Source organism: Trachypithecus francoisi, unplaced genomic scaffold (genome assembly GCF_009764315.1).
Source record: "Trachypithecus francoisi isolate TF-2019V2 unplaced genomic scaffold, Tfra_2.0 Lachesis_group3, whole genome shotgun sequence".
NCBI lineage: Eukaryota > Metazoa > Chordata > Mammalia > Primates > Cercopithecidae > Trachypithecus > Trachypithecus francoisi.
The window spans coordinates 90,952,881-91,097,059 of NW_022681468.1; positions in this window are offsets into that span (position 1 = coordinate 90,952,881).

A 144,179-nucleotide genomic window follows, 5' to 3' on the forward strand; every position below is an offset into this window, starting at 1 on the left:
CTCAGGCTGGACTCAAACCCCTGAACTCAGAAGATCCTCCTGACTTGCTGTCCAGAGTAGCTAGGACTGTAGGCATGCTCCACCCTGCCACTCTCCCAGTTTCTTCATTAACCAAGTTGCAAGGAAAAAAGGGAAACACATTCAATCACTTGCAATGTATAGGCATTGTTTGGACATGATTCAAACAAACACATTATTAGAAGATATCTTTGTGAGCATAGATATTAAAGACTTACTAATATTTACATTTGACAATGATGTTTTTAAAAATTACTTTCAAAAGAATTATTTATCTTTTGAGATAAGTACTGAAATATTTATTGATGAAGTGACACATTGTATGAGACATTTTCAAAATAACCGGGGATGAAGGTGGTGGGACAGAGAATAGATGAAACAATATTGACAACAAATTGAGAGTTCTTAAAGCTTGTTATTGGGTATGTGGAAGTTTATTATAATAGTCTCTCAATTTTTGTATATATTTGAGGTTTACCTAACAAAAATTTAAATAGTAAAAGTGAAAAATAAATGTTGTGCCATTTAAATAAAACAAGTGAGGTAGTAGGCAATGGTGTCAAATGTAGCAAAAATGTATTTAGATGAGAATTGTAAAAAGTCACCTGTCTAGCAATTAGGAAGTCAATTCCGTGGCTTGCACAATTTGAGGCCTAAATATTTGTAGTGAAGGAAATATACAGGCTCTTCAATTCTTCTGTGAAGAAGTCTGAGACAGGAAGAAAAAACTGAATAGCTTGAGAGGACTTGAAGTCAGGTGATGAAAAGCAGGTGATGAGGTGGGTAGGTCTTAAAGAAGTAGGTAGAAATTGGATGCAAGAGAATAAAACAGGTAGATGTGCTTGGCATAAACTGAGTACATTTTGGAGGGAGATACATATCATTCAGCTGACAGGAAGAAATCTGGAAGCCTCAGTGAAGTAGGAAACTTGCTTATCTGCTGAAAGTGAAGCCAATGTGGTTGTGTAGGAGTAATAAGGAAAGTCATAAAATTTTGGTGTTGATGTACCAATTTAGGTTAGAGGTCATGAATATATGCTGACCAAGTCAGCATGTTTGATGTGACTTTCATTATGTAGGTTTAATATGCCAGAACAGAATCAGTGAAGAGTTTATATTACTTCTGGTGTGGCTTGCCATGTGCAATAGGAGGATGGTGATATGGTTTGGCTGTGTCCCCATCCAAATCTCATCTTGAATTGCAGCTCCCATAATTCCCATGTGTCGTGGGAGGGACCCAGTGGGAGGTAATTTAATCATGGGGGTGGATCTTTCCTGTGCTGTTGGTGTGATAGTGAATGAGTCTCATGAGATCTGATGATTTTATAAAGGAGAGTTCCCCTGCAGAAGTTCTCTCTTTCCTGTCGCCATGTGAGATGTGCCTTTGCTCCTCCTTGCCTTCCACCATGATTGTGAGGCCTCCCTAGCCACGGGGAACTGTGAATTCATGAAACTTCTTTTTCTTTATAAATTACCCAGCCTCAGGTGTGTCTTTATTGGCAGCATAAGAATGGATTAATATGGGCTTCTGACAGGGTCAAGAAGGGAGAATGACATTCGGGGACAGTTCAATTGGGCTATGATGAAGGGATCCAGGAAGGAAGCTGTGGTTTAAAGAGTAAGTGAAGGTTCTGGTAGAGTCAGAAATTGTGGTCAGAAGCTGAAATAGAGATGAAATTGAGATGATGGCAAGTTCTGGGGACATGGAATGACATGTGAAATCTGGGTCATGGTCATTGAAGTTGAGAAGGTCAACACGTGATGAACATAAGGTATTGAATAGTCATCTGCATGGGCTCTGAAGCTTCCCAGTGTGGAATCTGGACTTGTCATGAGAGAATGATGGACAGAAAGAGGATAGAGTCCTCTATGAAAGCATAGTAACCAGATCAAAATGTGATAATTAGGCTTCATGACCCCACTAGAGATATATCAGTCTAAAAGCCACACAGAATGACTAGTCTGATTTACCCTTTCAAATACCCTTTGAATTTTTACACTTGATCTTAGCCAAAAGGCCGAGAAGCGATTGAATTTTTGTTGTCTCCGTAAGAAAAGGGTGATTCACTGTGAGCAAAAGGTGACATCACAGAATTGTGGTCTATATTGTCTCATCCCTCTGCCTCCTTCTCTGAAAACATGATTTTAGTCTGTAGTAAGAAAACTGAGTCACAATTATCTCAATTTTTCTGAGCTGTGGGCCAAGGAAGGAAGCAAGGCTGAGAGGAACTTCCATGGCTCAACCGAAAGAGACATTTTCTGGCAAGAGTTTTATTGTTTCCAGTGCTGTGGATAAATGAATCAGTTATTTCTATGACCCTGTCTTACTTTGTACTTCTGAACAAAGGAGGTGTTTAGGTTTATCTGAAAAACATCTCCTTTATAAGATTCACTGAATTTTTTGTTTAGTTTTTACTTTTACATGATAAAATTAAAAATACAAACTGGTGTCAAAAATCTAATCAATACTTCCTCATGTCCTATTTGCTATAGGCTTTGAGGTTTATGAATGATGTTTGAGCAGAACACTCATCAGATGGATGGGACAGACCCAACTGTCAGCAGTGTCCGAGGTAGGCTGGAGTGTCAGGGGAAGGCAGATGGGGGCATCCAAGAGAACTCTGCAGTAATGGAGGTGTGCTAAGAATGGAGGCAGGGTGGTTTGGGACACCCTCTGGGGCCACACTAGTCTGATTAGAGAAGAAATTTACCCTCCCTCAGAGGTTTAGGCTTCGGTGGGTCTCTGTTGCTGTTGTTTTTGTTGTCACCACTGTTATAGCCATGGAATAGCATGGCGGCTGGGTTGTGAAAGCAAAGAAAAAAAGAGAAGAAAAAGAAAATTTCAGTCTTCTTTCCCAATCTGCCTGTTACTATTTACTTTCCAGAGTCCTCAATTAACCCTTCTCTTTGTTCTTCCATATTCCGTAGCACCTTTCAGCAGTACGTACTCACTTCCTCTTACCAGGAACTAGAATTGCACAATTACAATTAGATGCTATTATGTCAGATAAATATTGATGTATATTATTTTAATCATTCACTTCATTATTTTAACTGGGGTATTCTTTCCTTCTCCCAATGTGTTTTTAATCTAAAAGATACATTTAGAAATAGTATTTATGAATCTAGATCCAGAATCAGGGGAAAAGTTCTCTATTCATGAAGGAGAGGGGGTTCTGATCATAATCCTGAAAGACACAATCCCAAACACTGTAGTCTTGAATGTTGGAATTCTGAAAGTTCAAAATCTCTAAAGATCAAAATCCTTAAGGTATAAATTCCTGACTTCTAATTGAATCACAAAACCATAATGACAGATTTGAAATTAGGTGTCATCAAATAAAAAATTCACTTGCCTTCAAAGTGAATTTCAAGGTACCAATAAACATTTCTTTAAAAAAATTCAGAGCAATACATTTGGTGGAAAATTTAGATGAGTGGATTGGCTACACAATACGGCATGACCAAAACTTCAGTTTAAAAACATGTCATTTGCCCGCACTGGCATTCCTCCAGACTATGGACTTCCATGAGATTTTAATGAATTAAAGTCTCGTTTACCTGAAGAATGCAGTAAAGTTTCTGGTAAGATAAGAAGACAGTTACTCAAAGGCATTGCTGTTTGATCACCAGTATTGTTTCTGCCAAATATGCAGTCTATATATGAGTGCATGCAGAATGGGTTTCTGGGCACTCAAAACAATACAGAAGCATAGCACCGAAGATGGGAAAATTCTATAGGGAATACACATGTCGCTGTATATTGAATCATAGAAGGATTTCAAAAAAAGCAGGGCCATAAAGAAAATGAATGTGAACATGCTTTCCAAGGAGAGATATGTCCTAAAAGAAAAAAAAATGTAGTTACTTATCAAGATGCAAGACTTAAAATATAATTAACTGTAAAAGTTGGCCAGCTCTTAATGCACTGCCTCTGCGCAAATGCACATAATCTATATCTGTAATACACGTTTTAATATAACAAATTTTCTTTTTAGTTTTTAAAATGTTTTTCTTTTAGTTTTTAAAATGTTTTTCTTTTAGTTTTTGTTGCATGATTTTAAATTGTCAGCCTTATTTTTCACAATTCACTATGCTCTGTGTTTCATCTTTGTATCATTTCTGATACTGAAGTTATAAATTATGTAGAGACTTTTAGAGAGTTTTAATTCAGTTTATGCATATTTGGCAAATTTGACTCCATCATAGTGCATTCTTGCAACATAACTTTGTGGATAGAGATTTTGTGTGTACATAAAAACATTGAAAGGTTCTCAATAAAGGAAGAGATGTCTTTTTTGTACATCTGCATTTATAAACTATATAATTCCTCAAGATCTTGGTTATTTTGGTGACCTCATATGTGGGCACTATTTTTTGATTGATCTTGTCAACAGACATAGGTTGAACTGATTTACACTCCCACCAACAGCATGTAAGCATTTCTTTTTCTCTGCAACCTCTCCCGTGCCTGTTATTTTTTGACCTTTTAATAACAGCCATTCTGATTGGTGTGACATGGTATCTCATTGTGGTTTTGATTTGCATTTCTATAATGATCAATGATATTGAGCTTTTTTTCATATGCTTGTTGGCCACATGTGTATCTTCTTTTGAAATATGTCTGTTTATGTCCTTTGCCCACTTTTCAATGAGGTTGTTTGTTTGTTGTTTTTTTTTTGTATAAATTTAAGTTCCTTATTGATGTTGGATACTAGACCTTTGTCAGTGCATAGTTTACAAGTATTTTCTTCCATTCTGTAGACGGTCTGTTCATTCTGTTGATTTTTTTTTTTTTTTTTGCTATGCCAAAACTCTTAATTTAATTAGATCCCATTTGTCAATTTTAGCTTTTGTTTGCCTTTGCTTTTGGCATCTTCATCACGAAATCTTTGCCTGTTCCTACGTCCAGGATGGTATTGCCTAGGTTGTCTTCCAGGGTTTTTACAGTTTTGGGTTTTACAGTTTTAGGTTTTACATTTAAGTTATCAATCCATCTTGAGTTAATTCTTGTACTTGGTGTAAGGAAGGTCTCTAGTTTCAGTCTTCTGCATATGACTAGCCAGTTATCTCAGTGCCATTTATTGAATAGAGAGTCATTTCCCCATTGCTTGTTTTTGTTAGCTTTGTTGAAGATCAGATGGTTGTAGGTGTGTGTCCCTATTTCTGGGATCTCTCTTCTGTTTCATCGGTCTGTGTGTCTGTTTTTGTACTAGTACCATGCTGTTTTGGTGTCTGTAGCCCAGTAGTATAGTTTGAAGTCTGGTACTGTGATGACTTCAGCTTTGTTCTTTTTGCTTAGGACTGCCTTGGGTATTCAGGCTCTTTTTCGGTTCCATATGAATTTTAAAATAGCTTTTTTCTTGTTCTGTGAAGACTGTCATGGGGAGTTTAATAGGAATAGCACTGAATCTATAAATTGCTTTGGACTGTATGGCCATTTTAACAATATTGATTCTTCCTATCAAGGTGCATGGATTGTTTTTCCGTTTCTTTGTGTCATCTCTGATTTTTTTTTAGCAGTGTTTTGTAGTTCTCCTTGTAAAGATATTTCACATCCATGGTTATCTGTATTCCTAACTATTTTTTGTGTGGTAATTATGAATGGGATTGCATTCCTGGTTTGGCTCTCAGTTCGACTGTTTTTGGTATATAGGAGTGCTAGTGATTTTTGTACATTGATTTTGTATCCTAAAACTTTGCTGAAGTTGTAATACAGCCATTGTGGAAAAGAGTGTGGCAATTCCTCAAAGACCTAGAAACATAAATACCATTTGACCCAGCAATCCCATTACTGGGTATATACCTAAAGGAATATAAATCATTCTGTCATAAAGACACATGCACACATGTGTTTATCACAGCACTTTCACAATAGCAAAGGCATGGAATCAATCTAAATGCCCATCAGTGGTAGACTGGATAAAGAAAATGTGGTGCATATACACCATAGAATACTATACAGCCATACAAAATAATAAGATCATATTCTTTGCAGGAACATGAATGGAGCTGGAGGCCTTTATCCTTAGCTAACTAACACAGAAATAGAAAACCAAATACTGCATGTTGTTGTAAGTAGGAGTAAAAGGATGACAACACATGGACACATAGAGGGCAAGAGCACACACCGGGGCCTACTTGATGGTGGTGGTGGGAGGAGTGAGAGGATCAGGAAAAATACCTAATGGGTGCTAGGCTTAATACCTGAGTAACAAAATAAACTGTACAACAAAACCCATGACACAAGTTTATCAAAATTACAAACTTGCATGTGTACTCCTGAACTTAAACTAAAATAAACAAAAAAGACTTAGGTTGTCCATTATATTTCAGATGACTACAGCTCTATAAGCTATTGTTTTATGAAAACAGTTTGCTCATAGCTGTTGTACCTATGTGACTGTTAGTATACCTGAGTGTTTAGGTTGCAAAAATATGCATTTAACATTTGAATATTTTATTTTATTAATATTTTATTAAGTATTTTAATATTTAAATGTTACTATAGCCTATTTTATTGTGTTGGCCTATTTTATTATGCTGGCCTATGAAGTGTTGTCATGTTTTTATGTCAAACATGTTAAAAACAACATGCTTTTAAATACTCTTTAAAATGCAAATAAATATATTTTGAATAATTTTAAAATTAGTTTTTCAAAATATTTTCAGAATTTTTATCTTTGAGGATTGTGATTGTTGGGATTTTAGACTTTAGGAATTTTGGTGTTTTTTGACTTCAACATTCAGGATTATGATGTTTGGGATTGTGTCTCTCAGGATTATGACCCAAACCAAAAATAATTATGATTAATATGCTAAAGACTCTAATGGACAAAATAGACAGGATGCAAGAACAGATGGGCAATGTAGGCAAAAAGGTGAAACTTTAAAAAAAACGAAAGAAATCAAAAGAATAGCTAGAGATTTTATATACCATGATAACTGTAAGAGAAATGAAGAATGTCTTTCATGGGCATAATAGTAGACTGCACAGGGTTGGGGAAGAAATTTCTGAGCTTGAGGATATCTCAGTAGAAACCTCCCAAAATGAAGAACAAAGACAAAAGAGGTTGAAAAAAACAAAAACAAAAACAGCAGAATATCCAAGAATTGTGGAATAACTACAAAAGGTATAACATGTATATAATGAAAATACTAGAGGGAGAACAACTGGGGAAAGGAACACAAGAATTATTTGAAGCAATAATGACTGAGAGTTTCCCCAAATTAATATTAAACACTAGACCACAGGTAAAGTAAGCTCAGAAAACACCAAGCAGGATAAATGCCAAAATACAACATGTAAGCATATAATTTTCAAACTATAGAAAAGCAAAAATAAAGAAAAAATCCTGAAAGAAGCCAGTGGAACAGCTTGCCTATAGAGAAGAAAAGATAAGAATAACATCTGACTTCTCCTCAGAGACTATGAAAGAAAGAAAAGAGTGAGGTGAAATATTTAAATGTTGAGGAAAAACCTCCACCAACCTAGAATTCTCTACTAAGCAGAATTATTCTTCAAAAATATAGGAGAAATAAAAACTTTCTTAAACAAATAGAAATTGAGGGATTATTTTATTTTATTTTATTTCTTTTTTGTCGGAAGACTACCTTACAAGAAATGTTAAAAGAAGTTCCTTAGAGAGAAGGAAAATAATATAGATCAGAAATTCAGATCTACATAAATAAAGGAAGAGTGTTAGGGAAGGAATATGTGAAGGTATGATAAAAACTTTTATTTTTCTTATTCTTAATTGATTTAGTATATAATAGCTTGTTCAAAGTAATAGCAACAATATATTCAATTATGTATACTTTTGTATACATATAAGCTTAGATATGCTTATGCATAAGAAATGAATGACAGCAGTGATATAATGTGCAGGAGAAAAATTCAGGATTGCTTTGTTTTTATAAGGTCCTTCTACTCTCTGTGAAGCAGTGTAGTATTATTTGAAGGTGAGCTTGGATTAGTTGTAATATTTCTTATGTATAAGCATATCTGAGCTTATGTGTATACATAAGTGTACATAATTGAATATATTGTTGATATTATTATTTTGAACAAGCTGTAAACTCTAGGAACAACTATTTTTTAAAGTTTTGAAGAAAACAAGTATAACTGATATGTTAAAAAAGGAGAGAAAATTGAATCATATAAAATACTCATTTGAAACCAACAATGAAAAGGAAGAATAATGGAAACAAAAATAGTAACAAAGGGCGAGGGCAATAAATAGAAGACAGTAACAAAAATGGTAGTTATTAATCTAAGTATATCAATAATCACCTTAAACCCTAATTACTACTTTATTAAAAGACAGAGATCTTCAAACTAGATAACAAAACAAGTGTCAACTATATGTCATCTGCAGGGAATCCCATTTAAATATCAAGACACATGTAGATTAAAAGTAAATGGATGGAGAATATATACCATGATAATGTTAATCAGAGGAAAGCAGATACAGCTATATTAATTTGAGACGGAGAATGTTCAAGGCAAAGAAGTATTCAGGGATAAAGAGAAGCATTACATAATGATAAAGGGGTCAATTCTCTCAGAAGAAATAACAGTCTTCAATGTGTATGTGCTTAACAACAGAGCATTAAGATAAGTGAGGGAAAAGCTGGTAGAAATAGGAGAATTAGATGAATCTATTATTATTGGAAATTTCAACTCTGTTAGAAATGGACAGATCCAGCAGACAGAAAATAAATAAGAACATAGTTGAACTCAATAATGTCACTGATTAACTGAATATCATTGACATCTATCAACTTCTTCAACAACAGCAGAATATAGTTTTCTTAAGTTTTCCCACATTTTCTAAGATAGATTACACTCTGGGCTATGAAACACACTTTTAAAAAACTGAAAGATTAGAAATCATACAAAATATGCTCTCTTACCGAACTGGAATTTAATTAGAGATAATAACAAAGATAGATGGCAATCCCAAAATATATGAAGATTAAACAATCCACTTCTATTTCTCCTCCACCTTTATGAAGGAATAATCAACAAATAGAAATTGTATATAGTTAAGGTGTACAACATGATATTTTGATATACATATTGATTGTAATTATTAAATCAAATTAAATAACCTATTCAAAATCTTGCATGCTTATTATTTTTGTGGTAAGGACATTTAAGATCTGTTCACTTAGCAATTTGCAAGCATACAATACATTATTTTTAACTATCATCACCATACTGTAAAATAGATCTGCAGAACTTAAACTTATTCATCCTGCTTAACTAAAACTGTGTATGCTTTGACCAACATCTTCATTCCTTCCCCTTCCCCTGGTAACTATCATTTATGTACTGCTTCTGTGAGTGCAACTCTTTAAGATTCCACATATAAGTATGATTATGCAATATCTGTTTTTCTTTGTCCATTTTATTTTACTTAATATAAACCCACCAGGTTCATACATATTGTTGCAAATGACAAGATTTGCTTAGGACTGAATTTTTTTGTGTACATGTGCGATGTTTTCTTTATCTATTCATCTATCATTAGACACTTAGTTTGGTTTCATATCTTGGCTATTGTAAATAATGCTGCAATGAACATGAGAGTGCAGATATCTCTTCAACATACTGATTTCACTTCCTTTGAATATACACCCAGAAGTGAGATTGTTAGATTATATATTAGTTTTATCTTTAATTTTTGAAGAACCTCCAAACTGTTTTCCATAATGACTGTTCTAATTAATAACACATGAGTTAAAGAAGAAATAATATGAGAAATTAAAACATACTTTGTTTAATTAAAAATGAAAGCACAAGTTATCAAAATTTGGAGATGCAGTGAAAGCAGTGCTTACAATAAAATTTATGGCGTTGAAAAGTAAGAAAGTTCTAAAATTGAAAATCTAAGCTTCTACCTTAGAAACTGGGAAAAGAAAAAAATTAAAGCCAAAGTAAGCAGAAAAAATAATAAAAATTAAAGCAGAAATCAATGTAAATTGAAAACCAAAAATTGCTAGAGAAAATCAACAAAGTCAAAAGCTGATTCTTTGAAAGGATCAATAAAATCAATAAACCTCTGACCAGGGTAACTAAGAAAAAGTAGAGAAGACAACAAATTACTAATATCAGAAATGAAATAGAAGATATCAATAAAGATCTCATGGACATTAACAGAACCTAAACATCAAGTTGTGATATCAACTCTATGTTCAGAAATTTGGTAACCTCGATGAAATGGACCAAACCCTTGAGAATTGCCGTCTGCCAAAACTCATACAAGAAGAAATGAACAATCTGAATCAGCTTACAACTGATAATGAACCTGAAGAAATAACTAATAATTTTCTAAAACAGAAAGTACCGGTTCCCAACGGGTTCACCGGTGAATTTTATTTAGGAAAGAAATTATACCAATTCTCTACAGTCTCTTTTACAAGATAAAAGCAGAGGAGCTACTTCCTGGCTCATTCTATGAGGACAGCATTAACCTAACACCAAAACCAAAGATATTACAAGAAAAAAAACTATAGACCAATATCTCTCATAAACATACATATAAAAATCCTCAAAAAATATTGGTAAATCAGATTTAAAAATATATAAAAATAATTATACATGATGATCAAATGAGATTTATCCCAGGTATGTTGAATTTTTGATCCAACAATCAAAAATTAATGTCTTTCATTATATCAACAGGTTAAAGAAGAAAAATTACATGATCATATATTAGTAGATACAGAAAAAGCATTTGGCAAAATCCAACAACCATTTATGATAAAAACTCAGTAAACAAGAATAAAGGAGAAGTTCCTTAACTTGACAAAAAATGTCTACAAAAGAACCTTTAGCTAACAACATAGTTAATGATGAAGCTATCGGCCGGGTGCTGTGGTTCATGCCTGTAATCCCAGCACTTTGGGAGGCTGAGGCAGGAGGATCACGAGGTCAGGAGATCGAGACCATCCTGGCTAACACGGTGAAAACCCATCTCTACTAAAAATACAAAAAAATTAGCCAGACATGGTGGCCGGCGCCTGTAGTCCCAGCTACTGGGGAGGCTGAGGCAGGAGAATGGTGTGAACCCGGGAGGCGGAGCTTGCAGTGAGTGGAGATCGTGCCACTGCACTCCAGTCTGGGCGACAGAGCGAGACTCCATCTCAAAAAAAAAAAAAAAAAAAAAAAAGAGAAGCTGTCTCATGAAGATTAGGAACAAAGTAGGGATGTCTTCTTTTACCACTCCTTTTAAACACCATAGTGGAAGCCATAGATAGTACAATAAGACAATAAAATAAAAGGTATACTCATAGGGAAAGAAGAAGTAAAACTGTTCATAGGTGATATGATTGTCTATGTAGGAAGTTGAAAGAATTGACCAAATAACTCTTAGAACTAAGAAAAGATTATAGTAATTTTGCAGGATACAAAGTAAACACAGAAACATCAATCTCTTTCCTACATACCATAAATGACCACATGAAATATGAAATTTAAAACATAATGCAAATTACATTGGCACCTCTCCAAATTAAATAGCTATAAATCAAACAAAATATGTGCAAGAGTGTTATGAGGAAAATTACAAAACTCTAATGAAAGAAATAAAAAATAACTAGATAAATGGGAAGATATTTCATGCTTATGTATATTAAGACTCAATAGTGTCGAGACATCATGTCTATAGGTTCGATAAAATTCTAGTCAAAATCCAAGCAAGTTTCTTTGTAGATATCAACAAAGTGATCCTAAAGTTTTTCTGAAATGGCAAAAGACTCAGAATAGTCAAATACAATATGGAAGAAGAATAATACAATTGGAGGATTGATGTTAACGTACTTCAAGACTTACTATAAAGCCACAGTAATTAATATAGTGTGATATTAGTGAAAGAATAGACAAATAAGTCAAAGGAACAGGATAGACAGTCCAGAAATAGATAATCTAAGTATAATCAACTGATGTTTGACAAAGGAATAAAGGCAATATAATGGGGAATAATCTTTTCAACAAATGGTGCTAAAACAACTGAATATCCACATATGAAAAAAACGAATCTAGATATAGACCTTACATTTGTCACGAAAACATTAAATCAAAATAGATCACAGACCTGTATGTAAAATACAAAACTATAAAACTCCTACAAGATTACATTGAAAAAAACTTAAATGACGTAGGTTCGGGCAAAGGCTTTTTAGATACAACACCAAAGACACAATCTTCTAAAGAAAGAATTGGTAAGCAATATTTAATTAAAATAAAAAATTTCTGCCCCTGAGAGACACAATCAAGCGAATGAAAAGACAAGCAACAGACAGAAAATAATTTGCAAAAGACATAACTGATGAAGGATTCTTAACCAAAATATATAAGGAACCCTCAAAACTCAACAATAAAAAGGAACAACCTGATTTTAAAAATGGGCCAAAGACCTGAACAGACCTCTCATCAAAGAGATATGCAAATGGGAAATAAGCATATGAAAAGATGCTCTGCATTATATGTCATTAAGGAAATGGTAATTAAAACAAGTGAGATACTGCTGAAGGCCTGTTAGTATGGCCAAAACCCAAAACACTGACAACCCTCATTGACGGCAAAATGGAAGGCAACAGGAGCTCTTATTCAATGTTAGTGAGAATGCAAAATGGTACAGCTGCTTTGGAAGAATATTTGACACTTTCTTATCAAACTAAACATACTTTTATGATGTGATCCAACAATTATGCTTCTCAGTATTTACCCAAAGGAGTTGAAAATTGTATCCACAAAAAAAAAAAAAAAAAAAAATGCACAAGGTTGTTTGTTGCAGCTTTAATAATAACTGGCAAATGCGTCCAACATCTTGGAAGCAACCAAGATGTCCTCCAGTAAGTGAATGGATAAATGAACTGTGGTACATCCAGACAATGACATATTGTTCAGCTGTGCAAAGAAATGAGCTATCAAATCTTGAAAAGGAGACTTAAATGAGTCCTTATTACTAAGTGAAAGAAGCCAATATGGAGAGGCTACATACTGTTTGATCCAACTCTATGACATTCTGGAAAAGACAAAACTATGGTGATAGTAGAAAGATCAGTGGTTGGCCAAGGTTAGAAGGGAAAGAGAGATGAATAGGCAGAGAACAGAAGATTTTTGGGGCTGTGAAATTATTCTGTATGACACTGTAGTGGTGGATACATATTATTATATGTTTGTCAAAACTCATAGAATATACAACATCAAGAGTGAACTCTGATGTAAACTATGCACTTTATGTGATAATAATGTGTCAGCGTAGGTTGATTAATTGTACTAAATGCATCACTCTGGTGCAGGGAATTGATATTGGAGGGGGAGAGGCTGTGCATGTATAGGAACAAGGGCTTTACGGGAAATCTCTGTTCCTTTCTCTCAATTTTGCTGTGAGTTACTAAAGCTGTTCTAAAAATAAAGTCTATTTTGAAAAGTATTTTAAAAATTACTCTGAAGTCTACCTGGATTTATGTGAGAAGAAATGTGGTTTGTTAGTGGAGAATAGAAATACTCAAGGTAACCTCAATGCAAATGTGTTTTGCTTAATGAATGCTGCTGAAAACTAGGACAGCAGAGAAGAAAAAAAGAGACAAGTGGGAAAGACATAAATTATAAACTCTGTTTTTCATAAAGGATAAACCTCTCCCTTGGGTTCTTTTACATTGCTATGTAATTCTCTGAACTTTCTAATTTGATAAGCATTTCTTCAGCTATGTTATTTATTTTTTCTTAGTTTATATGAATATAGGGATTTCCATTGGTGATCAAGTAATTGTAAAGAGCATTATTTAACATTTATTTAAATATGTATTCAGCTGTAGCATATTTTGTTACATGGTGTTTTAGAATTTAATAAACCTCCATATCAACACATAATGTTTTATGTTTACCTAGTCTCAATGATAATCTAAGTTTCTGAGTATGTGACAATAGATTCACTGAAACCACAGGATAATAATTTAAAAAGCAAATAAGTTATTTGAGAGAAGGCGTAAGTTTATAGGTAGTTACAGATTTTGTCCATGGGCCCTTAGAAGACAGTATCAATTATAGTCATACCTGACTTAACAACGAGGACACTGATGAGGTTTGGATGTTTGTCTCCTCCAAATCTCATGTTGAAATGTGACCTGCAGGAGATTGGGCCTCATGGGAGGTATTGGATCATGGGAGCAGATCTCTCATGAATGGGTTAGCACCATCTCCTTGGTGATGAGTGAATTCTTGCTCAGTTAGTTCATGTGAGATCTAGTTGTTGAAGAGAATATAGGACCTCCCCATTCCCTCTCTTAACATGTGATAGGCTGACTCCCTCATTGACTTCCACCATGACTGTAAGCTTCCTGAGGCCCTCACCAGATGCAGCTGTCTGTGCCATGCTTTGTGTACAGCCTGCAGAACCATGAGCTAATTAAACCTCTTTTCTTTATAAATTACCCTGCCCTGGGTATTTCTTTTTTATAGCAACACAAGAACAGACTGACACAGATACATTCTGAGATATATACCATTAGGTGACTTCACTGTTGAATGAACATCATAGAATGTACTTACGCAAACCTGGATGGTATAGCCTACTACAGACCCAGGCTATAACGTATGACCTGTTGCTCCTAGGTTGCAAACCTGTACAGCGAGTATTGAACACTGCAGGCAATTGTAACGCAATGGTAAGTATTTCATGTATCTACACATAGAAAAGGTACAGTAAAAATATGGTATTGTAATATTATGGGACCCTCATCTAAATTTCATTCTACAGTGCATGACTGTATAGGAATTCTGTGGGCTCTGGGCTGATTTTAAATAAGAAGCATTGAAGAAGTGATGGTGGAGACTCTGGAATTTTCAGTCAGGGGATCAAAGTTTTGCTCTAGATTTTGGTGCTAAGCAGCTCCATAACTTTGAAAAATGTACTTTATTTTTTTTCTGAGTGCAAAATAAGGGGAATTAATGCAATAATTTGTTAAATACCTTTAAGATTTACATAATCTACATTGTGGATACATTGAAGGTTTTATTTTGTGAAAATTAGATGAGATCAATCCTTAGGCAAAGATGTGTTTAAATCAATGACACAAAGAAGGCTGCAAATGAAAATCATCCAGACAACTAAAAAAAAAAATTAGATTTCCTGGACCCCAACCAACCAAGAACTACTAAGTTATACTGTCTGATGGAAAGTCTCAGCAATCTACACTCTAAAACTGTCCTAGGTGATTTTAATGCAGGAGGTCCTGAGTTTGAAAATCTCTGGTTTAGGCAACCTCCAAGATGTTTCAGCATCTCTGACTCTCACAAATATTTATTAAAGTACTAACTTCATATTCTAGAACTGCATGCAAATGATAGTGCGCTAAAATGAAGAAAACCTGTCCTTAAGAATCACAATTTCAAAAAATGGCACAGGCATATATTACACAAAATCTATAAATGAATCCACTCAATCATGAAGCTCCTTATATAGATATGATTAAAACTCATGCAGTTCTTACAAAAATGGAAAATAACTTCATGGAGTGCAAAACGAATCAAATTCATATTATTTTGTCAAGATCCCAATGTAAAAACTCTTGTAAATTTAGAATGCACTGGAGATGTTCAAACACAACCAAAAAAATCAGCGAGTAATCCTTAAGGGCAACAAACTTATGTGGTGTGACTCCAGGACACTGAACTACGATCATATTCCAGATTTGCAGAAGAAAAATAACTTCCCCTGCTCTTTTCACACATTCTTTTATATGAAGTGAGGGAGACAAAAAAGTTGGCTAATCATCAGGAAACAATGATGCTTCTTAATGCGATTCTCTTTGATTGAGATGTATCCCACAGGGCAAATTTGGGCTTCTAGGTGGTTCATGACATCATACAAAACATGCACTAAAATGCAAGAAGAACCAAAAAATAAAACAAACAAAAATGGCAACAACAAAAACAGCTAAAGAGTCAAAATAAAGGCAAGGGGAATATTTATGAATAAATCATCCATCATCTTTGATCTCAGCAAAATGACCATTGACTTGGCAAGCACTCAAGAAAGTATTTCTTTTATTTGTAAAAGTTGAAATGATTCCTTGTCACATTATTTTTGGTGCCAAAGCTGAGGTTATTTTCTCTGGCTCAACATCTGTGGCTACCCCTAGGAATTAATTGGGCAATAAACGTTTTCAGGCTCATGAAAATCAAGCATTAAAAAGATGACCGATAAATATTAGTTTTATAAATGTAACAATAGGGTTTGGTAACTGATCTCTACCCGTTGTGCACAGAACAGATTTCAAAATGCTGGAAGTGAAACCGATGTAGCCATGTGTCAGAGTTGAGGATGTTTGCCTTTGTCTGCACTTGAAACAACTTTGATGTGGCTTAAGATGTGTTTTTGTATTTCAAACACCCTGCAGAAGGGAAACCAGCAAGGCATAGAATTATTTACCCTTCCCAGGAAAATATTTTAAAAGCTCTATGAGGGCTCCATTTCCTAAAGCCACCTGTCACCTAAAGCACATGTAATAAGCCCCAGATGCTGGATCCCAACCTGCTAACCCTGTGACTCGCACAGAAAATATTTCACTCATTCCTGGGCACATCCTTAATTCGTTCGAAGCTAAACTTTCAGGCCATATTTTCTGCTTAAACTTAATAACTCAGCTCTGACATTCCTTCCCAGTGACCCTAAAGTTCCGTTTGGCCACCTCTACACCTGCTCCTAAATGCATTAGAAGCACTCAGCTTTTTTTTTTCTTTTTTTTTCAAGTATCAATTTTGTTTTCTTTACTCAGCCTTGAGGCCATCCATTGAATGCTCAGAAGTAAAGGATACTTTGTTCTATTCCATTGTGAATTGTGTTAGTATCTTAGGTTTCTCTGCTTGAGTTTTTGTTGATGTTGTTTTGAACACAAAAATATGTTGGTTCATAGATTTTTGAGATCCGTGAAGCTTAAGTTTCAAATCTTGATTTTGGAAGATAATGACGGAAAGATCCCCCAAATTCCCTAAAATTATTTGTATATATAAATTCTTTTGCAAAAAATAAGCTTATTAGTTTATGAATATTTCCTATGATGTTAAAAAATTGTGACTATATACTAAGGCTGGCATGAACATTAAAACCCCAAAATGCATTATTTTAAATGTATTTAATGATCTAAGAAAATGTACAGTTAAAGATTTCAAGGGTCAGAATTGAGAATTTATTCCTATTAAGTTTTTTGAAAATCTGAGAACATAGAAAAAATGCCATTTTACTGAAAAATTATAACTATACCCAATTTCCTTGAGGGAAGAATTATAGATAAAGTTATTGCAGTACAAATAAGTGGCTAAAACTACCTCCTTTATGAAATCATTCTCCCACATGTATCTGTTTTTAAAACCAAGTATATTTTTCATGTTAATGAAATTGCAAATCAAAACATGTTCTACACAGGAGAAAAATGTGTTGTTTCTGGAGTAAGAGTGTGTGTGTGTGTGTGTGTGTGAGAGAGAGAGAGAGAGAGAGAGAGATTACTAGAAATAAATGACTGCTTGTGGAAAAAGGATAATCAGAGTGTGAAAAGAATTTTTAAGTCTTAGGACTCCTAAGTTGACTTTGTGAAAATAGACAATTTTATCTGAGAACATTTCAGTGATAAGTGACTGTTTTGCTTGTATCAAGGCAATGACACCAATTCGTTATTGATACCTCTCTGTGAGAAGATTTCAAAAACACCGTTCTCAAAATTGCCATATGTTTCAGATAGTGATCGTAAATGGAGGACTTTATTTTTTGGAGGGGGTAGGTCAAGAGGTTAAAATACTAATCTCCACATACAACCTGTTTTGAGCTGCTTTATTCTATAAACCTGGGGTAGGCATGTGTAAAGGCCTAGAAACTGGGCTCCCCTATCATATTTCCCTCTAACTCCAGATAACACCAAATAAACCCTTAATCACACAAGAAATCACTCAACTTTTACTACTCCTCCTGCTCCTTGACCTGCCACTAGCCCATTTCATTTCCCATGGTGTGGCCTCTGGCCCCTGTCTTTATAAGCCGTATCACCTGGCCATCACGCAGCTTCCAGCTCCCGGATCCTGTTTGGTTTCTGGTTTCTTCCAGGTTACCCAGAGTTTACAGACTGGATGCACTGCCTCTTGTCCTTCTCTGCCCTGGAAATGCTTTCTCCCTCAGGCATAAAATCTTCCTCTAGTGCTGGATCTGTTCTCCCACCAGCCATTTTGAGATCTTAACTGCTTCAGGAAGTTTTTCTTTCTTTCCCATCAGAGAAGTGAAATATTTCTTTCTACCTAAGTTACAGACTTAAAATGATGGCAGTTTTCCATTTGCAGGCAGATTGTTCATAGGACTATGTACTTCTGTACAAGCCTAAAACCCACCAAACATTCTTTGTGAAACAAAAGAAATATATAATTTCTAACTTGAATATAAGCATCTAATTCTTAACAATCTTTCATCATCTCACCTTCAGTATGTCTCAAATTACCTTCACCTCCATCCTTCCTTTCCCTACTCTCTACCTAATGCTTAACTAATCCCTTTTCTAATGTGTCCTGTTTCTGCTCATGGCACCAAGATGCTTCCATCCCTAGAATTTCAATGAGGCAGGGCCTTCACTCCTCCTTCTCACCGTGATAGAGAGAGAATGTTAATGGTCAATCACCCAGAGTTAGACAGATATGGCTTTGAATCAAAAGTGTTGCAAGATTCTGGATTTGTGAGCTATTAAGATGTTCTCCTGCTGAAAACTGGAGACAAGAGTAGCTACCTAGGGTTGTTGTAAGGATTAGTGTACTTTTGTAAAATACTTTGCATACCACTGAAAAAATAGGAGATAATAAATATCAGTTACTGCTTTTCTATAATTTAATCATTTTTATTATTATGAATCTTTAATATCTTATCTCATTGCCCTTCTCTGTTAGTGAGGGTTAAACCAGGGAATTAGACCCTTAGAACTGGAACACACACACACACACACACACACACACACACATCATGTAATTTATAGGAATTTGGTTTATATAATTATGGCAGCTGATTAAAGAGTTTCTGTAAAGCCGTTGTGTTGTTATCTTCACATCTGATGCTGGAGTTTCAAGCCCACAAGGCAGGCAGGCAGAAAGATAAAATGGGTGTAAAGTGCAGAACAGCAAGATCAGGTAGGATGAAAGGAGACATGTGTCAGTTCTTAGTGCCTCTGAATTTGATGGTATCATTGTCCCCCAGAAACTGAGACCGTTTGTTATGAAGCTAAATGCATAAACTTGACCCAGGAATCAGGGAAGCTGAGGGATGCTCTAGGGGAAGGTGGAGCGGTTGCTGGCCCAGCTGCTGCTTCACACAAAGGAGGCAAGTCAGCAGATCAGCAAGAGTGTATGAGCTACAAAATGTCTGTTTCTGCTTTGCACCCTCCAAACCCACTTAAAAATCTCCTTTGTGGTCCATTCAAACCAGAAACATACAAGAAAGAGGGTTTGGGGAGATGCAGATTTGACTGGCCTAGTGGAGCCATTACAAAGCCACTATGCCTTTCTTTAAAATATGTCATCTTCAAAAAGCATTCGTTTCCAAATTATTTTTGCTTATTCATTTTCCTTTCTTTTCCATCAGTTTTCCCTTTACATTGTGCCCCATAGACCTCTGCTCTTCTCACATTCCTATGCCTAATCTGATGCCACTCAAGGCTTCCTACAAGGAGGGGCCCACTCATTAACTTCACAATTATACACTTGGGGTGGCCAGGTTGATCTTATTGCTCTTCCCAAAGCACACTGGATTATTATGTCTTCTATGATTTTGATCATAACTGTATTCTCACTTAGAAAACACTCTCCATTCCTGATTTACCTCTTATCTACAATATAGCCACTTTAGAATCCAAACCATGTACTACATTTTCTCCAGAATACCTTTCAACTCTGGGCAGCTCATACCTTTCAGTAGCTTCTGCACACAGGCACGTGCTCCATATTTGGGGCAGGCACTGTGTCTTATATGATATTTTATTTTTGCTTGAAGTATCTTGCAAAGCTGGGAAACTGGTAGAAACGAATTAAATGCTTTTACAGAGAAGGAAATATAATTTTATATGATTTCTATTAAATACAAACTAGACAAACAAAAATGATGCCTCTGTGTAAAACCCTACTCTCCAGCATTTTAACGTGTCATTCCTTTTCTGGCTGTTATGACAATGTCTGCCCAAGGACTCTTGCCTGAGATGTAATCATATGCAATTATCATTGTGTTTTTGTTTAATCCAAATACAGATAATTCAGTATTAATATTCTTCCAGGAAGACTATTCTTTTTGTATTTCTTTTTTCTCTTAGAGGGAGAAAACCTCTTACATGCTGTGTAAAGTGGGTGGATTCTCACTTTGCTGAATGTCAGTTTCTCCCTTAAAATAGGGAAAATGATAATACTTCTTTCATAGAGGTGTTGTGAGGATGACGTAAGCTAGAAAATAGCTCATTTTGATTCAATGGATATGACATCAAGGTACAGGCAAGAGAAACAAAAATAGACATACAGGACTAAATCAAACTATAACTTCTGCATATCAAATGAAACAATCAATAGAATAAATAGACAACCTACGTAATAGGAGAAAATATTTGCAAATCATATATCAGATAAGAGTTTAATCTCCAAAATGACAAACTCTTACAACTTATTAGCAAAAAAAACCCCTAATAACCCCATCAAAAAAATGAGCTAAGGATTTGAAAAGACATTTCTCCAAAAAACACATGCAAATGTTCAACAGGTATTAAAAAAAAGTGCTCATCTTCACTAAATATCAGGAAGATGCAAATCAAAACCACAACAAGATATCCCTTCATACTTGTCAGGATAACTATTATCAAAAAACCAATGGCAACCAGCACAGACAAAGACATGGAGACATTGAAAGCCTCATGCACTGTTGGTGGAAATGTAAAATGGTGTAGCTGATTTGGAAAACAGTATAGAGCAGGTGTGTCCAATCTTCTGGCTCCCCTGGACCACATTACAGGAAGAAGAATTGTCTTGAGCCACACAAAATATACTACCATTAACGATAGCTGATGAGATACAAAGAAAAATCGCCAAAAAAATCTCATAATGTTTTAAGAAAGTTTACGAATTTGTGTTGAGCCTCATTCATAGCCATCCTGGGTTCCGGGCTGGACAAGTTTGGTATAGAGTTTTCTAAGACTATTAAAAATAGAACAACCATAGAATCCAACAAATCCATTTTTGGGTATTTATCCAAAATAATTAAAATCAGGATCTTGAAGAGATATTGGCACTCCCATATTTATTGCAACACTATTTCACAGTAGCCAAGATATGGAGGCCGTTTAAATGTCTATCTACAGATTAATATATAAAGAAAAATGGTCTATATATATAACAGAATGCTATGCAGCCTTAAAGAAGGAAATTCTGCAATATGTGACAACATGTATGAACCTTGAAGACATTATGTTCAGTGAATAAGCCAGTCACAAAAGGGTGTGATTTTACTTATATGAAATATCTAAAATAGTCAAATTAATAGAATCAAAAAGTGAAATGATTGTGGCCAGGAGGTGGGAAGAGGGAAAATAGAGAGTTACAAATCAATGGACATAGAGTTTGAGTCAAGGAAGATAAATGTGCTCTAGAGCTCTGCTGTACAATATTGTACCTGTAGCCAACAATAATGCATTATACACTTAAAATTTTGTTAGGAGGATATATCTCATGTTGAGTATTCTTACTAAAATAAATGCAATTTTAAAAACTCATATAGTGTTGACATCAAACAAATAAATAAAATATGTTTTCCATAGTTTCTCCATTTTTAAAAATAATCACCTTGGCAGATAGATTTTTTAACTGTAGAAGTCTCTATTGTCATTGATGAGTTTTACACAGAGCTGAATGCTCTGGGGGGTAAGGAAGGGAGTTTCAGTTCAGTAGGTGGTCCAGGAAGAACCAAAGCCAACAGGGTTGGGTTTGCCCAAGGCCTGCGTAGGGAAGGGCCCTGAAAGGAGAAGATGCCAAACAGTGGCACAGACACTGGAGAAAGAGACCAACTGTGGATCTTTTCCAGTGAAAAGCTGTGCACTATCTGTGGCAAACTCCTCATGTTTAGTAAATTTTTTAATAAAATTACAAAATTAAAAAAAGAAGTAGCTCAGTGCCTAATGCATAGCAAGTGATCGCTAAATACAAAATGACGTGGCTGATTGAATAATGGCCCCCTAAAGATGTCCACACTTGAATCCCCCTACTGCCTATGTGTCTGTGAGCTCAGCTGGGGAGCTCTTCTGCTGGTCTTCTGCTGGAACCTGTGAATACATGCCTTACATTGCGGGAAGGACTTTGCCCACAGGATTATGTTAAGGATCTTAAGAATGAGGAGATTATTGTAGATTATCTGAGAGGGTTTGATGTAATCATGAGCAGCCTGATAAGAGAGAGAGGTGTATTAAAGTTAGAGAGGGAATGTGTAAGGACAAAACAAGAGGTTAGAGTGATGCACTATGAAGACAGAAGGAGAGGCCACAAGCCAAGTAATGTAGGTGGCATCTAGAAGCCATAGAAGTCAGAAAAAGCAAGGAAATGGAGAATCTTTAGAGCCTGCAGAAGGAACCAGCCTTGTAAACACTTTGATTTTCGTTCTAGCAGATTCCTGTCACACTGGTGACCTCCACAACTGTAAGCTAATAACTTTGTGCTGTGGTCATTTGATATTGTGATGACAGGAAACTAACCACATGGTATCACTATGTATTCATTTTCCACTTGGTCCATTTTTATCCCCTAGGCACCAAAGTTGCTCTTAGCCCTTCTATTCCCAACCTTGCCAGACACCATTTGTGTGCTTTCTTTGGCTGAGGACTCGAAGTTTTGAATGCTGGGGACTGATTTATTTCTGTTTCACAGTCCGGATCAGAATGGTGACATGGGCAATGTTGTTTTCCACACGTTGTTCCCCGATGATGTTCTCCATTCCACTGTGGTACTTTATTTTCAGGGCTCAGAGTCCTCTGACTTCTGACCTCAATTCTCCTGACCTGCCACCTAGTCTACTTTTCGTGAAGGATGGCTATGCAAAACATCTCCCCAAACTTGGTGACTTTAAGCAGCAGCCACCTTCTTATTGCCTAGGTTTCCATGAGCTCAGTTGGGCAGTTCTTCTGCTGGTCTTGCTTGTGGCCTCTCATAAGCTTGTAGTCACCCAGTGACTGGGGCTGGAGTCATGGAGGCTTGGTTCCTATGGGGGCAATGCTCTGGGGTTTGCCCCTCATTATCTGGTCTCAGGGTCTTTCCACTACCAATGGTACAGACGTACTTCTTATGTGTACTCTCTGCACGCTTGTATTCATTTCCTGGGGCTGGTGTAAAAAATTAACACAAACTGGGATGGCTTAAAAGGAATTCATTCTCTGACACTTCTGGAGGCCAGAAGTTGGAATCCAGGGGTCTGCAGGGTTGTGCTCCCTCCAATGACTCTAGGGGAGAACTCTGGAGGAGCATCTTTCAGATTCTGGTGGCTCCAGGTGTTCCTTGACTTGTGGCAGCATCACTCCAATCTCTGCCACTGCCTCTGCATGGCCTTCTTCTCCTCTGTGTCTCAAATCTCTCACTCTGTCATCTAGGCTAGAGTGCAGTGGCATGATCAGGGTTCACTGCAGCCTTGACTTGCTGGGCTTAAGCGGTCCTCCCATCTCAGCCTTCCAAGTAGCTGGGACTACAGGTATACGTTACCATGCCCAGCTAATTTTTTTAAATTTTAGTAGAGTGGGGATCTCACTATGTTACCCAGGCTGGTTTCAAACTGCTGAGCTCAAGCAATTCTTCTGCCTTAGCCTCCCAAAGTGATGGGATTACAGGCGCAAGCCACTGGGCCCACTGACCTTTTGAAAAATAAGGACATTGTTAAGAGTCCACCTGAATAATCCTGGATGATTTCATGATCTTTAACTGAATAACATATGTAAAGACCTTTTTTTCCAAATAAAGTCACATCCATAGGTCCTAGGGCTTACGACACAGACATACCATTGTATGCGATATCATTTAAGTCACTGCAACTCCCCACAGCAACCACCTCAAGAGAGAAGAAGCTGCCAAGCCTTGTAAGGCCAGGAATTGGCCTGGGGTCGTGGGGGCCCGTGTCCCTATCTATTACATGTTGCAGGTCAAGTCCAGATTCAGAGTATCACATGAACACCAACCCAAAGAAGCGTGGCTCACTGGGAAAATAACTACTTTTTTGGGGGGTCATTCTCCCTGAAACCACACACATGTCCCCTTGCCTCATGAGTTAGGGCTCTCTGAGTGGACTGACAGTAACCCGGCTCCTTAGAATAAATGGTGATTAAAAGATAACAATGTCTTAATGTGGTTCTCCCCCCAAAAAGAGTGACTTTTAAGTCAACCTCTTCAAAATTTCATGTGAATCACAACCTGGTAGGAGAAATATTTTCAGTGGAGTGAGGGCTAGGGTGATTATTGGTGCTTTGCAAGTCCCTGCACGAAGACTGCTTTGTGCTTTGCCATGAATGGGTTAAGTGCAGAGTGTAGGACTTTCACAGGGACAACTTTGAAGGGTGTGGGTTTTGCAGGCAGACAGATTTCGGTTCTACCTCAGCAGCGATTGTCACTGTGAGACCCTGGGGAAAGTATCAGGGGTCTCCTCCATGAAATGCAGGGAGTATGCCTAAAGTCCAGGGGTGGACTTGTGGGCTCTATTGATGACAAGGATGGTTATGACCGTGATGAAGATGTGGTATTGTGAAATCAATGTGACCTGTCTGAGGAGTATGCAAAAAGTATTGATGTACACTTGATTCAAATGGAGCAACGTAAACAACTATACCTTAGCTGGATACCTAATAGTCAGTTGCTTTGTTAAGACTTAACTCTTAATTGCTTTTGGTTAATACACAATTTCTCTTTTTCTTTTATTAGTTAACAAATGTTCTATATGCAGCACCTGTTGGTTTGCAAACACCACAGAAGAACTTCTGATAATCCCACATATCGCAACTTGGTTTAGGGGTAAGAAAAGGATTGGCTTGATAACTCCTTGAAGAATGACTTTAGTTAGATTTATTCTGTATGAGAAGAAAACTCTGATTATGTAGAGTCCAGGTTTGCTCTGGTTTCCTGATGTTTGTCTCTCAGAGCCCCCTTCTTGGAAGCAGTCACCGGAGATGCGCACCTAGTGTTAATCGAAGTAGCTGGAGGGGACGTCATACTCTGATGACAGCAGGGTTTGGTTTCTTTGAGATATTACTCAGAGGGTTTTCTTTACTCCATCTCTCTTTCTTTCTTTTAGAGATAGGGTCTCACTATGTTGCTCAGGATGGTCATGAACTTGTGGGCTCAAGCAATCCTCCCGTCTTGGCCTCCCAAGGTGCTAGAATTACAGGCCTGAGCCACTGCACATACTTGCTGGCAAACAGTGTCTTTGTGGCTCTAAACTAGTCCCAACTGTGGGTGGCCCTTGGTAGGTTCAAAAACCAGGACTGGAGAAGGATTCCATGGGCCAAGGAGCTGGCAGAGGCTAAGGATCCAGGTGAATTGAGCTCTGTGTTGGTGGGTCTCACTGCCTACCCATGAACTGCCTCTGATAGCCACCAGGGTTCATCCTTCCTCCTCTCTCCTTCAGTTCTTCCCCTTCACATGTATTTTCTGATTAGTAGTTTATGCATATATGGAATTTGGAAGTAGAAGGCTGGTTTTAAATTCAGCCCAATTGCTCATTCCTTCTTCTTGAATTTTTGTCAAATTGGTTTGCTTCCCTGAGCCCAAAATGTTTTTATCTGTGAAAGAGAAAAAAACACATCTACCCTGGTCTGTATTTGTGTAAAATGGTGGGATTAGATGAGTCAGTATCCGTGAAAGCCCTTTCACAGAGCTACCTGCCCAGTACTCCTCACAGCTGAGTGATCATTTATATATTCCTGGCTGGGCATGAGTACTTAAACCCATGGATGATTGGAACATTCCAAGAAGTGCAGAAAGAAAGCAGACAGGTGGAACTGGGCAGATGGCATGGCCTGGGCCAGGTTTTCTAGGTGCAGAGGGAGGAACAAACCTTGAAGATGATCTAGAGTCATACTCATTCTATAGATGAGGAAACTGAGGCCAGAGGGGTGAAGGACTGAGCCTAGGTCCCAGACTTCCTTTTCTGTCTTTATTATTATTATTATTATTTTTTAGTTTTTGAGATGGGATCTCACTGTGTCGCCCAGGCTGGAGTGCCAGTCATTGCAAGCTCCGCCTCCCGGTTCACGCCATTCTCCTGCCTCAGCCTCCCAAGTAGCTGGGACTACAGGCACCAACCACCACACCCGGCTAATTTTTTTGTATTTTTAGTAGAGACAGAGTTTCACCGTGTGAACCAGGCTGGTCTCGAAATCCTGATGTCATGATCCGCCCATCTCTGCCTCCCAAAGTGCTGGGATTACAGGTGTGAGTCACTGCTCCTGGCCTTCTGTCTTTATTATTTTAACAACACTTATTGTCCACTGCAAAGACCACATCTATAGATTCATTTATTGTTTACCTGCTCTCCTGCCTACTCCAATATCACCTAGGCTGGTAACCCCCCACCACCCACAGAGAACTGAAGCCCATCTTATTCATGTCTGTGTGCCCAGAGCTGTGGGCAGTGCTGTCACATAATGGGCCCAGATGAAGAGGCATGAGCAATGTGCCTGATGCTTCTCCTGACTCCCCGTCCAAAGGCCTTACTGGTTCTGCTAATATTTTCCCATTTCAGGGATGATGCAAATCCTACAGGGTTGCTCTTTCTTTTAGGCCTTGGACATCTCTGAAATAGAAGTCCTCAGCAGAGACCTGGCTGTCATATCCCATCCGATCCTAGGAAATTAATAGGAACAGAAGATTGCTAATAGGTCAAGAAGCTACCCATGTGAAAGGTGTGAGAGAAGTGAGCGTCATGAGGTCAGACACTGGGCTGGCATGTTTATGGTTGTATCCTGATGACTGGGTGAGAGATTGGCCCAAAGGAGACCCTTAGCAAATATCTGTTAAATGAAGGAGAGAATGAATGAGTGGCCTCTTTAGAGTATTGGTAAACATGTAGCACAACCGCAAGATGATTGTTCAATTGACATATTGATGGCCCTTTACTGTTCCAAAAGAGGAGGGAAGAGGGCAGAGGGATGACAGGAGGACACATTGTGTTTTTATCTGTCAAAGGACGTCAGAATATCTGGTTGGGTAGTTTCTGTGCAGATGGGGGTGCAACTTCTGTGCAGTTCTGTGCAACTGCAGCTGCTGTGGGAATGAGCAAGCCATCACTGAAATCGTAAATATGCCACGGACCCACACTGGGATGCTGACAGATGCCCTCCCTGCAAGGCTCAGATGGGAGGGACTCCTGGAGTCCAGATTTTAAATTAGATTCACCTGAGCCCAGTCAGTGAACTGTCATCCTTCGGATGGAATGGAAAAGGGGAGGGGGGAGGAACAGAAGAAAATCTTTGTAGCCGAGCCGACCTGACTTTCCTCAGTGGGAGACACATGAGTAGTGTTTCATGTCAAGGAGAGGTAGTTAAAATGCAGACTGCTCGATCCTGGTCTCAGAATTCGGGAGGTGTGGTTTGTGCCTGTGGACCACTCATCTTCCCTTCCTTTGATCTATCACTTGATGTGGAGAAAGGTTTTTATGTGTGATTCCCACATAATGGGTAATTTAGTCCATCCCACTATGAAAAAGTGGTAAGTGTAGTTCTAGTATATTTGCTTCAGTTATTCTTAAAAGTATCTAAAAATATATTATTCTCCTGTGCTTTAGATGGCCCGACTGCATTTTCTTGGTTGCTTATAATTTTTGAGCTCCTTTTAGCCAGTTGAAAGATAGTGAGTTGCAAATTAAAAAACAAAATAAGGATGAAGGCATGTACTCTGCCAGTGTGCACATTTCAGTGAGAAATGTGATGTCAATGGAATATATTGGCACATCAACCAAATAGGGTTTGCCTTATTTATAATTGAAATTGGCACATCACCATGCATGTTAAGTTTCAGGTCCATTCCTGGTCTTTTTATGCAATGTAACACATACTTAAAAAAATACCTCTACCTTGATTAAAGCCCGAGCATTGTATTTTTGAAGTAGCTTTCTCGGCTAGTCAAACTGAGTCCTAAAGTAGTTTACAAGGAGTCAACCATAGAAACTTTAGATTTAAGGCTCAGACATGACCACATCCGACTGAATGAAGTGGCTGCCCACAGAAAAGTTCAAGTTCATCAGATTCGGATGAACATCTGCAAAACAAGACTAGTAAGCTCCGATTCACACACCTCACACCTCATGTCTACTCTTCATTTAAAAGTGAATTCAAAAGTTTCAAGGTTGCAGAAGAATTTTCCTTCACATTTTCATTTCTCAGAGGATATTCTACAGGCTGACGTTTCTCCAAGAAGAATATGTATTAAAATAATAATTGGCCAAATTGCCCTTGTCCTTTAAAATAAATACTGCATACCCTTGACCTTTATTGGGGGAGGGCTTGAAGAAGTAGAGAAATATGAAAAGAAGGAATAAACCTCTGAGTTTCTGTTTATACGGGGAGAAGAAGGTGGCTTCCAAGAGCTAATGGGATGGAAGAGGTTTTGATTTTTTTACCCAGCTGGGGAAATGGAGAAAGAATATATGTGACTACGGTGGTTGAGTGATTTCTGAAGTTTCATATCTGACTGCATGTTTTACCAGCTTCAAACCTAATAAAACAGGATGCTTTTTGGACCAACTTTCAGTGGAATTGGGGTGACAGTATTTGTGAACGGGGCTCAAAGTGAACTGAGAACAGGGTGTAAAACCTTTGTGGAACACTCTGAGAGAAGACCTTGTCTGCTGAAGAGAGGCGTTATAAGACTCGAGCATATCTGCTTTTGCTTCTATGCTAAAAAGTTCTCTTTCAAAGCAAAATGCTCCAAGCTTTCCCACACACTTCATTCATCATTAAAGAACAATAAAATCTTTTCATACATTTTCAGCTTCTTACAATGTACTCTTCTGTGCTTCAGAGAACTTTCGAATGGTACTCGAAACATTTTAGTAACAGGACAGAATGCTTAAGACATGTATGCCATTCTCCCTGCATTTCCTCCCTGACAACCAGGCAGCCAGGTGGTATATGTCCTTGTTTCCAGAGAGGCAGGACAAAGAGAAGAAGGTCATTAAAGCTATGATGTTTGGTGTCTCCGAGAGGAAAGGAAGGGTGGTTTCCTGGGCTGTAAGGATTCAGGGCAGCTGGTGCTGAAGCTGTTGAGACCTTTGAACCACTCAAGGACAGCACTCTGGCTCAGAGAAGAATGCAGATATGGTCTGCTTAGACACTTGGTTCCTTGCCTCGGTAACTACTCTGGCTCATGAATGCACAACAGCAGGCAAAGACACATTGCAGGGAATTGCACAGGCTTTAGCTATGATGATATTAGCTGTGCCTAGGATAGTATTAGAAATTAGAAGTTTTTCTCCTGTTTTCATGAAACCAAGTATGTTGTATGGATTCTGCAGTGAACCTGGGAAAGGGGATGTGGCCCAAATCATCCCTGAATTCCACACCAACCCACCAAGATGGGGGCTAGGGTAATTTTAAAAAGAAGGTCCACAAATTCTTTGATATTTTTCCCCTATAAGAGGTGCAGCTTATTTACATTCTCGTAAGTGTGGGTTACACTTAGTGCCTTGCTTCTCATGAATAGCCTATGGTAGAACTGATAGATGTCACTTCCAAGATTAGGTTATGAAATACCTGTGACTTCTTTCTTGGTGTGCTGTCTCTCTCTCTAGTGGATAGCTTGCTGTGTGAGAAGCAGGTGGTGATCAGCCCATGTGAATGGAAGTCCCCAGCTAGCAGCCAGTAGGAAACAGAAGATGTCTTTTACGTGATAGCCACGAGACTGCCTCTAATCTCATAAGTGATATCCCCCCACCTTTGCCTCATGCTATTCATTAGAAGTGAATTAATAGGTCTAGGCCACATTCAAGGGGAGGTGTTTACATAAGATTGTGTATTACAAGAAGTGGAGATCACTGGGGGTTCATCTTAGTGGATACCGTAAGGACCAATTTAGCTTCAAAGATGTATTTTAAGGATGAAGCCCCATTTTTTTTCCTCTGTAGATGACTCTACATCTCTGTAGATGGCTTTTTCCCTCTGGCTTGCTCTAGTAGTGAATTCCTTACTGAAGAGAATTTATTGGCACCATGTTTTGTGGCATTCTGGGACGCATTGTTACAGAAAGCAAAACCCTGGTTCCTTTTCAGATTACAAAATCAGCTGCATATGTGGAGAGCACACATATAAATCTTTCCTTTCTAACAAACCAGGCCTTATAAATAATCTCCAGGTCAGAGCCTATTAAACCTGGACAGGCCCAGAGTGAGGCCACTCCAAGTTGACTCCAGAATCAGCACTTTGGCTTGGGAATGTTGCCTGAGGCATGCTCTCGGAGTGATAAGAGTGTTCTCAAGAATCAAGGAAGAAACATCACTATGATTACAATCATCCACTCAGAGAAACAGTGGTTGATGTTACTTTAATGGCATCAATAGAGCTTCCAAATATTAATAATGAAAATCCAGTATTGATCATTTTCTTTTTTTTTTTTTTTACCTGCAGTACAGTCACAGGGGCAGGGGAGGAGATAAAACAGAATAGCAACACATCAGGAACATTGTATTACTAAGCTAATTATAACCTTTCAGCACAGAATTCATTCTACTGTCCATCAATTGGGGCGGGGTGGTGGGGTGGTGGGGGGAGGGAGGGAGAGAGAGAGAGAGAGAGGGAGAGAAAGGCCTGACTAAGATACTAGAATTCTGCAGTTGCAAGCCCTTACAAATAGCAGAAAGCTGAGAGATGATAAATAATATATGAAGCCAGGTACTGAGCCAGGGGCAAGTTTTCTCCCGGTGAATTCTACTATTTACATCTCTGCTGCTGCGTGTCTCTCAGTAGCACCTTGCCAGGTATAAGGAACATGCTTTGTTGGATTTTGCCTCTCTTATCTTGTTGGGTTCTCACAGGACTTTTACTTTCAAAACCCCCACCCTGTGAGTGCTGTTGGCTCTCCTGGACTGCTGGTCTCTGTTTTCTGAACTTCAAAATGTAAATTTGTAAAATAGGATCTCTTTTTCTGTCTCAGAAGGAAAATATTGTGCTGAAATTTTAAGTAGATCTGCTAAACGTATGTATTAGTAGCTCTGGCAGTGTGTAACTGACCACAGGAATCAGATTGTGGAGCAGGTGTGTGGTGTTGTGAAGCCCTGGTATTGTTCATGGAGTGTTGTGGGTTTCCCAGGAGAAGGTGGTCCCGTTGAGCCTAGCCACCATAGCAGGGACACAAGGCTGACACTGTGACTGGATTTGCTCCTCCCAAGTCCTTTCACTCCTGATGCCATCACCGTAAAGCTCCTTGAGGACACTGGATGCATCCCGTGGATCTAAGTTTTGTTTTGGTTCTCTGATCATAGGGCTTTCAACACACGATTTTGGAATAAATTAACATATCAATGGAAAATATAAATTACATATATGCATACACGTGAATGAAACATTCTAACATTGTGTCAGTTTTTGAATGAGTTACTGACATGTGATGGAAAGTATGTGTGCCTTGGCCTCGGATGGTCTGGATTTAAGCCTTTCTCTTTGTACCAGCTGAATAAACATGGACACATTAATTAAATTCCCCTCTCCACAATGCATAATGTTATGCTGATCCCACAGGCTTCTGAGTATAAAAGTATAAACACAGGATAGTCGCTAGGTAGTACTTGGCATTTAGTGGAAGCTCAACAAATGTTTGTACTTCAGGTAGTATAGACAAATGAACAATATGCACTTATTTTTTTCATATCATTTATTCTTTATTGGTTTATTGCATTTATAGGTGTGCTGCTTTCTCTCAGATTGGAAGACACTGATGATTTCATATAATTTCTGGTGTCTCAGTGCCAGATTGAGTACTTTACACAGTACTCAAATTTTTTTAGAAATTAATTTTTTTAAAGAGTTGATTAAATGAAAGAAGGTCTAGAATCAACTCACAGTCTGAATTCCTGTGTGACCAAGAGCTTTAATATTTCTGGGCCTCCTTTTCCTCACTTACAAAAAGCAGGATTAAAAACATCTGTCTTTCAGAGTTGCAATGACAAATGAATATGTTAAAGTGCTTAGTATGGAACCTGGCACACAGTAGGTCCATAACAAATTTTAGTTCCCCTTCCTCCTTCTACTCAAAATGCTGAGAATCTCTCAGCTCTGCTCTGATCCTGGGTGGCTCTGGTGACGTCTTTTGTTCAGTAAATCCATGTCTCAAGGGGCACGTGACTGGATGCAGCAGACTGGATGTGTAAAGGTATAAGAGAAGCCATCCCTGGCTCAATTCATCTCCCTCTGCTGATGGATGGATGGGCGAAAAAAAATACAGTGAACACTCAAAACCCAGTGGTTCAGCTCAGGAAGTAAAGTAGAAAAGAACGTAAAAGTGGAGTTCCTGGTTACCTATTTTCTTTTATTTTTTCCCTTTCTACTGCCAGTTTCCTTGCTGTCTCCTGAACCCATTTGAAGCCAGACCTTGTGTCAGGCTACCATTTTTTCAGTTCTTGCCTCTCTCACTTATATAACTTTATAGGTTGGTTATCATAAGTCCATCTGCCTGTTTCCTAAAATACTTTAAATGCAAGAAAGCATTGTTAGCAATACACCTAATTTTCATCTTGCTGTGTCAATCAGCCCCTTGCTTAAGGATAGGTGCTCACGGCTAAAGACAAGTGGGCTGTTTGCAACTCAGCTGATGTCTGAGGCTTGATTAAGCATCTTCTTCTCAGGGCGTAGACTCATTTTCTTCCCAGATGGCAGCCATGTTCTCCTAAGGAAGGGAGCTGAATTGACTGGGAGCTCCAAGGGCTTTTGGGAAGACCTACTGAGAACTTTATGATAGGCTGAGAAGTACTTTGTGGAATAAGGTAAGTTTGAGTAAGAGTCTGTGCTCCTCTTCACTTTCTATTTCTCCACCCTCCACCTTCCCAACCCGCCTTTCCCAGCAATTAGTGGGCTTTTGCTAACGCTGTAAAAGGGACAAAGAGAGATAAAAGTAGTTTCTTGGTTTTGGTTTCCTAAGTCCTAAACTCATTAAAATAATTTTTAAAGTGATTCCTAAGTACACCATTAAGGGGGAAGTGCCCCTGTGGGAGACTCATCGAAATTGAGCAAAGGGGATGATTTCTTCTAATATAAACGCAGATTTCTTCTGGGGTGGGAGTGGATCCTGAGCCCTGGATAGATGAGCCCAGAGACAGATTTGGGGCAGAAGCCTGGTGAGTTTACCAATCCTTGGAGAGAGAAGGTCTGTCTGGTGTACCCCAGTAGATGAGACTATGCCCAATCTCCAAGAGGGATGTCTGTGCTTGCAGGGCAATTCAGAAGTAAGAAAGAGCCTCTCACTGGACTGCAGAGGGACTCAAGGTCCAGGGGAGCAAAGTCTCAGTAGATAGACAGGTGGACATGGGGTTTGGGGACATCTGGAGGGGCTCCATGACATTGACTGAGGTATAAGTTTCTACAACCCTGCTGAAATAGGTGATTGAAATAAAGATGAAACTTAATTAGGGAACAAGGAAAAGTAAATGGCCTACACAATAGAGTTTATGGCCCTAAAGCTATTTTCTCTACCTTTGTCTCTATTTTATTGACATCACGTTGATGTGTACAAGGACTTTACACTTTGTTTTAATGGGAATGGGCAAAAAACCCCACCTGGAGCTCTCAGGGAAGTCTTCTCCACCATTGCCTTTGCTCTGTCATCTCTACTTGCCCAGATCTCACACACTGGTCGTAGCTTTGTCCTGATTTCCCCCAGAAGTGAACCATATACCTTCAGGCAGATAGATCCATATTAAACAGACAGACACAAAGTCATACAAAATTCCAAGCCCTGAGTAGAGAAATGCAAGTCGTTTGGTGCACTGGGTGCAATATTCATCAGGACTCGTGTTGAACATCACAGAAAAACTAACTCAGTTTAGCTGGAGCCCGTAGGCAATTTCCTGAATGATAGACTCAGAAAGTCCAAGGAGATTCTGACACAGTAGAATCAGGTACAATTTATTCAAGACTAGGTTTCTTTCTTCTATTTATTTTGGCTTCATCCATAGGCGTGGGTTGTTTTCGTTGTGGTCCCCAGTAAGTCTGGGTTAAAACCAGGCAGCCCCTCACCCTTCAGAAAGAAAGTTTCTTTCTGTCAGTATTCCTAACAAGGTCTCAAAGGGCTGTCTGCTTGGTTTTCACTGGTTTTCGAAGTTTTTCCTAAACTAATCACTGTGCCCAAGAGATGCCACAGTCTGTTTAGCCTGAAGGATATTTTTAGCCCTGGATGTACAGAAGAGTTTCTATTCAGTAAACACAGGGATTGAAAAGGGGTGAAAGTTAGAGTGTGCAAATGAGGATGGTAACAGTGGGAAAACAGGATGCTTCTTAGCTAGAAAAGAGAAAGGAATGCTGGGCAGGTCCAAGCAACGCTTGTCAATTAGAGGTTTAATTTTCAAGAGAAGCAGCTAGAGAAATTGGTAGGGTCTGATTAGAAAGGGTTTGGGATTCTGAATTTGGAAGCTTGGACTTGTTGGCATTACAGCCAGTAGAGCACAGTTACTGGAGATGGCAGAGGTGGGAAGATCACCCTATATGAGTGGGATGGGACATGGGGATAGGAGAAGGAGCAGCACTGGGCATTTATCAAGGCACAAGTGCTGGCACATCTTCATTTTCAGCTTTCAATTTTCAAAAAGCATTGTTTTTGATAGTAGTGCAAAAAATGGACTCTGATGCTTCTGGTTTTCTCCCTCAATACAAAGAGTCAAATTAGTCTGCATGAATGACCACGTTTGTATTTGTCATTATTTGTTTGGTGCCGTTGGAGCCCCATGCCTCACAGACTATTTAATGGGTCCATGAACAAAGGAAATATAATGCATGTACTCACAATGCTCTATACTTTGAGGATTAAAATGATTCTGTCCTGGAAAAGGGAGTTGAGTTTTAATTTTTTACTAGGATTTCTTACCCCTACACTGTCAAGCAGGTAACCTATATATCAAATGAGATGTATGTCAGCCACCCTGAATGTTGCTATTGGTGTCTAGTACATATCAGCCAGGAGATCTAGGAGTTCTAGAAAAGAAAGACTCGTATCCAAAATCGCTTTGGTGATTTAGGTAATGCTTGTACTATTTGAAATCACTCAAAATCTGATTGCCATAATTTTTAGAAGTAGGCATCTTCTTTCAAAGTAATTGTCCATAATCTAAACAACAACAACAAAAAAGACAAAAGGCTTACAGCATGAAAAGAGGCAAAATGGGGACGTTCTTCCGGCATTGCCCCAAGAAGCTTAAACATTGTTTTAGAGCTTGGCTTAAGAGCTCCACACGTTTTACAGAGTTCACAGCTGCTGAGGTTTAAAATGTAATTACATTTAATTATCAGTGTCAGATAAAACACACACAGCCACTCCGGCCCAAGTGGAACCACAGCAATGAGGAAAGTGAAGTTGGTGGCAGAAAAGTTACACTTGAAGACACAGCTTTGATTCTTTTCAAACGAAGCTTCTTGCCATGAGACTTCTCTGAATGTTCATCAGAGGAAAATGACAGTAGAGACTCTGGATATAAAGAATGTTGGAAGATTTATGTGCCAATTCTCGGTTAGATTTATTTTGATAAATTGTACTGTATCAATATGTAAAAATCAAATAAATATAACTCTTTAAAGAGGGGGCTGCTCTAATTTTACTGTTTCAGAGAAGAGGTTTGGCAAAAAGTCAGAATGTGCATTAAAAACACACTTTCAAGAAGTCTAATAAATAAAGCCTTTGAAATATGGTTTCTCAGTGAAAGGCATTTTAAATCATTTTGATAAAGAATCTAAATTAGACCTTTAAATAAGAAAGGCAAGTTCCCTTAACATATTATTTATAGATAGTTTGAAAATAAAATATTTGCAAACTGACTTCTTCTTCTATTCTTTACAAGGCAAATATACTGTCAAGTTTTAACAGCACATGTGTTTAGCTGGAGAATGTCTTCATTAAAGAAGGAAGGCCATGGCTAGCTAGCTAGTATTTACTGAGTGTTTAGTATGTGCTGGGTGCTGTATGAGATGCTATATGTATACTGTCTCATTTATTCTCAGGTGAAGAGATTAAACAAGTAGACCCTGGTTTCAGAATGCCTGTTATGGTTGAGCTGTGTGACCTTGAACAAATTACTTAACCTCACTGTGCCTTAGTTTTCTCACCTATAAATGAGGCCAATCATAATATCTGAGTAATAAGGACTATTGAAAGGTTAGTTAAGCCTGGTCCATAGAAGATGTCAATGTGTCAAATCATATAATCATCCTCATTTTAACTAGGCTCAGATGATTAAGAGATTTGCCCATAAATAACAGCTGATCAGAGATAGCATCTGGACTCAAACTCTGGGTGTCAACTGTGTCTGAGGACATCCTCACATCAGTGCGCATTCAGAAAAATGTTCATCACAGCTTTCATCTCAGACTGTACAGTGTTTGCATTCATTCATTCTGTCATATTTTATATGTATGTGTTACATGTCTGTAGCATATAGTGTATGCTATATTATATAGTAAAATATATATTATGCATTATGTATCATATTAATGCAACATATATTATACATTTTCCATATCATTTGATCATATAATATATTCTATTATAATATGTATTGTATAATAGTATACATACTGTATAGTACATAACATACACATGTGTATACACACATATACATACCGAGGACTAAATATATGCCATAAACTGGGTATAAAATGTGGCAAGAAAGATTCTGTCCTGCTGGACTGAACTTACAACAGAAAAAAAGACTACAATAAAGTATGCTAATGGTTATGATCAAAAATCTTAACTGGTGCAGGCACATTATTATATGCAAATCAGGCACATAATAATAGTGGAGTGGAGAAGTTACTTGTTGTGGGACAAACAGATTTTGACAATCTAATTATTTCTATTAGTATCTCTTTGCTAAGGTAGAATTTCAATTTATTGAAATTCCCCAAATGTTTTGGTTAATCGAGCTATTACTGGAACAAACGCAAAGATTAGGAATGGTCAAGATATTGCTCAAGGCAGTTTGTGGTGATTACATGCAGCTTGGTAAAGTTGAAAGGGTAGCTGCTACCGTCAGCCACACTTGGGTTAGAATCCACTCTCTACTACTTCCAAGTTGGATGACTTAACGATGCTATTTAAATAACACTTAAGTTTTCAGAAATTCAATTACTATCTCTTCAAAGCGGGGGACAATGTTTCTTTCACAGAATTTGTGGGTGTTTAACAACCCCTCACCTCCCCCCACCTGTCCACCACTGCCCCACATCATTCGCTTCATACCCAGAACTTCACTGTTCCTGACAAGTGTGCACAGGGAATGAAGGACTGGAGAAGCGCTCAGGGTCCTGGTCCCTGGATTTTTAGTGATGAGTAACATGCCATAGATGTGAACCACCTCGGTGACCAGCTATTCTTTCTATAGATTCTCCACGAAAGGACTGAACTCTGAATGAGACAGAACACAGGGTTTTTGGAATTGGCTGTTCATTACTGGGAGGTCCTCTGCCCTACTTACCCTTAAGTTCACTTGGTTGGATCAGCTCAACTCTCTTGGGGCAGCAGACTTCGGGGACACTTCATTGACTATTCTGAGATCAATCTCTCCTTCCCCTTGTGTGCCCAAAGTCAGTTCAGAATTCCCTGTCTAGTCTCTAAGCCTACTTCTCTCTTTAGAGAATAACACACTGCCCTGAGGAAACACATGCTGATTGGTAGAATTTGGAGGATGCTGCATCAAAATGAATTAGAGTTATTTTTGTATTTAGTGACTCCCTCAGGCTTTGATTGGAAAGACACTGAACTCGAAACAGTCACCAAGGGGAGACACATGGACTATCACATTTCTCTTCCGAATCTAGAATCTAAAAAGCCTCACTGGAGAAGTTCTGCAGCAACTGAAGCCACCGTCTCCCCATCTCTGGATCCCCACCTGGCAGGAAAGAGGAGGCTGTGAATTTATAAACTCTCCTTCCTCTCCTATACGTGGGCAGAGACACGTTATCTAGTGAGAAATTTATTTGTTAGGCACTGTTTAAAACTATTTAAAGATCAGTTTTTATTTACAAAAATGCTACCTAGTGTCACTGCAGCTTAGATTCAATGCTTTTGCCCTTCAAACTTAATATCAAAATACACCAAGGAAAATGACTTCTTCATTTCTTCCAACATTCATATTCAGGCAGGCGCCAAGGGCCAGCACTTTTCATATTAAGGTAATCCACATTTGTTCATATCTCCTGTACCCAAGGAAAACGAACCGGCATCCTTGATGAATAAATTGTGTTTCTCTGTAAGAGGAAATACATACGGTAAGGCAGTTAAATGTCAGGGAAAATCACGTTCAAAAGCCCATCTGAAATAAAAAGGATGACACGAGATGTGACATTCTTAACTTCATCGCTACCCAATAATTGTTAATTAGATTAATTACTGTCCGGTATGCTGAGCTGGAAACTTCATTTTCATGCAATAAGGTGTGAGGTCAGCTGCTTTGCCTGCCTGGGACTGATCTTGGGCTTTCAGAAGCAGCTGCAGGAGGAAGTATAGCCATAAGATTTCGGCAGTTGCAGCAGAAATAGAGAAAATAAAGTCTCAAAAGCCTTCAAGTGTCTGTGCTTGCTCCACAAACCCACTTGTCGATTAAATTAAAGCATTCCTTCCAGCTCAGTTCTCCAATCTTCAAACGTGTCTCAATAAACTGTTTGAGATCTTAGCCCTTCTAAGAAATGAATCATATTTTCTCTGTCGTACTTGATTGCTGTTGACTACTAATTCACCCTGTATTGATCTCAAGTCCATATTTCTTACTGTTACGATGGGGAATTATCTCATGCTATTAAAATGCTGCCAAGTTACAGAAGCCTTTACAATTGCTGTACCCAGAGGCCAAGTTCATCCTTCTGAAGCATGGCAGGATTGGGCATTTAGATGTGACTTTTTGCCCCTCGATTTCTTTGGTATATGTGTCAAGAGGCCCTATTATTTGTGAGAGAGAGAAGAAACATGGTGCTTATGTAGGAGTAAAAGCAGGTTTAGAGGGAGATGACATCTTTGTAAAGGAGCTTGCCAATTTGCTGTATTCTAATACTTTTCTCTCATCCTAGAAACTCCAAAAAGAACCTCATGAAAAAGGCTTCTTGTTCTGAGATATTTTTACTTTGTCTAAAATGCAGACAATATGAAAAGAGGAAGACTTGGACATGTTTTCCTGATTATAAATATAATACGCTTTCATTACAAAGAATGTTACAACCTAGAGAAGGATAAATAAGATAATAAAGCCGATTCTCCACCTCACCTCCCGGGGGTTGCACTCCTCAACCTCTGTATTTTGGAAGAAATAGCATACAGTGTTCGAGAGCCTAGACTCTGACCCTAGCTGCCCGGGGCATTAATTTAGACACTAGTATTTACTAGCTGGGTGACCCTAGGCAGTTTGCTCATCTGTATCCCAGGGACAGTAGTGATAACTTTAAAGAAACAAATAAGGCGATCCCTTCAGAGAACCCACTCTGATGCCTAGCATGTAATAAGTATTTGATGTATGCAGCTATCACCATTTGATTTTTCGTGTTAGGATTTCCTCCCTCCATGCACAGGCATGTCGATGCTTATGTGTGGCAGAGTTTTTCAGGCACTGGTTGCCACGTCAAAAAAAAATGTTGATCAGACATTTTATCCTATTTCATATATTGAACACCTGAATTTAATGTACTTGTTATACAACTTTACTTTATTGAATCATAGTAATTTATATTGTTGCATAAATCATAAGCCTGAATAGGAAATGAAGGTCCGTTTTTCCCCTAGGCAGCTGAGAGAGTGATTCCACTTGCAGCTCTCGGAAATAGAGCCAGATGCCTTATGGGATGGTAGAGCGCCAACTTGGCTCCGGGCACAAGGCTCATATTGGGAAGGGAAATGAAAGCTAACCTTACCTGTTACCTTTCCCAGCAAGAAAATTGTAGAGGCAAAGAAAGGAGGGTGAAGAAAGAGTTCCCAGGCCCATTACCCACCACCTGAATGTTAACAGAGATCTTATTGAAAGCACCACCTCCGTGGCATTTGAACCCATGACCTATGAAACATGAAGTAGCTCTGCTGCCCAAGGTCCTGGAAAAGCTTTTGTCCTGGCAGGTGAAATCAAATTGGCCAAAACTGGCTTCTGGCCAAAATCCCAGAGAGAATCATTACTTTTTCTTTGAGGTGGGAGGAATTGGTGGGAGGGAGTGTCCAAGTTGCTGTAATGACTGTCTTTTTAAGGAACGACCTTGCTAGGGAGAGTGCAATTACCTAGGTTGAAATATAGCCAGAACCTAGTATCTCTGCTTTTGTAAGACGTGCTAAGGCATTGTTAATGACCTAGGGTGAGGACCTAGGTTTGCTGGAAAGAAGAGACTGAAAGAAGAGAGGGTGTTAGGCTAAAAGGAAGCAGGCTTGGCTTTTCCAGCCTTCTCATCAGGCATCAATTCAGAGCTGGCTCAGAGGGATGAGCAGTAGCATTGAGGTTGCCTTGAAGGCCTTTCTGATCAACTTGGTGTATTGACTCCTTTTGAAGCTATGCATTGGCATTGCTGTTGAGTTGGTGTGGGGTGGGCAGGCTTGTTTAATGCTATGGGGGAATAAAACCAAGTTGTTTGGAAGAGGGCTATTCTGTCCTGCTGGCACATAGGGCTTGGAATGGTTTCAGGGAGTGCTGACCCTAGGACCAGGGAATTCCCATGGGCTTGAGTCAAATACTTTTAGAACAGCCAAGCTCCTCCACCCATCTCCAGGACCCAGGACCGAAGGAGGTGTCCCTCCCCATTTTCCTCCCAGCGCACCATTCCCTTGGACCTCTTCTTGTTTTCACACTCTTCCTCTCTTATACATTTGACCAAATGCTGGTTTTATACATGCTTGGAGATTTTTGCCCAAATCGCAAATATACACTTGTCTTTTTAACACATCTGTACAGTTTATTTCAGGTTACAAAAAGTATTAGCACCTATCCATCCTCCTTTCCACCTCATATATTATCTTCCACCTCATATATCATCTGGGATGTGAGCAAACGGTACCACTTCACAGATGAGGAAACTGAGGCCAAAAATATTGAGCAATTTATTGTGAACCCAAAGACCACAGGAAGTCAGTGATGGAGCCGGGGAATGAACCAGCCTTGACCTAAAGTCCCTGCTTTACTTGGATTAACAAGAAACACAATCAGTAACCTTACCTGTTACCTTTCCACATTGCCTGTGCAAGAGGAATGATGAACCTCTTTTGCTATAGCATGATAGCTATAGCATCATTCCTCTTGCTTTGTTTTGTATAGTAGATTAGAAATTTGCTGAAATTAGAATTTCTCTGAATAAATTTCATTGTGTATGTTTAAGGTTATGTGCTTGTGATATGCAGGAGAGAAACCATGTATCCCTCCAGCAAGGCTGCCCTGAAGTAGTGCCTCCCTCTGGTCTCTTTGACGCTGACAAGTCACTAGACCCCAGGGCTCCAGTCCTGCTGCATCCTGGCTCCTGGCCCCTCTCCATCTCCCTTCTCCTGGATGAACTGATTTTTTTTTTCTTTTTCTGACGGCCCTCCCCCATCTGTTCTACTTACCCCATCTCATCAGGATGTCTTTTTGATTTAAGACCAAGCCTTCTCTCCTGGGTCAGAGGGGGCCTCCGGTGGGAGCTGTTGCTGCTTTCTGCATTCCCCTTCCCAGCCAGCGTGAGGGCTGTTTCTCGGGAATGACAGGCCTCTCCTCACACCACACCTCGTTTGGTGCCTTTGTTTGCTCGTTTCTTTTCCAAGTCCTGGCAACCGAATAACACCTCAACACAGTTATAAACTTCTACCATGAGTTGTCACTGATGTTTTGCAGGATCGAAACTGCCTGATTTTTTTTCACCTTCTTCCATGTGAGGCTAAATGTCATCCTCGGAACAGCCCAGGAGAGCCTGACAAACCACCTACCCTGCAGGAAGAGTCCACTCTGGCTAGAGAAGAGACAAACTCTCTAAGCTGTAAAACTGTGGGGGAAACAAAGAGAAGCCAAACCCCCATGGCATGCATTTCTCAGGATCCAGTCACTCATTTATTCAATAGATGTTTAGGAAACACTGACTTCTTAATGGGGCAAGCCTGGTGCTGGGTGCCAGGATTATAATGCAGAGTAAGACGTGCCCCTACTCTGGAAATGAGAGTGCGGCAAGGTGGTTACTGTGAGATTGGTGAGAATTGGGTGCCAGACGCACTTCAAAATAAAATGAGAGGCACAGACCTGTAAGCACCTCCCAGAGTGGGAAGCACTCGGCAAACTTGAGCTTGGTTAAAATTTGAGCTCAGGAGTCCAGCTAAGGATGGAAAACATGTGCTCAGGCAGCAGTAAGCATCCAGGAAAGCCCAGGGAAGTGAGTGTTGGAGGGATTGCAAAAACAGAAGAAAGATGAGGCTGGTGCAGAAGGCAGGAGCTACATCAAAGGTTTGAATGGTGCCTTGAGAAACGAGCCACCTCTGAAGGCCCTAACCAGATTGATGTTGTAGGTATCATGGAGGCAGGAAGTAGGTGGGATGCTGTTTCATTCTTCCAGGTGAGCAGAGAGGAGGACCTACACCATTGTGGTGGCAGTGGGGATGGGTCCACATAGTTTTTCAGAGGCTGAAGCTACAGGGCTTGGAGCTAATGATAAGTGAAAGAGAGGAGAGATTCTAAGGACACCCTATTTCTATCCAAGGCAATTGTTGGATGGCAAATGGTGCATTTGGTGAGATAGGATATACAGGCATTGGTCTGTCAGAGAGGAGAAGGTGAGTTTTATTTTGAATATAAATATTTATTTGACTACTGAGTAGGTATTCGGACTGGTTGACATGAGCTTGGCATATAAGTCTGGCCTGAAAATGTCTTCTCATAAGAAGGGTATTTGATTGCTGGCTGTGAAAATTTTCGATGACCACCTGGAACTCATTCTCATCCCTTGGAGAAGAACAGATAGCACCAGAAGGCAAAAACATCTCAAGTCCATTTGCTTCCAGGGTAGGGGCAAGGCAAGAGTGTGCTGCTGACTTGGGTCTTTTTCTGTCTTCTCTTCCCAGAATCTTGTAAGAAGGCAGGAGTTCTAGACTGGTAAAGAATGTGGTCGGGAATGCAGTTGACAGGGCTGACTGTGCTGTTGACACCATGGACAATGCAGTCTGGTGTCCACACAGACTCCCCACACTCAGAGAGTCATGCTGCAAAGATACTTTTTCTAGGAAGAGGCCTCTCTCCTCAGTAAGACTCAAGACCTTGTACATAAGACCTCTGTTATGGAAGAAAAAAACTCTCTAAGCTTTGATTCAAGCTCCCCAAGCTGTGAGAAGTCAGAAAGCAGCTTAAGGGGAAAGGTACCAAATAGCCACTTCAAATCTGAACCTAAGTCCTCAGCAGGAAAATACTCACAGTCTACAAGGAAAGAAACAAGTGGACTATGGAAGAAACTGAGCCATTAAATCTTATATTGAGTGTTTCCTCTGTCTTTCTCTCTAGATAGATGAATAGATAGATAGATAGATAGATAGATAGATACAGACAGATGGATAGATAGATATACATGGTGGATAGATACAGACATCTCTCTACGTATCTTATCCTGTCTCTATCTATCTATCTATCTATCTATCATCTATCTACCTTTCATCTCTCTGTCTGTTTATCATCTATCATCTATCTATGTATCTATCATTGGTCTGATTCTTCAAGAATAGGCACCAGAATATGAATGGGTCACTTTTCCATTCATTCAATGTGCAATGACTCAGTCTTCTAGTATTTGGGGACTCCACAATAAAAACGAAAGACAAAATCCTGACCTCTAAGCAGCTTACAGTCCAGGGAGTAATTTTTCTTCTCCTGTTGGGATTGTTTTTGTGGCTCAGCTTCTCACTGTGGGACCTCGGGTGGCCTTTTCTGGCTTTGGAAGTTTCCCTTTGAGGAACATTATGCCCTGAGCGAGCTATGCTAGATGCATTGTATGCAAGCTTTGGTAATGGTCTTTTGGTTTCTTCTACTAAAATTTCCTCCTGATTATAACACTTTCTCTGGATTTCCAATAAGCCCCCCTTCCTAATGGAGGTGAGCTACCAACTTGACACACATGAAGAATCCAATTTTCTTTGAATTGAAAAAAGTACCGTTAGTGAGTTTTCATCATTAATTTGGCTTTTATAAAATATAAAAGCACTTGGTTATTGCAGTCTAAACACACATCAACCTTGCTGTGAGGGACTTAGGCTGTGGAATACAAATCATGCTGACCAAGTGCACAGAATAAAATCACCTTGTGTTCACATTTTACTAATGTAGAATTCAACAAAAAAAGAATGCATTCTTTACAATCACAGGATACATGAGCCCTGAGAAATCATCATGTTTTACCCCTCCTTTAAAGGTGAAGATGTGGAGACCTGGAGGGGCTAGTTACCTGCATTTCCCAGGGCTCAGTCCCCAGAGTCCTAGCCCAGTGTTCTGCTCCCTAAATTGAGGGAGATCTCTCCAGAAAGTCCCAAGTGTGCTCTTTCAGAACCGCCACATCCTCTGCCCAGCTTAGGCCTCACAGTTGAAACTTTTGCAGGGCCTAGTAGATCTGGTGCTCTCCACCCCACCTCTTTCCAAGGCCAAAAATATAGAACATCAGCCGCAGTCTGGGAATCTTATCCATCCTGTAAGCCTCCCCTCCCTCTAGATAGTCACCTCTGTCTAAAGAAGCCAGGGAGTGATGCAATGTCCCAAGAGCCACAGCGATAGATAGTACGGGCGTTTTACAGATGAAGAGACCAAGGCTCTGAGGGATGAATCACTTACTTAAGAAAGGTTGGTGGGGATGAGAGGCCTGCACTTAATCGCTTTCTGTCAAAGCCTTATATGTCCTCACCCACGTATTCCATAGCCTCTTTCAACAGTCACTGCCATTTCTAGTTCTATGCCAGGCTTTGTGCTGAGGGCTCTACAGATGTTACTTAATTTAATCCTTACACCCACACTGTGAGGCAATGGGTACAAGAAAGCAAAACAAGCTTGTTCTGGCCTTTCCTGGATGGCAGAACTTGGCTGTTTGGATGCCTTCATCTTGCTGCAGACACTAGCCTCAGGGTGGCTATGAACACAATGTGGGGGCAATCATGCAGACTGGAAGCAGCCAGGGAAAGCTTGCTGACTCTTCCCCTACTTCTCAGAACAACAAACAAACAGACAAAACTCTTGTATTAGTCAGCTCAACCTGAGAGAAGGAAATATGACAAACTGGGTGGCTTAAGTAGCAGAATTGATTTTTCTCACAGTTCATTCAGTTTCTGGTGAGGGCTTCCTGCCTTGCTTGTAAGTGGCCACCATCTTCGCATTGTGTCATCACAAGGGACTTCCTCACTGTTTGCAGAAAGAGGGAGACAGAGAGACACAGAGAGAGAGAGAGTGCTCTGGTGTGTCTTCTTATAAGGACACTAATCCCATTGTATCAGGGCCTCATCCTTAAAGGCTCCATCTTCAAATCCAGCCACACTGGAAATTAGGGATTCAACATATGAATTTTGGAGAGACACAAGCATTCAGTCCGGAGTAATCTTGAAACTACAAATGCCAAATAACAGCAGGCTCAGCCGGACTTTCCAGGGCCACCTTGTTGGGCTTTCACAACTTAGGGTGTTTCCAGATTTGCCTAAATTATCTTTTAAAATTTATACAATTAAAATGCTGATTTTTATTCAAAGTAAATCCCCAAATATGGTGTAGTCAGTTGTCCAAGATTGGGTCGAGCCAACTGCCCCAGGTTGCCCGGTCTTGCTGCACAGTGGCAATGACGAGGCTCAGGGTTAAGAGCTCTCTTTTCACGATTGATTGCGCAATGCATTAGTCATGATCTTAATAATGAAAATCAATGCACTTCCCATGTCAGTAATGGTGCTAACCTGTCTCATGGGGTTATTATGAACATTAACTCAAGTTAATGTACATAAAGTGCTTTGGATGATGCCTTGCTCATAGTAGGCATTTTATAAGTGTGTGCTGCTCTCATCGTTGTGTTGTTGTTATTATTGGTTATTAAAGCTGTTTTCCAGTTAAATTTAATTCCATTTAACTAAAATCAATAGCTACTTTATCAATAGGCTGACCTGTACTATGTGAAGCACTGAGTATTTGGTACTGGATAATGGAGACGTGGCCTCTGAATGCACAGTGCCTGAAGGTTATTGAAATAACACAGAAATATAACAATACTTGGGCAGTGGAAGGGCTGCACTCACGTTGAATGTGGCAGGTGAAATAAAGGGAGCGCTGAACCTGAGGGAAAGTCTGGGTTCTAGTCCTGCCCACCAGCTCTATCAAAGGGCAAAGGCCCTTTTTAAAGGCTTCAGTCCTTCCCTTTGTAATATAATAACTTAGATACATAACCTTGGAGGCTTCCTCACTCTCTGCATTCTCCAAAGTAAGGCACTGAAGACACTCCGCATCCATTGACTTCCCTGTCCCAAAATATCTGCTACAACATTATCTTTTGGTTCATCAGCTTCTGTAGAACAAATTTAGATTCAGTTTGGGTCTATATGTTGTAAGACGGGGATCCCCAATCCCCAGGCCCTGGATCAGTACCGGTCCATGGCTCATTAGGAACTGGGACGCACAGCACAAGGTGAGCAATGGGTGAGTGAGCATGACCGCCTGAGCTCCTCTCAGATCAGTAGTGACATTAGATTCTCATAAGAGCGCAAACCTATTGTAAACTGCACATGCGAGGGGTCTAAGTTGTGTGCTCCTTATGAGGATCTAACTAATGTTTGATGATCTGAAGTGGAACAGTTTCATCTCTAATCCATTCCCCCTCCCAGCACCCATCCACAAAACCCATCCCTGGTGTTGGGGACCACTGTTGTAAGATATACTTGTGGAAAAAAAAATCAGTTTTCTAGGCTGCGTAAGTCGTTGATGAAGTCCAAATATCTAGATGCCTGGCTGCATTTACAGTTTTTGCTCAGGTATTTACCATCATGAAAGCAGGACCCAAACACAGAGCGGCACTCATCATATGTATGTGCTAGGATCCTTTGCCTGCCTGCTCAGTGTCATCCTTTTTTTTTTTTTTTTTTTTTTTGAGGCGGGGTCTCGCTCTGTCGCCCGGACTGGAGTGCAGTGGCCAGATCTCAGCTCACTGCAAGCTCCGCCTCCCGGGTTTACGCCATTCTCCTGCCTCAGCCTCCCGAGTAGCTGGGACTACAGGCGCCCGCCACCTCGCCCGGCTAGTTTTTGTATTTTTAGTAGAGACGAGGTTTCACCGTGTTAGCCAGGATGGTCTCGATCTCCTGACCTCGTGATCCGCCCATCTCGGCCTCCCAAAGTGCTGGGATTATAGGCTTGAGCCACCGCGCCCGGCCTCAGTGTCATCCTTTTAAGGACCATGCTGAATGTTCCTTAAGCAATGGTTCATCACCCTTAAGCAATTCCAATCTTGAAAAGAACATCTCTCTGCTTTGTTTTTGTGCATCCCCACAAGTAGGCCATTTGTGAGTGAATATATGAGAGCTTTCTTCAAGAAGAGGAAGGGCCAACAGCCACATCAAGAGAGCAATTGAATGAGGAAATTCTAAATGCCAGGCCTTAAATCATTCTGGTAAATGGTTTTTCTGCTTGTTTCTTTTCTGGTCCCCAAAGCTTGATGATGGATTGGCATTGGCTGGAAATAGTTGGAGCTGATGATATTAACCCAGTTGCTAGAGGGATGAAGGGCATCTGTTCTCCACAAATAATGGGTCTCATTCTGAGAGTGTTGGCTGTCGTAAAGTATCTCAAGTTTTGATGAGGAAATCCTTGGTTGAGAGGTCTTTGCTACACTACCCCATAAATGAAATTGGCTACTACAGAGAAAATGTTGTTTATGAACATTTGAGAAACACACCCAAATGTCTTTTCTAACTTTGCGGGTGGTCATATTCACTGAGAAAGCTCTATAATCACCTTTGAAATTTATTGAATTCAGGTAGAGCTATGATTTAACAAAGTTGATGATGAATTATACTGCACATTACCATTCCTGGGGATGACTTCATTACATTCTTATAGTGGGTAGAAGAAATGGAGTGCAAAGAGGTTTTCTTCTTTTCCCAAATTCATTCAGTTATACGTGATAGTATAAGAACCACAACTCCTCCTGCGTTGGTCTTCTTTGATGGCTTTCTACCAGATGCTGAACTCCTGAGATCTCTTACCTATGCCATATCTGCAAGATTCATACCCGTAATCTATATGATTACACGGTCTTCATATAGTAAATGAAAAAATCCTTTAACTCCAGGACCTCGGAAAATTTCAATAAAATTCTTTACAGTTGTGCTACCCAGAATCAAATTTTCATGGTTATTTTCCTTTACTAACATTATAGCCTCCATATATTTTGAAATATAGAAAATTCCCCCTTTACTTAAATATTTCCTAGCTTTCCCTTTTCATCATGGGTACTGACCAATCTTCTGGAAAAGTAATTTAGTTTAGAACTGCAAGAAAGAGTGGCATTTTTATAGAGTTTCTACTTCAGATCATTCATCTGAGAATTTCATTTGCAGAATCTCCTTTCCAAGGTGATTCTGTGGTGACCATCACACTAACATCCCCCTAATATTAATTTAATTTTAAAATTATGCTTTGGGAGGCTGAGGCAGGCGGATCATGAGGTCAGGAGATCAAGACCATCCTGGCTAACATGGTGAAACCCCATCTCTACTAAAAAAATACAAAAAATTAGCTGGGCGTGGTGGCTGGCACCCGTGGTCCCAGCTACTCCGGAAGTTGAGGCAGGAGAATGGTGTGAACCCAGGAGGCAGAGCTTGCAGTGAGCCGAGATCACGCCATTGCACTCCAGCCTGGGCAACAGAGCAAGACTCCATCTCAAAAAAAAAAAAAAAAGAAAATTATGTTTCAGGGTTTATCATTTAATCACAAATGGCATCATTTTAATCATCAGATGAATAGAAGCAGGAGTGTATCTTAAAATGCGATTTATAGATTGCTTAGTTATTGATATTTAAAACAAGTGAACATAGTTGGGTCAAAGCAAACCTCAATGAAAAAGCGAAATAAGTTTATACTTTTTGCTTTTGGACTTTTTCCCCATGTTGGTGCTCCAGAGATATTTATTATTTTATTTATTTATTTTGAGACAGAGTTTCTCTCTGTCACCCAGGTTGGAGTGCAATGGTGAGATCTCGGCTCACTGCAACCTCTGCCTCCCGGGTTCAAGCGATTCTCTTGCCTCAGCCTCCCAAATAGCAGGGACTACATGTGTGAGCCACCACACCTGGCTAATTTTTGCATTTTTAGTAGAGACGGGGTTTCACCCTGTTGGCCAGGCTGGTCTCAAATTCCTCACCTCAGGTGATCCAACTACCTTGACCTTCAAAAGTTCTGGGATTACAGGCGTGAGCCACCGCTCCCAGCCTCCAGAGATCTTTAGTTCTTCTTAGGTGGAAGTCAGATCTCTGTGGGATGGGAAGGCTACATCTTCACTTATGTGAATGGAGAAAAATAACCGTTACCATCAACTGTTGTTATAAAACATTGCCTAACTCAGCAAATGTCATACGCTGAGTCACGTGCTACCATAAATTGAGTTATTTTTCCACCCTTGTGTGATACGGACAGCATCTCACAGGATCCTGAGAATTGTACCTCATCCATAAAAATATACACATGAAAAAATGCTCATCATCACTGGCCATCAGAGAAATGCAAATCAAAACCACAATGAGATACCATCTCACACCTGTTAGAATGGCAATCATTAAAAAGTCAGGAAACAACAGGTGCTGGAGAGGATGTGGAGAAATAGGAACATTTTTACACTGTTGGTGGGATTGTAAACTAGTTCAACCATTATGGAGAACAGTATGGCGATTCCTCAAGGATCTAGAACTAGATGTACCATATGACCCAGCCATCCCATTACTGGGTATATACCCAAAGGATTATAAATCATGTTGCTATAAAGACACATGCACGCGTATGTTTATTGTGGCACTATTCACAATAGCAAAGACTTGGAATCAACCCAAATGTCCATCAGTGACAGACTGGATTAAGAAAATGTGGCACATATACAACATGGAATACTATGCAGCCATAAAAAAGGATGAGTTTGTGTCCTTTGTAGGGACGTGGATGCAGCTGGAAACCATCATTCTCAGCAAACTATCGCAAGAACAGAAAACCAAGCACCGCATGTTCTCACTCATAGGTGGGAACTGAACAATGACATCACCTGGACTCGGAAAGGGGAACATCACACACCGGGGCCTATCATGGGGAGGGGGGAGAAGGGAGGGATTGCATTGGGAGTTATACCTGATGTAAATGACGAATTGATGGGTGCTGACGAGTTTATGGGTGCAGCACACCAATATGGTACAAGTATACCTATGTAACAAACCTGCACGTTATGCACATGTACCCTAGAACTTAAAGTATAATAATAATAAAAAAACTATTAAAAACAAACAAAAAACAACAACAACAACAACAACAAAAATATACCATTCCCTTTTTTTTTGTTGTTTTTCAAAGGATCACTGTATAGCAAGCAATAAAGTTTCCTTCTTAGTTGGCTTATATACTGGTAAGAATCAAGACTTCCTTGTCTTTGCATTTCACCAGAACCTAGCATGGGCACTGAACACAGTGATGCTCCATAAACGTAGACTGAATGCATATTGATTGGCTGATCCCAGAGAAAGGAAGAATTGGAAAGTATTAGGAGATGCTTTTCTGTGCTATTGCATGGTGTATCGAGATCTTGACTGTTATATTCCAATGTGTATGTCCTCCAAAATTTATATATTGACATCTGTCACCAAAGTGATGGTATTAGGAGGTGGGGTCTTGGAAGGTGATTAGGTCATAGGAGTGGAGCTCTCATAAGAGAGATTAGTGCCCTAATAACAGAGGCCTAAGAGAGCTCATTTGCCCCTTCCACCATGTGAGGACACAGTGGGATGACAGTTGCCTATGAACCAGGAAGGGAGTCCTCAGCCGACTGAATCTGCCAGTGCCTTGATCTTAGACTTCTAGCTTCCAGAAATGAGAGAAATACATTTCTGTTGTCTATAGTCCATCCAGTTTATGGTATTTTGTTATAGCAGGCCCCATGAGCTAAGTCATTGACTCAAACACAGACGTGAAGGCCAAAATGGTCACAGAACCATAGGAGAGGCAGAATTAAAAAATCTCTTTTCCATATATTCTGGAACTTTTCAGCAATGAATCCTCAGTATCTTGTTCTTTCAGGCATTTGGAAGTAGAATATAAAAGGTTCCAGTTGTTTCAAAACAATCAATCTATGATGAAACCATTTGGAAAGTTATTATAATGGTAACTTGAGCCTGATATTTGCTTTTTGGGACTTCCTGGCTGCAATTCTCTGCATTATGCCAGCATAATAACAATTCCTAGAGCTATACTCTGTGGTTTGCTACATGTTGTTTAGTTTTTAGTGATGTTGGTGCATAAATAGTGAACTGGAAATAAAATCATTTCTGTACCAGAGTTTTAAAACTGATTTGTAGATTAGCCCTTCAGTGATAGATCTCCGGATCTAGGACTACTCAGTTTATACACGAAGGCTTTGGATTTTTCAAACACTTCCTGAGTGTTGTCTACCCCAACAAGAAAATTGGCTACAAATACAATACAGCAATCTCCCAGCATGCCAGATGTTTTGTCTGATCTAAGTCTCTTTAGAGGAGGCCAATTAAAGCAGCATTGATTTATCCCTATCTCTGTTAAAAACAAATTTCCATTCTTTCTTTTGCCATACATAAGGTTTCATCCATAGAGATAAACAATAAGAAACAATGAACTCAGTGTTATGTGTAGCCTTGGTATGCAGTCATCGCACCTGGGACATTGGAGACAGGATTGCAAAGGACTTTGTTAATTGCACACTGAGGCAGATGCCCTTCCTCTGAGGATGGTTTTAGGATAAGTCTGAAACAAATAGTCCCTTCACCTCTTCTTATGACTCACAATGTACACGTGCTATGAAATTATTTTCTCTCGTAGACCTATAATGCTGACTCTACTTGGAAACATAGCCTGAAGCTTGGGAGGAAAAATATAAAATTTAGGACATCTTCCTCTATGTATAGCATATGCTCAAAATATATTTTCACTTTTTAGAGCTACATGTGGCAATATTTTCATGTTCATGGAGGAAAAAACAGCCCATTTCTGGAAGTCTGAGTTTTTTTTTTTTTTTCTTCCTGTTTAGAAGCTGTTGTGATGTTTATAAATATCCCTAAACAAATAGCTCAATGCCAATTTTTTGGGAATAGCAATTGTTTGAGAAAAAGCAAAGGGAAATATTCAAAGCAGAGGCAGTTTTGCTTCCTGGAAATGGGTGTTTGCCTAAAGAATGTATTTCAGAAGTTGCAGAAACAAGCCCATTTCGTCTCAGTTTTTATCCCACGTGCAAGTTATATTAATTTTTGTGGATGAGTTACAGACTTAGAAAAAGAGAGGCAGGAGGATTGGTAATGGAGAAACAGAGTGACCCACACTCTATAAGAGCAGAGAGTGAGTTCTTTACGGACAACTCATTTTATTTTCAGCTTTAAGGCTTTCATCACTAACAAAAATGTTTACAAATTAATGGAGCTTTCTCTATCACTGGTAGATTAAACCCTACAGACAACATCTGATGGTTACATAAAACTACAGTTCACATATTATCAGCAGTAGAAGGGTTTATAATGCTTGGGTCTTTTGTTAGCTTACATCTCTTTTTCATATCACCCCAAGATCAAAGTGTGGAGAAACAGGATTGATAAACACTGGAAGCATTTTTTTGAGGACACAACTCATCACACCGCTTTCTATATAACATTTCCTTATTTAGCAAATATCAGTTCTACTGGCAATGAAAGCTGCAATGCTGAAGCGTCATTTTCTTAAGCCTATTGGAATCATTGGAGCACATCAAGGAGAACAAACAAAACTTGTGGTCAAGAGGCAAGAAGGATACAGGTGTTGATGGTCAGATGGAGAGAATCTTGCCAGGAACACAAACTTTTGTGTTCTGAAGTGGGAATACTGTGTCTGTGCTTACTTTCTCTATTCTGACAATCTGTTCTCTCCATTCTGGTTTAAGACTCAGATTCAGCCTACTAGTGAACATTGGTCATGGAGTAAACTCACTTTTGTACTGGGTCCTACAGTATACACAGTGCCTCTACATAGGACTCCACCTGATCTTCACCATGCAAGTGTTGGTGTCTCAGTCCTACAGAAGAACCAAAGCTCTGAGAGGTAAAATGATGCCCCTAGAGTTACGCAGCCAGCCAGTTGCAGTTCTTCAGTTCCTATGAAAGCCAAATCTTTTGCTTCTATTCTTTCTAAGACACAACATTTCTCTAAATTGAAGGGGAAGGGGAGAAAAGAGTTGGGTTTTGTGCCCAGCTGCACCACTTTGTCACCATCTGGCTTTTCATGCATCTATTTGCATATCCAGTTTGGGGAAATTAGTATTTATAAAATAGCCCCAACTGACCCACTGGGTCAAGTTATGCTGCTTCTCCCCAAGTATGCAAATGTGTTATGTCCTACAGGGTCAGGATAGAGTTCAAGGCTTAAAGTTCAGAGAATTAGACATATGGTACCAAAATATCCCTCAATTATGGGCTAAACATGTCATGCATCTTTTTAAAAATATATCTTCACTTTTCATGGCCTCTTTAGTAGTGAACAGCTCTGTGACTAAAAACAACAGTTCCACAAGTTTATTATCTATGGTGTGAGTAGTATTTTTAAAAAAATTGTTTTGTATTAGGAAAGCAATTTAGTTTCATTGTAGGTAATTTATATATACATATATTTTGAGATGGAGTTTTGTTCTTGTTGCCCAGGCTGGAGTGCAGTGGCGCGATCTCGGCTCACTGCAACCTCTGCCTCCCGGGCTCAAGTGATTCTCCTGCTTCAGCCTCCTGAGTAGCTGGGATTACAGGCACTCGCCACCACACGCGGCTAATTTTGTATTTTTAGTAGAGACAGGGTTTCTCCATGTTGGTCAAGCTGGTCTTGAACTCCCTACCTCAGGTGATCCACCTGCCTCGGCCTCCCAAAGTGCTGGGATTACAGGCTTGAGCCACCATGCCCAGCCTATATATTTTTTAAAAGTGAAAATAAGCAAATAATTTACCTACAATGTTACCTCATGAATTCAGCTTATTTATTTTTAATTTTTTCAAATTAATTTCATCTGTTTATATCCTATCCATAAATTTTTAGTATCATGTCATGTTATGAAATGTCATATAACTGAAATAATTACTAAAATGGAATAATTGTTTTATATATTAATTTTCTTTTCTTTCTTTCCCTTTTCTTTTTTTTTTTTTTGAGATGAAATCTCACTCTATTGTCCAGGCTGCAGTGCAGTGGCATGATCTCTGCTCACTGCAACCTCTGCCTCCCAGATTCAAGTTATTCTCCTGCCTCAGCCTCCCAAGTAGCTGGAATTACAGGTGTACGCCACCATGCCCGGCTAATTTTTGTATTTTTAGTAGAGACAGAGTGTCACCATGTTGGCCAGGCTGGTCTTGAATTCCTGACCTCAGGCAATCCACCTGCCTCGGCCTCCCAAAGTGTTGGGATTACAGGCGTGAGCCACTGCACCTGACAATTCTTGAGATATTTAAGCAGGATTATTAAGGAATAATAGACATAAAATAAATTGCACATATTTAAAGTGTACGGTTTTGTTAAGTTTTGACCTACATGTATACTTGTGGAACCATCAGCATAATCCAGATAATACACATATTCATCACTCCCCAAAAGACTGCTCATGATCTCTTGTAATCCCTTCCTTCTTGCCCTTCCCCACACTTCCATCCCCCATGCAAACAGTAATTGATTTTCTCTTAATATCAATTATTTTATATTCTCTAGAACTTTATATAAGTGGAACCATAGCATTGTTCTTTGCTTTGCATCATTTACTCAGAATACTTATTTTTTATTCATTGATGTTATGTCCCTCATTTTTTCCTTCCTTTTCAGTAGCAAGTAGTCTATTTTATGGATGTACCAAAATGTGGTCATTTATATATTGATGAACATTTGAGTAGTTTCCAGGTTTGGATATTACTACAAGTCTTTATATGGACTTTAATTTATCTCAGGGAAATACCAAATAATAGAATTGCTGTATCATCTGGTACGTCATTGCTTAACATTTTAAGAAATTGCCAAACTGTTTTTCCAAAGTGATTATACTGTTTTCCATTTCTCACTATACTTGTATGAGAGTTCTAGTCCTCTACCTCATGCCAACACTTGGAAGGGCTAGTCTTTTACATGGAGGGTCTAGTCTAACAGATGTGTAAGTGGTTTCTTACTGTAGTTTTAATTTGCATTTACCTAATGACCACTACTGACGTTAGGCAACTATTTTTGTCTTATTTGTCATCTGTATGCTCATTTGAAAATTTTAATGGTTTCCTTATTATCAAGTTTTGAAAGGTCTTTATATATTCTGCTTGCAAGTCCTTTATCAGATACGTGATTTGCAAATATATTCTCCTTATGTGTGGCTTGTCTTTTCATTCTCTCAACTGTACCTTTCAAAGAGAGTGCATTATTAATTTTGATTAAGTTAAAAATATGAAAATTTTATTCTATGGGTCATTCTTTGGGTGTCTTGTCAAAGAAATGTTTGCTCAACCAAAAACCACAAGGACTTTCTCCTATTTTTTCTAAGTTTTTTTTTTTTTTTTTTTTTTTTTATTTTTTATTATACTTTAAGTTCTAGGGTACATGTGCATAACGTTTATATCATGTATAACTCCCCAATGCAATCCCTCCCTCCTCCCCCCTCCCCATGATAGGCCCCAGTGTGTGATGTTCCCCTTCCCGAGTCCAAGTGATCTCATTGTTCAGTTCCCACCTATGAGTGAGAACATGCGGTGTTTGGTTTTCTCTTCTTGTGATAGTTTGCTAAGAATGATGGTTTCCAGCTGCATCCATGTCCCTACAAAGGACGCAAACTCATCCTTTTTGATGGCTGCATAGTATTCCATGGTGTATATATGCCACATTTTCTTAATCCAGTCTGTCACAGATGGACATTTGGGTTGATTCCAAGTCTTTGCTATTGTGAATAGTGCTGCAATAAACATACGTGTGCATGTGTCTTTGTAGTAGAGTAATTTATAATCCTTTGGGTATATACCCAGTAGTGGGATGGCTGGGTCATATGGTACATCTAGTTCTAGATCCTTGAGGAATTGCCATACTGTTTTCCATAATGGTTGAACTAAAAAAACTTTTATATTAGGTTCAGGGGTACATGTGCAGGTTTGTTATATAGCTGAATGGCATGTCATTGGGACTTGATGTACAGATTATTTCACCACCCAGGTAATAAGCATAGTAACCCATAGGTAGTTTTTTTATCTTCACCCTCCTACCATCCACCCTCAAGCAGTCCTTGGTGGTGGTTGTTCCCTTCTTTGTGTCCATATATAGTCAATGTTTAGCTCTCACTTACAAGTGAGACTATGCAATATTTGGTTTTCTGTCCCTGGGTTATTCACTTAAGATAATGGTCTCCAATTTTATCCATGTTGCTGCAAAGAACATGATTTTGTTCTTTTCTGTGGCTGTATAGTGTCTCCATGGTTTATATGTAGCACATTTTTTTCCAGTCTACCACTGGTGGGGATTGAGGTTGATTCCATGACTTTACTATTGTAAATGGTGCTTCAGTGAACATATACATGCATGTGTCTTTATGGTAGAAAGATTTATATTCCTTTGGGTATATACCCAGTAATGGCATTGCTGGGTTGAATAATTCTGTTTTAAGTTCTTTGAGGAATTGCCACACTGCTTTCCACAGTGCCTGAATTAATTTACATTCCCACCAGCAGTCTATAAGCATTCCCTTTTCTCTGTAACCTCACTGGCATCTGTTATTTTTTGACTTTTTAATAATGGCCATTCTGACTTGTGTGAGATGGTATATTATTACGGTTTTGATTTGCATTTCTCCAATTACTAATGATGTTTAGCATTTTTTGTTTGTTGGCCATGTGTATGTCTTCTTTTGAAAATTGTTCATATTCTTTGCCCACTTTTCAGTGGGTTTGTTTGCTTTTGCTTGTCAACTTGTTTAAGTTCCTTATAGATGCTGGATATAAGACCTTTTTCAGATGCATAGTTTGCAGGTATTTTCTCCCATTCTGTAGGTTGTCTATTTACTCTGTTGATTCTTTACATTTTGCTGTGCAGAAGCTCTTTAGTTTAATTAGATCCCATTTGTCAATTATTGTTTCTGTTGTAGTTGCTTTTGGTGTCTTTGTCATGAAATCTTTGCCAGGGCCTATAACAAGAATGGTATTTCCTAGATTATCTTCCAGGATTTTCATATTTTTAGGTTTTACATTTAAGTGTTTAATCCATCTTGAGTTGATTTTTGTATATGATGTAAGGAAGAAATCTAGTTTCAATCTTCTGCAAATGGCTAGCCAGTTATCCCAGCACCATTTATTGAATAGACAGTCATTTCCCCACTGCTTGTTTTTGTTGTCATTGTCAAAGATCAGATGGTTGTAGGTGTGTGGTATTATTCCTAGGCTCTCTATTCTGTGCCACTGGTCTGTTTTTGTAGTAGTACCATGCTGTTTTGGTTACTATAAACTTGTAGTATAGTTGGAAGTTGGATAATGTGATGCTTCCAGCTTTGTTCTTTTTGTATAGGATTGCCTTAGCTATTTGGGTTTTATTTGGTTCCATACACATTTTAAAATGTTTTTTTTCCAATTCCATGAAGAATGGCATTGGTAGTTTGAGAGGGATAGCATTGAATCTGTAAACTGCTTTGAACAGTATGGCCATTTTAACAATATTGGTTCTTCCTATCTATGAGCATGGAATGTTTTTCTCTTTGTTTATGTCATCTCTGATTTCTTTGAGCAGTGTTTTGTAATTGTCGTTGCAAAGATCTTCCTGGCTAGCTGTATTCCTAGATATTTTATTCTTTTTGTGGCTATTGTAAATAGGATTGCATTATTGATTGACTCTCAGCTTGGACCTTGTTGGTGGATAGAAATTATGTTCAATTTTATTGAAAACCCTTTCTGCATCTATTGAGATGATTATGTGGTTTTTCTTTTTAGTTCTGTTTATGTAATGAATCACACTGACTGATTTGCATATGTCGAGTCAATCTTGCATCCCAGGGATAAAGCCTACTTGATCATGGTGGATTAGCTGTTTGATCTGCTGCTGGATTTGGTTTGCTAGTATTTTGTTGAATATGTTTGCATTTATATTCATCCAGGATATTGGCTTGAAGTTTTCTGTTTCTTGTGTCTCTGGCAGGTTTTGGTATTAGGGTGATTCTGGACTCATACAATGAGTTAGGGAATTTTTTTTTTGGAATATTTTTCAGTAGGAATGATATCACGATATCACCTCTTCTTTTTTTTTTTTTTTTTCTGAGATGGAGTCTCGCTTTGTCACCCAGGCTGGAGTGCAGTGGCAGGATCTTGGCTCACTGCAAGCTCCGCCTCCCAGGTTCATGCCATTCTCTTGCCTCAGACTCCTGAGTAGCTGGGACTACAGGCGCCCACCACCATGCCCAGCTAATTTTTTTGTAGTTTTAGTAGAGTCGGGGTTTCATCGTGTTAGCCAGGATGGTCTCGATGTCCTGACCTTGTGATCTACCCGCCTCAGCCTCCCAAAATGCTGGGATTCAGCCCTTCTTTATACATCTGGTAGAATTGGACTCTGAATCCATCTGATCCTGGGCTTTTTCTGGTTGGTGGGCTTTTTCTGGTTGGTAGGCTTTTTATTACTGATTCAATTTTGAAACTCCTTATTGGTCTGTTCGGAGATTCAGTTTCTACCTGGTTCTATCCAGGGAGGTTGTATGTTTCCAGGAATGTACCCATTTTGTCTAGGTTTTGTAGCTAATGAGAGGGTTTTTGTTTGTTTTTTTGTTTGTTTGTTTTTTGTATTTCTGTGAGGTCAGTGGTAATGTCCCCTTTGTCATTTCTTATTGTATGTTTTTGGATCTTCTCTTTTTCTTTATTAGTCTATCTAGTGATCTATCAACCTTAGTTATTCTTTTTTAAAAAATCAACTACTGGATTCATTGATCTTGTGTATGGTTTTTCATGTTCGATTTCCTTCAGTTCAGCTCTGATTTTGGTTATTTCTTGCCTTCTGCTAATTTTGAAGTTGGTTTGTGCTTGTTTCTCTAGGTTGTTAATTTGAGATCTTTCCTACTTTTTGATGTGGGTGTTTAGTGCTATAAACTTCCCTCTTGGCACTGCTTTAGTTGTATCCTACAGATTCTAGTATTTTTGTTCTCATTGGTGTCAAAGGATTTCTTGATTTCTGTCTTAATTTTATTGTTTACCCAAAAGTCATTCAGAAGCAGGTTGCTTAATTTCAATGTAATTGTATGGCTTTGAGTAATTTTCTTAGTATCAATTTCTGTTTTTACTGTGCTGTGGTCTGTGAGTGTGTTTTGTAATACTTACATTTTTTAAAATTTGCTGAGGATTGTTTTATGTGTGATTGTGTGGCCAGTTTTAGAGTATATGCTTTGTATAGACAAGAACAATGTTTATTCTGTTGTTTTTGGGTGGAGCATTCTGTATATGCCTTTTAAGTCTATTGGTCAAGTGTCAAGTTCATGTCCCAAATATCTTTATTATTTTTTCCACCTCGATGATCTGTCTAATCCTGTCAGTGTGGTGTTGAAGTCTTCCAGTATTATTGTGTGGTTATCTATTTTCCTAAGCATTTTATGGTTGAATTTAATTTCTATGATCTATTACAAGTTAATCGTACATGGTACAAGATAGATCAATGCTTATTTATTTATTTGCACAGGACATTCAATTGTACTAGCACAATTTTTTGAAAAGCCTATTCTATCTCTGATGAGTTGTCTTTATACATTTGTTAAAATAATTACTTTGCTATATATGTTTTTATATATTTCTGAATTCTCTATTCTATACCATGCCTGACTTGCCTATTGTAATACCAACACAATAGTATCTTCATTACTGTAACTTCATATTAAGTTCTTCAATCAGGTAGTGTTAGTTCTTCAACTTTGTTCTTTTTCAAGGTTGTTTTGGGAATTCTATGTTGCATTATCACATACATTTTGGAATCAGCTTGTCAACTTCTAAAAAGGTTTCCTGGGCTTTTAATTGGGGTTGCCATACATAAAATGTCTTTTTTTTTTTTTTTTTTTGAGATGGAGTCTCACTCTGTGGCCCAGGCTGGAGTGCAGTGGCACCATCTCGGCTCACTGCAAGCTCCGCCTCCCGGGTTCCCGCCATTCTCCTGCCTCAGCCTCCCAAGTAGCTGGGACTACAGGCGCCCGGCACCTTGCCTGGCTAGTTTTTTGTATTTTTTAGTAGAGACGGGGTTTCACCGTGTTAGCCAGGATGGTCTCGATCTCCTGACCTAGTGATCTGCCCGTCTCAGCCTCCCAAAGTGCTGGGATTACAGGCTTGAGCCACCGCGCCCGGCCATAAAATGTCATTTCATCATGTAAAGCTATGAAATCATCAACATGACAGAACATTCCTAAGTGATTATGTACCCAGTAAATCATCAAAATACATGAAGAAAAGTTAATATAAGTCCAAAGACAAATAAACAAGTTTATAGCAATGGTCAGAGATTTCAGTAGTCTCTCTCAATAGTTTATAGAACAAGTATATACTACATCAGTAATAACATAGAATATCTAAATAACACAATCAACCAACTAGAATTCATTAGTATTTATAGAACACTCCATTTAAAATAGCTGAATATGCATTCTTTTCAAACACATGTGGAATAATTACCAACATATACCATATTCTTCATTCTTTGGATATCTTGCTTGGTTATGGGGTATAATCCTTTCTTATATTGTTGGATTTGGTTTGCTAGAAATTTGTTGGGTATTTTTGTGTCTATATTTACAAAGGATATTGGTTTTGTAATGTCTTTGTCTGGTTTTAGAACCAGGGCAACATCAGTCTCATAGAGTAGATTAGATAGTGTTCCCTCGTCTTCTGTTTACTGTACAAGTTTGCAAAGAATTGGTATAAATTTTTTAAAAATGTTTATTTGAATTCACTAGAGAACCCATCTAATTCTAGGCTTTACTTTCTGGACATTTTTAAAATTACTAACTTAATCTTTAACTTGTTATACATAAGTTTATATTTCTTTTTTTTTAGTCAGTGTTAGCAGTTTGTGGCACTTTGGTGCTTCATCTAGGTTTTCTAATTTGTTGGTATGCAGTTGTTTATATTATTTCCTTGTAATTACTCTTATTTCAGTAAGGTTGGTAGTTATGTCCCCTCTTATTCTTAATTTTAGTAATTTGAGTCTTTTTTCTGTTTTTGGTCAATCTAGCTAAAGATTTGTTAATATTGATCTTTCTGAAGAACTAATTTTTGTGATCATTGATTTGCATAGTGTTTTTCTATCCCCTATTTCATTTCTTTCCATTCTAATCTTAATTATTTCTTTTCTTCTGTTTCTTTTATTTCTTTGTTATTCTTTTTCTTCTATTTCTTTTGCTTTAGGTTTAGTTTGCTCTCCCCTGCCCCGTCCCCCTCAGTTTCTTAAGGTGGAATTTTAGGTTGTTCGTTTGAGATATTTCCGGTTTTTTAAAAAATTAGTCTTTCTCTCTAAACAGTGCTTTAGCTGTATTCATAAGTATTGGTATGTTATATATAATTCATCTAAAATCATTTTCCAATTTTCTTTAAGATTTCCTTTTTAATTCATTGATTACTAAGGAATGTGTTGTTTAATATCCACACATTTGGGAATTTCTAACATTTCCTTTTGTTATTGATTTCTAATTTATTCTGTTTGGTTGGAGAATATACTTCATATAATTAAAAATTTATTTAATTAAGTTTAATTTTATTTTAAGTTATGGGATACATGTGCAGGACATGCAGATTTGTTGCATAGGTAAATGAACATGTGCCACGGTGGTTTGCTGCACCTATCAACCCATCACCCACGTGCATTAAACCCCACATGCATTAGCTATTTATCTTGATGCTCTCCCTCCCCCCATTCCCCTCACAGGCCTCAGTGTGTGTTGTTCCCCTCCCTGTGTCCATGTGTTCTCATTGTTCAGCTCCCACTTATAAGTGAGAACATGCAGTGTTTGGTTTTCTGTTCCTGTGTTAGTTTGCTGAGGATAATGGCTTCCAGCTTCAACCATATACCTGCAAAGGACATGATCTCATTCCTTTTTATGGCTGCATAGTATTCCATGCTGCATATGTACTACGTTTTCTTTATCCAGTCCATCATTGATGGGCATATGGATTGATTCCTTGTCTTTACTATTATGAATAGTGCTGCAGTGAATATACACGTGCATGTATCTTTATGATAGAATGGGTCAAATGGTATTTCTGCTTCTAGATCAGTTGACACCCACCCATGAAGGAAGCATTTAAACCAGTCCAAGCCAGAGGGGAATTGCCAGTCTTAGTGGTTAGTTCCTCCAAGACTCTACATTGCAGGCTAAAGTGCTCTGGGGCTCTAACAGTCTAGGCCACAAGGACTGCAACTCCTAGGTGAGTCCTAGTGTTGAACTGGGCCCAGAGTCCGTGGACTGGGGGTGGGAGGAACACATCCTATAGACACCAGCTGAGGTGGCTAAGGAAATGCCAACATCACCTGTTCCCTAACCCCAGGTTGCACAGCTTGTGGCTCCAGAAAAGACTCCTCCCTTCCACCTGAGGTGAGGGAAAGAGAAGGATGAGTGGGAGAATATTCTCTTACATCTTGGATACCAGCTCAATCACAGCAGTATACCAGTCAGAGTCATGAGGCCCCCTTTCCAGGCCCTAGTTTCTGGGTGACATTTTTAGACACTATGGGCCAGAAAGGAACCTACTTCCTTAAAGGGAAGAACCCAGTACTGGCAGGACTTATTATTTGTCAACTGAAGAGCCACTGGTCTTTGAATAACCAGCAGTGATACCCAGGTAATGTATCGTGAGCTTTGGATAAGACTCTGAGACTTGGTGGTTGCAGGTGAGACTCAGCACATTACCAGCTGTAGTGGCTATGAGATGCAACCCCTTGTGTTTGAAAAACAGCGGAGGGAAAAGTAAAAGGAACTTTGTATTGCACCTTAGGCACCAGCTTGGCCACAGGTGGTAGAGCACCAAGTGGGTTCTTGGAGTCTCCAATTCCAGAACTTGTCTCTTGGATGGCATTTCTGGATATGCCCTGGGCCACAGGGAAACCCACTGCCCTCAGTGGTGAGTCCCAGGCCAGGCAGCTTTCACCACAAAGTGACTGAAGAGCCCTTGGGCCTTCAAAGAACATCAGCAGTAGTCTGGCAGTATTCCCCACAGGCCTGTGTTGGTGGTGGCCACACCATAAGGATCCTCTGCCTTTGGAAGGGGAGGGAAGACTGGGAAAGACTGTTTTGTAGTTTGAGTTCCAGTCCAACCACAGTACAACAGAATGCCAAGTAGACTTCTAAGGTTTTTGACTCTACTACCTGGCTCCCAACAGCACCTCTGGACATGCCCACGGCCTGGGAGAACTCACTGCCTTGAAGGGAAGGTCACAGGCCTGTCTGGCTCTGCTACCTGATGATTATGGAGCCCCAGGGCCTTGAGCAAACATAGGAAGTAGTCAGGGAGTGGTTACACCAGGCCTTGTGTGAGACCCAGTGCTCTGCTGGCTTCAGGTCGAACTCAGCACAGTCCTGGTGGTGGTGGACACAGGGTTGCTTGTGTCACTCTACCTCTGACTTTAAGTTGCTCAGAACAGAGAGAGAGATTCTGTTTGTTGGGGAGAAAGTAAGGGAAAAGAACAAGAGCCTTTGCCTGGCAATCCAGAGAGTCTTCCAGACCTTGTCCAAGACCATTAAGGTAATACCTCTATGAGTCTACAAGAACCACAGCATTACTGTGATTGGGGTGCCCCTTAATGCAGATGCAGCTTAGGTCACAGCATCTAAGTCCATTTGAATATCTGGAAAGCTTTTCCAAGAAGGATGGGTACAAACAAACCCAGACTATGAAGACTACAATAAATACCTAATTCTTCAATGTCCAGACACAGAAGAACATCCACAATCATCAAGATCACCCAGGAAAACATGACCTCACCAAATGAACTAAATAAGGCACCAGGGACCAATCCTGGAGAAACAGAAATATGTGACAGTTCAGAAAGAGAATTCAAATAGCTGTTTTGAGGAAACTCAAAGAAATTCAAGGTTAACACAGAGAAGGAATCCAGAATTCTATCAGAAAAATATAATAAAGAAATTGAAATAACTTATAAAAACAATCAGAAATTCTGAAGCTGAAAAATACAATTGGCATGTGGAGGAATACATGAGAGTTGTTTAATAGCAGAACTGATCAAACAGAAGAAATAATTAGTGAGCTTGAAGACAGGGTATTTGAAAATACCCAGTAAAAGGAGACAAAAGAAAAAATAATTTTAAAAAGACATGTTAAAATTTACAAAGTTTACTATTCTTACTGAAATTCATGCTTTCCTTAAAGAAAAGGTTCATTGATTTCCACAAAACTTTGGTTTATTTGCAGTCCTGAGAAGTAGGTTTTGACATTTTGTCTTAGTGTTCTCCTTGCTTTTATAAAGGAGTACATTTCTACAGGTCCTTACTCTACCATTCCAGAAGTACTTATCCTAGCTTTCTTTTGATCAGGGTTAAGAGGATGTATCATTCCTCATTTTTTAAAACTCTATTTAACTTGGTAATATAGTCTAAGTTCACTTCCTAGAGGTCACAAATATTTGACTCGTGCTTTTTTAAAAAAAATTCCTGTGTTTTAGTTGGGATGTTTAAATGATGCACATTTGATGTAATGACTGATATAGTTAGATTTACATCTGCCGTCTTGCTATGTGATTTACACTAGATTCATTAGGTTTTTGTTTCCCTTTCCTCCTTTACTAACTTCTTTTGGATTAACTGATTCAATTTTTGTAATTTCGTGTCCAGGTTGGATTGTTAGCTGTAACTTCTTTTGTTGCTTATAGATTGATTTATGATTTACATAGTATAACCCTCTATTTTATCACAGTGCATCCTCAAGTGATATTACACCATGAAACCTTACAATCATCTATTTCCTTTTCTTCTCTCAACATCTTTGGGCTACAGGTGCTACACATTTTTTTAAAATGTGTTTTTAAGCAAATACTAAATTGTTACTATTATTTAAATATTAGTTAACTTTAAATATATTTAAATAATAAAATAAATTATGTATTTTGTAGAAGAGAACTTCAGTAGAAAGTGGTCAGAAGCAGCAAGGAAGTCACAAGTGACCAGTTGAAGTAGGGGGGTATTAAACCCACCAAGAGAGAACAATTGGTGAGAGGAGCTCAGAGATGTATGTGTGTGCATGTGTGTGTCACAGTGTGTGTGTGTGAGAGAGAGAGAGATAGATAGATAGATAGACAGATAATCTCAGAATAGAATATTTTAAATATATTCCAAGATCGGAGAGTACAGAGCTAGGTGACCAGGTCAGTAACAGTCAGGTAAGAAGTCACCTGTAAAACTAACCAGGTGTGGTGGTGTGCACCTGTATTCCCAACTACTCAGGAAGCTGAAGAGTATCCCTTGATCCCAGGAGGCAGAGGCTGCAGTGAGTCACGACTGCACCAGTGCACACTAGCCTGGGTGACAGAATGAGACCCCCCAGCTCTTAAAAAAAAAAAACTCACCTGTTTTTCTGTTGGTCTTAACTCTTTTCCTTGCTGCAACTCCAATCTTGTCAGCCTCATAACCATTCTGAGCTGGAGGGAGGAGGAAGTGCAGAGAATCTTGCAGGATGAGAAGGAAGACAGCCGGACCTCCCGGCCATCTGGTCAGTGGCCAGTGTGAAGTGAGACAGAGCTAGAAGAGGAGAGGAATGCTGAAGAAAGAATATTTTCTCATGATTAACAGGACTGGACATTTAAATAATTATATTGAGGTAGTGCTTTTGTGACTCCTATGGTTGCAGAAACTAACAGTGATAAGCAAAATCATAGATGAACCACAGATCAACTATGCAGAGTGGAGTTAAAGGTAAATGGGAGACAAAAATACAGCAGCTGCCTTGTAACTGCACCCACGGGCCCCACTTGTTGAAGGCCAAAACTACATTTATTTTTATTAAGGTTCAGGTGAATCATAAGAAAACTATGATCAGTTGAGGATTATATTTTGTCCTTATTATTTTTATTTTAAGGTTTTAACTACAACAGTCATGATTTCTTAACATTTCCTGGATTTGGATGACATTGGTAACATACAAAAGAAAAAAAATGGTGGCGTGATAACATATAAAAGAAAAAATGGCGGTGTGCTTGTCAAATTGGTAAGACTGAGGTCCTTGCTATTGGTTGTAACCATTTGTTGCTATAATAGATTTCATTTGACTTCAGAAATGGTTCCCACTGTAATCTACACCCAGGAAGTTGAGGAAAAAGGAACTGAATGTTCTTTGGCCCCATGTAGTGTATGCTTTATCTTGGTTTATCCTCACAATAACCCATTGAGTCCATTATTCCCAATGGACGGATGCAGAAACTGAGGCTGCAGTAGCTAATCTGGTTAGATTCAAGGTCAGAGTGATCCTCTGAGGGCTGTATCCACCAGTGTTGCCATTATCTGCTGCAAGAACAGACTACCACAGCCTGAGCACCATTGTCTCTGACCAGAGGGAAAGACTCCACCTATGCATCTCCATCAGCTGTCCTGGGAGGACTGGACTTCAGAAGCACTACTGCTTGAAACTCCTCTCTGGCTCCCTTGGTCCATGTGTTTATTGCACCCCACTCCACCTCAGCCCACAAAGGAGTCCATAAATGGAGTGAGAGTTAGTCTGAGTTCTGAACCCTGAACCTCAAGAAGGCAGAGTGACAGCAGGACAGCAGCCCAGGACTGACTAGGGCTTACCTACAACCAAGAGTGTGTGAGAGTGGACAAGGCCCAAATGCTGTGTGGCCACAGATTCCATGTCTGAGAATGAGGCAGTCGGACTCTATGCTCTCAAAATCTCTTTCTGCCAGAAAACCCATGACTTTTCCTCCCCTTAGCGAATTGGAAAAATCAACTTACATTTCAGCAGAAATAGCCCAAAACCCAAAACTGAACATCTTTGCCCAGTGGCCTTTCTGTAGGTGTCAGGCCAAGAGCAAGATTTCCCTAGACGCCCTCCTCAGGGCTTCTTAGTGGTCGAGTGAGACCTAGAACACTTTAATCCTTTTTAATTTTTTTAAATTGAAAATGCCAAAATAGATTTATAAAAATTATAAAAAATATTCATCATTTACATTTAAAAATTAAGTAAAATGATAACATTTCTCATGAACCTTATCAATATATCTGTAACTACAGGTATGATCTTACATGGAAATGACCCCACAAGTCTAAAGTTAAGGCCCCACCTGAATTAGAGGCTGTCCTGCACTTGCCTTATGATGGGTCTTGCTCCTGAGGTTCTAACAGACACTAAAATATTGAAGTTTATTTCACCACTTTTCAAAGTGAAAATGCCAGCAGTCATCTAGCAGTTTCTTATCCTAAATCATATATCCTGGAGTTGAAACATCTGAATTGTCCACAGACTAGTCTCTTCCCATCATTATCCATAATTTATTCTAGAGAACAGTCAAAGGTATGGCCTCTGGTTTTCACTCCCTCATGAGGGATAATTATTCCTGAAATCATTGTGAAATTAAAGTAATGGGTCACAAGAAATATATCAAAGTAAACTCGGAGACCTGCAGGGAGATAAAAATAATAGTAAGAATTATAGGAACAGCTGTACCAATTGATGTTACTAGTGGCCAGTGAATGTGTGTGAAGGTTAACCACATGGACTTTGGAATCAGACAGACTTGAGCTTAATTCTTACTTGGGAGTTATATGTAAATACTTCCATTTCACTAATGTCCTTTTGTCAAACATAGTTTTGTCAGGGTTAAAGATAATCTGGCATGGTGTCTGGTGCCCTGAAAATATCCAACAAATATTAGTAATTGCTATTCTTGTCATCGACAGTATTGGTGGTGGTGGTAGCAGCAGTAATAGAAGGAGGAGGAGGAGGAAGAGGAGGAGTAGTGGTGGTAGTAATAGTGATAAGAAAATTTTTGTCTTCTATCAGCTCATGCCTAAGTATGCAAGAGTCTCACACAAAATAATTAGGAATAAAAGAGAGCACACAGAAGGACTCTAAGTGGTTGAAGACATTTTAAGAATGATGACAAGGCCTTAAGGGTGAAGAGGAATTGGTCGAGCACAAAAGAGATGAGAAGTATAGTGAGCATCAGATATTCCTGGCACAAGGAGAGTTTGGAAGGTTGGAAGGAGCCCAGGGTGCCTGGTTGAAATAGCACCGCGGGAAATAAATTCATGAACCAATATCACCCCTTTCCTTGGTGCCAGCTTCAGGACAAGGAACTTGGTGGCCAAAGCAGCAGGGAGCCCCTACTTCAGCTGGTCACTTGTGACTTCCTTGCTGCTTCTGACCACTTTCTACTGAAGTTCTCTTCTTTCCTGGTGACCCTTTGTCATGTATCTAAGGCAGGCCTAGACCTTTATCCTGTGTGGATCACAGCTGGACAACAGGAAATATCAAGCATTCATTCTTCTGACAAACTCTGGGGTGCAAGTCTGTGCCCACATAGCATCAGCCACTGTGGTCTTCCATAATCAGAGAAACCAGCCTAGGCACTGTGACCCCAAACAACGGAGACACACATTTAAGCTATCCAGACTCACATTTCAGCTATATGCATTGGGCTATTGTTAGCCCAATGATTAGTGTTAGGGAAACATGCCCATTATTTTTCAATTTAAGTAAACAAGAAAAAAATTAGAATAAATGTGTCCCATGCAATATTTGGGACATACTAATACTAAAACAAAACCATTCTTTATCTGAAATTCAAAGTGAATTGGACGTTCTGTATCTTATCTGCCAAATCTATGGTGGTCAGATTCAAAAATATTCCAGGTCCTTTTGTGTCCACAATCTAGGTGAAGTATTAAATATCTTGCAATCAATTTTTAGCAAACTTTTTGGAAATGGTCCATCCATTCTGAGATATCACCTTGGAAGCTGATATTTATGGTCTCAGGCTATGGCTGAAATTTCTGTTGAAATATCCCACTGCATTTTTAAGAAAATGCTCTTTGCTCACCATTCTCAGCACTCAAACCTCCCCAGGTCTCAGGAAACCTACATATTTAGGACATGTTAGTTCAAGTTTAACTTAGCCATTATACCAAAGACATCTTTACCTTCATAATTTGGAGACAGATTTCACAGGCAATGCTTATTGCTGAAATAGCAACTCATTCGGAGGTGTCGGGATTCCTAATGTGTTAGAAATCACTGCGCTTGATTCCACTTCTGCAGCACAGCTGGCTCCTGCCCAGTGTTGGAGAACAGGGCGTCTAATTCACAGGGAACTAAGGCCAAGATTTCTACATAGGTTTGTCTTATGGGGCCAGGTCTTTTTTTTTTTTTTTCCTTTTAAGTGGATGATATATGATACAAATATTGTTCTTAATCAAAAGTATATTAGCAATATACCACAAATGCGGAGTTACAAGGAAACAGTACAGCATATTTGGAAAGGATTATTTTCACAAGAAACACGTATTCATTTCTCTGTCTGCCTTTATCAACATGTATTTATCAAAATATGAAAGCTTGTCCATGAGCCACATTTTAATTACTCGTAGGTTGCTTGAAGACAGCTGCAGTCTAGGAAGGAAGAGAGATTGAAAAGAATAAGGTGCTCTTAAAATTTGGCCATAATTGTAACTAGAGGACTCTGTTGGCTTTATTCCAAAACTCTAAGGAGCAGTCTTCCCCTAGATTTTTTTCCCATCACTGACATTTCCCCATGCAGCACTTACACCAGCTCTCATTGACTTCATCAGCTGTTATCATGTATATTTTTATTTTTTCTTTAGTAATATTTTCATAATAAAATTGTATAAATTCATCAGAAGAGATTTGGAACATATACCTATACAAAAAGAGAAAGAAGGATGTCTTGAATCCTACTAAAAAGGCATTACCTTTTGGAAGTTATAGAAATACTATGCACGTTATTTTTAACAAAACAGAAATCATGTGAAATGTGCTATTTTGTAAATGACCTTCTTTGCTTAACTGTGTAACATAACATTCTTTTTATTAAATAAAATATCCATTATGCCATCTTTGGCTGTGGAGTATGTCATCATAAAGATGCACCACAAATACCCCTTGTTGTTATATCCAACAATGATTATACATACATATTTTTTCTCTTTTTTTATTAAAAAGAAAAAATATGAAGGGAGTTAAGAGTCCTGGGGGAAAAACTGGGGTGCAGTGAGGCATGAAGCTCAGGTCTTTATTATACATTCCTTGTCCTATTTGCATATGTATATAGTTTTTCTTATTTTTGAAATCACTGTGAATAATTCCATAGCAAACATTTTTTGAATACAGATCTTTGTATAGAGCTGATTGGCGTGTTTTAGTATAAACTTTGAACAATGGAATGTTATAGATGAAAGAGAAGCACATTTTGGGCGTCTCTGAAGCGTGTCACCAAACTGCTTTTTGGAAAAGCCATAGCATTACCCTTCCACCAATGTTCTATGAGACTGAATAATTTTCTAGAAAATTTCCTGAACCCTCGTGAACATTGAGTTATTGCTTTGGAAATAAAAAATAAAATCAAATTTTATTTAGCACATAAAATTTTTCCAACATTCAACAGATAAGCAAAATGGATGAATTTTTTTTAGCTCTGTTTTATTTATTTGTTGTTGAGAGTTAGGAGGGTCTCAACTTTAGCTTGTTACTCTAAAATTTTGGGCAGCCACTTATAAACAACCTCTTATTCAAAATATGAAGGATTCTTGTTTGCATGAATTAAAGAAACTAGGCTTCCTAGAAAGAATGATACGGAGAGAAACTGTACACAGGATGCCAATCATTTGTCAAACAATCTACTAGGCATCTTCCCAAGGAAAATAACCCCATTCCAATTCAACTGCTTCCTTTTTATTTCAAATATGTCTCACAGATTGTGGTTTCCTCCATTGAAGCCACAATTGCTGCTGAGTCATAGTGTATACATAGATGTGTGTGTGTGTGTGCATGTTTGCTTACATGTGTGCATATGTGTGAGCCTGTGTGTGTGTGTGCTTGTTTGTTGGCTTTTTGGTTCTCTTCATTCTCACTAAAACAAAACAAGACAAATTTGATTTTCTAACGGAAGCCATGTGGTGTACTTGTATACATTTTGGGCGCCCTGTGTACCTGGGAATGTGTGTGGGGTGTGGAAGAGTGGTTTTCATGCCATGTGATGCCTATCTTGGAGGAAGGAAGATTCAGGAGATGTGAAAGAATGAGCATCCCTTTCTCTGCTTTTCCGAGTGTTTTGTCTCTGGGCTGTGTCCCAGCAAGTCAGGCATGAACGGTAGGCCCCAAAGTGAGTGGCGACTCCTCAGTAGCAAAATTTCCCAAATGATGCACAGTTAATCAGAATCCCCTTTTGATTTCAAGTACTATTGTTAAAAATTGTTCTCTGTGCTACTTGAATTCCTATTAATCTAAGTTAATGCTTTTGAAACTTTAAATATTGTGGCATCTTAGTGTCATGGTAATCTATTTTTTCTCTTACAGACGAGGACATAGAAAGATGAACTTTAAGCTGAAAAATGAACTTAAAGCTGGAAAAAATGAAGTAATCTCAGCTATGATAGCTGTAATAGAAAAATGGCATTTTCCTCAATTTTTCCTCATCAGAATAAATGGGATGATCCTGATGGCTGTTTAAGTGGAGGGGATTAGTTTGGGAAGCACTTCAGGAAAAAGATGCATACTTTAATAGATTCCCAAATGAGGAAGCACCTGTATCTATGCTTTCCATCATGCTACTTCTTTGGGAAAAAATGGAAGACAGAAACAACGAAACCTGTAGTCGCTCCAAATACATCCACAGATAGAGCAACAAATATAGTAGACAAAAGCCCTACTAAACCAAGTTTGTTTAGTGAAAGCAAGGGCATAAAAGAAATACATAATGTCTGAAGTAGACACATCAAGAAATAGCAGTACCTGTGCAAATAACATTTTTAGAGATTATGGAAGTAACTGCTGAAAAGGAGAAAAAAAAATGGAGTTAAGAGTTCTAGGGAAAAAACTGGGGTGTGGTGAGGCAGGAAGCTCGGGTCTTGCTTTCTTAAAATGTATTTTCATTTATAATTCTATAGCATTAAACATTGCTTTCAAAACAAAACTTCAATGAAAGAGAATGAGAGATAGAGCAAGAGTAAGAGAGAGAAAGAGAGAGGCTGGAAAAGGTGAATGAATGAGCCTAGGAGTTTGGAGGAACTTGGATAAAGGGGGAAGAAGTAGTGCAGTATAAAGAGAACAATGAACTATTACTTTGTTTAATTAGTGCAGGCTCATGATAGGAGACTGAAGCAGGAGAGAGGGGCGTACAGCAGAAAACATGGAACCTTCCACCCGCTGTTTCCATTGCATTTTTGCAAGTCTTCCTGTGTGTCAGGTATGGCTGCTGGCACTGGCCTTGGAGGATCTGCATTGGCTGCAGTCCACAGTTAGGTCCCAGTGCCTTAAAGACCTCTGGAAATCAGGCGAGGAGACCAGCTGTCTGAGAGAGCTCCACTCTCTGGCTGCCCCTGCCAGAGTGCTCAAAGAAGGTATTTTTTGAAATCAGCCTTTATTAGTGCCTGTTTCTCTTATTTCTGGTTCCCATATATTTTATAACATTTTTATAAAAATGTGCTGTTCCAGGCCCTAACATTTAGCAAAAGGTTGAAAGTCTTAGCTGGTTCTTATGACATTTATCAGAAGAGGATTGTTTTACTTGTTAGGTGATTTTTTGGGTTTTCCTACATCAATGGACTGTTTAAACTATTGGATTTTTTTTAGTATTTAAAAGCTAATTTATTTTAAAGAAATATACAGTTTGAAATTTTGGTGAATGTTTGATTTGTCTTTTTTTTCCTAGTGGGAGAGATATTGACCCCTTTCTCAATGAGCTGTTCTGGATTAAGCAAAAGCTGTCAGTATCGGTCCAATTTTCAGGAGTTAAAAAATGAAGTATTAGATTCCACTACATACAGGGTTTTATTAAAACTAAATTAGTCTGACCTAAGCATCTTCATTCTGGGTTGTGTCAAGGAACAGAAAACGTGGACTGTGTACTGGAGCTGTGTCAGTCTGTGCCAGTCCTAGGATGCGCTGAGACAGGCTCAGGGACATGGTGTCACCTGCTGATGCCTTAACAGCAAGAGGCAGAGCCGGCAGCAGACAGAGGTCCTGGCTCAGCTCAGTGGCTCCAAAAGTTGCTGCAGAGCAAGGGTGGAAGGTGCAGGCTCTTTCTCTTCTCTTCTGCTTCCACCTTCTCTTTGATTCAGAATGTGGCTTCCTCCTCAATAGGAGGAATGGGGCAATGGGAAGGGGCATTTTGCAAGAAGATTCCTAATTGTCCAAAAGCACTGAGACTCCTGCTAAGATGATGTCCTCTGGGCACTGAGGGTCCTGCTGGAGGAGAGGATCTCCTTTGCTTGCATGAAGAGCAGAAAGGGCAGAAGATGAGTGAATGACAACTGATTGAGTGATTGCATTATTAGAACTGATATTTGTTTCATGGTTATGTCATAGGTTTCATTTGTATCATGTATTTGTACTAATTAATTTTATTGATGATAATCATAAGAAGAACTGTCACATCAAGGTTTTGTCATGTGCCAGTCACTGCACAAAGCATTTGAATGACGTCCTTGAAACTTTTCCCATATTGATCATACTGGAGGATGTCCAGAGAAACATAGAAAAGTGGTGTGGAGGGGAGTAGCTGATGGTAAGTTAAATAAATAATTATATAATTATTATTTAATAAATAATTATATAATTATTTATTTAATAAATAATTAGCGAGGCATGGTGGTGCATGCTTGTGGTCTCAGCCACTTCAGAGGCTGAGGTGGGAAGATTGCTTGGACCTGAGAGGTCAAGGCTTTGGTGAGCTGTGATCATGCCACTGCACTCCAGCCTGAGCAGAAGAGCAAGACTCTGTCTCAAAAATAAATAAATAAACAAATCATATTGATCAATAACAAATACAAGGCCGCTATGAAATTGGAAAGGATAGCAGAATTAGGATACAAATGTATTGACAGGCTGGAACCATGGACCATCACCAATAAGAATATATCTTAGATCACTGAATGAATGTGTGGGTATTTTCTTAGTTTCAAATACAACTGCATATGTCTATTAGGGGAGCATAGCTTAGTAGCCAGTAGCACAGATAGAAAGATCTAGGAGATTTCCTGAGTGCAAGGTGTTACATGGTGTGTATGGCTGCCAAAATATTGACTGTGATCTTTGGTTGCATTGACAAAGGTAGAGCATGCAAAGTAAGGGAGGTGCTCTATCTATTCTGCAAAGTGTTTTCTTTCAGATGCAGCATTTAATGAGAAAAGTACGTGAAAGAGTTTGTTCAGAGGACAGCTATCTGGCTTTTGATGGGACTTCAAACCATGTCAGATGTGAGCTAATAAAGAAAGGTAGGTTGCTTAGCTTGGAGAAGGGACTGAGCGAATAAGAGACAGAGAAAAAAACAGAAGCAGAGTGAGAGAGAGAGAGAGGAGAGAGAGAGAGAGAGAGAGAGAGAGAGAGAGAGAGAGAGAGAGAGAGAGAGAGAGAGTGTGTGTTCGGTGGATGGGAAGAGATAGGAAGGGCTTGAGCATTGCCCTCTTAATTCTGAAGAGTTTAGGAGAAAATTAGCATCCTCCTTATACCAACAGAGGGCAAGGCAAAGCCCAAGAGGTGGTATTTACAGGTAGATTGAGTTCAATTCAGATTAGGGAAGTATTTTCAAACATTTGGAACAACTGCCAGAGTAATGAGTTGTTCCAGTAGAGCTTGCAAAGTGTTTCCTTTCTAAAAGTCCTTAATTTTATAAATTTAAACCTGTACCTTTAAAACATAATATTTGAACAATGGTCAGTAGATGGCGGTAGGATACCGTAGATTTTACCAGTAGCAGCTGGAATTTCACCCTTCAATATGCTGGAAGTAGATGATTTTTTTTCTAATTATTATTGGAAGGTGTGTCCTAATCTATTGTTCAGAGAGAAATTGCTGATTTGAAAAACAGGAAATAATACTTCCTAATTAAATAGACAATAATGAGTAGCAAATACTTTTATGTTGCCTGAATGCTATCATGCTGTTTTTTTATTGGCCTCTAAAAATTTGTGGTAGGAAGAGTGTATGTGTGTGTGTGTGTGTGTGTGTGTGTGTAAATGAAAGGTCTGGTTTGTTTTAAATAATTCCAAAATGTAATATACTAATTTTGTGTAAAATTTTAAAAATACATGACTGAATTGAATAGAAAATATTTCTATGAAGCATTGCATTGAAAAAATCTTATTTTCTTCTTTATACTAGCACGTTTTGTACTTAGACATTATGAATTTTAAAATAAAAGTGTGTATTCTTCATAAATGCACTGAATTAATTATTTTTTTCCTGGTGTTTTGTAAAATAAAGTTTGTTCAGGAATGGTCAGCTTGGGAGATTTTAATCTATATGAGATTTTTCTCTCCCTTTGATATTTTTTGGGAGTTTTGCAATAGAAGAAGGGCCTGTATTTTTAGACAAACAAGCCTTAGTAAATATTCTTTAGAAGTGGATGTATGTCCAAAATATGTGGAAAATAAAACATGTTGATGTTTAATTTGGAAAGAGGAAGATAATGCTGATGCCACCCCTTCCCTACATTTTTTGTTTTTCAGAAAGTGTAGCATGATATTCTTGTGTGTTAGGTTCTAAATATCTAGCATAGCAACATCTTTTTCCCATCTAACTTTGAGCAGCGTATTTAAGTTGGCTGCATGTCTAAAAAGTTGTTCGTGGAGAGCAGTTAGTCACAAAAGCACATGTGGGTCCCTTATTCCTCTTTAATTCTAAGAAGTGAATATACTCCGGGCTTCCAAGGAGACAAATTGTTTTAATTTGCTAACATTTTGGGACTCTCCAGGACTGCGAGAAGCTAATTTCCAAGTTTTGGGAGATCTCTGATAGAATCTTAGGCAGACATTTTCTAAGATTATCTCTGAGACAAAAAAAAAAAACAAAAACAAAACAAAAAAAACAAGCAAAATATCAATTTCTGCACATGATTCTCATGCAAACCATACAGTCCATTCAAGCACGTTCTTTCCCATTCATTTTCTCTTCCTCTTTCTCTGTCTCTCTCTTTCTCTCACTTTCTCACTCGCCTTTTTATTTCAATTGATGGGAAACATGAACAGAGTTGTACTCCCCTGTGGAGTGAATGGAAGCTGGGAGATCAACACCCTGTTACAGAGAGGCCGTGTGACCTTCGCCAGGTCCTTGGGCTTTCTGAATTTCACTCTGCTTAGTCATCAACAAATTTGCTCTTCTGCTGATGGAAATTTGGCCAAGAATTATGAAATGAATATCTGAAAAGTTTTCTTGTTACTCCCGTAACAAAACACTCTGTGTAAAAAGAAAGTAACGTGCTTGTATCTAGAACTATCAAAGAATTTCTTCTTTGGCTAGTACAATAATCATAATTAATGGTCATCTGTGCATTTTCCCTACAAAACCTTTATGTCGCCGTTTAAAGGAAAAACTCAGATAGGACTAAATGTTCTATTTTATTTTAGCAAATGCTAATGTTCTTTTTCTATTTTATACACATATGTATACACACACACAGTCCACAGGCACACACAGACACATATATTAATCTTCCTATATGTGTAGAAACAATGTATAAAAATATGTTGTACATGTTTTTCTTGCTTCAGTGTTTCTGCTTGGGTTAAAAATGTAACAAAGTAAAATTTAAGCTCTTTCATGCAAGCATTCGTTCTTTTTTAATACATAAATTTTTATCAGAGTACTGCTTTAAGGTAATACTTTTTCTTGCTTTCTTTTTTTAAAATTGAAATTATTTAATGAGAGGCTGGAATAGTATGTACTTCTTTTATGAACATGTAATGTAAAACTTTTAGAGACTTGCTTTAAATAAGAAACTTGCTAAGATATCTGAACAGCTGTATACTGGTTTCTAGATTATCAAGTTGAAACTCAAATGTAAGTAGCGTGTTTTTTTTAAACATATCTTGATGTGACAGGATTTGTCAATAAGCAAATATTATGCTCACAAAACAGTTTTTTGGAGAGTATCATGATAGAAGCATTTCACAGTACACAAGTTGTTCAACTTGAACTCATAAAACATCATATTATTTATTTGTCTTTTCCTTTGAAAGATAGTTAATTATTGAAGCATTGAGAACATTTTACATTCCTGGCTTGTGGTTGTGTCTTGCAAACGTTGAGACTAATGAGAGCAAGTTCTCACCCTAACTCTGAACTTGCTGACTTATCTGATTTAAAATCTGAGCATTTGAACATTGGTGAGTTATTTTAAATAATGATTCTATTTTGTTGTTGCTGCTGTTTCATGAAGAGTGATTTTTTTTTTTTTTTCAATTCAACAGAGACAATGCCTTGCATCTGATGTAGGAGAAAAGGAGTGATGGGTCTGGCAGACATATATGGCATGTATATTTATTTAACGGTTTGCTATAATGCATATTATTAATGATGACAATCATGAACTCGCATGCATTGTTTATTTTGTAAATACACATAATGGAGCTTTCAAAAAAGGAGATCAGCTGCCCCTTGCAACGATGGCCGTCTGCTGTGGAAGTAACTACTCAGAGACCCTTTGTGACTTGGGTTCCTGACCCAGTCCATTTCACTATTTATGCTCTTGGAACATTTTGTGAAGTCCATCTATAATTTCCCTGCTCCGAGCATCTAAAATGAACCACAGGTCTATGTTACATCTACATGGTAGATTAGATTTGAGTATCTATAAGTGGATTTGAACATCAACAGTACCTGCAAAACTAAATATGCATTAAATGCCATTAAGTTGTGGTCATAAAATGCAAAAAGGATTTCTGAGTACTTGGGGGATTGGGGACATTCTTCAGACAGGACATAGGTTATTTGATTAACATGCACCTTGAATCTACTTTGTTTTGATTCTAAAGAGCAGAAATAAAATGGGCAAAACTCTACATGAAACCTGACGCATCTCAGTTTATTTCAGTACTTTTAATTTTTATTTTACATTTTTATGCCAACTTTGAAAACTTCTACTGGACATTTGGGCTTCATTTTGACCTTTCCATGCTCTTTCTCTTGATCTGAATTATTTCGTTTTAGTGAAAATGGAAAGAGTACAATAAAAAGAAGCTCAATCCGAGGGGCACATCTATTTCTGCATTAATTTCGAATTTAATTGTGTGCTACCTGAACTCTGGGACAACCAGCTTGGTGTTTATATCTCCCTCTCATTGAAAGTCCGAAAATCACAGGGAAACATTCGAAGGAAAGGAGACAATGTTTGTTTTCATAAATTTTACAAACCCTGGCTGTAACAGATCTTAAAAGGGCGTCTTATATAGTGCAGAGACGCTAAATACTACATCTGCTTTAAATATTGTTGGGAGTCTCAGGCCTTTGTGGAGAGGGTTTGATGCCGTCTTTTGTTGTAGGACAACTAGTGTACTCTGTGATGCAGGGGAGTTGCTAGTTCAAAGGATATAGCCTTACTTCGGGTTTCTTTTCTCTCTTTCTTCCTTTCTTTCTTTTCTTCTCCCCTCCCCGGCCACTACATCGTGGTTTTTTGCTTGGGGGGCTTTAGTTTTAAGCATTCACATGGAACTCCCAGTCTTTCTTCTTTCAAGAAAAGACAAGCCCTTTATAATAATAATTATAAAATCTGCAGTAAGGTTTGTAAATTGAACATACATGAAGCTATATTGGATACTATCACAACCTTTTGTCTTAAATTGGGTGAATAACTCTCAACTTTGTGTTTGTGGAATGGAAGGTATTTATAGATATTAATTACAGTCAAGCTAATTTAAAGTATCCTTTATTAATTTTCCTCCGGTTTGACAATTTTCAGGAATAATTGCAGCCACCTACATGCACAGTCTTCACATAATATTCTTAATTGTATTAAATATCTACCCCCCCACTCAGTTTACGTAGCATTTTAATATACATATTTTATTCAGCAGAAGTCTAAAGGCTTCTATTTATTCAAACTGAGCATTAGATCAGAAAGTGAAGAAGTCTGAGACCCAGGAATGGAAAGCAGGCCTTCCCTGTTTCTCCCACAATGATTTCGGGTAGGTGACTGTGTGTTTGCTGAGAAATGGAGTGGATGGGATATTGACAGTTTCCTATCAATAGCTAGACCCTAGAGGCCTGGCTGTTTGGGCCCACACTGATTGACTACTCTTTAATAGACATATAATTGTTGACAAATACCTTCCAATAGACTGTGGCAGCGCCCAGGCAGACAAAGAAGATTTCAGAATGATAAGAGACCGGAGCTGAGCCATTTGGTAGAGGCAGTGCCTTACAGAGGAAAGGACTTTGCACATAGTGAACTTACTAAGGGAAACCAGGTCAGGGCATCTCTGTGGTCAATCCTGAGCAATCCTACCAAAATCGAGAAATTAAAAAAGACTCATTGTTTCCGTGTATCACAGTGTTTGCTGGAGTGGGATGAACACAGACCGTTTGTGCAGTTTTGTATCCAATCTATTACTTTGTCCATGTTTACAAAATTATATATAGGGAGAGAAGGGTGTGTGTGTGTGTGTATGAGATTTGATACCTAGAATATTTTTTAGCTTGTTTATGGCATTGTAAAACCTATCAACCTGATTCTTCCAGGAACACAATAGGCTATTCAGATAATTTCAAAGAGTCTTGGACAGTAATGAGAATTATGGAAAAAAATTGATTTTAGACATCAGCCCCATTTACAACTGAAGTATCAGAGGAGCTTGGAGATGTCCCTGTAAGGCTGATGCATCCAAGAGTGTTCGGGAACCTCCATCTCAGCCTCCGCGGCTTGTCTGGCCAAGCTTGCCTTCCCAGATCAATGCCTGGCTGAGAAATAGCTCTTGAAAGTTTGCCTCACAGAATGCATTCTCTCGTCCCGTTCAGTTTCAGTAAATCTCCCTCCTTGGGGGCTTACTCTCAACCACAGGAGGCCACAGTTGCTTTCAGTATGTGACAGGAGCCTGCTGACAATGGGACTAGGTGATCTCATTTAGATCTGCAAGCTGGTGTAAGCTTAATAAAATAAAATAAAATGTAAACAGTTAAAATGTAACTTCAGCCTCATTGTTGCCGTCATACACCAGGGAGAATAGCAGATAGAGCCAGGCCTAATGTCATCTGCAAAGTAGGTTCCCTTATACTGTCCTGTGAACGCACCGGGTTGACACGGCAGGCCTCCTCCTGACATCCTGCATGAAACTGAACCAGCTCGTGCCCAAAAGACCTTGAGTCCTGCCTTTGATTCTTATTGATCGAATACGCAGATTAAATCCCACATCACACAACAAGGCAAAACCCGAGCTTTCTCTGTCAACTTCTAGGAATCCCGGTGAAGCCCTTTCTGAATTATCTTCTTATGCATGAAGGAGAGCTGGAGTGCACATGTATTTCAGGAAGATATACATGGTGGGCAAGCAGATACGTAGGTCTGATAGCTCCCAGGCTTTGTGGCAGGAGGATCAGGAGGATGAGACAGATAAGAATGTTGTGCTTGTTACCTGTTGTCAAATTCAAACCCATAGTTAGGATTCATTTGGAGAGAAGAAAAGATTATTTTTGAAGTTGCTTCTTTGCAATCTGTAAGCATTCCTAAACAGGCAGGCTTCTGCAAACAGCTGCCTCAAAATGTTTTGTGTGTGTGTGTGTGTGTGTGTGTGTGTCCATTAATTCAGAATTACTCCAATTACAAGCTTTTGATGCTCTGAAACCCTCTCTCTAACCCAAAAGAGATGGAGAGCCCTCGGACCATCCAATCAGATCATTTTCCCTGCCGCCTGCAGCAGATGTAAGCAATTTACTTTTTTATTTCTGCATATTCAGTGTGAGCGGAGCTGTTGGGGACCTTTCACCCCAGAGCCTGCAGGATTCTAACCCTATCAAATTAAAGCATTTTGCTCACTTATTCCCAAACGCTTTGCTGGTGCTAAGCAGACATCCCGCTGCATAGCAATGGCGGGTGTTCGTGTCCACTCATAGCCCCAGCCTAATCAGAGGTTATTAAGGAAAATATACAGTGCTTTAATTTGATGAGATTGGTTATAGGTAGTGCAGTTAAAGGTCACACTCCTGCGTGTATCTCCCTCCGTCTCTGTAATATTTTCTGCTCGCTTGACAATCCTGAGCTGCAAACAATAGGCCAAGGCGACACATTTATTTTTGACATGCTGTGATGGGCTCAATAGGGATAAAGATGAATTATTTAAGGATTGCATAAACAAACATCCTGGGCCAGGTTTTGGTTATATCTTTCACTTTGTGCTCTGTGTATGCTGTTGCCTTAAAAGAACATGTTCGAGAAATGAGCCTCCTTTGGGCAGGAACACATTTAGATGGAGGACCCAGATAGGCTGCTGCCAGATGGCTGGGTCGCCCGCCTAACTCCTGTTGCTGGCTGGGCAGGGAGGGATGGTGGCTCCCAGCTCCCAGGGAAAGGTGCCTCTGAAGGACTGATTTGCTCTTCTGACCCTGGAAACTTCTCCAACTGCTGTGAGCTAATTGAGCTGGCCTGTCCGCATCCATAGGAGTGGTGGGGCCACTGGGGGCCCAGGCTGGCTGCTTATTTCTGTCCATCGCCTCATCGAGAAGAAGTCAGGTAATGGAAGGTGGCCCAGTCTTTCCCTGGCAGGGAGAGAGAATTACCCAGCTCTCCCTGCTCTTTTGAGGGTTGATTTTCATACCAAGTTTTCTGTCTTTCCCAGAGAAGCCCCTTCTGATCTTAGCACATCCCAGCCTTGGGAAGGTACAGTCCCAAGATGAGAGTCCTGCTTCTTTGGGGTGCTTAGGCATTCTCAGTTTCCCATTTCAGACACATCGTCGAAGGCACAGAGAAAGGCATAGGAAGGAACAAGGGCAACTTCTAATCTTCTGTCGAACTTAATGGTTTTTGTGTATGTGTCCCTGTAATAGACCAACTGCAGGCTGATTTACCTAGAAATTTACATGAAAATTGCTTTATGCAGCTGTATGTAAAAATTCAAGCCGCACAGTGTCACTGTACCGTGCAGGTCAAGGCACAGCCCGGAGTATTATAGCCCAAAACAATTTGTTTTCAGTCATGGGGGGAGGGGGAGGGATGCAGCAGGATAGGGGGCCGAAGGAGGACACCGTGGGGGCTCTTCAGGACAGCACTGTGTTTAGGGAAGCAGCGAGGGCAGAGGGACAGCCTGCCTCCTCACCTTCTGCCCTGAGAGTGCTCCCTGATTGGCATCTGTCTTTAATGTCTTTTTTTCTTGAACTTTTAATATTTTAAAGCAATATTGTACCCGATTTATCATCCTACTCCCCAAATATATTACCTAATGACAATACTAAATTATTTGAAAGTCTTCCCCACTTGTACTGAGAAATACCAGGGTTAAGGCTGCTTAAGAAATGGTTGCTGTGTGCTCCTGGAGACCGGTTGACAACTCCACAAAAATCTTCTCTCCATATGTTGTTTTGTTTTCAATGTTCATATGCTTGAAATATGATAAGTTGGAGATATTAGAGAGTTAATAAAATAATAATAATAATGATATTAAAGTAGAGGACTTTAGAGCAATTTCTCATTAGGAGTTTGGGGGAAGGCAGGGTCAGCTGTGGGCAGCCTCCTGGGTCTGGCTCAGGTCTAGAGGAGGTTCCTTTCCTGCCTGCCCATTGCAACAGCCACGGGACGCCAGGAAGTTGTGTGTGATTCTTCAGGAGCCCTTACTGCATCTACAGTTCGGCATGCAATGTGTTTCCCACTGTGTGCACGTGGCCCCGAAAAGGTGGCTCTGCAACCTGCAGATCAGAGTACCTGTCAAAAATCTCTGCAAAGATTTCGAGATGCCTCCATGTGCAAGAAAATTCAGCCTCTCCTCGGATTGCAGAGCCTATGGGCCTGGCAATGAACTTCCCAGATTTCTAAGGAAAAATGCCATGAGCTAAAAATGCCGGCAGCAACTTTGTAGTTCTACTTAATGCTTTATAAATTTGGGTATGTGTGCATATATATGCATTCATTAAAATTCTTTATCATTGCTTTATGCTATTAAATGTTTTCGTGAAGACAGTTAAAATGATGAGTGCCATTCTCTATAGTTACATGGCTGAGTGAGTATCTTTATTTGGAACAATTAGTCACAACTGGGATCTGGGTGGTTCTGAGAATGCCTTAGAACTGGGTGGGATGGGGTGGCTGAGTGAGAGTGAGGGCAACCTCTTCAATGGGATGGATTTTGTCTCTTCATCTTTCTGATGACCCTGTCTCAGGACTTTGCCTCCTTATTTCTGTTGCTTCTCGTTTAAAACGGATCCCTCTGGTTTGTGTCATCATTTTGCTTTGCTTAGCTCCAGATTACATTTCCCCGATACAAAGCACACCTGAAATCAAAAGGCAAATGAAAGGCCCACTACCCATTCGTGCATAACGTGCAAACCAATTTTTAAAATTATTTGAGTTTCAGCCTTTTAATTTTAGGACCGTAACTTTGCCATGACTAGTACTTTAAATTCTTGCCCTTATTTAGGTATTTATGGAACAATTAAGATAGGTTACTACCCTTCCTTGAAGGACAGAAGGCAAGCTATAGGTCAGCTGAGAATATGCTTTTTTGGCAAATATCTAAAGTGTTACTTTGACGGAATATTTTCTAACGTTGTAGGACCTTAAAATACAAACCTGGTTATTTGGGAATCTGTAGAATTTAAAGTATGAAAATATTTGATGAGTTTATTCTTATAAGCTTTATAGTATAAGGAAAAATGGTTTTAGTTGAAAAGTTTGCTGTTATTGGTAGACAGATCTTATGGGGCTGGGTAAAGAATTAAACTGACTTTGCAAGTTGTCAAGCTGATTACACAAGTTAACTAGGAACAAATACTTAAATTACTTCTTCTATTGGCTTATCTCTTCAGTTGTATTCCAGAATATTTTTTGAAAATTGAATATTCCTTTAAATTGTCCTCAGGTTATTGTCGTTATAGTATAATCACCAGTCTCATAAAGTGGCTTGATTATTGTGCCTTAGCAGACAGTGCAGGGTTATGAAACCTGCATCTCCCGTCATGTGTTCTCACATGAGTTTCACATCATTGAGCCCCTTCAGCTGTCACATGCATCAATGACTGCATCATGTTATCGAACATAACCAGGTAATCAGGAGAAACAGAATGGAGAAGTTTTCTAAATTTAGATGAAAAATAATAATAAATTCCAAAAAGGTTATTTCTAAATATTTCTAATAAAATATTTGAGTTACTCTTGGATATTTTATGTAGAATACATGCTACATCTAATTTCAAATAGATAATTTTACCTCCCTCAACCCTACAAAGAAAAAAAAATCCAGACAAACTGTGTTTGGAATTTAAATGTTAGAAGGTGCTTCAGTCTAATAAATATTTTCCTAATATGTTATTGTGATTCTTTCCTTGTGTGAACAGGTTACTTTTGAAGATGATGACTTTCATGCTGAGACGCTCTCCACGTAATTCTGAAAAGGGCCGCTAGGTGGGAGTGGTGCCAACAAGGGTGGTTCAGGTCTGTTAGATGAACTACGTGGGATCCAGAGATTGCGTGATTTCCTTCTATGAATACGGCTTCCCACAAAATAGAGCTATTTGTTAAAGCAATAAATCAAATACTCCATTAATTAAAAATTTCCAGTGTTTTATCTGAATCTAATTTGAGAAGGAGAAAAAAAGTCATTTAGGTATGTATAAAGGAAATGCCCATCTAAAGTACTTCGGTTGTCGGTTGTCTTAGTTGCTAATCATTTAGCTCTGCTAGGCTTGTGTTGCCATCAGGCATAACAATGAAAAGTTACTAAAGCACACATGTTTCACTCTGCTAATAAAAAATAATTCCTTTTGTAGGCATCTATTGAGAAATTAAAAGACAAAAATCAGAAAATTGATATTCTAAGCCATGAAAAAGACCTCCCCAAAGTTCCAAAATTTGACATGTGCTAAACAAACTTAAATCAACCTATTCAGCAATTTAAATGTACTATTGCAAATATCTAGCAGGTCTAGAAAGAAATTATGAATACAATTATTTTAAAAAGAGAAAATGGAATACAACTCATAAAGACATTGGATGCTTCCAAAACAGTAGTAAAAAGCAAATTCATAGCACTATTAAACAAAAATAAAATGAAATGAGTTAATCATTATACTCAAGAAATTAGAAAAAAACTCTGTAAATACAAAGAAGCAATATTGGTAAGGAATAGAATTGACAAGTAAATGGAGAGGTAAATCTAAGACACTAGTTTTATAAGGGGAACAATTTCAAGATCTATGTCTGGAATTCTCCTTAAGATAATAAGATGGCTAGCTCAAATAAAATTAGAAGTTAGAAATGATAAAACAACAAATATAAAGGAGATAGAAATTATAAGACCTCTAAATCTATGCCAGAATGTTGAAGCACTCAATAAAATAAATGATTTTCTTTTTTGGAAAATATAAAATATTGATATTAATTCTAGATGCAAAAATATTCTGAGTGCACTAATACCATTTTTAAAAGCATAAATGAATACTTACAGATTTTAAAAGGCTAGAATACAAATAAATTGAATCAATATTTAAAATAATGCAACATAGAGCTTATTCCAGGAATGCAAAAGGGATAAATACAATCTTACATGTAATTATTTTATAAAACTGAAACTATACATATTGAGTGACTAATATACATACACTTAACAATACATCTCCTGTATTCACATAAGATTCAGAAACAAGACATGAATATTGATGATGTCCTTGTTATTATGGAGAATGTGATAAAAATTAAACAATCAAAAGATAAAGTAACTGAATAGTATTTAGAAAAAAATTAACATTAATAAGATATTTTATTAAGGTGACTGAATACGACAGAAATAAATATGAAACTCTTATATGTTTCCTATATACTGTATAAGCAATAAACATTTAGAAGTATAAGGGAAACAGCTAATTCAGAGGAGAGAATTAATTGAGGGACACATGAAACCCTATGTTAATTAGGAGGTATTTTCAAAAGAGAGTATGGCTATTGCAGTTTCATGCTGATTTATTTACGGTTTTAACAAAGTCATTGAAATCTTAGTGGCATTGTTTTGGCACTCTTTTTTTTTGTTATTAGAAAGTTCAGTGGCTGAATGGAGAGCTGGAATAACCCAACCCCTGAACAAAGACTAAGTAAGGAAGACTTGCCCTAGTAAATAGTAATTTTGTTAAAAGAAAACGACATAATTTAGAAAGGCACATTGATATGAGCATTAGTAGAAGAGATCAATGAAAAAGAATAGAGCACCTTGAGATAGACCCTCCAATGCAGATATATTTCAGCAACTGTTTAAAGTGATATCACAAATTAGTAATTTTTTTTCCAAACAAATGGGGTTGAGACAATTGGTATTGACAAAAATGAAGATCATGTCAATATATCATTTCAACAGCCCTGGAGGAGTGAGGAGTCCTCCTAAAGTGGCATCAAGGTAGGAACACAGAACCACTATGCTTGAATTTATGGCAGAACATTCACATCTGTAATTGCTGCAGATGTTGCAGAAATCCAGGCTTCCCTGGCTACTGTTGCACCCTAAATTCTCATCATCTGCAGTCTGTTTTGTGTGTACCCTAAAAGGACCTAGTCTACCACTCTTATTCTTTCCTTCAACCTTTGCTAATTTTTCTAATCTTGTCTTCTTGATTTAGCAAGAACTCCTCCACATGTTCAACATTTTGTAGAGCATTCCCTGGGACGTGGAAAATTCTGCTAGGCTATTCCCTGAGGCTTCAGTGGAGGCTATTTTCTCTTACAGTCTCATTTTTCAGGATCTGGAGATGGAGTGTTTTCAGTGCCCATTCTGCAGCATTTCCTCTTCTTCTTGGCTAAATACCACAGCCTTTAGAACAAGCTTGTCCAACCCGTGGCTCACAGTCATGTAGCCCAGGATGGCTTTGAATGTGGCCCAACACAAATTGGTAAATTTTCTTAAAACATTATGAGACTTGGCCAGGCATGGTGGTTCACGCCTGTAATCCCAGCACTTTGGGAGGCCAAGACAGGCAGATCATCTGAGGTCAGGAGTTGGAGATCAGCCTGGCCAACATGGTGAAACCCCATCTCTACTAAAAATACAAAAAAATCAGCCAGGCGTGGTGGCAGGTGCCTGTAACCCCAGCTACTCAGGAGGCTGAGGCAGGAGAAATGCTTGAACCCAGAGGTGGAGGTTGCAGTGAGCCAAGATCGCACCATTGCACTCCAGCCTGGGCAACAAGAGTGAGACTTCATCTCCAAAAACAACAACAACAACAACAAAACAAAAAAAAAAAAATTGGTTTTTGTTTTGTTTTGTTTTTAATACTAGCTATCGTTAGTGTTAACATATTTTATTGTGGGCCAAGACAATATTTTTCCTTCCAATGAGGCCCAAGGAAGCCAAAAGATTGGACACCCCTGGTTTAGAAGAAGTGTCATTCTGCAGTACATCCACTGTCATTCCCATATCCTAGGCACTCATTCCCTGCAGACTGAAGCTCCTAGTTCATAGTTTTACTTTCTGTATGTGATTCTGTTACCATTTTTGGTGAGGTCCCCATCCTCATGGATGGCTCATCCAACACATGGCCACTTGTTTTTTTGATCTCCTCACTGCGGGTGAATTTTACATTGGCTCTACTTTGAACACACGTTGCAAGTTCACATCCTGGACTCTCACTCCATCTGAAATCTTAACCTTACCACACCTCTGCTTTTCAGCACACTTCCTCTGCTACCCCAGCCACTATCATTCTTGATCATATGGAGACATATTTTCTCTCTATCCTTCAGCTCCTCTTCTGAACTCTCTTTTCTTTCTTTCTCTTTCTCTTTTTCTTTCTTCCTTCTTTCTTTCTTTTTCTTTCTTTCTTTCTTTCTTTCTTTCTCTTTCTTTCCTTCTTTCTTTTTCTTGCTTTTTTCTTTCTTTCTTTCCTTCTTTCTCTCTCTCTGCTTCCCTTCCTTCTTTTCTTTTCTTTCTTTCTCTTCTTTCTCTTTCTTTCTCTTTCTTTTCTCTCTTTCTCTTTCTTTTTGCTTTTTCTTTCTCTTTCTCTTTCTCTCTCTTTTCTCTCTTTCTCTTTCTTTCTCTCTCTCTTTCTTTCTCTCCCTTCCTTCCTTCCTTTCTTTTTCTTTCTTTCCTTTCTCTTCAAAAATAGGCCATTATAATCATGGCAGTGCAAACATCCCTCTGTTTTGCTTATCTTGCAAAACTGCAACTTTGTATCAACCTAATTATCATCTGCATCCAAAGTAGAAAGTTGCCAGGGAAAATGACATAGCTGAACTGAGAGAGTTTACTTCAAATGCGTTTCCTCAAACGGACATCAAAGGTTTCCGGGAATCTTACTGGCAAGTTCCCTGGTAAGCTCAGGTATCCTCTATGGAAGATTATGTTTTTGTATCATTTCTTTTCTCCTCAACCTTCCTCCTGTCCTTTCACTCTCATTAGCTGACCTTGCCTCATATTTCCTATCTCATCTATGATTCTATCTACATCTTGTTCCCTCCTGTTTTCCACCCTACGTTTTATTGGAAGACTAAAAAACCAACCACTTGTACTTTGGATTCTATCATCTCTTGCCTTCTCAGAGACTTCACTTTTTCATTCACATTCTTTCGTCTGTCACCAATTTTTCCTTCATTGCTGGATCTCATCCCTGAGCATGCAAACCTGTTATAATATGTACTGTAAAGAAAAAAGTAAAACCTAAGCCTCCTTTCATCTAATACCCCTCTGGAGAGCTTTTCATTTCTCCGCACACTTTAGAGCCCCAGTGGTCTACAGAAAGCTCTGCACTCACTCTCTCTGTTCTTTTCCTCCCTTCGCCTTCCGCCCACAAAAGAGAATGAACTCTGTCTTCATTGCCTCGTAGAAGTGGTTTCTGGCCGGGTGCGGTGGCTCACGCCTGTAATCCCAGCACTTTGGGTCTCAAGGCGGGCGGATCACAAAGTTAAGAGATCAAGACCATCTTGGCCAACATGGTGAAACCCCATCTCTACTAAAAAAAAAAAAAAATTATCTGGGCGTGGCAGCACTCACCTGTAGTCCCAGCTACTCAGGAGGCTGAAGCAGGAGAATTGCTTGAACCTGGGAGGCGGAGGCTACAGTGAGCAGAGATCTTGTCACTGCACTCACTGGGCGACAGAGTGGGATTTCATCACAAAAAAAAAAAAAAGCCCAATTTTTTTGTCTTTACTTCAGAGCATCATTTGAAATGTCCTCTTCTCATTTTTCTAATTTTTATTCTGTCTCACTAGTCATTCTAAGTAACTTTTCCACTATCTACAGTTTCTCCTCTACCACCCCCAGGACTCAGTCCTTCAGCTTCCTCACTCCTGTGTCTTCTCTTTCTCATTGTTTTCAGCATGTCCAGTCCTAGGATGTGGGACTGGGACTTAAGTACCTCCCATTTGCTAACTCCCTAAAACCACACCTCCAGCACTGAGGGCTTCCCTGAACTCCAGGCTAGCGTGTTCAACTGCCTACTTGGCACCACTATTAGGATTCTGATAGGACGTGACCAAAGTGGAACGTATACTTCTCCCCCTACTCAATGCAGTCTTTCACTTAACATTTTTTTTCTGCCCATTTCATCGTAACATGGTAAGAAGCTGCCATCTTCCCTCTTGCAGGGAAATCCTTGTATTTTTCCTGAGTTCTTCTTTTCTTCCATCTGTCCACTTCTCTCCATCTACACTATACCCCTCCCTAGGATGAGGTCCACATCACTGCCTCCTGCATGAGGCCCACATCACTGCCTCCTGCATGAATTAACATAACCACACTCCCATCTCTTTTCATCCTCTTCCATCTCATCTGCACCCAGTGTAAGCAGTTCCTAGTCATACATCGTGCCACTCTATTTATCTTACTTAAAGACCTCCTGAGAGTTTTCTAGATTTTGTAAAGCTTTGGAGCTTTCCTGAGTCAGGGCCTTTGCACATGCTATGCCTTTTGCTGGAGAGGCTGATTGCTCAGCCTTATGCATGCCTGGTTCCTTTCCATCATGTAGGTCTCCTGGTCAAGTACCCCCTCTTCAGAGAACATTTTCTCCCCTTCCTTCCCCTCTAGTGCACACTGCCAAGCCCTGTTCCCAGCCACCCTGTTCTCTGTCCTATGGTCACTCAGCTGCCATCACAATTCGAAGTACTGTGCATTTCCCTTTCTGGGAATAAACATTACAGGAATAATCAGAGTTGTAGAATGAGATTTGTATACAAGGCTGCCTATGTTTTTTTTTTAATAATGGCAAAACATTAGAATCAGCTTAAACATTGACAAATATATGTAAGTCTCAGTAAATTATAGTATATCTTGAGGACAGAGCATTAGTGCAAAGGCATTAAAATTTTGTTGTTCAAGAATGACTATTGGGCATAGTGGCTCATGCCTTTAATCCCAGTACTTTGGGAGGCCAAAGTGGGTGAATCACTTGAAGCCAGGAGTTCAAGACCAGCCTGGCCAATATGGTGAAACTCCATCTCTAGTAAAAATACAAAAACAAAAAAAAAGTAACCAGCTGTGGTGGTGCATGCCTGTGTTTGCAGCTACTTGGGAGGCTGAAGTCACAAGAATCGCCTGAACCTGGGAGGTGGAGGTTGCAGTGAGCTGAGATAGCACCACTGTACACCAGCCTGGGAGATGGAGCAAGACTCTACCTCAAAAAACAAAACAAAAGATAACTATTGACTTATGAATGATTATTTGAATGTTTATTTTCAGCTTTTTGCAGAACACGCAATTCTATATTGAACAACAATAGATATCTATTTATAGCTATCTAGTTACCTATCTATACATACATGGATACAATGGGATATAATGACTAGTGTTTTCATTTTTGGTAGGATAATTCACAAAAGTGGAATTGTTATATCAAATAATTAGGATCTTTAACATTTTAACACTTCACACTGCCTATTTCACTATAGTGTTGTCAAAATTGATTGTTTTCAATCTTTTTTATTTATTTGCCAATCTCTTATAACTTGAAATGGAATTTTACTGTTTAATTTGCAGTTCTGTGACTATTAGTAAATGTCAGTAACTTAAAAAGTTTCCATCTCCTAAAATTCCTTTCTTGTGTGTTTTTCTTTCTTCTGCATCCAAGGGTAGGACTGAGGAAACAGGAGAGAGAGAGGCTTCCACATTGGTCCAATGATAGCCTCACTAACTGCAGTTATTTACTCATCATTATTTCCATAATAGCTAAAATCTGCATAACAATTTTCTGTTTATAAAATACTTTCAATCCATCATCAAATATAATATGAGGTACAAACCATGAACAAGATGGTCTGTAAAGCACAAAAGTAGCTCATTATGTGTAAATATAAAGTGCTTTTTACTACTCTGAAGATTGCCAAGAGAGAATGTGTTCTTATTCCCCATTGCTTCTTTTAATATTGAGTTGGGAGGAGCCATGAGTTGGATACATTAATTTTTATGTTTGTGATCCTGCCCCATCCTCAATCTTCCATTGCATAGTACCTTAAAGATGCCTATTCTTGATATCAAGTACTATTTGGGATGCATTTACATTTTCTATTTGTGCCCTAAAGCTTGCAAAAAGCATAGCAGCTAAATGTGGCAATTTCATGCTTACTTTAAAACTCTGCCTTAAAATGTTGCTGGTCTGGGACTGTGCAGAGAGGGAAGGGGCAGCAGCCCAAACACAAGAGAAAGGCAAGCTCTGTTTAACTTGATGTTTGCTCACTATGGCATGGCTGATGCAGCCTTGAAAAAAATACTGTGAGCCCATAATTTCCACCAAGGGACCAGGGCATGGTTTGGCATACCCATGCCACGATGCATCTACAAGGTCAAATTAAGAGAGGATGGCTCTCTGGGTCTAGTTTAAGGAGAAAAGAGCCCTCTGCAAACAAAACCTATCTCTTAAAAGGCTCCACGGGACACAGCATCTAAAGGTATTTGCCACAGTCTGTATATTGAAAGTCAAATAACTCTCATTCAGGAGCAAAGCCCGTCTTCCCTTTTTATGTCTTCAGCACTTATTGACAAATGCAAAGTTGAGAATGGCAAAGAGGGATTGTTCTGCTGTGGCTTTCATACAGAGGAGGCACTGGCTGTAAAGACAGAGCGTAATGATCCACCCCTCTTGGGAGGCATTGTGGACGGATCAATAAAATGCAGACATTGATACAGAACGGGCACATGGTATTCCTCACTCCCACATCCTCTTTCCTGGGGGCACTCAAAGGCTATTGACTTTGGGGATGTTGTCATGAGCTGGGGCCAAGGCAACATATGGTGGTTTCCCTTCCTTCTGCCTGCTCTGCCATCTTGGTCATAAATGAAGGATAATAGTACTAGAGAACAGAGAAGACAAGGAGTCTATAGGGCCACCATGTCTACCAAGTCCAGGAGGTGCTATTTACAGGGGGTACAATGTGAACGACACCCTTGGGGGCTGGGTAACACTCTACGGCTTGGACTCTTGAGTGACCTTTCCTTGTATCAATGTCAGTCAGAATGCTATTGATCATCTTCTTCAACTCCCAAAGCATCCATCTTCTTCAGGGAGGATATAGAGCATTGCCCCATGGCTGCTTTGGTCACACTGTTCTTGCCCATCGATCCACATTGAAGGACACACTCCTCACTTCAAACCATTTCACATTCTATTCAGGCTTCATCAGCAATGAGAACTTAATTGAGGGAAATTAAATCTCCACAATCCTACACTGGAATATAGAAAAGTACGAGGACATGCACAGCACTCTGAAGGCTTTTAAAACACGCAGTGCCAGACTTCGGTGTGCCACATGGAAATGCTTCACATTTGCATGCCTACACATTTTATCCTGTGAACTTTATCTTATCTGCTAAATAAGTTGTTCAGTGACTTTAAATAACTACTGAATTAAAAAATCTATAAGGTTACCCTGGGTTCAGGTAGTCATTTGCATTGAGGCAGTAGGGAGAGGCCAGGCTGCGATGAGCTGGTTAGGAACTAAACTCACAGGGGCTCTGCTCCTAAGAGGATGAGCTAGACCTATGTGACTTCCTCCTTGCAAAGGGGAGGTGACTCTGCCTGGCCTGATCTTTCAAAGGATGCTTTTATAGCCTTTGTTCTGATCATCCAAATGGATTAAAAAATTACAGTCATTTTAACTAGGTGGGTCTTTCTCATTTATTATTCATGTTCCGAGATCCATTTCTGATGCTTAAGAATAATGCAACCCTAGTCAGAGGCAGAAGACCTGACACGGGATCCTGGGTCTAACATAACTAGGCTGTGGAACCTATAGGCAACTTATTTGATATCTTTGAGCCACATTTCCCACCCCAGTAATGACGGATTAATTGGATGTAAGGAGTTGTTTTGTGATATTAGGTATACTATGCCATAAAGGAATACCTACATAATTCCTGGTTCACTTTAGATGCTCAGTGGAGATGAATTAGGCTGTGACTAAGAATGTGGGAGGAAGCCAGTATCTGGTGAGTGCAAAGGGCCTGGGGTCATGTACAATTAATTACTCCATTACTCCTCAGTTGTCCCCAATGCTCTCCAACTGATAAACCCACCCTCACTCTTCCTGCTCAAATGGTATCAACCCACTTCAGATGTTTATTTTATTCTTCAAGATCATCTTCCCACAAATATTAGATGCCACTAAGTTCTATGTGTTCAAAGTGGTTGAAAGTGATACAGAAGATTTAGAGATGAATTAGAAATTGACTGCAGACATGCCCATGTATGTTCATTACAGCAATATTCACAATAGCAAAGACATGGAATCAATGTAAATGCCCACTAATGGTAGACCGGATAAAGAAAATGTGGTATGTATACACCATGCAGCCATAAAAAGGAACAAGGTCATGTCCTTTGCAGCAACATGGATGGAATTGGAGGCCATTATTTTAAGTGAACTAACACAGTAACAGAAAGCCAAATGTCACATAGTCTCACTTCTAAGGGAGAGCTAAACATTGAGTACATATGGACATGAATAAGGGAACAACAGACACCAGGGCCTACTTGAGGGTGGAGGGCGGGAGGAGGGTGAAGAGCAAAATCCACCCATGGAATACTGTACTTATTACCTGGGTGATTAAATAATTTGTACACCAAATCCTCACAACACAAGTTTACTTATATAACAAATCTACATGTGTACCCCAGAACCCAAAATAAAAATAAGACAAAAGACAACCACAACAGAACAAACAAAGAAATTGACTGAATAATTTATATTACATGGGTTACCCATGAATAAAAATGTGTTATGGTATTGAGGTTGCTCATGCCGCGGATGGTGATGACAATGAGGGAGAAGTGAGTTTGAGTTTCCTTGGGCCACATCTTTCTAGGGATGAAGTCAGTTGTTCTCATTCATATTTACATTGCTAGACTCTACTATTGAGGTCTAGGAATCCAAGTCGAATGACTGAGTGTATAAATGAATAACCTCCGCCCAGCAGCTGCTGGGTTTACCACAGTGCCCCCACTCACACACATTTGAACATTTCTCATTTGAAACCCTTTGAAGAACTGCTTATTTCCATTCTGTTCTTTAAAGAGGTTCTTTTACAAATGAAAAACAGTACAAAGCTAAATTACAATATAACACATGCAGAAATTTTCCTGAAATGGCAAAAATCACAAATCCAACAACTGCAATAGAAAAGCAAAAGAGGAGGTGAAAGCAGCAGCTAATTAGGAGGCAGAGTGGAGATCTGATGGAGCTTCTACAAAGCTTTCTGTGCTAGAGACTCCTTCCAAGAGCAGCCTCAGGCCTACCTCCCTACTATGAAGGAATCATTCAGAGCTACATGCGCCTCAGAGCATGAGATGGATGTTTTAACATTGTGGTGAAAAATTATCTTTCTCTCTGTTCCAGATTTTGGTACCATGGGAGAAAGCCTTCTGGTCCTTGCTCTTATCCAGAGATGCTTTCAAGAAACAATAGAAGTTTATTTCCTATCATGGGGGCATTAGCATCACTTTGTCTTGTCTGTTGAGCAAGGCCTGAGCATGCTAACACCTGGGAAGCCTCAGGAAGGTTTCTGTGGGCTTTATGTTCCTTAACCCTGAGGATTCTTTGCTTCTGAGATATGAGCAAGAAGGAATTTCTGCTTAGTAACTTCAGTGTTATCATTATACCTCAAACACTGAGTTCTCCATCTCCTGATGGGAAACCATTGTCTTACTTATTAACCTCTCCCCACAGTATCAGGAACCAGAAAGGGATCATTATTCAACCTCTTCTAATTTAGAAATGCCCCATGTTTTTGATCATCTGAATTTCTTTTTTTAAAAAACAATTGGTGAATGATGTTAGCCCAAGCTCCATGGCCCAAGTACCAAGTACACAGTACACTTTGTGAGTGTTTGCTATTTACAATATGCTTTTATATGCATAATCTTACTTGAGATTTAACACTCTTTCGAGGCAGGTGGAGAGGGACTGTTATCCTTATTTTATTGCCAAAGAGGGAATTGCTCAAAGAAGTCATTTGATCCACCAACAAGAATCCCAGGTCTCACAGAAATAGAGTTGGGGCATAAATCCAGGTTATCTATGATTTCTAGTCCAATGATCCCTATTACATGTAAGATTAGTTCTTTTCCTCTAGGGATTCTGAGTAGAAAGAACTAACCAATACTGAAAATATAAGTCTCTACTAGGACATTTTCCAGTCCTCACTTGTACTGTTGAATATTGGTTTGTTTCTCTATCTCCTTATAAAAGTCACCCAGATATTTGCTGACTCTTATTTTCCTAAGATACCACCACAGCAAGTAGATTAGCCAACCAACAGTTCCATACTGTTAACTATGTTCTCTTTGGAAATGTTAAGAAACGAGGCTTGAATGGGATGAAGCATTGGGAAGTGAGGGCTGACTCCTTTCCTCCTCATGGCTGGGAGCAAGTTAACACTGACCTTTGGCAGAGGAAACAAGGCTCCATGGCCCCCACAGAGGCTTCCAGCTACATTGGCCTTTGCTCTGTGAATTCTGCTCTCTTTTTTTTTTTTTTTTTTTTTTTTTTTTTACAATAAGACATTTCTAAAACAAAGCCAGCATTTGTGAAAGGTCAGCTGCCAAGAAGAGCAGAGAGTATCAGTGAAAATGACAGGAAGAAGATAAACAAACTGGAAAACATCTGTCTCCAGTGTTTACCCAGGCTGGCAATTTTGGAATAATGGCCTATAGGGCTGATAGCTAGAGATGCTGGAAGGGGAGGTTCCCTGCCCTCTTCTCCTTACCGCCAGACATTAAGGGGACTTTTTAGAGTCTGGCTTACTTACTGACTGTTCCTGTCAATGGTTCTATTATTTATATATGCTGCTACCTAGTTTTAATACTTAAAAAGGACCATGCTTGGAAAATATATTAGCAACTTGTAAATTATAATAATATTTCAAAGTAGTAAACTTGGTGCAGGGGCTAGGAGAGGAAGCACTGATTTCTCCAACTACTGGTGTATACCACAGTTCATTTATTTGTTGAAGGGCTGGTCATTCCCGTTTAAGGAACAGAGAATCTGGAAGAACAGAGCTCAGCCTGTCCACCTATCAGAGCCCAAAGCACACTAGTTTCATGACCCTGTCTGGGTTTTTCCCAATCTCTTTCTAATAGTTCTTGACTGCCTAACTTTGTTCATTGCAAACGTCCTTGTTTTGGGGGACACATCTGAAACCCTTAAAATGGCATGGATGGTGTGAATATAGCTTGACTGGATTGTAACTCAATCTACCAGTGACAGTCACAAAGAACAAGGAGCTAGCAATGTTTTAGGTGGCCGTTTATAGGAAATGTGCCCGGAGCACATGAGGGCCCAGAGTCCCCTGGAGAGGATGTACATGCTCAGTGAGCCCATCTTGAGCTTATTGGAGATTATGATTTACTCAGATATTATTAGGTGAATCTTATGGCAGCATCTATCATGAGAGACAAACTTCCTCTAGATTTACCATAAGGTTCTGGACTTTGTCTTTGAAATCAATATCATAAGATATTAATGTTTCTATATAGGTCAGTGCCAAAGATTTGCGGTGTGGCACTACTAAAATTTATTCATTTATAATAGCAGTAAGGATAATTCCTGGAAATTTTCACTCTTGCAAGAATAGATGAAGGCCCTCCCCTTGTTAAAAAATGTGTCTTATTAGAATAGTGATATGCATATCCTGGGGGCTAAATCATTTTCCTTGAAATGAAGCAACTCTAACAATTAGATCTTGATGAAAAGTTGCCTATAACACTGGTAGTAATTCTGCCTCCTGCACCAATCTTAGGAAATACATTCTACTTAATAAGTGTTAGAACTTTTTAGGATTTTTGTGAAAGAGCTTAATAATATGTTATTCCTTTTGGTCTTATAATTTTAGTTTTTAAAATATTTATTTTCTATGTATGTATATGTACTCATATATAAAATGAAAATATAGTTATATTATATGTATATATATATTTGAGACTCCTATCCCTCAAACACATACACATACACACATACAGCTCTTAGAAAGCCATTTGTCATATAAACTTTTCTTTGTTCTTTCAAGGTTTTATCCTATACTAGTTGAAACTTGGCTTGGGGTGGTCTTTGCACTGATTTCTGCTTATACTTCTATATTTCCAATGCACTGGGATCTTGTCAAACACATGCATTATCTTTCATGGAGGAAGTGTAGAAGATGATTAAAAACACTTGGCTTGGGGTGAAGTTAATCTGGTTCAAATCTTGGTTCTGTCATTTACAGGCTACATGGTTTTAGAGAAATCAGATAACGCTTCTGACTTCTGTTTGCTTCTCTGTGAATTGGTGTGATAATATCTACCATAGAGATGTTCATGTCTGTGGATGTCCAAGAGGCTGCTCAGGGTGTCATCTGAAGCAAAGAGCTAAACAATCATGGCTATTGTTATCACTTCTGTAATTACAACAATAACTCATGAATCATATTGCTTTTTTCAATTTATAAGAGATTACCAACAATATTTTGTGCTCTCAGGAAGTTAGAATAGTGTAGTGGAAAGTACAAGGATCTATTGTTTGAAAGCCTGATGAGTCTTATCTTCCAAACAATGAAATGCGAATGATAATGGTCCAATATCTGATGCTTTTCTTGCCCTGCCCCTTTAAAGTGTGGCCATGAAGACCACTGTAAGTAAAGAAATAATCTAAGTTGATATTCTTCATAAATTGTAAAATGATCTCCAAAAGTTGCTTATTGTTCTTGCTGTACCTCCTTTTACTGGTATGTTAGGTAAGGTGAATTTACTTTGTATCCACCCCATAAGTTATCAAATTTTAGCTGTACATTCAGATGGAATAATTAAAGTTCCTGACAATAAAATTATTTTTTGGTAATGACCCCTTACAGCAATGTTGTCATAAAGTTTCAGTGGGGACACTTTGTGGTACACAGCAATTAATAATTTCTGCTGACTCGATGAGTTTTTAGAAAGTGAGACACTTCAATGTATGGCACAGGTAGCGTCTTTAAATAGGTATTTTTTGGAGGGGAATATTTTTGTACATTTACCATCAAAATCCCTGGATTAGGATCTCAGAGACTCGTGTAGTTCGGGCTCTACCTCTTAACAGCTGATGATCTAAAGCAAAATGCTTTACCTGCTATGCCATGGGTTCTTCCACTTCAGATAGTGGGAGTGTTGGGAGCTAGCTGAATTAGATGTTCTTTTTTCTAAGACCTCCTGCAGATCAAAAACCAAATAATTTAGTGAAGACCGAGGTGAGTGTACTTAGGTCCATGTGAATGTAGGTGTATGTGAACATTTTTACTTATTCATATATTTGCTCAGTAGCTAGAAGGGAGTCTCTCATTTTGAGAGAGGGAGCCTCTGAAAAAATGTATTTGATATACATTTGAAAAATTAAAATTAAGGTCAGATTATGCCAGTTTTTTAAAAAAATACAACCCTTTGGCTAACTCTACCGTATCCAGATCTGACTCTTAAAATGCAAAGACTCTGCTTTAAATCATAACTCTCTTAATTAGGGTCATTGCTACAAATGAAAACCGATTTGGGTGCTCATCTAATAAGAAAATGCCAGTTACGGTATATTATCAACCCCGACTTGCCAGGCATTGAATTTCCTGATATGGTCTGCTGGGAACCTTAAATGAACAAGAGCAATTATAAACCTAAAGTCTGCAGCCATTTGTTGGCATTATCTCAGGATAATTTCCCTGAAACATTCATGATGAAATGCAAAGGTAGATAATTTAAAAATCCATTTAAAATAGCTGTGGTATAATTTAAGCTAAGGTCTTTCTCTATAGTGGACATTATAGTGAGACTGTGCATTTTAAAATGGATCCTTTACAAATGATCTTTTCTTAGATATCATTGCCCTGGGAAGCATTTTAAACAAGTTTAAATAATTTTCTTAACTATGGTGTGAGTAAAACAAAAACATTTGTACATTTGTACTATTTGTTTTCTATTTAAATGAAGAAAATCAAAAGAAGTTCACCTTGAAGAAAGTCTGCCAAAAGCTCATTACTATCCAGAGGAAAGGAAAAAATCAACAAGAACATCACTACCTTCTTCTCTCCTCTGGCTTTTTCACAGTGTTAATCTTCATGTTCTTTAGGTGACTTGAGTAGCAAAAAGTAAAGATTTGGTTATTCCATAGACATATAAATATGGTGAATATGTAGAGTGAAAAAATGAATTTGATTTTATCTTTACTATTTCCTCTGTCAAATACTTTCTCCTGTGTCAAATAGGTCCCATGAAAAATGTAAGCAAAATAAAACAAAAGTGAGTCTTACAATAGGAAAACTGCTAAGATGGTAGACATATATATATACATGTTGAAATTGCAGTGACAGATCTGTAACTTTTCTTTTTATCTCTCTATCTCTCTACCCACCTCTCTTTAATTTCTTTTCTTAAGTTCTTGAGCAGGGACTAAATACCAAAATTAGGGCTCAATTCTAGCGGTTTTGTTGTTGATTTCTCAACTCAGAAAATATGGGTTTGTGATGGAAGTTCTGACACAAGCTTAGATCGAATAACCTATAAGATGGACCAATAAACTACAGCAATAGCCTGTCACCAAGAACCATAACTGCTCAGAGAACAGAACAAAATTTATTTTGTTCTTTATCTTGCTTGAGATCTCTAGCATAACACAGGTAATTTGGGACTTTTCTTCATAATGCAGGGACATCTCGTGCTTAACCCAGAGAGAAGTCCTAGATTCTGAGAGAAGGCTTCTTTCCCTAACATCCCGTTCGAATGACCTCAAAGTGAGATTTAACTCATCTCTGAAGAAATTTAAATTGGAATAATATAGAAAAGGCCTGTAGATCTTATTTATGAATGATTTTGAAGGGAACCTCTTGATTAACAATGCTTTTCATTTCTTGGTATTCTATGTCTTTTTCTTCACCCTGGTGCTACTTGGATGGATTACTTCAAAAGTTGTGCAATAGTCATCTTTCAGAAATTTATTTTTAGCAGCTTCTAATTTCTTCAAGTTCCAAGTCATATCTCAGCCATAATATTTCAATCACTTAGTAATGACAACTTGTTGGGAATGATCATTTCATGTTACCCACAGTAGAACAACGAATAGTGGCTGAACCTGCTGCCTCCCACGCCCACGTTCTGACCCTTAAATTCATTCTTCTTCCATATATCACGTGTCTCTTGAGTACAGAGTCACTACTATTCACATAATTAGGCTCATAGTTTCTGGCGCTGAACTCATAGTCTTACATTTCTAAGACGGGCTTTCAGAAAGATGGATGCAAACAATTTCAGATTTGAGAAAATGATCCCTGGGTGACTACCCTAGATGCTGTGAATCTCCTACCTTCTTCAGACTGTAGTGGCTTTGATCCTGATTCAGCCTAGGGATTTTTGTCTCTTGTGTTTGCCCCACTAAGGATTTAATTTCTCATGTGCCTTACCAAAATCTGGCATTGATGATTTTCCCTGAACTATTCTCTGCCTTACAGTTCAGTCATGACATCCAAGCTCCTACTCTCTCTGGGTTGTCACATTTATGTTTCTGAACACCTTCCTTTTTTCTAATCCCCAACAAACACCTGGGTCACATCACTCCATCTCAGCAAAGGGTGACTTTAGGGTTGGAATAAAACTGGTTTTTGCCAAAAGCTGGGCAAACTATGCATCTATATGGAAACTAAACTCACAGACCAAAAGTATAACTCTATCAAAAAATGAAACTCAGGGGAGTCGTGTATGCATATTTACAAATTATATACTAGAAAAGAAGAATAAAATATCAAGGAGTAAGAAGGAAACAGTGGTGAGTCAATAATACATCCTGTACAAAGATCTTTTTCTACTACTTTGTCATCTTTCTCTCAGCTTGTTGGTTGTTACAGTAAATAATTAGAGGCAGAGCAATTCTGATCCATTTTATGTGAACATTGTTAAAGGAAATAAAGGTGAAGGCAGACAAACATAAAAACGACTAAGAAACCAAGAACAGAAATGGCTAATTATAGAGCTGCTATTAAAATGTGTTTTTTCCTTTCTTGAAACAGAATTTTTGTTTGATAATTAACAGACCTACAGGGCCCATTACATTCTCAGACTCTGAAGGTATTGATCCTTCTGTGTCTTGCTGCCACATTTGTTCTTTCTGGATCTTCTTCCCATGAGAATTTTGCTGATTTCATAATTGAAGGGTGGAGTGAATGCTGGGGAAGTTACCAGAGGTGACCCACTGTGTGTGTGGTTGGTGGGGGCGCTAGGGGTTGCTACTCAGTCCTCCATGCAATTTCCCTGCTTTATTTTATTTTATTTTATTTTTATTATTTGGTGATTTTCACACTTGAAAGATTCTACGTCAGGATACTGTTTTTAAAAAGCAAAAACATTCAGATGTACAAAATACATGCACTTAAATTCAAACACATACTCTATTACTGGGGATATATTTTTCCTGTACAGCAAATCGTTCCGTCTAAGCCAGATCCCTCTGTGTTTGGTCATTTAAAAGAAATGGAGAGCAAACAATTTTTACTATGCTGACCTCAGTTCACAGCCAGAAGCTCTTGGTTGCTGGTGAATTTGATAATGAGATAGCTCACCCCATTCCATAAAGAGGTTTTGCTTTGACGCAGAGACTTCCCTGCAAGGACCATCTTATTGCTTCTCTTTCAGGACCCAGGATAGAGCCAAGTGGGGTTCTGGGAGTTTTTTTCTGGGCTGTGAATGGAGGAGCAAGGGAGAGGCAGGCTTAGTTTTGAAGGCTTCTTGGAAGCAAGCTAGGTGCCAATTCGTCTCAGGGCAGCCTTGTTGAAGAAGAATGGGGTCTTCTATGAATGCTGTTTTGACTGGCAACAGGCAGTTTATGTGGCTTCTGATTCCATCCAGAGTTTTCCATTAGCAAATAGTTCCCACGAATGCTCTGACCAGTATAAAAACACGCACCAAGCCATCTGATCATAGGTAAGGTGCAGTCATGCAAGCCCAAATTCAAGTAATAGAAATGGAGAAAATGAAGGACTTCTTTTCTTTTTATAACTTCCTAAAATCAGATTTAAAAAAAAGAGAGAGAGACCTAATTTTAATAGTAGAAGACCAATTTTAGTACTAAAGAGCAGTTCCAGATGGAGTATACAGAGTGGAAGGATTTTTCTTTAAAATTCTGAATTTTCTAGAATGTGGATCTTACACACAGTAGGACCTCAGTAAGTTTTTGCTGGGTGATCATAAATTACATTCTCTGGGAGTCAGTGAAATAAGGAAAGAAAAGATAAGGGGATTTAGTGTTTAATTTCTCTGCCTTATTCTACTCTCCTGTATCTTCTCCAAAGAGTTGAGACTATGATATTGGGAAACTGGTTAAGTGGACGGGCCCTCATTCCTTTATATGGTCAGTTTAACAAAACAGATAGATGAGGGAGGAGGAAGCAGTTGTCCGTTGCAGGAGAATAAGGTCAGATCTATTCTGACAACCTGGCAATAGAAAACCTTTTAGTTCAGAGGAAGCCATGAAATCGCACGATCTAACTGAAGGTAGTTCTTGAATGCTAAGAATTCATGCAGGGTGTAAGTTCCCTTGTGGGTTCAACCTTTCGGGATGTCCCTGGCCATGCTGGTCCACAGCAGATCACAGTAGACTGCTGATCTGACATTCTCATGTGTTGCCTGCCTGTGTCACAGCTGTAACCTTAGCACCAGGGCCTGAGATTTATTCCTGACATCTGGCACAAGTCATCAAGACAATACAGCCCAAAGTTGAAAGGCAGCAAGTGTGCCTATGGCTGTCACTCAAACCCCATCTATGTGCTGGGCTCCCTGCACCCTTGACTAACCAGCCTCGTTAGAATGTAATCTGAATGTCCTTATCTCTTTGGCTCTGTCTGTGGCTTGTTTCATTTTCCTTTCTCTTTTTGAGGCCAAAAGCCTGAACAATAATTTGATTCTTTATGTTCGGCAGTACTTTTAATGGTCATTTCTGAAGTTTAGCTGGTTCATAACCTCTATAATCACAAGGCTTGGCATTTTTCTTCCTGAAGAATCTAAGGGAACAGGGAGGAATCTGTCCACATTCTCAGCCCCGGCCGTGCCTCTTTTCATCCTCCTCTCTCCCACACATGCCCTCGTGGCTCCGCCACTCACCCCCCAGTGCAGGTCTGTCAGTGGCAGCGAGAGGTCGACATCAAAGCTCGTTCCCAGCCAGCGGCTCGCCTCTAATGCTGGCATTATAGAGAGACATGGAGAGTGAGTGTGAGAGAGAGAGGGGCCAAGGGAGAGAGTGAGGGAGAAGTACTGGATCGCTTGAATGGCCTCTCACACAGAAGGAGCCTGAAGAATAGAACAAAACCCTCCATTCTCCCGCTCTTTGTAAGACTCTGGGGCAGAATGGGCATGTGTGGTGCACAGCCGGGTTTGAACTGCATTAGCACTCTTTCAGTTTACAAACAAGAGGCCTAATTTAGAAGAAAAATCTCCTATCTGATTATTTCTTTGTGCTCATCCATGTGGAAAAAATGTCTGTTCAGGGTGGGGGTGGTATTGAGGTGGCTTATTAATTCTTGAGGCTGAATGATGATTGTGAAGGGCAATTGGGAGATCATTATTCATCCTTAATTTCCAGACTTAAAAAAATAAATTAAGGATTGCTAGTTTCAAGCACTATATGAAAATATTAAGCGGATCTTATTGTCACTCTAACTAGCTTTTTCACAAGCAATGCAGCAAATACTTGTAGTATGTGATCAAATGCCTCCTTTCTCTTAATTATGTCTCATGGCAATATGAGAGGATGAAATTAGGGTCACTGATGGAGAGAAAGCTTCAGATAACAGAATTTTTTGAAAACTTCTCAGTTTCCAGCAGCATGACAGGTACTGATCCTCTGAGTCTAGACTGCTCACAATGCACACCAGAGGTACTGCCATCAGATTTTTCAAAAGTGATCAGCTCAGATAGGTGGGGAGGAAATGGACAGCAGTTTCAAGGCTAGACGATTACGCCTTTTTTGTTTGTTTTGTTTTGTTATTGAGTCAGAGTCTTGCTCTGTTGCTCAGGCTGGAGTGCAGTGGCACAATCTCGGTTCACTGCAGCCTCCGCCTCCTGGGTTCAGGTGATTCTCATGCCTCAGCCTCCAGAGTAGCTGGGATTACAGGTATGCACCACCACACTTGACTAATTTTTGTAGTTTTAGTAGAAATAGGGCTTCGCTATGTTGGCCAGGCTGATCTTAAACTCCTGACCTTAAGTGATATATCCACCTCGGCCTCCCAAAATGCTGTGATTACAGGTATGAGCCACCGCACTCAGGCTGGTTAAGTCTTATTGCCAGTTGATTCCAAAACTCTCTGCTGAGAAGGCTTATTATTTTCTCAATAAAGAAGGAGAGGAAGAAATGTAAGATAGAAAATTCTGCATGGTAGGGGGAGAGTAATGTTTTCATAAAACAATATTCCCGTTTTTTATAAGGTAGGTGAGGTAGAACTATGCCATAGAAGAAAATCTCTTCTGGCATTTTGGATATGAAATATGTTTTAGGGAGAAATAAGATGAACCCAGACATTGGTTTTGGAATATGTCTGGTCTTCCGTTTTAGACAGTCCTTTTGATCACTTTCACATTGGCATATTTTCCTAAATTCTCAGAATTCAGATACTTGCCAGTGTTATGACAGTTACTGAAATCCTACACAAAGTCACAGCCTTGGGAAAACAAGAGAAAAATCCAACCATTCATGGCTGGGGGCAGCCTCTTGTCTACAGGTAAGAATGAGAACCGAGTTGGAATTCTGAACTTGGAGAATATCTTCACTGGAAATCTGAATTTAGAGATAATATCGTCAGCTCTCAACAGTTCAGATGTGTTCTTTCCTTGAAGGCAAGAAGAATGAAAAAAATATTTTTTATTACATGTGACCACTGATTCATCAATGGGGGTTACCTAGAGTACAAGGTTAAAGGGAATGCTAAGATTGCACCTGGACTCAATGGTAGAGACGTGATGTTAGATTATTGACATCTGCTCTTGTGCATATGTTTGGGTATTGACAAGAACAGTGGCATGCACACTGCACTTTTTTTTTTATTCCTGGATTGAGTTATCTAAAGAATCCTTTCATTCCCTGAGATCCCAGATACTACAGGGCTATTATTGACTTCTATTTTGTCTTGTAATTAATAATAAGGTGACTCTTGTGATTCAGCCTCGGTATAGCAAACACTGCTGGTCCTATCTTCATTGACTTTATCTGCTTAGGAGAAAGCTACATTCTGCCCAGTTTTTGTGGAGAGAGAGTTCATTTTGCTTAATGTGTTGGTGGTAGATCAATTATCCTGGCAGTGTTTTGAAAAAGGGCATGCTAGGCAATTCAGATCAAGAAAGTCTCTTTTCTAAGTCACAATTTGCTCAATTTTATTAGCTTTAATGAGCGATTCGGAAGAAGAGAGCATTATCTTCTGGTCTTTGTTTTGTGAAAAGGTAATGATTAGAGCTGTTCTATCCATGATAGGACAAGGCTGAGGGGAAAATAATAGCATGCTCAGTGCAGCACTGCAAAAAGATAGAGAAAATCTGCTTCTCTGATGAGGTTGTTCAGCTCTGAAAAAGCCAAGTGGGAACTGCACTATCTGCAGACTTCTTGATATGTGAGCTAAAATCTACTTACAACCCAACTCGAGACAGGTATAAAACATCAGTGGAAACCTGCTGGGTGTGTGCTCATGAAGAAAGGGAGGAGGTTCTGAGAGGAACTTGTAAAGAAAGGCACACTGGAAGAAATTACACTTGTTTGCCTTTGGCCACTGTTACATTAGAATGTGATGCTTGAAGCTTCTCTAGCTGTCTTGTAACCACAAGACAAGAAGCCCAGGTATAGATGTCTGGCTCTTACCAGCATTCTGAAGTGATGGTAAGCTGACTTTATTGAACAGTGAGATCAACTGCCTCTAAAAATAAGGTATCCTTTTTATTTCTTGAAATTGTGTATTCCTTTAATTTTCATGGGATAATGAAACAAACAACAGGGAAGGATTTAATACAGAAATAAGCACATGTCTGTAATCTGTGAAGGCTAAATGATATGATGAAATACTACACAAAAGATGGTTTCACCATAACTTTGCAAAAGTTCGTTGAAGTCTATATAATGTTCATTAAGTGGAACATATTAACGGTGCACAACTTGATCAATTTTGACATAGTTATACACCTGTCATTACTGTTTTCAGTGCAAGATCTCTTGCAGGTTGTAATGGTATTATATGGTAAACTTCAGTTTCCAATTAGTCATTGCTAGTATATTTTTCTGTATATAATTTATAATAATATTCCTTTTATGTAATTCTTGTATCTGCAACCTTTTTATTTATTTATTTATTTATTTATTTTGAGTGTGTACATTAAAAAATTTTTTTATTATACTTTAAGTTCTAGGGTACATGTGCATAACGTGCAGGTTTGTTACATATGTATACTTGTGCCATGTGGTGTGCTGCACCCATCAACTCGTTAGCACCTATCAATTCATCATTTATATCAGGTATAACTCCCAATGCAATCCCTCCCCGCTCCCCCCTCCCCATGATAGGCCCCGATGTGTGATGTTCCCCTTCCCACATGCGGTGTTTGGTTTTCTGTTCTTGTGATAGTTTGCTAAGAATGATGGTTTCCAGCTGCATCCATGTCCCTACAAAGGACACAAACTCATCCTTTTTTATGGCTGCATAGTATTCCATGGTGTATATGTGCCACATTTTCTTAATCCACTCTGTCACAGATGGACATTTGGGTTGATTCCAAGTCTTTGCTATTGTGAATAGTGCTGCAATAAACATACGTGTGCATGTGTCTTTATAGCAGCATGATTTATAATCCTTTGGGTACATACCCAGTAGTGGGATGGCTGGGTCATATGGTACATCTAGTTCTAGATCCTTGAGGAATTGCCATACTGTTTTCCATAATGGTTGAACTAGTTTACAATCCCACCAACAGTGTAAAAGTGTTCCTATTTCTCCACATCCTCTCCAGCACCTGTTGTTTCCTGACTTTTTAATGATTGCCATTCTAACTGGTGTGAGATGGTATCTCATTGTGGTTTTGATTTGCATTTCTCTGACGGCGAATGATGATGAGCATTTTTTCATGTGTCTGTTGGCTGTATGAATGTCTTCTTTTGAGAAATGTCTGTTCATATCCTTTGCCCACTTTTTGATGGGGTTGTTTGTTTTTTTCTTGTAAATTTGTTTGAGTTCTTTGTAGATTCTGGATATTAGCTCTTTGTCGGATGAGTAGATTGCAAAATTTCCTCCCATTCTCTAGGTTGCCTGTTCACTCTGATGGTAGTTTCTTTTGCTGTGCAGAAGCTCTTTAGTTTGATTAGATCCCATTTGTCAATTTTGGCTTTTGCTGCCATTGCTTTTGGTGTTTTAGACATGAAGTCCTCGCCCATGCCTATGTCCTGAATGGTGTTACCTAGGTTTATCTTCTAGGGTTTTTATGGTATTAGGTCTAACATTTAAGTCTCTAATCCATCTTGAATTAATCTTCGTATAAGGAGTAAGGAAAGGATTCAGTTTCAGCTTTCTACGTATGGCTAGCCAATTTTCCCAGCACCATTTATTAAATAGGGAGTCCTTTCCCCATTTCTTGTTTCTCTCAGGTTTGTCAAAGATCAGATGGCTGTAGATGTGTGGTATTATTTCTGAGGACTTTGTTCTGTTCCATTGGTCTATATCTCTGTTTTGGTATCAGTACCATGCTGTTTTGGTTACTGTAGCCTTGTAGTATAGTTTGAAGTCAGGTAGCGTGACGCCTCCAGCTTTGTCCTTTTGACTTAGGATTGTCTTGGCAATGCGGGCTCTTTTTTGGTTCCATATGAACTTTAAAGCAGTTTTTTCCAATTCTGTGAAGAAACTCATTGGTAGCTTGATGGGGATGGCATTGAATCTATAAATAACCTTGGGCAGTATGGCCATTTTCACAATGTTGATTCTTCCTATCCATGAGCATGGTATGTTCTTCCATTTGTTAGTGTCCTCTTTTATTTCACTGAGCAGTGGTTTGTAGTTCTCCTTGAAGAGGTCCTTTACATCCCTTGTAAGTTGGATTCCTAGGTATTTTATTCTCTTTGAAGCAATTGTGAATGGAAGTTCATTCCTGATTTGGCTCTCTGTTTGTCTGTTACTGGTGTATAAGAATGCTTGTGATTTTTGCACATTAATTTTGTATCCTGAGACTTTGCTGAAGTTGTTTATCAGCTTAAGGAGATTTTGGGCTGAGACAATGGGGTTTTCTAATATACAATCATGTCATCTGCAAACAGGGACAATTTGACTTCTTCTTTTCCTAACTGAATACCCTTGATTTCTTTCTCTTGCCTGATTGCCCTAGCCGGAACTTCTAAGACTATGTTGAATAGGAGTGGTGAGAGAGGGCATCCCTGTCTTGTGCCAGTTTTCAAAGGGAATTTTTCCAGTTTTTGCCCATTCAGTATGATATTAGCTGTGGGTTTGTCATAAATAGCTCTTATTATTTTGAGGTACGTTCCATCAATACCGAATTTATTGAGCGTTTTTAGCATGAAGGGCTGTTGAATTTTGTCAAAAGCCTTTTCTGCATCTATTGAGATAATCATGTGGTTCTTGTCTTTGTTTCTGTTTATATGCTGGATTACGTTTATTGATTTGCGAATGTTGAACCAGCCTTGCATCCCAGGGATGAAGCCCACTTGATCATGGTGGATAAGCTTTTTGATGTGCTGCTGAATCTGGTTTGCCAGTGTTTTATTGAGGATTTTTGCATCAATGTTCATTAGGGATATTGGTCTAAAATTCTCTTTTTTTGTTGTGTCTCTGCCAGGCTTTGGAATCAGGATGATGTTGGCCTCATAAAATGAGTTAGGGAGGATTCCCTCTTTTTCTATTGATTGGAATAGTTTCAGAAGGAATGGTACCAGCTCCTCCTTGTACCTCTGGTAGAATTCAGCTGTGAATCCATCTGGTCCTGGACTTTTTTTGGTTGGTAGGCTATTAATTATTGCCTCAATTTCAGAGCCTGCTCTTGGTCTATTCAGGGATTCAACTTCTTCCTGGTTTAGTCTTGGGAGAGTGTAAGTGTCCAGGAAATTATCCATTTCTTCTAGATTTTCTAGTTGATTTCCGTAGAGGTGTTTATAGTATTCTCTGATGGTAGTTTGTATTTCTGTGGGGTCCGTGGTGATATCCCCTTTATCACTTTTTATTGTGTCTATTTGATTCCTCTCTCTTTTCTTCTTTATTAGTCTTGCTAGCGGCCTGTCAATTTTGTTGATCTTTTCAAAAAAACCAACTCCTGGATTCACTGATTTTTTGGAGGGTTTTTTGTGTCTCTATCTCCTTCAGTTCTGCTCTGATCTTAGTTATTTCTTGCCTTCTGCTAGCTTTTGAATGTGTTTGCTCTTGCCTCTCTAGTTCTTTTAATTGTGATGTTAGAGTGTCAATTTTAGATCTTTCCTGCTTTCTCTTGTGGGCATTTAGTGCTATAAATTTCCCTCTACACACTGCTTTAAATGTGTCCCAGAGATTCTGGTATGTTGTGTCTTTGTTCTCATTGGTTTCAAAGAACATCTCTATTTCGGCCTTCATTTGGTTATGTACCCAGTAGTCATTCAGGAGCAGGTTGTTCAATTTCCATGTAGTTGAGCGGTTTTGATTGAGTTTCTTAGTCCTGAGTTCTAGTTTGATTGCACTGTGGTCTGAGAGACAGTTTGTTATAATTTCTGTTCTTGTACATTTGCTGAGGAGTGTTTTACTTCCAATTATGTGGTCAATTTTGGAATAAGTGCGATGTGGTGCTGAGAAGAATGTATATTCTGTTGATTTGGGGTGGAGAGTTCTATAGATGTCTATTAGGTCTGCTTGGTGCAGAGATGAGTTCAATTCCTGGATATCCTTGTTAACTTTCTGTCTCGTTGATCTGTCTAATGTTGACAGTGGAGTGTTGAAGTCTCCCATTATTATTGTATGGGAGTCTAAGTCTCTTTGTAAGTCTCTAAGGACTTGCTTTATGAATCTGAGTGGTCCTGTATTGGGCGCATATATATTTAGGATAGTTAGCTCTTCCTGTTGAATTGATCCCTTTACCATTATGTAATGGCCTTCTTTGTCTCTTTTAATCTTTGAGGGTTTAAAGTCTGTTTTATCAGAGACTAGGATTGCAACCCCTGCTTTTTTTTGTTCTCCATTTCTGCAACCTTTTTAAACTCGTTTATTCTGGATCTTTTTTTGTAGAAAATGACAGATTTCTAAATAGACAATATGTGATCTATAAGTAAACTTGGTTTTATTTCTTTATTTCCAATATGGATATCTTTTGTTTATTCTTCTTGCCTATTCAGTTGGTTAGAACTCCCATATAATATTGAATAAAGGTTGTGAGAACACACATTCCTATCTTACGCCTAATCTGATAGGAGGAGACATTCAGTTCTTTATCATTAAATATGATGTTAGCTGTAAATTTTTCATAAATATTCATTATCAAGTTAAAAAATTTCCTTCTATTCCTGATTTGCTGAAAATTTTTATCGGAAATATTAAATAGATGGATTTTACCAATGTTTATGTTTGCATATATTGAAATAATTATGTAGTTGATCAATTTTGGTTTGTTAATATGGTGGATTATCCTGATTGATCTTTGAATGTAAACCAACCTTACTTTCTTATGATAAACTCCACTTTGTAAAATAATATATTATAATATCATTTGTATAAATTGTTGGATTCAATCTACTAAAACATTGTCTGGCACTTAGGCTTCTATGTTCAAGCAGGATATTTTCTTTTTTTTTTTTTTTTTTTGAGACCAAGTCTAGCTCTGTCACCCAGGCTGGAGTGCAGTGGCTCGATCTTGGCTCATTGCAACCTCCGCCTCCCAGGTTCAAGGGATTCTCCTGCCTCAACCTCCTGAGTAGCTGGGATTACAGGCATGCGCCACCACGCCTCGCTAATTTTTTGTATTTTTAGTAGGGATGAGGTTTCACCATATTGACCAGTCTGGTTCTCAAACTCCTGACCTCGTGATCCGCCCACCTCAGCCTCCCAAAGTGCTGGGATTACAGGTGTGAGCCACTGCGCCTGGCCTAGAAGGATATTTTCTTTATTTGTTATTATAATTTATGTGCCTGAATTTTGTATGCTTGTAATATTAGCCGCCGAGATTACATTGGGAAGTATTTTCTCACCCTTAATTTTCTGAAAGAGCTTGTGTAGAATTAGCATTTTCTCTCCTTTAAATGTTTGTTAATATTCACTCGTGGAGCCATCTCGGCCTGGGATTTTATTATTGAGCAATTATTTAGGCATATCTTTAATTTCCTCAGCAAATATAGGGCCATTCAGATTATCGGTTTCTTTTTGAATGAGCACTGGTAGTTTGTATCTTTCAAGTAATTGATCCATTTTACCTAAGTTGTGGAATGTATTGACATCATGTCCTTAATATTTCTGTATTATATCTGTAACATCTGCAGAATTTAAAATGATGCTACCATCTCACATTCATGGTATTTATAATTTATGAATTCTCTCTTTTTCTTTACCGATAAGGTTAGCTAGAGGTTTGTCAATTTTGCAGCTCTCCTCAAGGAACTAGATTTTGCTTCAATGATTTTTTCTATTATTTTTAGGTTATCTATTTTATTTCTACTTTGACCTGTCTAATTTTCTTTCTTCTTTTTACTTTTGTTTTAATTTGCTCTTGCTTTCCTTCTTTTTCTTAAGGTGGAAGCTGATATGAATTTGATATCTTTCTGCTTTTCTAATTTAAGAAGTTTCTTGCTATCCATTTCTTTTTGGTAATTCTTGCTTTAGAAGCATCCCACATATTTTGACCTGTTGCATTTTTGTTTCCATCCAGTTCAAAATGCTTCCTACTTTTTCCTTTAAACTCAGTTATTGGGTTATGGGTTATTTTTATGTGTGTTGTCTTGTTTGCAAATCTTTGGAGATTGTCTGGATATCTTTGTGTTAGTAAATTCTAATTTATTTCCCTTCTAGTTAGAGAATATACTTTGTACCATTTGATTTTTAAATTTTATCCACATTTTTATGGCTCATAATACAGTCTGGCTTAGTAAATGTTCTCTGTGCACTTTAATGTGCATTCTTCTATTTTTGAGTAGAGGTTTTGTAAGTTCCAATTAGCTAGAATATTTTGACAGTATTGGACATCTTCTACATACTTACTGATTTTTTGTCTAATTTTTTTATCACCTATTAAGGAAGGTTAATTTAATCTCCAACTATAATTGGAAGTTTTGAATTTCTCCTTAAATTTCTATCAGTGTTTATTTTCGTATTTTGAAGCTCTATTATTAGGTACATAAACATTCAACATTGTTATCCTAAATATCCTAGGATTGAAATATATCCATTTATCATCAGGAAATGTTCACCTCTATCCATAGTGATATATTTTCTATGAAACATACTCTATCTGATATAAAATAGCCACTCCGACTTTATTTGACTATTATTAGCAGTGTGTAACTTTCCCTATTTTTTTCTTTTAGTCTATTTTTGTCTTTATATTTGAAATTCATTTCCCATAGGCAGCATAAAATTGGATCTTGCTACTTTATTCAAATAATATTTTCTAGCTTCTTAATCAACTTTTTAGACTATTTAAGTTTAATGATTATCAATATGATTGGATTTACATATACCATGCTTCTATATGTTTTGATATGCTACATCTCTTCTTGGTTCCCTTTTCCCTCTTTTTTCTACATTCTTTGGGACTGAAATTTTTGTATGGTTCCCTTTAACTCCATCATTAGTTTATTAGCTGTTGTAGTACTCTTTGTTAGTGGTTGCTTTAGGGTTCATAGCATGCGTTTTTGACTTATCATATTGACCTTCAAACAGTAGCACATAAATTAATACATATTACAGAAACCTTACTATGTTACTCTTCCATGTCCATATTACCCTTTCTTTATTATTGTTTATTACTTCTACATATGTTACAAATCCTTTAAAATATTATTATGTTTTAAATAATCACATTTCTGTGCAGATTAGAAATTATAATCAAGCTTATTTAAATCAAAGAGAAAAATATATATTTACCCATGTAGTTGCTATTTCTGGTGCTCTTCATTAGTTTATGTAGTTTATGTTCATATTTGTCTCTGGTATAATTTTTCTTCTACCTGAACAACTTTTAACATTTATTGCAGCATTATTCTGCTGCTGCTGAATTCTCTCAGCTTTTGTTTGTCTGAGAAAGCACTTACGTTTTGCTGGGTATATGATTCTAGGTCGAGAGACTTTTTCCATGTTTAGTACTTTAAAGAAACTTCACTGTGGTCTAGCTTGAATTATTTCTGAGAAATCTGCTGTCATTTAGATGTTTGTTCTCTTGCAAATAATCTGGTTCTCTGCACCCCCCCACCCCCTCTGGCCTCTTTTAAGATTTTTTTTTTTTCATTACTTCTTTAACAACTTCATCATGATATATTTTGGTAAAGTTTTCATCACTTTTCTTTATGCCTGGAGTTCTTTGAGATTCTTGGATCTGTGAGTTTATAGTTTTCATCAAACTTGGAAAATTTTCAACCACTATTCTTTTTTTTTTTTTTTTTTATTATACTTTAAGTTCTAGGGTACATGTGCATGACGTTTATATCATGTATAACTCCCCAATGCAATCCCTCCCTCCTCCCCCCTCCCCATGATAGGCCCCAGTGTGTGATGTTCCCCTTCCCGAGTCCAAGTGATCTCATTGTTCAGTTCCCACCTATGAGTGAGAACATGCGGTGTTTGGTTTTCTCTTCTTGTGATAGTTTGCTAAGAATGATGGTTTCCAGCTGCATCCATGTCCCTACAAAGGACGCAAACTCATCCTTTTTGATGGCTGCATAGTATTCCATGGTGTATATGTGCCACATTTTCTTTATCCAGTCTGTCACAGATGGACATTTGGGTTGATTCCAAGTCTTTGCTATTGTGAATAGTGCCGCAATAAACAAACGTGTGCATGTGTCTTTGTAGTAGAGTAATTTATAATCCTTTGGGTATATACCCAGTAGTGGGATGGCTGGGTCATATGGTACATCTAGTTCTAGATCCTTGAGGAATCGCCATACTGTTTTCCATAATGGTTGAACTAGTTTACAATCCCACCAACAGTGTAAAAGTGTTCCTATTTCTCCACATCCTCTCCAACACCTGTTGTTTCCTGACTTCTTAATGATTGCCATTCTAACTGGTGTGAGATGGTATCTCATTGTGGTTTTGATTTGCATTTCTCTGATGGCCAGTGATGATGAGCATTTTTTCATGTGTCTGTTGGCTGTATGGATGTCTTCTTTTGAGAAATGTCTGTTCATATCCTTTCCCCACTTTTTGATGGGGTTGTTTGCTTTTTTCTTGTATATTTGTTTGAGTTCTTGGTAGATTCTGGATATTAGCCCTTTGTCAGATGAGTAGGTTGCAAAAATTTTTCCCATTCTGTAGGTTGCCTGTTCACTCTGATGGTAGTTTCTTTGGCTGTGCAAAAGCTCCTTAGTTTAATTAGATCCCATGTGTCAATTTTTGCTTTTGCTGCCGTTGCTTTTGGTGTTTTAGACATGAAGTCCTTGCCCATGCCTATGTCCTGAATGGTACTACCTAGATTTTCTTCTAGGGTTTTTATGGTATTAGGTCTAACATTTAAGTCTCTAATCCATCTTGAATTAATTTTCGTATAAGGGGTAAGGAAAGGATCCAGTTTCAGCTTTCTACTTATGGCTAGCCAATTTTCCCAGCACCATTTATTAAATAGGGAATCCTTTCCCCATTTCTTGTTTCTCTCAGGTTTGTCAAAGATCAGATGGCTGTAGATGTGTGGTATTATTTCTGAGGACTCTGTTCTGTTCCATTGGTCTATATCTCTGTTGTGGTACCAGTACCATGCTGTTTTGGTTACTGTAGCCTTGTAGTATAGTTTGAAGTCAGGTAGCGTGACGCCTCCAGCTTTGTCCTTTTGACTTAGGATTGTCTTGGCAATGCGGGCTCTTTTTTGGTTCCATATGAACTTTAAAGCCGTTTTTTCCAATTCTGTGAAGAAAGTCATTGGTAGCTTGATGGGGATGGCATTGAATCTATAAATCACCTTGGGCAGTATGGCCATTTTCACGATATTGATTCTTCCTATCCATGAGCATGGTATGTTCTTCCATTTGTTTGTGTCCTCTTTGATTTCACTGAGCAGTGGTTTGTAGTTCTCCTTGAAGAGGTCCTTTACATCCCTTGTAAGCTGGATTCCTAGGTATTTTATTCTCTTTGAAGCAATTGTGAATGGAAGTTGATTCCTGATTTGGCTCTCTGCTTGTCTGTTACTGGTGTATAAGAATGCTTGTGATTTTTGCACATTAATTTTGTATCCTGAGACTTTGCTGAAGTTGCTTATCAGCTTAAGCAGATTTTGGGCTGAGACAATGGGGTTTTCTAAATATACAATCATGTCATCTGCAAACAGGGACAATTTGACTTCTTCTTTTCCTAACTGGATACCCTTGATTTCTTTCTCTTGCCTGATTGCCCTAGCCAGAACTTCCAACACTATGTTGAATAGGAGTGGTGAGAGAGGGCATCCCTGTCTTGTGCCAGTTTTCAAAGGGAATTTTTCCAGTTTTTGCCCATTCAGTATGATATTAGCTGTGGGTTTGTCATAAATAGCTCTTATTATTTTGAGGTACGTTCCATCAATACCAATTTATTGAGCGTTTTTAGCATAAAGGGCTGTTGAATTTTGTCAAAAGCCTTTTCTGCATCTATTGAGATAATCATGTGGTTCTTGTCTTTGGTTCTGTTTATATGCTGGATTACGTTTATTGATTTGCGAATGTTGAACCAGCCTTGCATCCCAGGGATGAAGCCCACTTGATCATGGTGGATAAGCTTTTTGATGTGCTGCTGAATCCGGTTTGCCAGTATTTTATTGAGGATTTTTGCATCGATGTTCATCAGGGATATTGGTCTAAAATTCTCTCTTTTTGTTGTGTCTCTGCCAGGCTTTGGTATCAGGATGATGTTGGCCTCATAAAAAGAGTTAGGGAGGATTCCCTCTTTTTCTATTGATTGAAATAGTTTCAGAAGGAATGGTACCAGCTCCACCTTGTACCTCTGGTAGAATTCAGCTGTGAATCCATCTGGTCCTGGACTTTTTTTGGTGGGTAGGCTATTAATTGTTGCCTCAATTTCAGAGCCTGCTATTGGTCTATTCAGGGATTCAACTTCTTCCTGGTTTAGTCTTGGGAGAGTGTAAGTGTCCAGGAAATTATCCATTTCTTCTAGATTTTCTAGTTGATTTGCGTAGAGGTGTTTATAGTATTCTCTGATGGTAGTTTGTATTTCTGTGGGGTCGGTGGTGATATCCCCTTTATCATTTTTTATTGCATCTATTTGATTCCTCTCTCTTTTCTTCTTTATTAGTCTAGCTAGCGGTCTGTCAATTTTGTTGATCTTTTCAAAAAACCAACTCCTAGATTCATTGATTTTTTGGAGGGTTTTTTGTGTCTCTATCTCCTTCAGTTCTGCTCTGATCTTAGTTATTTCTTGCCTTCTGCTAGCTTTTGAATGTGTTTGCTCTTGCCTCTCTAGTTCTTTTAATTGTGATGTTAGAGTGTCAATTTTAGATCTCTCCTGCTTTCTCTTGTGGGCATTTAGTGCTATAAATTTCCCTCTACACACTGCTTTAAATGTGTCCCAGAGATTCTGGTATGTTGTATCTTTGTTCTCATTGGTTTCAAAGAACATCTTTATTTCTGCTTTCATTTCGTTATGTACCCAGTAGTCATTCAGGAGCAGGTTGTTCAGTTTCCATGTAGTTGAGCGGTTTGGATTGAGTTTCTTAGTCCTGAGTTCTAGTTTGATTGCACTGTGGTCTGAGAGACAGTTTGTTATAATTTCTGTTCTTGTACATTTGCTGAGGAGTGCTTTACTTCCAATTATGTGGTCAATTTTGGAATAAGTGCGATGTGGTGCTGAGAAGAATGTATATTCTGTTGATTTGGGGTGGAGAGTTCTCTAGATGTCTATTAGGTCCGCTTGGTGCAGAGATGAGTTCAATTCCTGGATATCCTTGTTAACTTTCTGTCTCGTTGATCTGTCTAATGTTGACAGTGGAGTGTTGAAGTCTCCCATTATTATTGTATGGGAGTCTAAGTCTCTTTGTAGGTCTCTAAGGACTTGCTTTATGAATCTGGGTGCTCCTGTATTGGGTGCATATATATTTAGGATAGTTAGCTCTTCCTGTTGAATTGATCCCTTTACCATTATGTAATGGCCTTCTTTGTCTCTTTTGATCTTTGATGGTTTAAAGTCTGTTTTATCAGAGACTAGGATTGCAACCCCTGCTTTTTTTTGTTCTCCATTTGCTTGGTAGATCTTCCTCCATCCCTTTATTTTGAGCCTATGTATGTCTCTGCATGTGAGATGGGTCTCCTGAATACAGCAGACTGATGGGTCTTGACTCTTGATCCAGTTTGCCAGTCTGTGTCTTTTAATTGGAGCATTTAGTCCATTGACATTTAAGGTTGCGCGCGGCCGGGCGCTTGGCGCCAGAAGCGAGAGCCCCTCGGGGCTCGCCCCCCCGCCTCACCGGGTCAGTGAAAAAACGATCAGAGTAGTGGTATTTCACCGGCGGCCCGCAAGGCCGGCGGACCCCGCCCCGCCCCCTCGCGGGGACGGGGGGGCGCCGGGGGCCTCCCACTTATTCTACACCTCTCATGTCTCTTCACCGTGCCAGACTAGAGTCAAGCTCAACAGGGTCTTCTTTCCCCGCTGATTCCGCCAAGCCCGTTCCCTTGGCTGTGGTTTCGCTGGATAGTAGGTAGGGACAGTGGGAATCTCGTTCATCCATTCATGCGCGTCACTAATTAGATGACGAGGCATTTGGCTACCTTAAGAGAGTCATAGTTACTCCCGCCGTTTACCCGCGCTTCATTGAATTTCTTCACTTTGACATTCAGAGCACTGGGCAGAAATCACATCGCGTCAACACCCGCCGCGGGCCTTCGCGTCAACCACTATTTCTTTAAGTAATTTTTCTCTTTCCCTTTCGTTTATTCTCTCAGGGACTGCAGTTACATGTATCTTAAGTTTAAGTTGATTAACGTTGTCCTATGCCTCACTGATGCTATATTTACTATATTCAGTCTGTGTGTGTGTGTGTGTGTTTATCATGGATTCTTTTGTATATTGAAGTTCAATAATCTTTTCCTTTTCCATATCTAAACTACTGTTATTTCAGTCCATTGTATTTATCATCTTGTACATTATGCTTTTTATTGCTATAAATTCAATGATCTATTAAAACATATTTATATATTCCTTGTTAATATGGACAATCTTTATTTTATTGAATATATAGAGTATAATATAATAACATAGTGTGTTCTATTATCTTTGTCATTTCTGGGTCTATTTTTATTGATTTATGTTTCTCTTAATTATGGGTCACATATACCTAATTATTTATGTACCTGTTAACTTTTTATTGAATTTCAAATTTTGTGGAATTTTCCTTATTCATTTCTGGATGTTTTTATATTTTGGTAACTATCCTTTTGCTTTGTAGTGTGATTATCTCATTCAATTTACCTGGAAGTGTGTTTTTAAAAAAACTAAACATCCTACATCCAAGGACCCTTTCTATCCAGAGAATAGTTTGATGATTATTCATCCTAGTTATTTGGAAAAATTCTGATCCATTACAGCTTGCTTTTAAACTTTATTAACTGGATTCAGGGCATCATTATTCTAAGGCTAAATTTGCTCCACTACTGAGGCAATACACTTCTCAGTTGTCTGCCTGATGATTTTTGAATTATGATATTTTTCTGTCTGGCAGTGAGTGCAATAACTGTGTAAGCTTCAGGGATGATTCCTATTGCTCCTTTTAGGTGGTTCCTTCTCTGATCTTTGTTTCTTTTTTTCACACACATGCACCCAGAAGTACTTAGCTGAAGTATCAAGTGTGACCCTTTGCTAATGTCTGGAGCTATCTATGCAGCGCTTTCTTGTCTGGTCTGCTGCCCAGTAGACTTTAGCTGATTTTGTCTCTCTAGAATTCTAGTATTGCCTCCTCAACTTCTGGAGACAAGTAGACTGACAGGTTCTCTTTCTCTGCATTGTGGCACGGCAGATTTCTATAGGCTATAAGCTGGGGAAATCACAGGGCTCATCTCAATTTTTTTCTTCTGTTTCAGGAATCACTGTCTGTGTTGCCTATACCTATTGTCTGAAAACTTGTGTTTCATATCCTGTGTTCAGTTTTACAGATGTTTCATGTGGGAGGGTAAATTCTACCAACGTTAGTTTATCTTCACCAGAAGCAGAAGTCATATGCTATGTTTTTTAAAGATCTTTTTGCTGGGTTGTCTTTTGTTTGTAGGATAAAAATCCTAACTGATATACATTCCTAGCATGGTATTTTGGGAAGAAAACTGGTGTCAGTGTCAAAACACCTGGTTTAAATCTCATTTTCACTTTATATGACCTGAGATCCTTAACTAAGTCATTTAACATCCTTGAGCCTCAGATTCCTCAAATGTAGAATGAAGATAATAAGAATGCGTAATGCTATCAAGCTTGAGATCAGTTCTGGATTTTTAATTTTTTTTTGTAAAATGCAAGGTTTTATGCAAAGATAACTTAGCTCAATAATTATTTTTAAAGTTTTTCAATAAAAATAAAATTAGACAAAACTTTCATTTTTCATGTGAAATGTTAGACACAACAATCAGACACTGGTAACAGCTTCAGCTCCACCATTTACAAAATGCTTTTAATGTCAAAAGTTTCATCTGCAATCCACAGTAATCTATGATACAGTCCATGGCATCCATGTCAGAAAATCTAGGCATTTAAGAGAGTTTTTTTTCATGATCACACAATCATATTTGACAGTAGTGGGACTCTCATTTTTTATCATAACTTGCAACATTATTTAATACTTTATAGTTAGTTACGGCAAAACAAAATTTAACAGAAGAAAATTAGGACATTTAATGATAGTTCTTTTCTACTTACAACTTTAGAGATGGTTCTGTAAATAAACTAATAAAGAAATCCACGGGGCACATTTATTTTATTGCAGTTTCTAAGTCTGTAAACTACCTGTCTAAGCAAGTAAAAATTAGTTTATCTACATTTACTGATTCTTTGCATGATCACACCTTTCAAGTTGCCATTTTAATAGGCACTATGGAATGATTATTCAGTAACTTTTCCCATTATCTTACTGGCAGAGATCTGATTTTGTTTAGACGTTCACCTGACTTCCTTCCTCCAACTTGGGTAGATTCTGATTAGAGTAAATCAACACAGACATTATATGTGTAAAATTAATCCTCATTGAGCCATGTAACCCTAAATCAGTTATTTCCCCACTGCTGTGAACATTTCATTGTGTAAGTACAAAGGAAATTCAAAAAGTTCACAGAAAATGTGTATTATGAAGAAACTATGCATGGATTTCATTTTTTTGCACCAAAACAAACTTGTACTAACTTGTTTTAACATGTATGAAGGGAATCTAGTTTGAGGTACTAAGAAGGATAAGACATCAGTTTGAAAACAGCCTCTATCAGAGCAACGTAAGTTTTGAAGCAAGAACAAACATCAAATTTATGGTGAAGCTTGGGTGGAGAAGGGTGAAATCATTGATACTTTATGAAAAGTTTATGGATACTATGCCCAAAGTAAATCGGTATTTACAAATGAATATCTCATTTTAAGAAGGAATAAAAGAATGTTGAAAATGAAGCCTGCAGCAGCAGATCATCCACATCAATTTGTGAGAAAAAATTTCATCTTGCTCATGCCATAATTGAAGATGAACCTATGGTTAAAGCAGAAACAATAGCCAACACTATAGACATCTCAATTGATTCAGCTTACACAATGCTGACTGAAAAAATAGAGATGAACAAGCTTTCTACTCCATGGATACTGATACTGTTATGACCAGATCAGCTGCAGACAAGAGCAGAACTTTCAATGGAAATTTTAAACAAGTGGAATCAAGATCCTGAGCATTTTTTTGAAGAATTGCAACAGGTGATGCAAAATAGTTTTACCGGTATGATCTTGAAGCCAAAGCACAACCAAAGCAATGGCTACCAAGAGGTGGAAGAGGTCCAACCAAAACAAAAACAGACCAGTCAACAGCAAAGATCATGGCAACAATTTTTCGATGCTGAAAGTATTTTACCTGTTGTCTTTCTGAAGGGCCACAGAATGATAACATCTGCTTATTATGAAAGTGTTTTGAAAAAGTTTTAACAGAAAAACAAACCAGGAAAACGTCATCAGTTTTTCTTTACCATGACAACACTCTAGTTCATTCCTCTCATTAAACAAGGGCAATTTTGTGAGATTGTTAGTAGGAAATCATTAGGCACTCACCTGATGGTTCTGGTTTGGCTCCTTCTGACTTCTTTTTGTTTCCTAATCTTAAAACGTCTTTAAAGGGCACTCATTTTTTTTTTTCTGCAAATAACAACGTAAAAAAGATTGCCTTGACATGGTTGAATTCCCTGGATGTTCAGTTCATTAGAGATGAACTAAATGACTGCATTATCTCTTTAAATATGTCTTAACCTTGATAAAGCTTACATCGAGAAATAAAGGATTTCTTAAAAAATCTTTTAATTCCATTTTTCCACAAACTTTTGAAAGTCCCCTCTTAAAAAGGATCAATCTATTTTCTTGTCAATAGTTATATTGATAGTTTCTTGTTTTTTTTTTTTTTCATTTATGACACTAATACCATGAGCATCCTTATGCATGCCCTTTGAAGTTGCAAATTTTATTATTTATTTCCTTCTCCAAAGAAACAACTTTCACTTGTTTTCCTATAGGTAATGTTTCTGTTTCTTATTCTGTTATCTTTTTCTTTCTTTAATTCTATTAAATGATGTGCTAAAGAGGCAATTCAGAGCATTACAAAAACATAAAAACAGAAAAAAATCAGTCATTATCATTTACTTGGGGTTGTACTGACCATTTTAATTTTATTCTTATGTATTTATGTTATTTTATAAATAATTAATAGAATAACAGAATTGAGAGAAAGGATAGTGAAAAACAAGTTTATCAGAAATTTTAGTAAGAGTATAAACATAATAAACTCCAAGTTTTATTCCAGATTTTCTTTGTTTTTTAGTATAAATAAACACATACTAACATTTATAAATATAAATATTATGCCCCAAACAAGCAATGTGTTTAATGCAAATAACTCCTCATCAACTGTGAATATTTATCCAGCTTGTACATACTGATTCCAGATATCAAAACATCTCTAAAACTCCAGCTTAATGTTACTTCAGTTTCTTCTTGTATTTGCATTGTCAAAATAAATACTTTTGAAAAATCTGATGGCTCATCATTTTCTTGAAGGGTTGACTACCTTCTTTGCTCTATTATGGAAACTATTTTCTTATTTTGACTAATAAACATAAATTATTATAATCAATTCAATAAGCTTTAATATATTTCATATCATCTATTCCTTTCTAATCATCTAAATACCTGCCTTCAGCATATCTCTATGTAAAAACTGTATTTTGGAGATAAAAGCTATAGATACCTGCCACAGGTATCACTGACAAATATAGGGATGTCAAGGAAACACAACATATGTTTGAGAAGGAAGCAAAGAGAGGGTGATAAGGTGTTATTTTGAAAGAATATTGGCTGGGCATGGTGACTCATGCCTACAATTCCAGCACTTTGAAAGGCCAAAGTAGGAGGATCACTTGAGGTTAGGGGTTGAGACCAGCCTAGGTAATGCAGAAAGATCCCTATCTACAAAATATAAAAAATAATTAACCGAGCATGGTGACATGAACCTGTAGTCCTAACTGCTTCAGAGGCTGAAGTGGGAAGATTGCTTGAGCCCAGGAGTTCAAGATTACAGTGAGCTATGATTGTGCCATTGCACTCCAGCCTGATTGGCAGGAGTGCAATAATAATTAATAAATAAAGTTAAAATTATCTCACATATATTACTCTTAATTTTCATTTTAAATGTTGTTTTATGACATCTTCTATATTTCCTAAAGAGATGAAATTGTTCTAAATTTAAAACTTATTTTTCTGTCAAGAAAGGGCTAATTAGTATTACAAGAGTTGAGATTTAATATTATTTTATTGTATTAATGATGATCTTAATTATTTCTTTTTATTTTACTTCTTCTAGGTCAGTAAACTTTGTAAAGAAGAAGTATGATTTCATCTGTGTTTAATTTAAGATAATTCTGTTGCAAAGAAGAGAAATGCACTAAAACTTTCTTAGGTGGAGGGGTTTATGACAAGGGATGAGTGGAATCTTGTGAAAATCCAAGGAATGGAGTTATATCAGAATTACAGCACTGAGCCTCTATCTTTTGTAGCTATTGCTGCAGAGTGCTGTGTAACAAACTGCCCCAGGCTCAGTAGCTTAAAATAGCAAACAATTATTTCTCACTCCCAGGTCTATTGTCTAGCTGTAACTCTACAGGGAGAGTACAGACTCTCCAGGCTATGAGAGGATTCAAGTATGCTCTACCAGATCTCATTCTGGGGATGGACTGAAGGAGTAGTAACTACCCATGGCATGTTTTTCTCAAGGTGACCCTTGCAGCATAAGAGACCAAGGAGATGACATAAGCACATCAATGGCTTTGCTACCATCTTGACTGCTGACATTCTACGGGCCAAAATGATTCCCATGGCCAAGCCCAATAGCAGTGGGATGGAGAATTAGATTCCACTCAAAGTGGGAGGGTATTGCAAAGTTTCATGGCAATGCGTGTGAATATATCCTTATTATTCACTGGATTCAAGTATCAGGACCCATAATTCAATCTCCCACAGCTTTCATGGAGACTGACATGGGACTTAAGGCTATTTTGAGGTTCTTAGCAAAGAATCTTGTTCCTTTAATTTGAGAGAACTATCTAAGGAATTAAACCTGTCATCCTCCCCTCTTTGTAGTGTCCTTGACAGTCAAGATCATTAAGACTGTAGCCAGCGACATGATCCCATGCCTCTTCTGCTGCACCAAAACTTGAAGGAATCCACAATGGCCATGTGGCAGTAACAGCTTTCAATTTAGAGGAGCTATTGTTTGATACCATGATGGAAGCATCTCACTCTTACATTTAAAATCGTTAGATATACAGAGCTAGAGTCTTTATTAGAATAGCTGACATTTTGCTTGCAGATCATGTGTTGTAATTCTGCATGGTGGCACATTTGTTTTTAAATATTTTTACGCTTTTGACTGTGGGAGAAACATCTCTATATGTTAGTAACTGCTTTGTTTCATATGCCATATACTACAAGACAATATTGTGACAGTGATATTCAACAATTAAATCTACAGCTGAGTATTCAACAGGGCATTTGTATTAGTTTGTTCTCACACTGCTGTGAAGAAACACCTGAGACTGGGTAATTTATAAAGAAAAGAGGTTTAATTGCCTCACAGTTCTACATGGCTGGGAAGGCCTCAGGAAACTTACAGTCATGGTGGAAGGCACCTCTTCACTGGACAACAGGAGACAGAATGAGTACTGAGCAAGGGGGAAAGCCCCTTATAAAACCATGATCTCATGAGAACTCACTCCTATCAAGAAGACAGCATAGGAGGAAACTGCCCTGTGATTCAATTACATCCCACCAGGTCTCTCCCATGACACATGGGGATTATAGGATTACAATTCAAGATGAGATGTGGTTGGGGACACAAAGCCAAACCATATCAGCATTCCAATATTGTATTATGTCCACTGCTTGTAGATGATAAGTACATGGTGTGACCAGGAAATACCATTTCAACCTCCCTAGGCAACTGTAAAAAGAGTGGGACTATTTCTAGCACACTTAAAAATTGCTTTGTTTCCTACAAATGATGCCCTTAACATTTCACCAAAATTAGGTGATGCATTAGAACTTAAGGTTTGAGGCCCAGTCTATGTGTTGGATATATCACTTTGTGTCAGTTAATTTCTCAGTGATATTCTTTGTTACTTATAAAATAGAAACAAATAATCCTAGTTGCCTCTGCAGATTGAATACCGGCAATGCATGTTTCTTGTTAGGGTGGCCTACACAGAATGGTTGGAGGATAGAGCAAGGCAGCAGCCATGTAGTAGCACTACACATTCTCTCCCAGTTATTCTGTCAAACATGAATGTAGGTGCTGCTGTGAATGTATTCTGAACACATGTGAATGAAATATTTAATACATTGGCTTTAAGTTAATCAAAAAATAGATCATTCTGAGTAGGCCTGCCCAATAAGTCAAGCTCTTTAAGAAAGGGCATAGGTCTTTCTTTGGTCCAGAGACTTCAAACAGCTGTTGGCTATGCAATTGCTCTCCCTACCCTCTGGATTTTCCTTCTTGACTGAGGCATGTGGACACAAAATTCAACTTGTATGCATAGAGTTCCAGTCGGCTTGTGAGCTGCCCTTCCCAATTGCCTCATCTATGAATTTCGAATTTCCCTAGCTAGCCCCAACAATTGTGTGAACCAATGCCTTGAAATAAATTTCTTTATTTATGTACATATAGACACATATAGATAAATGTAGATATAGACCTATATCAATCTACATATTTATCTCCATCTAGATACCTATATCTCCTATGAGTTCTAGTTCTCTGGTTGAACCCTGACTTATAGAGACCATCAGGATCCTTCTAACTTAGATTCCAGAATGCCAACTGGCATTACCAATTGGATCAAGAAGGCTGTTCCACAACATAACTTTTGAGTCCTCAATTATTTCATGGGTAAGTCTTACCAGTCAACAATGCCTTTAACCCCAGATAGATCTTTGATGTTTTAATCAAACTGTATTCCATATTAAATAGGACTGGAAAGCCAAAAATCACAGGACATTTGAGGAACACATCCAGAATGAAGGCAAACTGAAATAAACATAGAAAAGGAATCTGGAGAAAAAAGAAAGTAGAAGAAAACTCCTCTTCATTCTGCAAAAAAAGAAAACAAAGAATTCATATCCTAAGACAGTTAAGAATAGATATCTCACTCATTAAAGAACAATTTGAGATGAAAATAATTGAGTTGAGAATAAGAAGGGACTCATGGAAACTAAAAAAAAGTTTCAGCCAAAATAAAATCTCAGTAATCAGGTTAGATGTTAAACAAAAAATATTAATAGAGTACATATTACACAATTCAATTATATAAAATTCAAGAATAGGCAAAACCTGTCTATGGTGATAGAAATCAGAGCAGTGATTATCCTACAGAGTGTGGGTGGAACTGTCCAGCTGGGGTAATGGAAATGTTCTATATTGTGATTGTGTGGTCACATGGGCCACACAAGATGGTCACAGAGGCCTACAGTCTTCCCCCGCTTATTCTCAGGAATTAAGTTCCAAGGTTCCTAGTGGATGCCTGAAACCATGAACAGAACTAAATCCTATATATAATATGTTTTATCCTACATGTAGATGCCTATGATAAATTTATGAATGAGACACAATAAGAGATTGATAATAACTAATAATATTATACTATATAACAATATACTATAATTAACAATATACTATAATAATATACTGTAATTATAACAATATACTGTAAAAAAGGTTATATGACTATGGCCTGTCTCTCAAAATACCTTATTGTACTGTACCTTGGGTAACTAAGACTGTGGAATGTGAAACTACAAATAAGTGGTAACTATGGCATACACCCATCCAAACTCCTTCAACTTTACACACAAAATCTTTGCATTTCACTCCAAATACTTTTTACTTTGATTTTTAAAATCCTAAAGAAATGGAAAGAAAAGGTGAGAGATAACTATTTTAAAAAATAAGAAATTTGATATAAAATCCATGAGATTCAATATTGAATTCATAGGATTTTCAGAGCAAACCAACAGAATGAAATTATAAATTAAACAAGTTACTTTCTAAGAATCCGAGGCTATGGATTCCCAGATTCAAATGGTCCCACTAAGAATTCAAAGTAATGAATGAGAAAAGACCAGCATCCAGGTAACATATCTTGCCATTTCAGGAATTCAGGAATAAAAGTTTTTAAAGTTCTCAAAAGGAAGAACAGATCACATATACATACAGAGTAGGAATAATCAGAATGTCTTTGGCCACTTCAAAAACAATACAGAAGAGAAGAAAGTGAAAAAACAATACAGAAGAGAAGAACTTCACAGTTCTGAAGATTTGTTTTTCAGCCTAAGACAGGCCTAAACTATGGATCAGTTGTGAGGAAAAACAAAGACATTTTCTTCTAACAGTTCTCAAAGTGTTATTCTTTCAAGCTTCTTTCTCAGAAAGCTACCAGAGGATATGCTCCATCTAAATAAGGAAATTAAGTCAAGGGAGAGAAAGAGAAAGCAGGCATGTGTGCCACCAGACTCAGGCAGGACTTGCCAAGATGACAACTGTGCAGTGGGCCTGGAGAAACTTGTCCAATTTGAGACAAGAGGTGGCCTGAGTATTTAGAAGAATGTATGTTTGTGTGTGTGTGTGTGTGTGTTTAATACTGTTACCTAAAATATATGATCAAATTGAAAGGAGTTTGGGATAAGATTCATGATAGGTACCTAGGAAACCAAGAAAAAATATTACATTTATTAACCTCAGGGAAGAAGTAAAAACAAGAAGTTGAACAAAACTGCGAAATACAGACCAGAAATTTAGTACTTTCTGCTGTAACTGTAAACAATATTTAAGTGGTTGTGGTAATGTAAGCACTAAATATTGACTTAACCAAAATTGTTTTATAACTCTAGTGAGAAATTGACTAACAAAATATGTATCTGTGTGTGAGAGGGGTGGGATTAAGAGCTCTTGATTCTTATCTTCCACAGTAGAAGTCAATAGGTAATGTCTAAAACTGAACAATTGAGAAATAGCAATGCAAAGTTGTAATTTATAAACATGGGGATAAATACCAGAAGCAATAAATAAAAGAGTTGAAAATGGTTTGTTTTTGAGGGATGAGGATCTCGAGAGTGAAGGGTCAAGGAATTAATGTTTTTCATTGTATTGTACATTACAAAGTGTGTCCATTTTGCTTTTATACAAATATTAGGGAAAATTAGAATAATATAGAGAAGACTCAAGGGGCTGCTCTGAAAATCAAATGTGATAGCGCAACATATCCCTGTTAAACTGTAATTTGCTATGTAAATATTTGTTATTATTGTCACCATAATAGAAGCCAACATGAATAGATCACTATAATAGGTATCGAAAAAATGGAGATCTTATCACAGGCCTGTCACTCACTACCTGTGTGAAACAGGACAAGTCATTCATCTGCTCAAATCATCAACTTGTTCATTTATAAAGTAACCTAATTTCTGCCTGCTCACTCTGTAGAGTGCTATGAAGCTCAAGTACATGTGAAAGTATTTCACTAGCTATAATTGCTGTTCCTTAATAGATAATGATTATTATTTCAAAGATCTGACTCAATAGGCTAAATATGTGGGAATTTTTAGACTGACTTAAAGTCACATTTGCCAAAATGATTTGCTTCTGCTTCCGGAGACAGGCCATGTAAGAGGTTTCACTTACTCATTCATTCATTCATTAATTTCCCAAACAAATAATAGTATAAGAGCGTGGGGGATGATCTGAATATTGTGCCCACTGGCTTTTCTTGTTCTAAGCCAGCCTGTCACGATGGCTTTTTGACTAATGTGGGTTTACTCTTGCTTTCTGTATCGGGCAGGAAAATAAGAGCATAAATATTTAACCTTCAAAAAGTGACTCATTTACTGGAACTCTGACTGTATGAAACAGGGTTATAAATCTTTCTGAGCTATTTCAATATGCATAAGAGAATGAAACCACATGAATGACGGAGTGAACCTTAACCTTTGACTGTTTAAAAGCATAGTTTTTTTTCCTCTCTCTTAAAAAAAGGGGGTCTCTGAATGTATACACGTTTGTCAGACATACATGATGAAATTTATCTTTTAAAGTGGCCCCTCCTTTTTCTCCTGTGCTCTGAAATTTATAACAAGTCTGTCAAGAAGCTGAAAGGAAATTATATTTTATAGCTGCCTATAGGTTTTGTTATGCTGGGAGAGAATCATTTCACTTTGCTCACAATAGACTGAAAGGCAAATTCCCATTCTTCGGCTGCCTGTCAATAAGAAGACAGCAGAGGGGTGATCTTCAGTGCAAAGATAGGCAACAGATTCCTGTAGACTGAGGTTCATTGTGGTACTTATATATGCTTTCTGAGGATTTATATTTAATTAAAATAAGTTGTTAACCAGCAAAAAGAAACTGAATTCTTTCTCTATGCATGATACTGTCTTAGATGCTAACACAAGAGGTAATCTAAGTAGATGCAGAGGTTGTGCAAAAATGCTTAGACACTCAAACTTGGGAGCAAACTATAGCTGAAGCTGTAAGAAGTAAGGGGAACAGAAGTTTGCCAGTCCCATGTGTACATGGTTGTACATTTGCATGTAATATTTTATTTAACCATTATGGTCTCCTTTACGATCCACATTCCACACATAAGAATATTGAAATTCCAGGAGTTTAACTTTCCCCCAAGTCACTCAGGTGAGATATGGTGGAGCCTAGAGAAACCCTATTATGTCTTGTCTGGATCCTTTTCACCTCTTTACCTTCATTTTGATTTATTTCAACAAACAAAGATTTACTGAACACCTAGCATGAATCAATCATTATCCCTGACCTCAGGACATTTTGAGTTTTTTTATTAAAATAGATATTTTATTATCATCTTATCGAACATCTAATTTACTGTATCATATTTATAGATGGCTATAATTAATGTCATATTAAACTTAGTGCAAGCCTTAATTCTGAAGACAGTTTTTCCATCAGGTGAAATACCTTATGTATTTGTTGGTAAAGTTCTAGGTTGTGATTTATTTTCCCATACTTCCTCTCTCTTTAGCATTCCCCATCTTAAACCATAGCACCATTTTACACCCTGTAGCTCAAAACAAAATTCTACAAATCACCTCTGACATCTTCCTTTCCCTATTCCCCCACTATGATGCATTGCCAAACCTTATCTGTGTTTATAGTATCCGTCAACTTCTTGCTGCTGCTTCATCTCCTCTGGCTCTACCCAGTTCCCAGACCCAATTCCCAGACATTATCTTTCCTCCATAGGCTTTGTATTAGTGTTCTCCAGAGAAGTAGATCTAATAGGATAGATGTAGACATAGATGCGTAGGAGATATGCCATCTTCAAGTTGGAGAACAAGGGAAAGTCTGTATTGCAATTCAGTCTGAGGCCAAAGGCTTAACCATGTGGGGTCCACTAATGTTAAAACATGCAGTCCAAAGACCTGAGTACCAGGAGCTCTGATGTCCTAGGGCAGGAGAAGATGGAAGTCACAGCTCAAGAAGAGAGAGAACTCACCCTTCCTCTGCCATTTTTTTCCATTTGGGCCCTCTGTGGGTTAAATGATGACCACGCACATTGGTGAGGCTGGATCTTCTTTACTAGTCTCCTGATTCAAATACTAATCTCTTCAGAAAACATCCTCGGCCGGGTGCGGTGGCTCAAGCCTGTAATCCCAGCACTTTGGGAGGCCGAGACGGGCGGATCACGAGGTCAGGAGATCGAGACCATCCTGGCTAACACGGTGAAACCCCGTCTCTACTAAAAACTATAAAAAACTAGCCGGGCGAGGTGGCGGCACCTGTAATCCCAGCTACCCGGGAGGCTGAGGCAGGAGAATGGCGTGAACCCGGGAGGCAGAGCTTGCCGTGAGCTGAGATCCGGCCACTGCACTCCAGCCTGGGTGACAGAGCGAGACTCCGTCTCAAAAAAAAAAAAAAAAAAAAAAAAGAAAACATCCTCATAGATCTCATAGATATGCTCAGAAAGATTGTCATTCCAGTTCTCTGGGCATCTCTTAGCCCAGGCAAGTTGACACATAAAAATAAGCATCACAGACCCTATGGCAACACCTTTCCTGCTACTACTGTTACCCTAACCAATTTATCTTTCACATGCAATTTATGCCAACTTTTTCTAACATAGATGATCCACTGCTTTGAACTCTCCTAGGATTTCTCATTTCTCTTATCATAATCTCTAGACTCTTTGCCATGGGCAGAAGGTCCTGCACGGTCTGGCCTCATCTCTCTCCACCTCACCCCACATCGCTTGCCCCTTGCCCAGGAGGTTCTAATTCTGCTGCCCCTCCCTGGTTGGTGAGTATGCCAGAGCCTTCCCACATCTGGTCCTTGACACTGGAGGTTGCATCTGCTGGAAATTCTCTTCCGTCCCTAGCTCCACTGCATAGATGGATCCTTCTTAATCCTCAGGTCCTTGCTCAAATAACAACTCCTTAAGGAGACCTGAATTTCCTAGTGAAATTGGCCACCCGCCCAATACGCCCCAACAAGTCTTAATAGCACTATTGACAATCTGCAATTAACTTGATTATATCATCTTGTTCCTATTAAAAGGCTCTGTCTGCTAGTTTTCTGCTGTCGTTCTAGCACTGAGAACAGTGCATGGCACCAAGGAGTTGCAATAGAAATATCTATTAAATGGATGCATAAGCCTGAGTGAGTTGCTCTAAACATTGTAACTGAGGAGAATAATGAACCTATAAGCTCACTTGGAACCTGTCCCTATTCTTCCCAATTGTTCTTTGTTGAATCCACCTGCAGGCTTTGTATGGTTAGGGCCTGGGATTGGCTCCTGCTCTAACAGAAAACAGAACCATCTGTGCAGTGCTCCCTCTCTAAGGCAGAATGCCTCCCTTAAACCCCTGAAGTTGATGCTTACTTGTGTTATCATGTAGCTTTCATACAACAGACATGTGGTTAGTGCCTGTTCTGTACCAGCCATGGGTTGAAGTACTAGACATAGACACGAAAGTATAGTCTTCCCCCAGTGCGGTGCAGTGAATAAGAAGATGAATGCAGCAACTGGGATGCCTGGGTTTAAATCCCAGCTCCACCTCTTACTAGCTGTGTAATGTTGAGAAGATATTTAATCTCTGCTTGCCTTAGTTTCTTCATATGCTGCATGGAAGAAAAATAATAGTACCTATATTATAGGGTTGTTTTGTAGATTTAATGAGTGTATGTTTGTAATTTATTAGTGCCTCATGTAAAGTAACTGCTATGTAAATACCAGCAAATAAATATACATGTAAATAAAATATTTCCCTTTTCCTAAAAGGTGATAGGCTTTTGGTGGCTTATCACCGCCATGGTGTTAAGCTTCATCAAAAATCCTCTTTCCTAACTCTTCTTGCTCACCCTTCTTGCTCAGTACCTGGGGTATTGGTGGCTCCTGGGCCTCACTGGCTTTGCTTTTGGTCTGCTGGTGGCCTTTGCACATAGCACGGTGTTTCACTCATGATAGAGATGCAGTGCAGAAAGAAACTAATTAATAAAATTAACTGTTGCATCTTTTAAGGTCAACCTGACATCCAGGACTCTGCAGCCCCTGTCTTCTCTGACCTTCACTTCCTTACCAATCCTTTAAAACTTCCCTTAGCATTTGTGATCCGTGCATTTCATGCCATCTCTTTACTGTTTTAACTGTGCAATTGCTTCCTGACACCGTTGCACTCTTTTCTTAGAGCTTATTTATCTCACTTTTTATTTGAATTGATTTTTCTTTGTTACAAGAAAGTTCTAGCAGCTGACATGGTAGCATACAAGTCCAGCTTTCTTCTGATGTGTTTGTGGTCTCTCTGTAAACTTATTGTTTTTTTCGGTTTTTGAAAGCAGAAACAATATTTGGGAAGGGTCACTTTTAATCAGTGAAGTTAACATGAAAGTGTGACCTCTAAGCCAAACCTTTAAAAACTTGACTTGACAATTTATTACTTTGGCAGTTATTGTTATTAGACCAACCCTAGGAACAAGTAACTCATCTAAAACACGTTTTTCGCCTGCTTTTGTTATTAAGACAGGTGCAACCCTACATGGCATCAGGCAAATCGGTCATTTACAGACAGCAAAACATTACAACCTGGAGTTACCGTCCACACTCCAGACACTTGGCATTGTGACCTCCTTGTGCCTCAATAAACCGGCCATAAAAATTGGCCTTTTAGTGACACATAGATCTTTTCTTAGAGATAGGAATGGTTATATATGTTAATTATATCTCTGATCTCTCAAAGGCACATACAGCCGTCATTCAATGTGAATCATTAAATACAGCCCAAACACTTCAACAGAAAATCAAATGGAAAAAAAATTAAAGTGTTTTTCTTGCATTCGTGTATGTATCACTACTATTGGAATTCTGACTAAACAGACAAAACTGTTTTCTTTTTATAAACATACTTAAATAAGTCGTTATACTGATATAGCTATTCCAGTTCTAAGTGGGAACTCAAATTTAACTTAAACATTGTAAAAGTCTCCACACCATAAGTCTGGATTAGGTTCAAATGGGCTAAGCAGCTGGCTGTTTCATTTTCACTGTTTTTCTGAGTACATGGTGTGTCAGACTTTACTCAAGAGTGGATGAGGAGGCCACATTTCTCTTATTATAAGCTAAACGTGTTCTCTCAGTATAAAATGGCTTTAAAAGAAAAATTGTACTGATAGGAATTTGGGGAAAGTGAGAATAAAAGCTATATAAAATACATAGCACAAAATACAGAGACTTTACTCATTGCGAAGGTTATCCTTGAAATCTTTACTACTCCTTTAATAAACAGCAAGCTTATCTCCTGATTTTCTAATTCACAACAATTTAACAATAAAAATAGAAGTTTTGAGAAGTTCCTAGAGGCAGGTAAACTCACAGCCACATGAACTGCCAACTGAGCTCCTCAAAATAGAGGACCAAAAAATAGTAACAACAGCATTATTGAAAAGTAACAATTGTAGAAAAAGAATTATTTGGTACCACTTAGGATAGGGATAAGTTGTCCCCCTAAAGACACTCCTATTGCACCCTAATGCTAAATTTAATATTCAGTATAATGATTCCTAGAGGCAATTCCAATTCTTCCAATATATAAATATGTGTTAATGGCAGATCTCACAGTTAGCAAGAGTTCCATCCGAAAATATCAAAAAACGGGTATGTGTGATTGCTCAAAGTATTAAGCCTTAATCACTGGAAAATTCACTTATGAGACATATATTCTCCTCAATGCTTCATAAGAATAGCAAAGGAATAATCATTAATAATAAAGGCAATAGTAATTAACCACCTCCCTGCCAGGCTTTGTTTGAAAGACGTTGCATGTTGGTCTCACATAATTCTTATAATAGCCCGTGAAGTAGCAACTACTGTCATCTTCATGAAGGCATTGAGGCACAGAGAGGGTATGCATCTTGCCCAGCATCACACGGTGAAGACAACGTTCAAACTTGTATGCCTGAGGTAAAAGCCCTACACCATGTCACCTCTCAGGTCTCAGGGCAGTCAAGTTCCATGGTTCCATGATCTCAGGGACTCCCAGTGAGTTCCAATGGGGAAAAATATAAGTGACATAATATTGGTAATCTATAATTTTACTAAAAACCTGAAAATAAAAATAAATATGTACTATGAAATTTTAGTGCAAACACTCAATTTGCTATTTTGTACACTATCTAATCCTATACAGCTTTGGCAATGGAATCAACTTTCACAAATGAGTACATGATTTAATAAAATAACACTTTAGACACTGTAAGTGAAGCAAACATCCTATGTAAGGAATTAAAACAGAAGCCAAATACTAAGAATCCTATGGGTGCATACTTTACATCTTAAAAAGAAGAGTTAATTTCAAGAAACCACAGTTCAGTGTTTTGGGGACCTACTACAGATTCAGATACTCGTGGAATTGGATTTCGAGTCTCCTACCGAGACAATAGGAAATCCATTTGTGAATTCTAAGGACTAAAATAGTGAAGAAATACAAACTCACAAGAGACACATACATTCTTGATAATTTATTCAGTATACAGCAAGGACTGGAGATCGGTATAATATACAAGATCTCCTGCCAGAAAGCTTAGGTTGAGTAAAATTTAACAGACTTTATTTGTATTATTGCACTTTTTTCTTTCTTTCTTTTCTTTTTTTCTTTTTAAATTGAGACGGAGTCTCTCATTCTGTCGCCAGGCTGGAGTGCAGTGGTGCGATCTCGGCTCACTGCAACCTCTGCCTCCCGGATCCAAGTAATTCTCCTGCCTCAGTCTCCTGAGTAGCTGGGACTACAGGTGCGCACCACCATGCCTGGCTAATTTTTGTATTTTTAGTAGAGACAGGGTTTCACCATGTTGGCCAGGATGGTCTTGATCTCTTGACCTCATGATCTGCCTGCCTCGGCCTCCCAAAGTACCAGGATTAGCTCTTTTCATGTCCAAATTTCCCAGCCGTGACTCTTCAGTGCCCACCTAATCTGGCCCTGGTCACCCTCCACCATGCTTTCTTGCTATGCCCATGCTTGCTTGCTGGGCTCCTCAAAGTTCCTACAGTTTTTCTGAGCTCTTACTCCCCTCACGCCTTTGGACTCACCCTTCCCTCTGCGGACGATGCTGCTCAACAGAGTAATCTCAGTTCCAAGTGTCATATGCTACTTCCCTTGGAAAATCTCCCTTGGCCTAGGTGCCACCATGTATGTGATCCTTTGGGACCTGCCTCCTGTCCTTAGCACTTACCCTTTTGACCTGTGACTGTTCCTTTGGGTGTACCGCTGGTCCCTCCCTTCCTAGGCTGTAAGCTCCACCTGTGCAGGAACAGGGTTTGTCCTGTTTGTCTGTCCCAGTGCATACCACATGAGAGGCACTGAATATATGTCTTGACTGAATAAACAATTATGTGATTTTATTATAATCTTGTTTTTCTACAGAGGGTTCCACTGACAAAGTTTGCTCACCTGTGTCATCTTATTTACCGTCTCAGCCACACTGAGCCCCTCTGAGACATCAGCATGGGGCCTGGGACTGCCAGCCCACCTTTAGCACACATGAACTGACAAAGTAGGGCTCCCCCACCCCTATTTTGTAAGCTTATTCATGTGAGAGGTTTTCTAAGAAATTTTAAGGAAAATTACATTTAATCGGATATTTGATGAAGATCCGTTAATAAAGATAAGAACATTATATGAGCTGCCTGGGAGACGCTGGGAGCTGGGGCCCCATATGGACAAAGCTCTCCTTTGCCAACAAAGGCAGCTTCTCCCCATTCCCAGGCAGCAGCTCTAGAAAAGGATCTACTGTCATTTGAATCCTTTTTACTGACAGTCTCCCTTTACCTCCTGGTTTTCAGTGTGCTTGACAGAATTTTTTGTTAAATCATATTTCTAAACTGAGAGTGTGTGTTTTCCCTATTTATCATTCTGTCCTTGGTCCAAGTTTCTCCTCAAGGCCACTTTCACTTTTCTGACAGGCTCAAGTATAACTGAATTGAGAAAAGCAGACATGATTGAAGCGCATTTATCTCCACTAATTAAAAGGTGAATATCAGTTCTAACAGCTGGGCCCTGAGAGTGTCACTACAGCAATTAAAGCAATGGGCTTTCCACAATTTGACACATTTCTTCTGCATCTTTCCCAGGAAAGCTTTACCAATAAGGCCCCAACTCCTGCTCTTGGCATTGAAGGTCTTCCATCTCTGCCTCAAGCTACGTTTTGGATATTTGTCTCTTTTTAGTTCTGTGCACACATTAGATGCCTGTGGCCCATGCAACACTCCTTGTCTGGAACTTTACTCCTAATGTCCTCTCTACCTAGTGGCTTTTATCCACCTGTGGGAATTACATTAACTCTTAATTCAGCAAATGTAATAACATCATGGCTTAGCTCTGTATCCTAGGCATTAGGAAATTCTCTCCTCTCTCTCTCGCTCTCTGTGTGTGTGTGTGTGTGTGTGTGTGTTTTCTCTGAAGGGAATGGATGCCCCCAGTATTACTCAGCTGAGAAAGAAATTGCTCCTGGGAAAAGAGCAAGAGACACGGAGAGGAACAAATATGTACCTCTCTCAGAATGGGGACAAATTGGTCCAAAGTTCATGTTGTGAAGATTCCTAGAATCTTTCTGGAGGTATCTACCCTTGGAAAATTGGAAGGAGGTTAGGAGCAAGCAAAGCAAGTAGTCTTCCCAGGAAGGTCCTATTATTAGATTGGCTTGGGCAAATAGTTCAAGGCGTCTGGGGCCAAGGTAATACAGAATAATTACATCTGGGTAAATGGCAGTGTTTTTGCTTGTCACCTTGAAGAGGGACACAAAATTTCTCTTTGTTCAGGTTTAAAAGAGCTGTTGGAGACCTGAGTTGGTGTTGGAACTTCTACTTGTTCTTCAGCTAGGAGCCTGGTAGCTGTACTGGGCACTCCCATGTTTTTGATACTTTGAGAAAATAAAAAAACCTTGGTTATCTGAGGTCTTCTATTTCTAAGATAAACCATGCTGCCACTCCCGAAGGTGGTTTCAATGACAGTGTATGTCGTCTTAACAATGCTCTTGAAGGCAACTGGGGAGGACAAGCAAGTGTGTACAGGGACCAAGTAATCTTCTGGAAGAGAAAAATAAATATTCAGGCACCCTGTCCTTTTGAAAATAACATTGATAGAACATTTCCAATGATAGTGAAACCCTCTGGGAAATGTTACCTGGCCCAGCCATCTCCCAGGAGGAAGTTTAAGATAGATGACCAAAGCTCAATCCCATGGCTGAACTGTTTTTGGAGATGTAGCTTTTAGAAACAGTATGGAAACAAGACCAGAGTCCTTTCCTATCCAAGCCAATGGGGTGGGCTTTGAAATCATGACTGTACATTAAGCATATATTGCAGAAGTGTGTCATTTTGTGTCCAGGCTTATGCCGGGCTCAGCTGAGATTTTAACACCAGATGAGCCTCCATTTCATCCCCCTACACCTGGAGAAGCTCCTGTGGGAGGGAGACTCATGGAGCCACTTTAAACTGGAAGCAAAAGACCCCAGGGAAGAGTGCTCTTAGGCAGAGGGAACATAACATGCTAATGTGCTGTAAGGGGGTAAGTTTGGCTCACAGGTGCAAAACAGGTAAGTGACAGTTCCAGGTATCTTCAGACTATTTATGAAGCACATACTGGTATACAATTAGCTACTGTTCATTTCTTTATGCATTTTTAATGTTATATTTTGAGACAATTGCAGATTCACATGCAGTTGTAAGAAATGATACAGAGGTATTCCGTGTACTCTTCACCAAGCCTCCCACAAGGGAAATGTTTGCATAACTACAGTATAGTATCTTAACCAGAAAATCAACATTGTTACAATCCACCTAAAACATTCCTCCAGTTTTATATACACTCTTGTGTGTGTGGGGGGGAGGTGTATTTAGTTCAACATAGTTTTGTTACCTGTGTAGACTTTCATGACTACTAACATAGTCAGCACGCAAACTGTTTGAGAACAACAACCCCTTGTTCTACAGGGACGCAAGGGATTATCTTTGTAGGCACAGTCACCTTCCTTACATCCCTCCACTCTCAACTTTAGTAACCACTAATCTTTTCTCCAACTCTTTAATTTTGTCATTTCAAGAATGGTCTATAAATAGAATTATCCAGTACGTAAATTTTTGGAACTGGTGGTTCACTCAACCTAATTTCCTTGTGATTCATCCAAGAAGTCACCTCTAGCAATAGTTTGTCCATGGTATGGATGTACCAGAATTCATTTAACCTGTCACTTGCTGAAGGACATTGGAGTTGATTCTAGTTTTTAGCCGTTCTGAGTAAAGCTGCTATGAACATTCATACACAGGTTTTTGTGTGATGTAAGCTTTCACTTCTCTGGGACAAATGCCCTGTGTTCACTTGCTGAGTCATATGGTAAGTGCATGTTTAGTTATTTGAGAAATTGCCAAACTTTTCCAGAGTGGGTGTGTCATGTAGGGGTAATCTAGTTTTCCTGTGTTCTTATTAGGATTTGGTATCATCATTAAAATGTAGTCATTCTGAGAGATGTGTAGTATCACCTCATTGTTTTTCTAATGTGCATTTCTCTAATGGTTAATGATGCTAAATATCTCTTCATGTGCCTGTTTGCAATCCATATATCCTCTTCATATATATTCATGTATTTTTCCCAATTTCTAGTTAGATTGCTTATTTTTTATTGGTGAGTTTTAAGATTCTTCATATATTCTGAATTTAAGTTCTTTGTTGGATTTGTGGTTTGCAGTATTTTCTCCCGCTTGGTGATTGGTCTTTTCATCTTATCAATATCTTCTACGGAGCAGAAATTCTTAATTTTGCTGAGGCCCAGTCTATAACTTTTACTTCTATGAATTGTACTTTTGGTGTCAAGTCAATAAACTCTTTGCCTAGCCCCAGATCCCAAAGATTTTCTCTCACTTTCCTTCTAAAAGTTTTATGTAATGTTTTACAATTATAAGTCTGTAATCCATTTGGAATTATTTATTTTTGGGGTAGGCTATGAGATTTAAGTTGATGCTTTTGTTTTGGTATCTGAATGTGATTTTCTCTGGCCCCATTTGTTGAAAAAGCCAATCTTCCTCCATTGAATTACCATGCATGTAGAAATATTAAGCACCATATTAATCTATTTCACATGAACTATCATATGCAAATGTCATGTGAAAATCTGCCACTTCTTCCACTCTGTTCCCTTTCTTGCCCACTCCTTTGTCTCTCTGCAAAATATTACATAACTTTGTATGCCATCAAAACGTATTTAAGCAAGCTGTGTAAAATGTAACCCTGAAAAATATGGCTTTATTATACGTGTGTCATTAGAGGTCTTCTGAGTAGTTTAAAATATACAACAATCTGTTTAGTTGGGCTTTTTTGATCTTAATAATAAGATCACTAAGTGGCAGTTCTACATGGTGTAAAGCTAGAAGACTATCTAGTCACAATACCAGAGATGAGTTGATCTAGAAAAGGTGTTGCATCAATTGCTTTGAACACCTAACACATAGAACCAATGCACGAATACCTAGCTCCCTAGATACCTGATCAGTGGCAAGTGAGCTGGAATAACTAGATGAACATTTAGAAAGAATACATTCATTTGAAACAGAATGGTCTTAGAAATACTGTACATTTTGTTCATTTGAAAATATAGAATAACAATTGTTTCTTCTTCCCATATCGACATGAAAACTAGATGTGGTTAATGACTCAGCTGGTAGTGATTACAAATAAGGGGACAATGACCATGTTAATACTATGGAGTACTAAGGTATCATGCTAGAATCTAGTATTGATAGTCATATATTATTGAAAGTGTTGTGAGGTCATCATGGTCTTGTATACTCCCACCTGACAGAGAGTCAAAGTTCAGAGCCAAGGCTCCCCCGTGCTTCCTGTTGAAATTCTCCCCCCAAGAAGGATAAATGAAGAAGTTTGGAGGTAAAATAAAATTTTCCTAGGAATGACTCCGTAAGGATAGATATGGTGCTGGAGGAGAGTGCTGAGCAAGAGGACGTGATTAGGCTCTACTGGGAGAGCTGAAAATGGTATCAGGGAGACTCTCTGATCATTTTGTTGGTCTCTGACCCTAGACACCACCACATCCACACTCTGCTCCTCTTTTCTTTAACACTTCTATTCCTCACCCCACAAAAAGTAGATAGAGTAATATTAGTGTTTCTCTGGGAAACACTTCCCATTAATAAACTTTACAAAAGATACTTAATCTTATTAATGACCTGGGAAATGGAAATGGAAATTTAAACCAAAAGTATGATGCTGTGGAATGATAAATAATCTTGATCAGGAAAGGATGCTGAGTAATTGTTTCTAAACGATAGACCTTTGCTCCTTTTGAAACAGTAAGGTAGAATATAACTCTCTGGACACAACTGACATATAAATTAAAATAATATTTTTGATACTTAAAACAGCACTGTGCAATGGAGTTGCAGTTATTAGACTTCCACTGGCCAGCTGCATGTGGACCAGAATGCAAGTGGATGTGCCACATCACCTGGATTTGGAGGCTGCAGTTCTGGCTTTTGGTCTGGAATGCCCTTCAGTCTCTGCTGATGGAAGCCCAGACTCCCAGAGGTGGAAGGCAGTGATAATGCCTTCTAAGCTGACCTCCAAATCACTCACGACTTTTTCACATTACACCTGGGAAGGAGAAAGCCAAGATTCCCTTGAAACTTCTTTGAAAAAATTTACTCAGTCCTCCCTGGTCCATTTATGCTTTCAATCCATTATTTTTCTTTATTGAAGTAAAACTCACTGCCTCATAACTTCTTGACAGAAGCTCTGTGCTCCAGAGTACACAGAAAAGTTGAAACCTGTGTGCATATGACAGGCTTTTAAAAATGTGAAGACAGTCCTCATGTCTCCCTCTCCATGCTTTTTCTTTCCCAGATGAAGTAACGGCTTCTATTTAGTGGATGTGAGCTGTGCAAGGCACATCCTTGATGTGTTACCCACGTCGTCTCGTGAATCTTGTCAAGAGCAACACCAGAGAGACATCATTATTGACACTTTCAGATGAGAGAATTGAGGTTCAGAAAGGAAATGGCCTCAAGGTCCCTCAGCAGTGTTAAAGCTGAGGCTGGAGTCCCAAACGACTCACTGCAGAGCCGATGTTTCTTTCACGCAGATTAACTCCCATGGCTAAATGCCCACCATGCCTTTAATCTTCCCCTCATATCCCAGACCCTATATTATCCTGTTCTCAGTGAAACCTCCTGCAGTGTATAACTTTTGGTTTTTTCTGCCCTGCCCCTGGCTTCCTTGTGAATGACTGGTCCCCACATTCTAATCAGAAAGTTACTGTAGGAGCATGTGAGATTCCATGACCTTTGCTATAAGAGATTTAGACAGGGGTGGAATCTTTACATAGGCCACATACAGTGCTCCCTGGGAGTTTTTTAAAAGAACTGATACTTTGAGAGAGAGGTCATCCTTTTCTGGTGGGGGAATAGTAACATGTAAAAAGTAAGAACTGCTTGCAGCTGGTAATCGAAATTTTTACAGTTTTTAAACTTATCAGTTTTCCACAAACTGACATCAATCTTTAAAAGTTTGTAAAGTATTTGGGCTGTAAGCAATAGTAAGTAGTCAGATGATGCTTAGGTAAACTTGTAGAATGTCATAACTTAATAATGAAGATTACTCCATCCTTTCTGTTTGCCTTACTTGCAAGTATTTGACTTTTTAAAAAATTCATACATAAGATGTGTATGAATTGAAGCACTTTCTGTGTGTAATTCATGGTCTTTATAGAGCAACAAATTTTGCCTTACCCTAATATTAGAGCACTAATTTGGAAAACCAAAACATTTAATTTTGAATGGGGATATCCCAGAAGAACCATCAGAATCACAGATAATCGTGTCCCATAGAAATGCCTATTGCTGCTAACCCGCTCTCTGACAAAGATTCCAGAGGACTGGCATCAACTCTCTTTTGGCTAACCTAAAATATATTTTCTCATTAGTACTCCAAAGCAGAGTCCTTAAGTCTGGGACTAAGAAACTGAAATGTAAATGCAAAGTCCAGATTCAAAGGCCATGGCTAGGGTATATATATAAATATATATGTATATAAGTATATTTATTTTTAAATATATTTGTAATTATATATAAATATAATAAACATATACAAACATGTATACATTTATAAGAATATGTTTATTTTACATTAATTTTTATATAAAGTCTTGATTATTGGCAAGCTTGATTATTGGCAATATGGAAAGATGACCAAATTCCGATGGATACACAGATGTCTAAGGTTTAATCAGAAGAAGGGCTTTGATTGAATAACCCTATAGTAGTAGTACTCAAATGTTACTGTGTGTAAGAATTAACCAGGAATCACGTTAAAAGATCAGTTGCTAAGCTCCATACAAGGTCTGTGTTAAAAGCCAATAATCTAATTTTTTTAATACTTTTTAAATGTCATGGATTCAAATGCTGGTTGTCTGGGAATACCACTCTGAAAGGATCCTTAAAAATCTGTACTAGACACATATAGTCACATTAACTGTAAATGCAAAGTTAAAAATGTATGCTTATTGTTAGAGGATTTTTTTTTCATTTTCTTTTTGCTGCCTGCCTATGAAAGGTATTGAATGAGGCATAAAAATATCACATGGGGCAAAGTATGGGTAATCTAGAGTGGCTGAGGAGTGAATTCACGTCAAAATAAAAAAATGAATAAACTAATGGATACCTGAATGCTTTTTTGAGCCTATCATTTCTCTTTACATTCCTGTTAGAAGAAAATGACACACAATG